The 144179-nt window shown below is 46.1% G+C and overlaps 2 protein-coding genes and 1 long non-coding RNA gene across 4 annotated transcripts; 2 read left to right on the forward strand and 1 right to left on the reverse strand.

The window, feature by feature from the left end:
- Positions 1–16437: 16437 nt before the first annotated feature.
- Positions 16438–63288, forward strand: ERN2 (endoplasmic reticulum to nucleus signaling 2). 2 transcript variants are annotated; one of them, XM_056533760.1, is made up of 22 exons: positions 16438–16632; positions 25920–26037; positions 29128–29161; positions 30455–30527; positions 31083–31155; positions 31274–31396; positions 32888–32989; positions 33076–33337; positions 34252–34330; positions 35783–35930; positions 36154–36272; positions 40520–40705; positions 41735–41969; positions 45424–45514; positions 46994–47183; positions 49198–49297; positions 52104–52303; positions 52387–52534; positions 52777–52904; positions 53000–53123; positions 60955–61022; positions 62773–63287. In XM_056533760.1, exons 1-22 carry the CDS (start codon positions 16588–16590, stop codon positions 62953–62955), a joined length of 2829 nt encoding a protein of 942 aa, XP_056389735.1. In that variant the 5' UTR covers positions 16438–16587; the 3' UTR covers positions 62956–63287. The 2 variants fall into 2 exon arrangements, with proteins under 2 accessions (XP_056389735.1, XP_056389736.1); XM_056533761.1 differs by lacking the exon at positions 16438–16632 and adding an exon at positions 23119–23188 and having other exon boundaries at positions 62773–63288.
- A 7708-nt stretch (positions 63289–70996) lies between these two features.
- PLK1 (polo like kinase 1) lies at positions 70997–89291 on the reverse strand. The gene is made up of 9 exons (XM_056534157.1): positions 88669–89291; positions 81392–81560; positions 80166–80310; positions 78850–78943; positions 76234–76612; positions 75094–75171; positions 74856–75010; positions 72802–72984; positions 70997–71576 (listed from the first exon to the last, which is right to left on the reverse strand). Exons 1-9 carry the CDS (start codon positions 89026–89028, stop codon positions 71367–71369), a joined length of 1773 nt encoding a protein of 590 aa, XP_056390132.1. The 5' UTR covers positions 89029–89291; the 3' UTR covers positions 70997–71366.
- Positions 89292–93611: 4320 nt separating this feature from the next.
- LOC130284891 (uncharacterized) lies at positions 93612–118085 on the forward strand. The gene is made up of 3 exons (XR_008847181.1): positions 93612–93775; positions 112022–112155; positions 117902–118085. It is a non-coding gene; the product is annotated as an uncharacterized LOC130284891 (long non-coding RNA).
- Positions 118086–144179: the final 26094 nt, after the last annotated feature.

A 144179-nucleotide genomic window follows, 5' to 3' on the forward strand; every position in this document is an offset into this window, starting at 1 on the left:
ACAGCCACGCCCCCTCAATGCAAGTCTATGGGAAAGGGCGGGACCTCCCCCTCCCATAGACTTGCATTGAGGGGGCAAGGCCGCAACGCCAGTCATCCGGCAGGGAGCGAAGTTGGCCCCGTGCACCGAATGTCCGGGGTGCCGCAGACGATATCGCGGGGGTCCCTAGCGGCAGGACCCCCACGAACAGACATACCCTATTTGGATAAGATGTCCCTTTTAAAAAAAAAATTAAAAAAATGTAAAAAGAAAAAACATTGAGTAAACAATAGAACATGTTACACCTGTATTTAGGAGCAGCATACACATGTTCTGTACTCTGACTTGCACATGACCAAAATGCTGTGTGAATTTGGTCTTGAAGTGCCTGTGTCCTTTTTGAAGCTGTACTTACCTCCACCATCATCTAGAACAGTGTTTTCCAAACAGTGTGTCTCCAGCTGTTGCAAAACTACAACTCCCAGCATGCCCGGACAGCCAAAGGCTGTCCGGGCATGCTGGGAATTGTAGTTTTGCAACAGCCGGACGCACACTGTTTGGAAAACACTGATCTAGAACCTGAATGAAGCTTCAGCTCTTTCACACGAGCACAGCGGGAGCGTATAGCAGAGCTTATTCAGTAAGGACTAAAGCTCAGGAGCAGCAGAGCTGCTGACCGGGCAACTTTTACATAAAGGAAATCCACCTGTTTTATTGTAAAACATCAGCAGCGGACAGATGGTTAGCGATTTACTTGTGTTCCTCATGTTGTTCCCTGTTAAAAATAATAATAGAACCTGCAGCAAAGGCCACCAGCATAGGCTATTTTTAGAGAATGTGTATGCCTTTTTCTTACCTCTTTTTGCTGATGTGGCAGGCATGGGATAAGCTTCATCTAGGGAGTGCTCCTAATCTCCGCTTGTTACCTGTATAAAAGACACCTGTCCTCAGAATCAATCAGATTCCAAACTCTCCACTATGGCCAAGACCAAAGAGCCGTCTAAGGATATCGGTGACAAGATTGTAGACGGACACAAGGCTGGAATGGGCTACAAGACCATGGCCAAGCAGCGCGGTGAGAAGTTTACAACAGTTGGTGCCATCATTACCAAATGGAAGAAACCCCAAATAACTGTCAGTCTCTCTCGGTCGGGGCTCCATGTAAGATCTCATCTCGTGGAGTTTGTCATCGTGAGAACGGTGCGGAATCGGCCCAGAACTACACAGGAGGATCTTGTCAATTATCTCTAAGCAGCTGGGACCATAATCACCCAAGATAACAACTGGTAACAAACAACGCCATGAAGGACTGAAATCCTGCCGCGCCCGCAAGGACCCCCTGCTCAAGAAAGCCCATGTAAAGGCCGGTCTGAAGTTTACCATTGAACATCTAAATCATTCTTGAGCAGGGGGACCTTTTCGGATATTTTAGCAGCCTCAGTTGGGAGTGACTTTATAAGCCCAAGTGTGATAAGTAAGCACATTCTTAAAGGGGTACTCCGCCCCTGGCATCTTTGGATAGGGGATAAGATGTTAGATCGCCGCTGTCCCGCTGCTGGGGACCCCTGGGATCGCTGCTGCGGCACCCCGCCATCATTACTGCACAGAGCGAGTTCGCTCTGTGCGTAATGACGGGCGATACAGGGGCCAGAGCAGCGTGACGTCATGGCTCCGCCCCTCATGACATCACGTCCCGTCCCCTTAATGCAAGTCTATGGCAGGGGGCGTGACGACCGCCACGCCCCCTCCCATAGACTTGTATTGACGGGGGCGGGCCATGACTTCACGAGGGGCGGAGCCATGACGTAACGATGCTCCGGCCCCTGTGTTGCCCGTTATTACGTGCAGAGCGATCTCGCTCTGCGCAGTAATGATAGCGCGGTGCTGCAGCAGCGATCCCCGGGGTCCCCAGCAGCGGGACCGCGGCGATCTGACATCTTATCCCCTATCCTTTGGATAGGGGATAAGATGTCTAGGGGCAGAGTACCCCTTTAAAGGGGTACTCCGGGGGAAAACCATTTTTTTTTATATCAACTGGCTCCAGAAAGTTAAACAGATTTGTAAATCAATCTTTATACAAGACAACTCGGCACTGCTGGGCTAAAGCACCTTGTGCGGGGCAAACAAGGATCTTAAAGGGACAAAGGATGAAGCGGCACTCCAGAGGATTACAATCCAAAAAAAGTGAATTTATTCACCCATCAGTACAGATGCAACGTTTCGTTCCACAGTCAGGAGCTTTCTCAAGCATTGAGAAAGTTCCTGACTATAGAACGAAACGTTGCATCTGTACTGATGGGTGAATAAATTCACTTTTTTTGGATTGTAAACCTCTGGAGTGCTGCTTCATCCTTTGTCTCTATTGTACGCCTGGGATTGTGAGTCGGATCCCTGGAGCTGTGCACCCACCTAGGACTTTAAGCCCTTCACTGTGCCTTACCTCACCTCTTTTGAAGGATCTTAAAGAGGTACTCCGGTGGGAAAAAAAAATGTTTTAATCAACTGGTGCCAGAAAGTTAAACAGATTTGTAAATTACTTCTATTAAAAAAAATCTTAATCCTTCCAGTACTTATTAGCTGGTGAATACTACAGAGGAAATTATTTTCTTTTTGGAACACAGAGCTCTCTGCTGACATCACGAGCACAGTGCTCTCTGCTGACATCTCTGTCCATTTTAAGAACTGTCCAGAGTAGGAGAAAATCTCCATAGAAAACATATGCTGCTCCGAACAGTTCCTAAAATGGACAGAGGTGTCAGCAGAGAGCACTGTGCTCGTGATGTCAGCAGAGAGCTCTGTGTTCCAAAAAGAAAAGAATTTACTTTCTGGCACCAGTTGATTGTACAAAGATTTGTTTTCCACCGAAGTACCCCTTTCAAGGGAATGTACCACATAGATACTAAAACATGCTCTATTTTTTTAGTCTTTTTTTTTTTATGATTTTTTTTGTTATTTTTAGTTCATTTGTTATAGGGGCAGTGATCTTGCCCAAGTAGTTTTTATCATTTAGTGATATGGTTTATGACAAGCCCCATGGACATAGACATCATGAACATCTCCAGACCCTATTCTTTGTATAGGGCATGTTTGTAAGCATGCTCTGTGACCTGTGCAGAGGTCAATCTATAGGGAAAGGAGGCTGGGCTGCTATTGTCTCATCTATCTACTGGTGCCACCTTTCATTGTAATGCTTTACAGTTCACTTTCCAGCAGCCTCCTCATTATCACAGACAGAATAGGAAGTCCCTGCTTAGTTTTAAAGCGTATCTGTCACATCACAGAAAAAATAATATTTCAGAATAATAATAAGTAGGATGTCCTGATACTGGTATTGGGACCGATACTGGCCATGTCCCCGATACCTAATCCAATACTCTGTATCATGTAAGGGGTCGAACTAGGCAGCGCGCCCAGAAGCTGAGCATGCGTTATAGCTGGGACCTGTGGCTAATGCCGAACATCACAGTGATGTCAAGCATTAAAGGGGTACTCCGGCGCTTAGACATCTTAAGATGCCTGATCGCAGGGGTCCCGCCTCTGGGGACCCCCGTGATCTTGCACGCCGCACCCCGTTTAAAATCAGTCCCCAGAGCGTGTTTGCTTCGGGTCTGATTACCGTCGATCACGGGGTCGGAGCATTGTGACGTCAAGGCTCTGCCCCGTGTGACATCACACTCTGCCCCCCTCAATGCAAGCCTATGGGAGGGGGCGTGACAGCTGTCACGCCCCCTCCCATAGACTTGCATTGAGGGGGCGGAGTGATGTCACGGGGCGGAGCCTTGACGTCACAATGCTCCGACCCCGTGATCGACAGTAATCAGACCCGAAGCAAACACGCTCTGGGGACTGATTTTAAATGGGGTGCAGCATGCAAGATCACGGCGGTCCCCAGCGGCAGGACCCCTGTGATCAGGCATCTTATCCCCTATCCTTTGGATAGGGGATAAGATGTGTAAGCGCCGGAGTACCCCTTTAACTCTATAGACGCCGCGATCAAAGTTGATCGTCGCGTCTAAAAGGCCGATTAGCTCAGGGATGCTGATCGGGATCAGCGCAGTGAAATTACGGTGTCCCGATCAGCTGTGAGGACAGCCAGAGGTCCCATACCGTGCGCCATGCTGTCCAATCGTTGCTCCTTTACTGCAGCCATCCATGGCAGGCGGTAGTAAAGGAGCACCGATAACACTGATCTATGCTATGGCATATCATTGATCAGTGTATGCAATCTACAGACTGCATGTAATAGTGCCCTATTGGGACTAAAAAAAAGTGGAAATAAATTATAAATGTGAATTAACCCCTTCCCTCATAAAAGTTTGAATCCCCCCCCCCTTTTAAATAAAATAAAATCTTTTTTAAAAATATGAAAAAGCCCTTACATCCTTAATAATAAAGCTTCTATATGTTCCTCACTAGGTCATGCAGATGCTTTACATGTCTTTTTTTTTATGTCTAGCTTCTGTATTTGGCTCACAAATCTGTTTCTTCTGCTGCTCACTCATTATGACATCCCCTGCTGAGGAAGGGATGTGCCTGAGGCAAGCACTGAGCCCGCCCTTAATCACCATGCATTCACTTCCTCCCTGGATCTGCTGTGCTGTTCAATGAAGGCTACCCTGTAACCCCCTCCTCTCTGTTTTCATGCTGCAGTCAGATAGGACAGAAATGAGCTAGTCCCGCCCTCACTCACCATGCATTCACTTCCTCCCTGAGTCTTATGTACTGGGTCTCTTTATCCAATCACTGCAGGCTGCTCTGTAACCCCCTCCTCTCTGTTTTCATGCTGCAGTCTGATAGGACAGTAGTGAGCACAGAGGAGTGCTAGTCCCCCCCCCCCCCCCCCCCCCCGCCCTTACTTCCTGGACTTTGTCCTAGCCTGTGCTTCAGCTGAGACAGAGATAATGCTGCAGCTGGACAGGATTATATTCTGGACTGTATGGGGACCCCTAGTGGTCTTTTTTATTTTTTTAAGCGCCATGATTTCTATAAAAAGCAGATCAAATTTTTTCATGATCTATATAAGAAAGGTTAATATTTTGCCAAGATGTACAACATCTAAAAAGTTTTTGATTCTCACAGTGGCCAGACTAAGAGATACAAGATTTTAGAAATATTTTAGAAAGTAAATAATATACAGTGATCCCTCAACTTACAATGGCCTCAACATACAATAGTTTCAACATACAATGGTCTTTTCTGGACCATTGTAACTTGAAACCAGACTCAACATACAATATACAGACAGTCCAGATCTGTGATACCTGTCACAACTGGAGGAACTGACCAATCAGAATTGGCATTTTACTGGTAAATCACCTCTATTACTGAAGTGCATGCACTGACCTGCTGTCTGATAGCGCCCCCTACAGTACAGGGAGGAACTACAAGTTCTGTACTACTCCTTACCTGTGCCAGGTTTAGCTGCTCTTTTGGACACCAAGTAAGGGCGGCTCCATTTAGGACACTGTGTGTACTGTATAGGACCCTGAAGAAGCTCCTGTCCCCTACATAAACCATTGTTCCCCAACCAGGGTGCCTCCAGCTGTTGCAAAACTACAACTCCCAGCATGCCCGGACAGCCTTTGGCTGTCCGGGCATGCTGGGAGTTGTAGTTTTGCAACAGCTGGAGGCACCCTGGGTGGGAAACACTGACATAGACAGTGATTTACAGCTCCCAGCAGATCTTTCTTACTTTTATATGTAAGGATTTGCTTTATCTATATTAGTTATCTACTTATTTTTCTTTAATCCTGACTTTTTCCTATTTTTGGATGACATTTTGGTGGCTTCAGAACCAATTACCAGGTTTCCATAGAGTTCTGGTCTCAACATACAATGGTTTCAACATACAATGGTCGTCCCGGAACCGATTAATATTGTAAGGCTGGGTCCACACTACGTTTTGTCCCATACGGGAGCGCATACGGCAGGGGGGAGCTAAAACCTCGCGCTCCCGTATGTGACCGTATGCGCTCCCGTATGCCATTCACTTCAATGAGCCGACCGGAGTGAAACGTTCGGTCCGGTCGGCTCATTTTTGCGCCGTATGCGCTTTTACAACCGGACCTAAAACTGTGCGTAATGACGGGCGATACAGGGGCCAAAGCAGCGTGACGTCATGGCTCCGCCCCTCATGACATCACGTCCCGTCCCCTTAATGCAAGTCTATGGCAGGGGGCGTGACGACCGCCACGCCCCCTCCCATAGACTTGTATTGACGGGGGCGGGCCATGACGTCACGAGGGGTGGAGCCATGACGTAACGATGCTCCGGCCCCTGTGTTGCCCGTTATTACGTGCAGAGCGATCTCGCTCTGCGCAGTAATGATAGCGCGGTGCTGCAGCAGCGATCCCCGGGGTCCCCAGCAGCGGGACCGCGGCGATCTGACATCTTATCCCCTATCCTTTGGATAGGGGATAAGATGTCTAGGGGCAGAGTACCCCTTTAAAGGGGTACTCCGGGGGAAAACCATTTTTTTTTATATCAACTGGCTCCAGAAAGTTAAACAGATTTGTAAATCAATCTTTATACAAGACAACTCGGCACTGCTGGGCTAAAGCACCTTGTGCGGGGCAAACAAGGATCTTAAAGGGACAAAGGATGAAGCGGCACTCCAGAGGATTACAATCCAAAAAAAGTGAATTTATTCACCCATCAGTACAGATGCAACGTTTCGTTCCACAGTCAGGAGCTTTCTCAAGCATTGAGAAAGTTCCTGACTGTGGAACGAAACATTGCATCTGTACTGATGGGTGAATAAATTCACTTTTTTGGGATTGTAATCCTCTGGAGTGCTGCTTCATCCTTTGTCTCTATTGTACGCCTGGGATTGTGAGTCGGATCCCTGAAGCTGTGCAACCACCTAGGACTTAAAGCCCTTCACTGTGCCTTACCTCGCCTCTTTTGAAGGATCTTAAAGGGGTACTCCGGTGGGAAAAAAAAATGTTTTAATCAACTGGTGCCAGAAAGTTAAACAGATTTGTAAATTACTTCTATTAAAAAAAATCTTAATCCTTCCAGTACTTATTAGCTGGTGAATACTACAGAGGAAATTATTTTCTTTTTGGAACACAGAGCTCTCTGCTGACATCACGAGCACAGTGCTCTCTGCTGACATCTCTGTCCATTTTAAGAACTGTCCAGAGTAGGAGAAAATCTCCATAGAAAACATATGCTGCTCCGAACAGTTCCTAAAATGGACAGAGGTGTCAGCAGAGAGCACTGTGCTCGTGATGTCAGCAGAGAGCTCTGTGTTCCAAAAAGAAAAGAATTTACTTTCTGGCACCAGTTGATTGTACAAAGATTTGTTTTCCACCGAAGTACCCCTTTCAAGGGAATGTACCACATAGATACTAAAACATGCTCTATTTTTTTAGTCTTTTTTTTTTTATGATTTTTTTTGTTATTTTTAGTTCATTTGTTATAGGGGCAGTGATCTTGCCCAAGTAGTTTTTATCATTTAGTGATATGGTTTATGACAAGCCCCATGGACATAGACATCATGAACATCTCCAGACCCTATTCTTTGTATAGGGCATGTTTGTAAGCATGCTCTGTGACCTGTGCAGAGGTCAATCTATAGGGAAAGGAGGCTGGGCTGCTATTGTCTCATCTATCTACTGGTGCCACCTTTCATTGTAATGCTTTACAGTTCACTTTCCAGCAGCCTCCTCATTATCACAGACAGAATAGGAAGTCCCTGCTTAGTTTTAAAGCGTATCTGTCACATCACAGAAAAAATAATATTTCAGAATAATAATAAGTAGGATGTCCTGATACTGGTATTGGGACCGATACTGGCCATGTCCCCGATACCTAATCCAATACTCTGTATCATGTAAGGGGTCGAACTAGGCAGCGCGCCCAGAAGCTGAGCATGCGTTATAGCTGGGACCTGTGGCTAATGCCGAACATCACAGTGATGTCAAGCATTAAAGGGGTACTCCGGCGCTTAGACATCTTAAGATGCCTGATCGCAGGGGTCCCGCCTCTGGGGACCCCCGTGATCTTGCACGCCGCACCCCGTTTAAAATCAGTCCCCAGAGCGTGTTTGCTTCGGGTCTGATTACCGTCGATCACGGGGTCGGAGCATTGTGACGTCAAGGCTCTGCCCCGTGTGACATCACACTCTGCCCCCCTCAATGCAAGCCTATGGGAGGGGGCGTGACAGCTGTCACGCCCCCTCCCATAGACTTGCATTGAGGGGGCGGAGTGATGTCACGGGGCGGAGCCTTGACGTCACAATGCTCCGACCCCGTGATCGACAGTAATCAGACCCGAAGCAAACACGCTCTGGGGACTGATTTTAAATGGGGTGCAGCGTGCAAGATCACGGCGGTCCCCAGCGGCAGGACCCCTGTGATCATGCATCTTATCCCCTATCCTTTGGATAGGGGATAAGATGTCTAAGCGCCGGAGTACCCCTTTAACTCTATAGACGCCGCGATCAAAGTTGATCGTCGCGTCTAAAAGGCCGATTAGCTCAAGGATGCTGATCGGGATCAGCGCAGTGAAATTGCGGTGTCCCGATCAGCTGTGAGGACAGCCAGAGGTCCCATACCGTGCGCCATGCCGTCCAATCGTTGCTCCTTTACTGCAGCCATCCATGGCAGGCGGTAGTAAAGGAGCACCGATAACACTGATCTATGCTATGGCATATCATTGATCAGTGTATGCAATCTACAGACTGCATGTAATAGTGCCCTATTGGGACTAAAAAAAAAGTGTATAAATAATAAATGTGAATTAACCCCTTCCCTCATAAAAGTTTGAATCCCCCCCCCCTTTTAAATAAAATAAAATCTTTTTTAAAAATATGAAAAAGCCCTTACATCCTTAATAATAATGCTTCTGTATGTTCCTCACTAGGTCATGCAGATGCTTTACATGTCTTTTTTTTTATGTCTAGCTTCTGTATTTGGCTCACAAATCTGTTTCTTCTGCTGCTCACTCATTATGACATCCCCTGCTGAGGAAGGGATGTGCCTGAGGCAAGCACTGAGCCCGCCCTTAATCACCATGCATTCACTTCCTCCCTGGATCTGCTGTGCTGTTCAATGAAGGCTACCCTGTAACCCCCTCCTCTCTGTTTTCATGCTGCAGTCAGATAGGACAGAAATGAGCTAGTCCCGCCCTCACTCACCATGCATTCACTTCCTCCCTGAGTCTTATGTACTGGGTCTCTTTATCCAATCACTGCAGGCTGCTCTGTAACCCCCTCCTCTCTGTTTTCATGCTGCAGTCTGATAGGACAGGAGTGAGCACAGAGGAGTGCTAGTCCCCCCGCCCCTCACTTCCTGGACTTTGTCCCTGCCTGTGCTTCAGCTGAGACAGAGATAATGCTGCAGCTGGACAGAATTATATTCTGGACTGTATGGGGACCCCTAGTGGTCTTTTTTATTTTTATTTTTTTAAGCGCCATGATTTCTATAAAAAGCAGATCAAATTTTTTCATGATCTATATAAGAAAGGTTAATACTTTGCCAAGATGTATAACATATAAAAAGTTTTTGATTCTCACAGTGGCCAGACTAAGAGATACAAGATTTTAGAAATATTTTAGAAAGTAAATAATATACAGTGATCCCTCAACTTACAATGGCCTCAACATACAATAGTTTCAACATTACAACGGTCTTTTCTGGACCATTGTAACTTGAAACCAGACTCAACATACAATGCTATGGAAAGTCCAGATCTGTGATACCTGTCACAACTGGAGGAACTGACCAATCAGAATTGGCATTTTACTGGTAAATCACCTCTATTACTGAAGTGCATGCACTGACTGGCTGTCAGGTAGCGCCCCCTACAGTACAGGGAGGAACTACAAGTTCTGTACTATTCCTTACCTGTGCCAGGTTTAGCTGCTCTTTTGGACACCAAGTAAGGGCGGCTCCATTTAGGACACTGTGTGTACTGTATAGGACCCTGAAGAAGCTCCTGTCCCCTACATAAACCATTGTTCCCCTACCAGGGTGCCTCCAGCTGTTGCAAAACTACAACTCCCAGCATGCCCGGACAGCCTTTGGCTGTCCGGGCATGCTGGGAGTTGTAGTTTTGCAACAGCTGGAGGCACCCTGGGTGGGAAACACTGACATAGACAGTGATTTACAGCTCCCAGCAGATCTTTCTTACTTTTATATGTAAGGATTTGCTTTATCTATATTAGTTATCTACTTATTTTTCTTTAATCCTGACTTTTTCCTATTTTTGGATGACATTTTGGTGGCTTCAGAACCAATTACCAGGTTTCCATAGAGTTCTGGTCTCAACATACAATGGTTTCAACATACAATGGTCGTCCCGGAACCGATTAATATTGTAAGGCTGGGTCCACACTACGTTTTGTCCCATACGGGAGCGCATACGGCAGGGGGGAGCTAAAACCTCGCGCTCCCGTATGTGACCGTATGCGCTCCCGTATGCCATTCACTTCAATGAGCCGACCGGAGTGAAACGTTCGGTCCGGTCGGCTCATTTTTGCGCCGTATGCGCTTTTACAACCGGACCTAAAACTGTGGTCAACCACGGTTTTAGGTCCGGTTGTAAAAGCGCATACGGCGCAAAAATGAGCCGACCGGACCGAACGTTTCACTCCGGTCGGCTCATTGAAGTGAATGGCATACGGGAGCGCATACGGTCACATACGGGAGCGCGAGGTTTTAGCTCCCCCCTGCCGTATGCGCTCCCGTATGGGACAAAACGTAGTGTGAACCCAGCCTAACTTGAGGGACCACTGTATTATAAAATAGAAAATTAGAAAAAAAATAAATCTAAAAACAATTATTTTAAAAAATATTTTAACTTAAAAACTTTATAGAAACAATAGGTCTTGATGACATGTTCTCTTTACCTACTGCAAACCTCAGGCCATTCATTGCAGAATAGCAATACATTAGAGAACAATAGGATTAGTGAAGCCAGCCGCACCAACCAGGATGTCGCGCACTTGACCGTTACTACAGGGAGTGTCCCGTGCCGAATCGGGTTACATTCACTTACAATAGATCCCAGCAGTAACCTGAGAGCCGTGCAAATAAGGGAATTACTGCATTATAGGCCGGGCCCTACTGCCCCAGAAAAAGCTGGAAATCCCTTAGACCAGTGGTTCACAACCCTTTTTTTGCAACTGTACCCCCAAAGGGTGAAAATATGTCCGCGGGTACCCCTAGTGTGGAACTTATGCCCGAGGGGTACCCGCGGACAAAATAAGTCATAAAAGTACTTAATTTCATAATTGCGTGTGCTTTCCTTTCTAATGCGATACTTAATCCCCTTTTGCCATTATCTCCCCCCATCTTAATCCCCTTGTGTCATTATCGCCCCTCTGATCCCCCTGGGCCAATATATGAGATACATACAATAATACCCTCCCATACTGCGGTGTTACTTAGTTGAACCCTTTAACGACCACGGACGTAAATGTACGTCCTGGTTTGGCGGGACTTCCCGCACCAGGACGTACGTTTACGTCCTGTGTATGACCGCGAGCATCGGAAGTGGTGCTTGCGTCATACATGGCGTATGTCGGCCATTACGGGTGGGTCCCCGGCTGCTGCTAGCCATTACCCGCCCGTAATGGCCGACATACGCGATCGCGCGGATGTCCGCCATTAACCCCTTAGATGCCGTGATCGGTCTGTAGATGGAAAAATAAAAGAGTTATGGATTTTAGAAGGCGAGGAGGAAAAAAACGAAAACGCAAAAATAAAATTGGCCTGGTCCTTAAGGTGAAAATGGGCTTGGTCATTAAGGGGTTAAAGGGGTTCTCCGGTGCTTAGACATCTTATAAGATGCCTGATCGTGGGAGTCCCGCCGCTGGGGACCCTCCAGTAATCTTGCACGCGGCACCCCGTTTGTAATCAGTCCCCGGAGTGTGTTCCGGGACTGATTACCGGCGACCACAGGGCGGGCGGCTTGTGACGTCACGCCCCCGCCCCCGTGTGATGTCAGCTATCACTCCCCCTCCCGTAGGCTTGCATTGAGGGGCGGAGCGTGACGCGACATGGGGCCGGAGGCATGACGTCACACGCCGTCGGCTCTGTGGTCGCCGGTAATCAGACCCGGAGCGAACACGCTCTGGAGACTGATTACAAACAGGGGGGCCGCGTGCAAGATCACGGGGGTCCCCAGCGGCGGGACTCCCGCGATCAGGCATCTTATCCCCTATCCTTTGGATAGGGGATAAGATGTCTAAGCACCGGAGTACCCCTTTAACATGCTTCCCATGTGTCTATCCCGTTCGGCAGGAGTCGGAGGGCCGCACTGACAGGTGACGTCCTTCTGCTCTGTGCGGGCACCTCCGCGCAACCTCAGGGACATCACATGTCAGGTCCGGCAGCCACTGCAGCTCACGTAAAGTGGCCGCAGCTCCAGCTGCGTTACAATATAGTGAGCTGCCACGGCGACTGTGGCGTCCAATCCCCGCTCTGTGCTGCCAAATACTGGCCAATGCATGGTAGGTATTTGTCAGCGAATTGCTGTACCCCCGCATAACCCTTTGGCGTACCCCTGGTTGAGAACCCCTGCCTTAGACCAGCTGTTGCAAAACGACAATTCCCAGCTTTCCCTGACAGTCTCTTGTCTGATAGATCAGTGGTTCCTATAGCCATGGCTCTCCAGCTGTACAAGAACTACAACTCCCAGCATGCCCGACAAGTTCTAGTCTCCTCTGTCCTGATTGACCAGTGTTTTCCCAAACCTGTGGCTATTTCACAACTACAACTCCTAGCATGCCATCTCATCTCCTTTATACTGACAGATTGGTGGTTCCCCACCCTGCGGCTCTCTAGCTGTTGCTGAACTACAACTCCCAGCACCAGATGTACTGGTGCATATGTCTTTGTGCTTTTCAACAAGTGCGCCTCCAGTTGTTGCAAAACTACAACACCTAAGATATATACACCAGAGTTGTAGTTTTGCAACAGCTGGAGGCACCCTGTTGGGAAACACTAACCTAAACGAATGATCCCCAACTAGCTTCCTTCCAGCTGTTGCAAAACTACAACTCCCAGCATGCCCGGACAGGCTCTAGTCCACTCTGTCCTGTTTGTCCAGTGTTTTCTCAAACCTGTGGCTGTCCCAGAACTGCAAATCCCAGCATGCCATGACAGTATCTAATCTCCTTTACATTGATAGATTGGTGGTTCCCCACCCTGCGGCTCTCTAGCTGTTGCTGAACTACAACTCCCAGCACTTTACTGGTGTATATATCTGTGTTTTCTAATAGGGATCGACCGATATCGATTTTTTTTAGGGCCGATACCGATAATCTGTGACCTTTCAGGCCGATAACTTACACCGTTATCGGCTATTTCCCCCCACCCGGCCCCGCAGAAGCCGCTGCAGATCAATGATTTAAAGCGGGCGCTTTAAATCAATGAACTGCAGCGGCTTTTGCGGGGCCAGAGACAGTCGCCGCCGCCCGCTTCTCTCCCCCTGCCTGTCCGGGGGTACTCCCTAGTCCAACCACCACCGCCCCATTGCCTCCCCCATCCCTGGTTTTATAATTAACTGTTCCCGGGGTCCGCGCTACTTCTGGCTCCGGCGGCGTCCTGAGCTGTCACTGTGCGCACTGACGGTGACGTCGCATTGAGGACGTCAATCATCATTGCGCTGCGCAGCGCGCAGGACGTTGCAGTAGCCAGAAGTAGCGCAAACCCCGGGAACAGGTAATTATAAAACCAGGGATGGGGGAGCGGCGGTGACGGCCTCTGGCGGGGAGGCGGGGTGGGGGCGTGGCATTATCAGCAAGGTAATTGCCAATACCGATAATGTCCAAAATCGTGAATATCGGCCGATAATATCGGCGAAACCGATAATCGATCGATCCCTATTTTCTAACCAAAGCGCCACAAGTTGTTGCAAATCTACAACTCCCAGCAGGCCCGGACAGCCTTTGGCTGTCCGGGCATGCTGGGAGTTGTAGATTTGCAACAGCTGGAGGCACCCTGGTTGGGAATCATTAACCTAAACAAATGATCCCCATCTAGCTTCTTTCCAGCTCTTGCAAAACCCCAACTTCCAGAATACCCGGACAGCCAGAGGCTGTATAACCAGAGCACATGGAAAGTGGCAACGTCCAAGCCTATCAACAGCAACTACTTGAGATTCGGATTTGGCGATTCGTACCGTTTCGCCAAATACCAAATTGGACACATTGGTCTGTGCTGTGAACTCAATTAAGAATTTGTGGGGCTGAAAACAGTGAAGAATTAGCTCAGATCCACATACAGTATACATTTCTATATACAGTGAAACCTCCACAGAAGACCACCCCCATGTCAGATCCAATTTTTTATTTGGCGTCCACCATTAATTAAATTGTTACACTTTAACGACATGCGACATGTGTATGTCGCATGTCCACAAAGGGACTTTGAAGCAAACTTAGTTTAAAAGCCGGTGAGTAACAGCTGCTATCAGCAGCCAGGACTCACCGCCAGACAACAGCGATCGCACTGATGTCCCCCATTAACCCTTTAGATCCTGCAATCTAAGTCGCTTGTGGGATCTAAAATGGCTAAAACGCAGCAGTCGGCTGTCTACTGATCACGTCCACTGTGGTGAAATCGTGCGGTCCCGATTAGTTAGGAAGATGGCTGGAGTGCCCCTACCTGCCTAAGCAGCCTGTATAAGCAGAACGCCGATAACACTGATCAATGCAATGCCTATGGCACAACATTGATCAGTGTTTGCAATTCAAAGATTGCCTATGGGGACTAAATATATATATATATATATATATATATATATATATATATATATATGTTAATAAATGTGAATTTACTTCTTCCTTACTAAAGTTTTGAATCAACCACCTTTTGCTATTTTTCCAAAAAAAAAAAAAAAAAAAATTATGTAAACAAATATAAACCGTAAACATATGTGGTATTGCCGCGTGCGTAAATTAAAATATAACAATAATTAAACTGCGTGATCAATGGCCTAAACATAAAATAAAAAAATTACCAAAGTCCAGAATTGCGCATTTTTGGTCACATCATACGCCAGAAATTTATTTTTTATAAAAAGTGATCAAAAAGTCCCTTCAAAACAAAAATGGAAGCGATAAAAATTACAGATCACGGCATAAAAAATAAGCCCTCACACATCCCCGTATACGGAAAAATAAGAGTTATAGGGGTCAGAAGAGGACAATTTTAAAGGAAAAGTATCATGAATAAAACCTTATCCCCTATCTGAAGGATAGGGGATAAGTTTTAGGGCATGTTCCCACTTAGCGTATACGCAGCGTATTTCACGCTGCGCAAAATCTGCAGAAGCAGCGGGAAAAACGCTGCGTATCCCTCGCTCACCATTCACACAGGGCTGCCCGGCGGCAGTGAGTTTTGGAGTCGGGGCCGTGTATCAGCGTGACTGTGACGTGCGGCTCCGCCTCCAAAACTCACTACACACAGGGGGCTGCCGCCGGAAAAGCCTTGTGTGAATGGTGAGTGAGGGATAGGCAGCGTATTTCCCGCTGCTTCTGCAGATTTTGCGCAGCGTGAAATACGCTGCGTATACGCCAAGTGGGGGCCCCCCCTCGGTCTCCTGTTTGGAGCCCCGGGTCCAGGAGTGCGTCACGACCCCCACCCGAAGCGGGAGCCGCCACCCCCTCCAAACAGATCTATGGGAGAGCCGTTCGGCAATCTTCGGCTCTCCCATAGAGCTTTATGGAGGGGGTGCTTCTGGCGGGGGTCTTGATGCGCTCCTGTGCTGGAGACCTGGAGCTCCAAACAGGAGATCAAGGGGGGGCCCCAGTGCTCGGACCCTCCACGATCTAAAACGTATGTCCTTTAAGCATACTAATTTTCGTACGAAAAGATAGAGGGGGAGATTTATCAAAACCTGTGCAGAGGGAAAACTTGCCCAGTTGCCCATAGCAACCAATCAGATTGCTTTGTTCATTTTACAGAGGCCTTGTTAAAAATGAAAGAAGCGATCTGATTGGTTACTATGGGCAACTTTTCCTCTGGACAGATTTTGATAAATCTCCCCCAGAATTTTTTTTAAAAATAGTAAAATAAAACCTATATAAATTGAGTATTGTCGTAATCATATGGTCCTACAGAATAAAGATAAGGGTCATTTTTACTATAAAGTGCACTGCGCAGAAACAGAAGCCCCCAAAATTAGCAAAATTGCCTTTTTTTTACTTTGCACCACAAATAACAAAACACAAAGCGCTGACTCATCGCGGATCCCTAAGCAGCTCCAGTGGATTCCATTGATCTAATACAGGGGGAGCAGTTGGGATCAGCGCTGTTGAGAGTAACCGATCCGATCCTGATCGCGTCCCCTTATCATCACCTCCACGTGTCCACCGACAACACACTACTAGCTTCCGGGTATGGCTGACCACGCCCCCTTTGCCTCGTCATTGGCTGAGTGGGATGTGTGGTCTTCAGTGATTGGTCAGAGCGCGCAATGACGTAGCTGGGGAATCCTCTGGACTCAGACAGGTGGAGAAGTGTTATTGTCTCGCAGATCCGCCTGACACCCGGAAACTGACACCCGGCTCACCCTGTATTGTGTCTCCTCACCCGGATTATGGAGGAGGGGCACTGACGAGGATGAGAAGACCCCCAGAGACCCCCCGGCAGTATGCACCCTGCTCTATGGCTGACACTGGGGCTGTGCCTCACACAGGTGAGTTTCTGCTCCTGAACTACAACTCCCAGCATACCCTGTCACCATGGGACTGGTAGTTTGACAACATCTGAAGACTTTTCTCTGATCTGATGCACAGGGCTTGCTGGGATTTGTAGTTTCACAACTTGTTTATTTGCTTTTATAGAAGATATAGAGGGGGGAGCTGTCCAAATGATCCCTATGATCAGTGTTTCCCAAGCAGGGTGCCTCCAGCTGTTGCAAAACTACAACTCCCAGCATGGGAGTTGTAGTCTTGCAACAGCTGGAGGAACCCTGCTTGGGAAACAATGCCTATGATAAACATGACAACCTTACATGAGATGTAAGAGTTGTCATAGTCCGTTGGGGTATATACATGAGCTCAAGCAGTGGTCTTCAAACTGTGGACCTCCAGCTGTTGCAAAACTACAACTCCCAGCATGCCTGGACAGCCAACAGCCACTGAGACTGCTGATAAGGGATTCACAGAATTTGTTACAATTGAAAAATCAATTAACATAGATGCATAACATACCTTCTCCACCCTATTCCCGTATCGTCCCCCTTAAAGGGGTACTCTGGTGGAAAACTTTTTTTTTTATATATTTTTATTTTTTTTATCAACTGGTGCCAGAAAGTTAAACAGATTTGTAAATTACTTCTATTAAAAAAAATCTTAATCCTTCCAGTACTTATCAGCTGCTGAATACTACAGAGGAAATGGTTTTCTTTTTGGAACACAGAGCTCTCTGCTGACATCACGACCACAGTGCTCTCTGCTGACATCTCTGTCCATTTTAGGAACTGTCCAGAGCAGCATATGTTTTCTATGGGGATTTTCTCCTACTCTGGACAGTTCTTAAAATGGACAGAGATGTCAGTAGATAGCACTGTGCTCGTGATGTCAGCAGAGAGCTCTGTGTTCCAAAAAAAATAAAAATAAACAGAATAAGTACTGGAAGGATTAAGATTTTTTTAAAGGAAATAAATTACAAATCTGTTTAACTTTCTGGCACCAGTTGATTAAAAAAAAAGTTTTCCACCGGAGTACCCCTTTATGTCCCGTATATCTATTTTATTTTCTTATCGCCTCCCTATTCCCATATCGCTATTTTATTCCTGTATTGCCCCATTCTCCTATTGTCACCCTATTCTCATATCACCCCGTCCTATTCCTGTATCGCCCCCTATTCTCATATCACCCCGTCCTATTCCTGTATCACCCCCTATTCTCATATCACCCCGTCCTATTCCTGTATCGTCACCCTATTCTCATATCACCCCGTCCTATTCCTGTATGGTCACCCTATTCTCATATCACCCCGTCCTATTCCTGTATGGTCACCCTATTCTCATATCACCTCGTCCTATTCCTGTATCGTCACCCTATTCTCATATCACCCCGTCCTATTCCTGTATCACCCCCTATTCTCATATCACCCTGTCCTATTCCTGTATGGTCACCCTATTCTCATATCACCCCGTCCTATTCCTGTATGGTCACCCTATTCTCATATCGCCCCGTCCTATTCCTGTATCACCCCCTATTCTCATATCACCTCGTCCTATTCCTGTATCGTCACCCTATTCTCATATCACCCCGTCCTATTCCTGTATCACCCCCTATTCTCATATCACCCTGTCCTATTCCTGTATGTTCACCCTATTCTCATATCACCCCGTCCTATTCCTGTATGGTCACCCTATTCTCATATCACCCCGTCCTATTCCTGTATGGTCACCCTATTCTCATATCACCCTGTCCTATTCCTGTATCACCCCCTATTCTCATATCACCCCGTCCTATTCTCATATCACCCCGTCCTATTCCTGTATCACCCCCTATTCTCATATCACCCCGTCCTATCCCTGTATCACCCCCTATTCTCATATCACCCCGTCCTATTCCTGTATCACCCCCTATTCTCATATCACCCCGTCCTATTCCTGTATCACCCCCTATTCTCATATCACCCCGTCCTATTCCTGTATCACCCCCTATTCTCATATCGCCCCGTCCTATTCTTGTATCATCACCCTATTCTCAAAATCACCCCGTCCTATTCCTGTATGGTCACCCTATTCTCATATCACCCCGTCCTATTCCTGTATTGTCACCCTATTCTCATATCACCCCATCCTATTCCTGTATTGTCACCCTATTCTCATATCACCCCATCCTATTCCTGTATTGTCACCCTATTCTCATATCACCCCATCCTATTCCTGTATTGTCACCCTATTCTCATATCACCCCATCCTATTCCTGTATCACCCCCTATTCTCATATCACCCCGTCCTATTCCTGTATCACCCCCTATTCTCATATCACCCCGTTCTATTCCTGTATCACCCCCTATTCTCATATCACCCCGTTCTATTCCTGTATCGCCCCCTATTCTCATATCACCCGTTCTATTCCTGTATCGCCCCCTATTCTCATATCACCCCGTTCTATTCCTGTATCGCCCCCTATTCTCATATCACCCCGTCCTATTCCTGTATCGCCCCCTATTCTCATATCACCCCGTCCTATTCCTGTATCACCCCCTATTCTCATATCACCCCGTCCTATTCTCATATCACCCCGTCCTATTCTTGTATCATCATTCTATTCTCATATTTCCACCTTATTTTCATATCACCCCCCCCATTCCCGCATCGCCCCCCCCCATTCCCGCATCGCCCCCTATCCCTGTATTGCCTCCTTTTTTTTTCCGTATCACTATCGTACCTATTCCCTTATCACTACCCAGTTTGTTACTCGCCTGATTCATGTATAGGCGCAGGATTGACCTATAGCCACGCAGTACATGTTCCGCCACCTGATAACACAAATCACCGCCCCATTCATGTATCCTCTTAAAACATGATCCGGCGTTTAAAAACATCACAAAAAAGTTTTTTTTTAACCTAACACACACATGTACCCGAGCCCACCTAATCGCACTGGCAGGGAAGGAGTTATTTTTTCTGGCGGCGGCGCAGAGATGGCTATCAGACAGGGCTTGGTTTAACCCTTTCCACTCCACAGGCACACTCCAATCACACGGGCACAAAAGGTGCTATTCTGGACACAGAAAACGCAACATTTTCCGCATCCGAAGCAGGGCTGGGTCACTGTGTGTTTTTATATTGGGGTTTTTTTTCACAGCATTTTTTTCATTTTTTTACATTGTTTTATAGAGTGTTTATTAGACCAGTTTTAATTCATTAATTAATTTATTTTAGCAATTTTCCAACCTTTTTTTTTTAAGTGTCAGTGTGCAAAAATGTGTTAGCAAACTCTCGCAAATGAAACCTGTAGTAGTAGTAGAATAGGTAGGTAGCATACACTTATGTCTATGGCTGGTATAATGACGGCTGTAAAATTTAAACTACATGGAAACCATCGATGCAGTTTAGTGGCGGGAAAAATGAACTTAAAATGTATGTTGTTCAAGGGAGATAGACATTTAAAGGGGTACTCCGGTGAAAACCTTTTTTCTTTTAAATCAACTGGTGACAGAAAGTTAAACATATTTGTAAATTACTTCTATTAAAAAATCTTCATCCTTCCTGTATTTATTAGCTGCTGAATACTACAGAGGAAATTCTTTTCTTTTTGGAATGCTCTATGATGACATCACAAACACAGTTCTCTCTGCTGACGTTATTATAATAATAATAACGCTTTATTTATTGTTGTCCTTAGTGGAATTTGAACCCAAGCTATGCATGGTTGCTAAAATGGACAGAGATGTCAGCAGAGAGCGTGTGTTCCAGTGTTCAGTGTTCCAAAAAGAAAGAAATTTCCTCTGTAGCATTCAGCAGCTAATAAGTACTGGAAAGATTAAGATTTTTTAATAGAAGTAATTTACAAGTAATTTACAAATATGTTTAACTTTCTGCCACCAGTTGATTTAAAAGAAAAAAGGATTTCACCGGAGTACCCCTTTAATGCTACTTTATGCATTATGTGTGAACGTGGCCTTACTGTGTTTTGCTCTGTACAAAGGAGTCTTTAAAGTATACTTCTGTATACTTCTGATAGATGCCATTATATGGGCTAGTGTTTTCCAATTAGGGTGCCTCTAGCTGCTGCAAAACTACTACTCCCAGCATGCCCGGACAGCCGAAGGCTGTCCGGGCATGCTGGGAGTTGTAGTTTTGCAACAGCTGGAGGCACCCTGATTGAGAAACACTGGGCTGGATATTGAGCCCTAGGTAAGAGCCAATTCCAGGTGAGCATGGATGAGAAACACAATCCTGCTGCCCGGGATGTCCTACCTTGATTAAGAAGTAGAGAGTTGTAGTTTTGCCGTAGCTGGAGGCAGCCTGGTTGGGAAACACTGGGCTGGATACTGAGCCCTAGGGTAAAAACCAGTTCCAGGTGAGCATGGATGAGAAATACAATCCTGCTGCCTGGTATGTCCTACCTTGATTAAGAAGTAGAGAGTTGTAGTTTTGCAACAGCTGGAGGCACCCTGGTTTGGAAACTCTGGGCTGGATACGGAGCCCTAGGTAAGAACCAATTCCAGGTGAGCATGGATGAGAAACACAATCCTGCTGCCCGGGATGTCCTACCTTGATTAAGAAGTATGGAGTTGTAGTTATGCAGTAGCTGGAAGCACCCTGTTTGGGAAACACTGGGCTGGATACTGAGCCCTAGGGTAAAAAACAGTTCCAGGTGAGCATGGATGAGAAACACAATCCTGCTGCCCAGGATGTCCTACCTTGATTAAGAAGTAGAGAATTGTAGTTTTGCAGTAGCTGGAGGCACCCTGGTTGGGAAACACTGGGCTGGATACTGAGCCCTAGGTAAGAACCAATTCCAGTTGAGCATGGATTAGAAACACAATCCTGCTGCCTGGTATGTCCTACCGTGATTAAGAAGTAGGGAGTTGTAGTTTTGCAACAGCTGGAGGCGCTTTGGTCGGGAAACACTGTTGTAGGTTATAGTGTTGTATCGTCAAATAGCAGCCATTGTATGGCGCTACTGTGTGACTTAACAATACACCACTATGGGCACAACCTTCTAGTAATTCTACTGAAACAATAGACGTCAGCGGTGACGGACAGGAGCATTTATATAGGAAATGGATGACAAAGTTTAACTTTTTTGAAACGCCTTTCACCCACAAACATCTTAAAGGATGTTTTCCTAAGTTTTTATTATAACTAAAACTGGAAAATAAACCAAATTTTAAAAATTCTGAGCCGTCCCCCTTCCTCCCAATTACAGTATTGGTATCTACCTCTTTCGCCATAGCCCAGTTACCCTTGTAGCATGCCGTCTAATGCAAACAGGATCCGGTTTTCTCATGGAAACGTTCCAGCCTGAGTCAATATTTGCTCCCGTCAGCGACCCACAACCTCACAGAATTCACGCCTGCAGGCTTTATATCAGGAATATAACCTTGCTTAAAGGGGTACAATTTTTTTTTTAAATCAACTGGTGCCAGAAAGTTATACAGATTTGTAAATGACTTCTATTTAAAAAATCTTAATCCTTCCAGTTCTTATCAGCTGCTGTATGCTCCAGATGAAGTTGTGTAGTTCTTTCCAGTCTGACCACAGTGCTCTCTGCTGACACCTCTGTCCATGTCAGGAACTGTCCAGAGCAGGAGAGGTTTGCTATGCGAATTTGCTTCTAATCTGGACAGTTCCCGATATGGACAGAGGTGTCAGCAGAGAGCACTGTGGTCAGACTGAAAAGAACTACACAATTTCCTGTGGAGCATACAGCAGCTGATACGTACTGGAAGGATTAAGATTTTTAAATAGAAGTTATTTACAAATCTGTTCAACTTTTTGGCACCAGTTGATTAGAATTTTTTTTTTCCACCTAACTACCCGTTTATAGAAGTCTTCCACCTGTACAGGGGGATTGTATAAGATTAAAAAAAAGCAAAGCAAGGCTGCTTCCTCCCATAAACAGCGCCACTTTTGTTCTTAGGGTGAATGTGGTATTGCCGTTCAGCCTTATTCAAGTAAATGCCACAGCCTTGGTATGTCCCCCAGCGGCGGGACCCTTGCGATCATACATCTTATTCCCTATCCTTTGGATAGGGGAAACGATGTATAAACCCGAAATACCGCTTTGATATCATGGTTTGTACCACATTTAAACAGCACAGTGACAAATTTTCACCCAAACTGGCTGACTACAAGGGTATGTTCACACTATTGAATTTTCGGAATTCCCATCGGTTTTCGCCACCTGACCAATGCAGTTCTCGCATAATTCCGCCGAACGAATGAACATGTTCATCCTTCTAGCGGTCAATTTCTGCAGTGTTAATATATCAGCTGAGGGCCCATTCACCCCAATATTATAGGGGGAGATTTATCAAAACCTATCCAGAGGAACAGTTGCCCAGTTGCCCATAGCAACCAATCAGATCGCTTCTTTCATTTTGAAAAGGCCTCTACAAAATGAAAGAAGCCATCTGATTGGTTGCTATGGGCAACTCAGCAACTCTTCCTCTGGACGGGTTTTGATAAATCTTCCCTCATAGTTCATACGGCAGAATGCGGAATTCACGAGCGCAATTCCTTGTGCGGAAATTTCGTAGTGTGAACGTACCCTTAGGTTAACATGTCCCTTTTGTCAAATTACTTCCTATCTTTTCCAGGGGTACCATCATTTTTGTCCAGGCCAAATTCATATAATGATCTGAAAGCAATGTCTTCAGCCAAAATTAACTTATCCCTTATCCCAGTGTTTCCCAACCAGGGTGCCTCCAGCTGTTGCAAAACTACAACTCCCAGCATGCCCAGACAGCCTTCGGCTGTCTGGGCATGCAGGGAGTTATAGTTTTGCAACAGCTGGAGGCACCCTGGTTGGGAAACACTGCCTTATCCACAGGATAGGGCATAAGTAGTTGATGGCGGGGGGGTCTGACCACTAGGACCCTCCATGATCTCTGGAATGGGACCCGGCTCTCAGCATGCGCTTCATTTCTTTCTATGGGAGCACTGAAGAGACCCAAGTACAGCACACGGGCATCATCGGCGTTCCCATAGAAATGAATTGGGCGCGCGCCATCTACCGATAGAGGACACGCGCTCCTCACTGAGAGAGTCAGGGTCCCATCCCAGAGATCGCGGATGTCCCAGCGGTTGGACCCCCCCCCCCACAATCAGACCTGTGGATAGGGAATAAGTTAATTTTGGCTAAAGTACTCATTTTAAAGGGGTACTCCGTTTGAAACATCTTGTCCCCTATCCTTTGGATAGGGGATAAGATGTTAGATCGCGGGGAACACACCGCTGGGGACCCCCCGCGATCTCCAGGCAGCGTCGGCGTCCGGAACACGTAAACTTGCAGCTTCCGTGTTCGTGATGTCACGCCACGCCCCCTCCATTCATGTCTATGGGAGGGGGCGTCACGGCTAGTACATAACCATCACGCCTCCTCCCATAGATGTGAATGGAGGGGGGGGGGGGGTATGGCGGCTTGCATCGCCAGTTATCGGTCACGGAGCGTAGTTCGCTCTGTGCACCAAATGACAGGGGTGCAGCACCAGAGATTGCGGGAGTGGGGGTCCGCGATCTATCATCATATCCCCTATCCTTTGGATAGGGGATAAGATGTTTCCAGTAGAGTACCCCTTTAAATTCCTTAATTTTTTTTTTTTTTCCCATAATATTTTTTTTTTTTTTATTCATTATTACTTTTGTCAGTTTTAAGTTATTTCAGGCATTGTTGGTTTTTCTACCTGTATCGGAAGGGGACCAAAAATTTTGTCCATGTCTGTATCATCTCATCAGATGTTTTGTTGAAGGATTGCTGGAATATGTAGTCTCCAAAGCCCCTTTGGAACTATAAGTTCCAGCATGCCCTAACAATCGTGTAAGGTTTTTATGGTCTTGTGAACACCGCTCATCCTCCTCTTTCTGGAATGTGTCGTTCCTCAGGCTTCAGACAGGGGTCTGTATCATGGAGGCCGGGGGCTTCTGGGGACAAGGCTTGCACATGTCACCCTATGTCATGTGTGTTGCACCAGTCCGGTTTCACGTGTGTCACTTACGTCATGTGACTCCTGTTCTTTACTATTGTCTGAGGCGTCTGGATTAGTCCACCCATTGTGTAAACAGTGCGGTGGGCAGGTGCGTGATCCGGGGCCCTGTGTGAGAGCGAAGTTCACTCCTCTGGGTCTATAGTTGCACCCACTATACAGCCCAGCTGTCTCCTCCGGCTGTATACAGGGCGCCCATGTCTGAGCCGATCGGCTGATAATACGGGATGTGAGATGTAGCTCCCTGTATTCTGCTAATACTCTGTGTAATCCCAACCTGAGGCACTGATAAAGAAGGAGATGTGAGAGGAGTCGTAGCTCCATGTTCTGCTATGACGTGTAATCCCACCCTAAACATCAAGTGTGTCCGCAGACAGGTGGGGAGGGCGGGGAGAGCAAATTTAGATAATGCTCTTTCAAAATGGATAAGCTTATGGGAAGGGCTATACTGAAGAATGTGCGGGAGAAGGGAATACAAATATACAGAGCTTTCAGTTGTGTGTATAAATAGCCTCCAATACTCCAGAGCTGTACTCACTATTCTGCTGGTGAGGTCACTGTGTACATACATTACATTACTTATCCTGTACTGATCCTGAGTTATATCCTGTATTATACTCCAGAGCTGTACTCACTATTCTGCTGGTGAGGTCACTGTGTACATACATTACATTACTTATCCTGTACTGATCCTGAGTTATATCCTGTATTATACTCCAGAGCTGTACTCACTATTCTGCTGGTGGGGTCACTGTGTACATACATTACATTACTTATCCTGTACTGATCCAGAGTTATATCCTGTATTATACTCCAGAGCTGTACTCACTATTCTGCTGGTGGGGTCACTGTGTACATACATTACATTACTTATCCTGTACTGATCCAGAGTTCTATCCTGTATTATACTCCAGAGCTGTACTCACTATTCTGCTGGTGAGGTCACTGTGCACATACATTACATTACTTATCCTGTACTGATCCTGAGTTATATCCTGTATTATACTCCAGAGCTGTACTCACTATTCTGCTGGTGAGGTCACTGTGTACATACATTACATTACTTATCCTGTATTGGTCCTGAGTTATATCCTGTATTATACTCCAGAGCTGTACTCACTATTCTGCTGGTGAGGTCACTGTGTACATACATTACATTACTTATCCTGTACTGATCCTGAGTTATATCCTGTATTATACTCCAGAGCTGTACTCACTATTCTGCTGCTTGGCAAACATCACATACAAATAGTTAAAAAAAAACATAATAACTTCTAATAGAAGCGATGTCTTGTATTGCAGTGTCATGGCGGACCATCGGTCTCTCTGCCAGAGTCTATGCTCTTTGTATCTACACTGGATGGGAAATTTCACGCTGTTAGTAAGAAAACCGGGGATGTACTGTGGACCTTAACAGACGGTAAGTCTCCCAGTTAGGTGTTCAGCAGAAATATATGCATCGATACCTTAAATTGTAGTTGCAAAACTATAACTCCCAGCATAGTTTTGCATAGACCTTATGATAACTGTATAGTGGGACATCAACTGATCAACAGGATCAGCACCATAAAGCTGAGGGTGGTGGTGCCCGGTACTGCAGCCCAGTCACCTTCACTCGAAAAACTTCAGTTCAGAACCTGTTTACATTTTATTTTTGGGAGATTTTAAATAGGCGCTGCCATTTCAAACAACTTTCCTCCATTTCATAGACAATGTGGTACCTAACATTTTTGTGATTTACTCCATTGTCCAAAAAAGTACTCCCTACCCCCAGAAAAAACAACAACTCTAAAGTCTTGGCCACTAGGTGTCTCCCTTTCCTACATTCTGCTTTCTACTGCCTTTTACAGGAAGTGGGGGCGGGGCTTATTAAGTGTTTTGTGCCTGAGAAAGTCTGGGCTGTGTACCTGCAAGTGTTGACTGTCTGCCTACTTAAAATGATGCACACTGTTCCTCTAAGGGAAATCAAGGCTTCTGTCTCATCTCTCACCACCTAAAACAGCTGTCCCTTGTGTAAATTGCAGTGTATCTACTGCTGTTTGTCCACAGTGCTGCTGATCTAAATCTCCCTTTAGCTTTTTAGCAACAGTAGCAGCTTTGTCCTCAGTGTAACCCCTTCCTTGCTTTGCTGTTCCTTTTGTCTCACTGAGCACCCAGTGCATCAGTATCCCAATCTCTCTCCAAATCCCCTCTATAGTACTTTACTGTGTCATTCCCCAAGTACAGTATAGCCTGTTCAATTCAGTGTTCTAAAGTTTTCTTTAATACATGGAAGTTTGCCAGTAGTACAGATACATGGACTTCCTTTCCCTTATGCCTCTGGCCAATTAAAGCAAATACCACTCTCTGCTATGCCATGACATAGCCTTGGTGTTCTAACATTTTCTTTAACACATGGGAAAATATTACGGAAATGTTAACCACGTGATCTCCGTCACTTCCCCTCTTTGCCTGCAATGGGCGGATTCGTTGCTTCGTCGGTGTACCTCCATCCTGTCTCTGTCTTAGATCGGAGAAGTAATGCAGGGGGTGCACCTTGGATCTAAGGATTTTTGACACTAACGGCTACCTCCCTTAGGTGAGAGATGAGAAGGAATTCTTGATTTACCTTTGAGGAACTGTGTGGATCATCTTAGGCAGACAGACAGTCAAAACTTGCGGGTGCACAGTCTATACTTTCTCAGGCACAAAACACATTGTAAGCCACCCCTCCTTCTTGTAATTCTGCCCTCCCCCCTATCCCCCCTACACAATGGTGTATATTAGTATCAGAAATCTGAGTCTGAGGCCCCACCCCATGCATCGCTTCTCCACTGAAAGAGGGTGTCAGGGTGAAGCTGTGTTGATGGAGCAGGGAATCATCACATGGCAGGCAAAGAGGGGTACCTATTGACATCACACGGTTAATGTTTCCGTTAAGGTTTCTAATGAGTTAAAGAAAAGTTTAGAACACCAGCACTATGTCATGGCAGCAGAGAGGAGTATGCTTTCATTGGCCAGAGGCATAAGGGAAAGGAAGTCCTTGTATGTGTACTCCTGGCAAACAACTCATCTTTGGTCCCTTCCTGTGAAATGGAAAGAATAAGAAATAGCTAAGCACCATGGAAGGGGCTTTCAGGGACTCAATAACAGCAGGGAGAACCCAAAAAGTGACATTGTCACCACTTTGAAGGGTTATTCTAACAAATCTATGCAAGATTTAAAAGTATTTTAAACCTGAGAGGTACGATCTGATGTCTATCTGAGATACATAGCCTCCTGGAAAGTGTAGGTCCATCCTCTGGTACCCCAGCTATCGAGAAAAATGGAGTCCTTTGAGAAACAGCACTATTTCCGGCCATTATATAACTTGTATATGGTATTTTTCAGTACATTTCTGCTCTGCAGGCTTCATCTATAATTTGCAGTTCTCCCAGAGCTGGTGGGCGGAGCTCCCTCCTCAATAGGATCACAAAGCCGAGCTTATTTTCAGAGAATATATGAGTAGCATGTGGGGGAGGGGAAAAGTTTGATAACAGGAGAAAGTAGCATTTTGTCCAATAAAATGACAAAGTTTCTTATATTTGCTTGCAGTATTGATCTATGCAAAGTTTTTTGTTCAAATGATGACAGTACCTATTTAAAGGGTTACTCCACTGCCCTAGCGTGTAAAACATTTTGTTCCGAATGCTGGGTGTTGGTTGCAGGGGTCGTAGCATCACGGGCACGCCCCTCGTGACATCACACCGCGTCCCCTCAATGCAAGTCTATGGGAGGGGGCGTGGCAGCTGCCACGCCCCCTCCCATAGACTTGCATTGAGGGGGCATGGCCATGAAATCACGACGCCCGCACCCAGCGTTCGGAACAAAATGTTTTTAATGCTGGGGCAGTGGAGTACCCCTTTAACTTATCAGTTTGGTAATGCAGTCACTGGGAGCTGTATAGATCCATATGCAGTGAGCGCCCCCTAGTGCTTTATTGATGAAAAAGAAAATATTTTTTTCTGTTGTGCACTATTTACACAGCTGTGTAAGGATATGTTCACACTGATGATGAGGAGAATTTTCTTGCTATAATTTTGTAGTAGAAATCCTCTGGCTGGATTTAGATCCGCAAAGTAAAAATTGCGCACAGATATTACACTGCGGGAACGTGTGCTGAAATCCTATTAAAGGAGTACTCTGGCTCGCCTCCTTAATGGGGTGTGTTGACCCCCACACAAAGCGATGGCTGACACTCTCTATGGGAAAGTTGAGGGGCTGCACTTGGGAATATCCAGCTCTCCCATAGAGCTGCATGGTGGGGGCGTGTCGGGGGTCAGATGCCCCGCAATCTGAACGTTATCCCCTATCCTTGGGAGTACTCCTTTTAAAATCAATGGGAGTCTGCTTTAAGGTGAAATTAACAGGGAATGTAATGCTGCCAGATTCAGCGTGGATTCTGCCTCAGATTAATGTGAACATAGCCTTATAGTTTACATTGCATGTTTTCCAGTGAAATGCTGATCTCTACTTCTATCTTCTCTTACAGACCCTGTGATTCAAGTCCCGCTCTATGTGTCTGAGTAAGTCCACTATTCACAGTTTGTGCGATAAGCTGTTTTTCATCTTAGAAAACAAATCAGTTCCTTCCTTCACAGTAATAGCACTGGAGCGGGCGGTCTCATCCCCCCAGTTATCACCCCAGATCTCATCCCCTATAGGAGATCTCCCTCCAGGTCTCATCCCCTATAGGAGATCTCCCTCCAGGTCTCATCCCCTATAGGAGGTCACCCCAGGTCTCATCCCCTATAGGAGATCACCCCCAGGTCTCATCCCCTATAGGAGGTCACCCCCCAGGTCTCATCCCCCTATAGGAGGTCACCCCCACGTCTCATCCCCCTATAGGAGGTCACCCCCAGGTCTCATCCCCTATAGGAGGTCACCCCCCAGGTCTCATCCCCTATAGGAGATCACCCCCAGGTCTCATCCCCTATAGGAGGTCACCCCCAGGTCTCATCCCCTATAGGAGGTCACCCCCAGGTCTCATCCCCCCAGTTATCACCCCCAGGTCTCATCCCCCCAGTTATCACCCCAGATATCATCCCCCTATAGGAGATCTCCCTCCAGGTCTCATCCCCCTATAGGAGGTCTCCCCCAGGTCTCATCGCCTATAGGAGGTCTTCCCCAGGTCTCATCGCCCATAGGAGGTCACCCTCAGGTCTCATTGCCCATAGGAGGTCACCCCCAGGTCTCATCCCTTATAGGAGGTCACCCCCGAGGTCTCATCCCCTATAGGAGGTCACCCCCCAGGTCTCATCCCCTATAGGAGGTCACCCCCAGGTCTCATCCCCTATGGGACGTCTCATCCCCTATGGGAGGTGTGTCCCCCAGTTATCACCCCCAGGTCTCATTCCCTATGGGAGGTCTCCCCCAGGTCTCATCCCCTATAGGAGGCCCCCCCCCCCGTTATCACCCCCAGGTCTCATCCCCTTTGGGACGTCTCTTCCTAGTTATCACCCCCAGGTCCCATCCCCTATGGGAGGTCCCCCCCTAGTTATAACCCCCAGGTCTCATCCCCTATAGGAGGTCACTCCCAGGTCTCATCCCCTATAGGAGGTCACTCCCAGGTCTCATCCCCTTTAGGAGGTCACTCCCAGGTCTCATCCCCTATAGGAGGTCTCCCCCCAGGTCTCATCCCCTATTGGAGGTCTCCCCCCAGGTCTCATCCCCTATGGCTTTCATTAATTTTTTCTGAGATTTAACCCATAGTAACTTTTTGCTGTTGAATTGCATTTCATAGCCTATGCTGATACTTGTAGTTCTCCAATAGCCAAAGAGCTGCCTGATGACTAAACCAGATATGTTCTGTCTCATAGACCAGCTTTCCTGCCTGACCCCAGCGATGGTAGCTTGTATGTCTTAGGGGGGAGGAATAAGGAGGGGCTTATGGTAAGTGCATGTTTTTATTGTGGAATTATAGATCTGCGGGCAACCTTATTTTATTATGTTGTGTGTCTATATATGAGTTGGGGAAATACCGCTATGGGTACCAGCCCCAGTCCAGAAATTCCCATTTCCAAATTTATATGCATGAAAATGACTGACCTGTAGATTGGCCACTGTGGTCATGTGGAGCTAGTCTTGTTTACAAGTAAAAGTATGGGGTGGTATATATGGACTGTAGTCGGTGCCCATGGCCGGACCCCCACTGCAGGAGCATCTGAATCTCAAAAAAAAGTGCTTTGAATCACAAGATGAATATACTACGATGCTAAATAAGTTATGTATTGCTAGAAGAATTTACATTCAGCTATAGGTAAAACCTACTATGAAGGCAGATCCGGAGGGTGTCCTATTACATTGAGTATCCGACTATTTGATACACCTCTGGATGATGATTTTATGGACTATTTACCCAGAAATAAGTGGATTAGTGGGAAAAGTAAAAAGAGTGGATATGGGCAGAATAGGGCAGAGCTGTAACGTTTGTGGTTTATTCTCTAGAAATTACCATTCACCATCCAGGAACTGGTCCAGTCCTCCCCTTGCCGCAGCTCTGATGGAATCCTTTATACAGGTAATAATAGCCTTATGTGTATATACCAGCGATATCCAGATATTTCATGGGAGGGGGGCCACATGTGTGGTTTCAAATGGTCTTCAGTAATGGCTTGTCTGGGATTATATCTGGACAGGAAAGAAACAGGACTCCTGGTTTGTTGTGGATCCAAAGTCAGGAGAAAAGCAGACCACGTTGTCTACGGAATCATCTGATGGCTTGTGTCCCTCCACTCCGCTCCTGTACATAGGACGGACACGTGAGTTGTGCCATGTATATTAAGACATGTAGATAGAGCATACTATACACTTAAAGGGGTACTCCCCGCCCCCCTAGACATTTTATCCCCTATCCAAAGCATCTCGGCTGCGGCACCTCAGACATCCAGTGCACTGAGCGAACTTCTCTCCATGCCGGATGACTGGCGATGCGGAGACTCGTGACGTCACGGCCACGCCCCCTCCCATAGACTTGCATTGAGGGGGCGTGGCTGAGACATAACGTGCGGGCGTGGCCGTGACGTCACAAACCTGCGGCACTGCACCCAATCCTCTAAACTAACGCAGGGTGCAGCAGGGAGATCGCGGGGGTCCCCAGCGGCAAGACCCCCCCAAACAGACATCTTATCCCCTATCCCCAGCGGCAGGACCCCTGCGATCACACATCTTATGGGATAAAATGTCTAGGGGCGGCGTACCCCTTTAAAGGGGGTTGACTGCTTCTCAATGTAATGTAACATAGGGGGCATTCAAAAGACAACATGACCAAGTAAGGCTGCATTCACACCTCGTTTTCACTGTACGGGTGCCGGATCCGGATGGGGGAGGGGAAAACTGGATACGGGTCAAAAAATGAGCCGACCGGAGTCACCAATTGACTCCGGCCGGCTCATTAAAGTAAATGGATTTCAGCGCTGGGGTACGGGAGTGCCCGGTTTTCCGCTCCCCCACCCATACAAGGAAAAGGAGGTGTGAATGCAGCCTAAGACATGGATGGTCCAGGTCCATCAGTTCTGGCATATAAGGTGCATCCTAAGCAAGGGATCCTTCTATTGTAGATTTGTTTACTCTTTTATATTATATTTTTATTTTATTAAAAGCTACTCTGTGTATAATAATTAATTCTGCAACTGTCATATGCATCTATAATTGCTGTCAGTGAATGAAAACATTCTTGTTTACATTCAGAGGTTGAAAGGCCACCTTGATCATATGCCTACAATGCATTGAAAAAGTGTCTCCCGATATGTCATACTTCTTTGAGTATCAAAGGGGTACTCCACTGGAAATTTTTTTTTTTTTTTTTTTTTTTAATCAACTGATGCCAGAAAGTTTAAACAGATTTGTAAATGACTTCTATTTAAAAATTGTAATCCTTCCAGTACTTATCAGCTGCTGTATGCTCCACAGGAAGTTCTTTTCTTTTGGTCCGACCACAGTGCTCTCTGCTGACACCTCTGTCCATGTCAGGAACTGTCCAGAGTAGGAACAAATCCCCATAGAAAACCTATTCCTGACATGGACAGAGGTGTCAGCAGAGAGCCGTGTGTTTGGACAGAAAGTAAGTTCAAAAAGAAAAGAACTTCCTCTGTAGCATACAGCAGCTGATAAGTACTGGAAGGATTAATATTTTTAAATAGAAGTAATTTACAAATCTGTTTAACTTTCTGGCATCATTTGATTTAAAAAATCTAAAATGTTTTCCAGTGGAGTACCCCTTTAAAGGATATCTATCCATTCTTACCGTGCAGAATACATGATCACAATGTATGATACAAAAGCCCGGGAACTGCGCTGGAATGCCACCTTCCATGACTATTCTGCTCCTTTATGTGATGAGAACTATGAATACAGTGAGTATAGTGGGGCATACAGACCGTGTTCCTTTTTGTATATTCCTGTTATATGGGCACATCTCAGCTCTTCTTGTTCACCCTAGAGATGGCACACTTTGCCTCCACTGGAGATGGGATGCTGGTGACTGCCGACCAGGGGAGCGGAGAAGTGTTATGGATGCAGAATTACGGTTCCCCAGTAGTTGGACTTTTTATGTGGCACCAAGACAGCTTAAGACGAATCCCCCATCTGAATGTCGCACTGGAAACCCTTCGCTACTTGACGTTCAATTCCCAGGACATCCGTCTCCTCAAATGGAACTACCAGGCCGTGCAAGAGCTGAGCAGCACCAAGACTCACCTGCTGTGAGTACACTCACCTGCTAGATCTTCTCAAACACATGCATCCTGTACAATGAAATCCATTAGATTCTGTATTTCTTTATTGCCAAAAACTTCATAGTACAGATCAAGATGTCTGACGGGTTTCGGCTTTACTCAGCCTTAGTCATGGCATCTTCCTGCTAGATCTAACTTGGGTGTTCTGCAGCTGGACACTGTCTTGAAAGCTTTGGTGAAGTTGACCTGTTGTTTGATTCACCTGTATTCATTAGGGAATCATTCTGACCATATTGTCCATTATAATTGTCCATTTTAAAGGGGCACTTTGCCCCTAGACATCTTATGCCCTATCCAAAGGATAAGATGTCTGATCGCGGGGGACTTCCGCAGACTTCCGGTGCACAGAGCGAACTTCGTTCCGTGCCGGATAACTGGCAAAGCAGGACGGAGACTTGTGACGTCACTGCCAGGCCCCCTCAATGCAAATCTATGGGAGGGGGCGTGACGGCCATCATGCCCCTCTCATAGACTTGCATTGAGGGGGCCTGGACGTGACGTCACGAGCCTCTGGCGCTGTAGCAGGGAGATTGTGGGGATCCCCAGCAGCGGGACCCCCGCGATCAGACATCTTATCCCCTATCCTTTGGATAGGGGATAAGATGTCTAGGGATGGAGTGCCCCTTTGAGCTAAGTATTAATACTAACAACACCACTTGCCAAGGAGGGAAGGGGGTCCTTCATTTTGGATGCTATCAATAGTAGCTACAGAAATCATCCTGTGTAGTACCTGATTTGTCCTGTAGTGGTGCTGCAGGGAAATTGATCACTTTCTGCAGAGTTTCCCCACAGTTCATAACTGATCAGTGGGGATCCTCTTATTTAATTTTTTTGACAACATTGCGTAAGTTTGAATAACATGGGCGCTTGTCTTTTTACAGGCCTTCTCTGTATGTGGGGAAGCACACCAGTGGGTTTTATGCTTCCACATCGCTGATCCATGAAGGAGTCTCTATAGTGGTAAAAATATTTTCTATATTTATTCTTTATGATAATTGTGATGTTCATCAAGTTATATCTTATTACCCTAATGGCTCATGGGTGGAAAGTTTATGGATAACAGTCTGTTTTGCCATGTTGACATGTTGCTGCGAAAAAAAAAAAATCTCTATTTCCCCATGGTACCTGTCATATGTAGCTACTGTATTTCAGAAATGTTTCATCCAGGGAAAGCTGGATGAGGTATGGAAAATCAAGGATAGTGTGAAATCCCTAGCACTCCATATCTGTTAAAGGGGTACTCCGCTGCTCAGCGTTTGGAACAAATTGTTCTGAATTCTGGAGCCGTCACCGAGAGCTCACGATGTCATAGCCCCGCCTCCTCATGACGTCACACCCCGCCCCCTCAATGCAAGTCTATGGAAGGGGGCGTGGCAGCCGTCACGCCCCCTCCCATAGACTTGCATTGAGGGGGTGGGGCGTGACGACATGAGGGGGTGGGGCTATTACATCACGAGCTCCCGGTGACTGCTCCAGCATTCCGAACAGTTTCTTTCAAACGCTGAGTAGCAGAGTACCCCTTTAAGGAAGTTTTGGTAAAGTCAGTTTTGTAATGGCATGAATGTCAAGTTGGTAGTGGGGTCTTTCATTCCCTTTCTGGCCAGTCCTTGTTTTCAGTGTGGCCACATGTGCTGAACTGGTTACAGGGTTTTAAAACAAGGTGTAACTTAGTTTGCAGGCCTGCAACTCTGGTGGGAGTTGCAGTCTTGAGGTCTGCAGTCTCAAAAGGGGTCATTTTTGACTTGTGTAAGTAACATATTTTGATGAATATTTTGCTGGGTGGCTGGTAGTAAGCCACCTGTATAGATAGGAAAGATTTAAAGGGTGTAAAACTTTTTTTTTTTTTATTAACTGGTGCCAGAAAGTTAAACAGATTTGTAAATTAAATTACTTCTATTAAAAAATCTTTATCCTTCCAGTACTTATCAGCTGCTGTATACTACAGAGGAAGTTGTATTTCTTTCTGGAGTTCTTTTCTGTCTGACCACAGTGCTCTCTGCTGACACCTCTGTCCCTGTATGGAACTGTCCAGAGCAGCGTAGGTTTGCTATGGGGATTTTCTCCTGCTCTGGACAGTTCATGATACAGGTGTTAGCAGAGAGCAGTGGACAAGACAAAAAAGAAATTCAAATCTAATTTACAAATCTGTTTAACTTTTTGGCACCAGTTGATTTAAAGAAAAATGTTTTCCACCGGAGTACCCCTTTAAGTGAGTTAGTCCTTCTTCAAGCAGGATTTACTTTTGTATATTTTTATATTATGACAAAAAAAGCCTTTTTATTTTTTAATGCCGAAAAATAAAAAATAAATAAGTAAAAGTTTAAACTTTCATGTGACTATCTGTAACTGCGGTTATTTGCCTGGCTCTACAGAGCTAATCCTTCACATGTCATGTTTTGTTATCACTTCCAGCCCCGGGGAATCACACTGGTCCAGATAGAGGGGCCCACCACTAAGGATGTCACACTGAAGGAGTCCACGGAGTTTGACGTAACACCGACTACAGAGGTCAAGTACCCACTTGGGAGCATTGTGTCTGCCAATCATTGGCTGCTTATAGGTAATGGAGGGGAGCATATGGTGTGAGCATTATTACTAGAGCACTGCTTAGCGGTACTATTATGGGATGTGCTCGCTGTATGGCAGTAGTATGTGTGCATGCTGGGGCAGTAGTACATAGGTACTATATTGTGGTATTATTTAGGTACTGTTGATCCAGCATTACTCCCCATTTATGTTTTTCTAATAAAAATCTGATTGAATAACATTTTTTTTTTATCCAGGACACCATGAAGTTCCTCACGTTGTTCACACCACCATGCTCCGAGCGTTTCCAGAGACCCTGCGGAGGGATACAGAGACCATCATTCGCGGACCGGCACCAAAGACCCTATTTGATGATGTAAGAATAATTCAGGATATTGATCTGGTGCCTGTTATAAGTAAATGTACACCCTAGCTGTCCAGCACTTAACGCAAAAGGGCGTACCTTTACGCCCTGGAGCGTTTACAATCCATGAAACAAGCGCAGGAGCTGCACTCGCTTTATAGAAGGTGGGTACCGTCTGCTATCAGCAGCCGGGAGCTCAACCGGTAATGGCAGACATCGGCATTCACGCTGATGCCTGCCATTAACCCTTTTGATGCCATGATTAGTGCAGTTCACGACATCTGAAACAGTTGTGGGGCTTTGGGGGCAATCATCAGACCACCAGGGACAAAATTGTGGGGGTCTGATGATTGAAGATGGCGGCCAGAGGTATTTTAATCTCCTCCTAGCCGCTCTAAGGCTATCCAGTACTGTATAGTCTGTCGTCAGGCAAGCTGTACAAGTAAATCGCCATTATTACTGATCAGTGCTATGCTATGGCATAACACTGAACAGTGATAGCAGTTAAAGGGGTGCTCCGTTGGAAAAAAAAAATTTTCAAATCAATTGGTGCCAGAAAGTTATACAGATTTGTTAATGACTTCTACTTAAAAATCTTAACCCTTCCAGGACTTATCAGCTGCTGTATGCTGCACAGGAAGTTATTTTTGAATTTCTATTGTCAGACCACAGTGCTCTATGCTGACACCTCTGTCCATGTCAGGAACTGTCCAGAGCGGGATAGGTTTGCTATGGGGGATTTGCTTCTGCTCTTGACAGTTCCTGCCATGGACAGAGGTGTCAGCAGAGAGCACTGTGGTCAGACAGAAAAGAAATTCAAAAAGAAAAGAAGTATACAGTATACTCTGTAGTATACAGCAGCTGATAAGTACTGGAAGGATTAAGATTTTTATATAGAAGTAATTTACAAATCTGTTTTAACTTTCTGGCACAATTTGATTTTGAAAGTGTTCCAGCGGAGTACCCCTTTAACACACCCATCTTGATAAATTCTGCCCATTGGCATGTACTGTTGTGGTAATGCTGAACTATTTTCACCCTGTAAGACCACACAAAGATATCTGTAGTATACAGCAGCTAAGTACTGGAAGGATTAACATTTTTTTTTTTTTCATATTCAAACCATATCTTTATTTATGGAAAGTCAGACAATCTTGATCTTATACAATCAATCAAACAGTAGCAGAATGAGTCCATGTCAGGTGAAGTCATTAGCTATTCTACATAACAATATACTGGTCAGCGTCCATAACCTTTCTTATAGACTTCTTAACTGATTAAAGAAGTTGAAGTAGTGTAGTTGCCTAGATATAGTCCAAGATAACTACTAAGATCAACTAACCAAAACATAGCGGAAGGGGGGGGGGGGGGGGAGGTAAGGATAGGGGATGAGTGGGCAGGGAGAAGAGAAGGGATGTGGACAGGTGTGGGTAAGGTTGTTGGGGTTCTTGGAGGGGGGGAGGGGTTAGAGACTTGGATTAATAGGAAAAATAAGTGGGTCGGGTCACAAGTTAACAGGAAGAAAAAATAGTGACCACCAACCTGGAGTTCTCTGGTTGTTGCTCCCACCGGGTCCACCGCCTCTCGTCACCACAGGAAACGCAAGGAAACTTATGGCATAACTCAATTCTAACATGTGGCAGGGGCTATTGAGAATAGGAAAGCGCCTGGTGAGAAAGATGTGGCGTGGAAACTGGTGTCAACCCTCCCTGTACAGTGGTGTGTCCAGAAATGCTGACCAAGGTCCCCAGATGACCCCGAACCTGTCAGTGCTTCCCTTGGAATCGGCCATCAATTCCTCCATTCTACAGAGAAAAAGAATCTCCGTATACCAGTCTGTCACAGTCGGGAGTTGTGAGTCTTTCCATCTCCTAGGGAAGGATTAAAATTTTTATATAGAAGTAATTTACAAATCTGTTAAAATTTCTGGCACCGGTTTATTTGAAAAAAAAAAATAAAATCATTGTTTTCCATCGGAGTACCCCTGTAAAAGATTGAAAGATCCCTGCTAGGGACTTAAAAAATGTGAAATAAATTAGTAAAAAAAAAACTAATCCCTGGTTCAGTCCTACAAGGTGCCCATTACAACGCTGTACCCAGGGCCGGCCTTAGGTGTTCAGGTGCCCTGTGCGAGCTAACCTTGTGCCCCCCCCCCATAAACGTACACAAAATATTTGTGACAAATAATTTTATATCTAATAAGTCCCCTGCCCCCTTAATCAGTCCCATGTACCCCTTCACCAGTCCCCTGCTCCCCTTAATCAGATGCAGTATAGTTCCCCCACATTAGGTGCAGTATAGTTCCCCCACATTAGGTGCAGTATAGTTCCCCCACATTAGGTGCAGTATAGTTCCCCCACATTAGGTGCAGTATAGTTCCCCCACATTAGGTGCAGTATAGTTCCCCCACATTAGGTGCAGTATAGTTCCCCCACATTAGGTGCAGTATAGTTCCCCCACATTAGGTGCAGTATAGTTCCCCCACATTAGGTGCAGTACAGTTCCCCCACATTAGGTGCAGTATAGTTCCCCCACATTAGGTGCAGTATAGTTCCCCCACATTAGGTGCAGTATAGTTCCCCCACATTAGGTGCAGTATAGTTCCCCCACATTAGGTGCAGTATAGTTCCCCCACATTAGGTGCAGTATAGTTCCCCTACATTAGGTGCAGTATAGTTCCCCCACATTAGGTGCAGTATAGTTCCCCCACATTAGGTGCAGTATAGTTCCCCCACATTAGGTGCAGTATAGTTCCCCCACATTAGGTGCAGTATAGTTCCCCCACATTAGGTGCAGTATAGTTCCCCCACATTAGGTGCAGTATAGTTCCCCCACATTAGGTGCAGTATAGTTCCCCCACATTAGGTGCAGTATAGTTCCCCCACATTAGGTGCAGTATAGTTCCCCCACATTAGGTGCAGTACAGTTCCCCCACATTAGGTGCAGTACAGTTCCCCCACATTAGGTGCAGTACAGTTCCCCCACATTAGGTGCAGTACAGTTCCCCCACATTAGGTGCAGTATAGTTCCCCCACATTAGGTGCAGTATAGTTCCCCCACATTAGGTGCAGTATAGTTCCCCCACATTAGGTGCAGTATAGTTCCCCCACATTAGGTGCAGTATAGTTCCCCCACATTAGGTGCAGTATAGTTCCCCCACATTAGGTGCAGTATAGTTCCCCCACATTAGGTGCAGTATAGTTCCCCCACATTAGGTGCAGTATAGTTCCCCCACATTAGGTGCAGTATAGTTCCCCCACATTAGGTGCAGTATAGTTCCCCCACATTAGGTGCAGTATAGTTCCCCCACATTAGGTGCAGTACAGTTCCCCCACATTAGGTGCCAAATATTTCCCCCTCATTAGGTGTGCAGTATAGTTCCCCCACATTAGGTGCAGTATAGTTCCCCCACATTAGGTGCAGTACAGTTCCCCCACATTAGGTGCCAAATATTTCCCCCTCATTAGGTGTGCAGTATAGTTCCCCACATTAGGTTGTAGCATGTTCCCCACATTAGGTAGAAACAGGTCCCCCCCCCCCCCCCCCCCACGGCCTCACACACACACAGACAGACACCCAAACGTGCACACACACATAGACACACTTACCTGTCCTGCGCTGTGCTTCTCTCCGGCGTCGGCCTGACGAATGACGTCACAGTGTGCGGGTCTGCAGAGGTACGTCACATGCGCGATGTCCCTCTTCAGACTCGGGCCAGCCAGCCAGAGATGCAGAGGAGGGCGGAGTAAAGTGTAATGAAGAAAACTGTGCCCTGAAGCGGAATGTCAACCATCCGCATAGGGACACAGTTGAGGGAGGGTAGTGCGAATGGAATGAGAGGGAGCTGCCTGCAAAGCAGAAAACTGTGTCCCTGTGTGGAGGGTCACATTCCACTACAGGGCACAGTTTTCTTCATTACACCGGCATTTAGTGCTGCACCCGGACTGCACGTCGGGCAATACAAACTACATATGCCTTGTGCGAGCTGTCTCGGCCGCCCGGCGCCCCTGTTGCTATGGCGCCCTGTGCGGCCGCACAGCTCGCACACCCCTAAGGCCGACCCTGGCTGTACCCGACTGGTATAAAAAGAGGCCTTGTTGACATCAGAATCTCTCAGTAGTGCAGCCTCAGGCTTTGGGCCTGTAACTTCAAGTCATATTTCAGTAATTGTACACTAAATATCCTTTACTAGGGTCTCTTTTAGGGTCTGAATTTAGTCAAGGACATCTCATGTAGCCCATTGTATTATCTCCCTACAGTTTCTGACCCCGCAGAATCAAGGAGGATTCCCACAGGGTGACACAGAACAGAGAGTAAAGATGGATGCTGCCACAGAAGAAGCGGGGATTATCCTCCCGGACTCTACGATAACCAACCTGCTCTTCACGGGTATTATCACTCTTCTCCTCGGAGGATGGGTGCTGTTCGGATTCACTTTTCCTAAGGTGAGAGTTTGGATGGAAGAAAGTGAACATTAAAGGGGTATTCCAGGCAAAAACTTTTTTTTTATATATATATATATATCAACTGGCTCCAGAAAGTTAAACAGATTTGTAAATTACTTCTATTAAAAAATCTTAATCCTTTCAGTACTTATGAGCTTCTGAAGTTAAAGGGGTATTCCAGGCAAAAACTTTTTTTTATATATCAACTGGCTCTGGAAAGTTAAACAGATTTGTAAATTACTTCTATTAAAAAAATCTTAATCCTTCCAATAGTTATTAGCTTCTGAAGTTTTCTGTCTAACTGCTCAATGATGATGTCATGTCCCGGGAGCTGTGCATGATGGGAGAATATCCCTTGCATGATGGGAAAATATCCCCATAGGAGCTGGACAGCTCCGGGACATGAGTCATCAGAAAGCAGTTAGACAGAAAACAGCAACTCAACTTCAGAAGCTAATAACTATTGGAAGGATTAAGATTTTTTAATAGAAGTAATTTACAAATCTGCTTAACTTTCCGGAGCCAGTTGATATATATATAAAAAAAGTTTTTGCCTGGAATACCCCTTTTAAAGTTGTTCTTTTCTGTCTAAGTGCTCTCTGATGACACCTGTCTCGGGAAACGCCCAGTTTAGAAGAGGTTTGCTATGGGGATTTGCTTCTAAACTGGGCGTTTCCCGAGACAGGTGTCATCAGAGAGGACTTAGACAGAAAAGAACAACCTTAACTTCAGAAGCTCATAAGTACTGAACGGATTAAGATTTTTTAATAGAAGTAATTTACAAATCTGTTTAACTTTCTGGAGCCAGTTGATATATATAAAAAAGTTTTTGCTTGGAATACCCCTTTTAATAAGTTCTACTTATAGGACAGTGATCTCTAAACTGTGGCTCTCCAGCTGTGGTGAAACTACAACTCCTAGCATGCCCTGACAGCCTGCGGCTGTCAGGGCATGCTGGGAGTTGTAGTTTCACCACAGGTTGGAGACCACTGTATTGAAGAAGTAATGATGGCGTTGTTTTTTTTGCAGATGTGGGAGCAGCAGCGCCGGCAGCAGCAAGAACTACAGCAGCAGCTCGAGGAGAAGCTTCTACAGCTCCAGCATCAGCAGCAGATGGCATCCGAGGCCTCGCAGCACCCGACTACTACCGACAGCTATGGGTCTACAGGGGAGCAAAGCTCAGGGAGCGGCAAGCGGAGGAGCGGAGAGCAGGAGTATGGTCAGGCCAACGGAATGAAGAGGTTAAGCAATGCTGAGCCAGATAGTGAGTGAAATAGCAGGATGGTTATGTTGGCAAATTATTAGCCCTGTTTCTCACCACTTTTAATAGGCCCTCCAGGGTTTTTTTTTTTAGATTTTTTTTTTTAGATTTTTTTTTTTTTTTGCACACATCATTCACAATCACTATTCCTACAGTGCCATCTATTTTATTTTAGCACAGCTGTATCCATGCTTTTCATTGCTGTAACTGGGTCATGTGATCACCCGTCTGACCCACAGAAAATCACAGTACTGAAAGGGGTACTCCGGTTGAAAACTTTTTTTTTTTTAAATCAACTGATGGCAGAAAGTTAAACAGATTTGTAAATTACTTCTATTAAAAAAAAATCTTAATCCTTCCTGTACTTATTAGCTGCTGAATACTACAGTGGAAATTATTTTCCCTTTGAAACACAGAGCTGTCTGCTGACATCACGAGCACAGTGCTCTCTGCTGACATCTCTGTCCATTTTTAGGAACTGTCCAGGGTAAAAGGAAATCCCCATAGCAAACATATGCTGTTCTGGACAGTTCATAAAATGGGCAGAGATGTCAGCAGAGAGCACTGTGCTCGTGATGTCAACAGAGAGCTCTGTGTTTCAAAGGGAAAATAATTTCCGCTGTAGTATTCAGCAGCTAATAAGTACAGGAAGGATTAAGATTTTTTTTTAATAGAAGTAATTTACAAATCTGTTTAACTTTCTGGCACCAGTTGATTTAATATGGAGTACCCCTTTAATATGCAAGAGCAAGTGGCTCAGCTGACTTCCTGTAAACTACAGGATGACATAATCAACCATTCAAACAATTCTGCTAGCTCTCAGACCCCTCCCTACCCTCCCAGATCTGCCTAGTGCTGCTGCTATTTCTATGGGATCTGGATATATAGTACAGTGGTCCCTCAACATATGATATTGGTTCCAGGAGAACCATCATATGTTGAAACCATCATATGTCGAGTACATATGTCTATGTAAAAATGGTAATTGGTTCTGGGGCCTCTGAACCATTGTATGTTGAATACATATCTCTATGGGAAACTGCTAATTGGTTCTGGGATGACCATTGTATGTGGAGTGTATGGGGAGTGTTTAACAAACCAGGGTGCCTCCAGCTGTTGCACAACTACAACTCCCAGCATGCATGTACAGCCATTGACTGTCTGGGCATGCTGGGAGTTATAGTTTTGCAACAGCTGGAGGCACACTGATAGGGAAACATTGATGTATGGGCTGTATAGTGTGTATATGTATTGTATGTGATGTGTGACATCGCATACAGTACTGTACAGTTCTTTAAATACCTTCAGGGGGGACAGAATGTCCTCCATTACCATCCTGCCGACTACAGCTCTATAGGAAAGGAAGGGGAGCAGCTCATTGGATGCCTGCAGCAAGATGCTGCAGGCTATTGGCTATGGCTGCACTGGGTGGGCGGGGCTTACACGGAGCTCACAGTGGAAGCCTGCGTGAGTTAGCAGGACAGCATGTGAGTAACTGGAGGCAGAACGGGGCACACGGGCACATTATACAATTATCTGTCAGATGCTGAAGTTGTCAGTGCTGTCACATAGCTGTTTGTACGCTGGCCCTGACACACAGCAGCATCATATGTCGATGCTGCCTTCAACATACGATTGGCTCTGAGAGGCCATCATATGTTGAAATGATCATATGTCGGGGCCATCATAAGTCAGGGGGTCACTGTAGTTTATACACTTCCTCTCCAGTTTATCTGTATACTGTTGCTGCTATGCCTATGGGATTGGCATATATAGTAGTTATACATTTCCCCTATCAGCTCTATCTGTATACTGCTGCTGCTATTTTTATGGAATCAGGATATGTAAGGGGTCTCAAACTGGTGACCCTCCAGATGTTGCAAAACTTCAACTCCCAGCATGCCTGGACATGCCCAGACAGCCATTTGCTGCAGATAAAGGCTGTTGGGAATGCTGGGAGTTGAAGTTTTGCAACATCAGGAGGGCCACAGTTTGAGACCCCTGGGATATATAATAGTTATAAAACTCCCCTCCCAGCTCTGTCTGTATACTGCTGCTATGTCTATGGGATCTGGGTATATTTTAGTTATACACCTCTCCTCCAGCTCTATCTGTATACTGCTGTTGCTATCTCTATGGGATAAGGATATATAGTAGTTATATACCTATCCTCCAGCTCTATCTGTATACTGCTGCTATCTCTATGTGATCAGGATATATATAGTAGTTATATACCTCCCCTCCAGCTCTATCTGTATACTGCTGCTGTTATCTCTATGGGATCAGGATATATAGTAGTTATACACCTCCCCTCCAGATCTATCTGTATACTGCTGCTATCTCTATGGGATCAGGATATATAGTAGTTATACACCTCCCCTGAGTGTGTGTTCACAAATATTATCAGTTTTTGCCATGATTTTCCCAAAATGGCTGCAAAGATGGTGATATTTTTATCAAAAATGTGTAAATCATGGTAAAATATGTCATTTTTACTTTGCTTTCTTTAAAATATGTGAAAAGTTCAATAAAAATTTTACAGTTGACCCTAGAATAAAAACTTCATTATGACCTCTGGTGACCTTTGGCTGTCCGGCCATGCTGAGACTTGTAGTTTTACAACAGCTGGATGCACCCTGGTGGGGAAACACTGCATTAACAGGTGCCGAGGGGCCTCATTATGGAAGGCTGACAGGAAAACTGGTGTTGTTGCCCATAGCAACCAATCACAGGGCAGCTTTCATATCTTAAAGGGGTACTCTTTTTAACATTTTTTTTTAAATCAACTGGTGCCAGAAAGATAAACAGATTTGTAATTTACTTCTGTTTAAAAATCTTAAAATCTTAATCCTTCCAGTACTTATCAGCTGCTATATGCTCCACAGGAAGTTATTTTCTTTTTAGAATTCCCTTTCTGTCTGACCACAGTGCTCTCTGCTGATGCCTCTGTCCATTTTAGGACCGAGGTGTCAGCCGAGAGCACTGTGGTCAGACAGAAAGGAAATTCTAAAAAGAAAATAACTTCCTGTGGAGCATATAGCAGCTGATAAGTACTGGAAGGATTAAGATTTGTAAACAGAAGTAAATTACAGTAGTAGGAGAGGTTTGCTATGAGAATTTGCTCCTACTCTGGACAGTTACTAAAATAGACAGAGGGGTCAGCAGAGAGCACTGTGGTCAGACAGAAAGGAAATTCAAAAAGAAAAGAACTTCCTCTGTAGTATACAGCAGCTAATAAGTACTGGAAGGGTTAATATTTTAGAATAGAATTCATTTACAAATCTGTTTAATTTTCTGGGACCAGTTGATTAAAAAAAAAAAAAAAAAAATTATGTTTTCCAGTGGAGTACCCCTTTAACAAACTCTAGTAAAATGAAAGCGGAGCTGTGATTGGTTGATAAATCTATGTTTCCGTAAGGTGCGCTCCGTCATTCATCTTCTCTCCCTCTATTTGCAGCTTCCAATGAGGAAGAGATAGAAGTGGGTAAAATTTCCTTTTCACCCAAAGAAGTCTTGGGCCGTGGAGCCGGAGGAACATTTGTATTTAGGTGAGAAGAAAACCTTCGGCGTCAATATAATAATGTTATCTAACCTATCAGACTACTGGACTCCTAAGCATGGAGAGATTTAAAGGGGTACTCCTAAAATCAGAGATTTCAATCAATAAATGACAATTTCTTAAATGATTTTCCCACCAAGATATATTTCGATCTGATCTTTTCCTCCTGCTCTATATCATGTTGGTAGATGAGAATACAAGTGCAATCTAACTGGTGCCAGAAAGTTAAACAGATTTGTAAATTACTTCTATTTAAAAAAAATCTTAATCCTTCCAGGAGTTATTAGCTGCTGAATACTACAGAAGAAATTATTTTCTTTTTGGAACACAGAGCTCTCTGCTGATATCACGAGCACAGTGCTCTCTGCTGACATCTCTGTCCATTTAAGGAACTGTCCAGAGCAGAATATGTTTGCTATGGGGATTTTCTTCTACTCTGGACAGTTCTTAAAATGGACAGATATTCAGCAGCTAATAAGTCCTGGAAGGATTAAGGTTTTTTTTAATAGAAGTAATTTGCAAATCTGTTTAACTTTCTGGCACCAGTTGATTTATAAAAAATAAATAAAAAAAATAAAAAAAAAAGGTTTTCCACCGGAGTACCCCTTTAAAGCTGAGTTCACACTTGCATTGTAAAATCCGCTTTTCTGTACCGTTTAAGACAGTGTTTCCCAACCAGGACGCCTCCAGCTGTTGCAAAACTACAACTCCCAGCATGCCCGGACAGCCTTTGTCTCTCCGGGCATGCTGGGAGTTGTAGTTTTGCAACAGCTGGAGGCACCCTGGTTGGGAAACTTTGGTTTAAGGAAGGAAGTATCCATTGCAGGATGGACACCAGTGGTGCCCTGCAGATCTGATTGACTTATAATGCGGTCAGTTGGGTTCCATCATGGTGTCTGACATCTTGACGGACAGAATTACTCTTCTTCTCATCACATATGATAGAAACCACAATCTTTCATTGTTTAAAAAAAAAAAAAAAAATGTTTTCTATGTTTTATTTGTGTTTTAAAAAAGCTGCCACTAGGTGTCTCCCTACTTGTCCAGAGCACATTCCCAAACCCCCCCCCCCCCCCCATCTCTTGTACAGACTTTGGACTCCTGCCAGCCTGGCAGAAGTCCAAAATCAGGAAATGCTGAGGGGGTGGTGTGTGCAGCCTTAGCCAATCACAGCTCATCTCACACTGAACTGCTCTGGGCTGTGTGTAGCAGAGTGAGGGAGGAAGTTCTCCCCTGTATGGCTTCAGATGATGTCACGCCTGCTGGGGAACGCCCCCTTCGCAGTCTGTGAATCTGACTGAGACTGAGCAGAAAACACAGAGCGATATCAAGGTAGAAAACTAAAAAATCATAAAAATAAAGGCAGGGGGTGGTTTATCATGATGGGGGCAGTGACCTGGGAGGATTATAACATTTAACAAGATCATGAGAGGTTCTCTTTAAGATCTATTTTATTATCATCATATAGGGGCAGGTTTGACGGGCGCTCGGTGGCTGTGAAGAGAATCCTGCCCGAGAGTTTCACGCTGGCCGATCGGGAGGTGCAGCTGCTGCGGGAGTCTGATGAGCATCCCAATGTGATCCGGTATTACTGCACGGAGAGCGACCGGCTGTTCTATTACATCGCCCTGGAGCTGTGTGCGGCCACCCTACAGGAGGTGAGGGCAAGACTGGAGGCTGGGGACATGATGGTCTGCAGCAAGCACTGGCACAGCAGGTTACAAAGTATTCATAGACTTCTATGCAGAAAAAGGAACCGATCCCCTGGCTGCCCGGGAAGCTGAGCACAATGCTGTCCGCTTCCTCAAAAGTTGTTTCTAATGACAGCTGGTTCACCCGCACTAAATCCAATACATGGGGTAATCGTGCACGTGAACCCGATTAAAATGACGTATTACTCGCCTAGATCCGTGGTCCATGCTAGATTAGCCCCCATAGGGATATGTTAATGAATTCCCTGCAATGGAGGCGGAAGCCGGTGTTCTGATCCTTAGCTCCAGCCTCTCTTCTCCTGTATGCCCGCCATCCTCGCGCTCACATGGGTAAAGACTCTTAAAGGGGTACTCCGGCCCCAAGACATCTTATCCACTATCCAAAGGATAGGGGATAAGATGTCTGATCGCTGGGGTCCCGCCATGGGGACCCCCGCAATCTAGCATGCAGCACCCACCTGTAAGCACTGAAGGAAGCGCTGGAGGCTCTCGGTGTTATGCCTCCTGACCACGGGGACGGAGTATTGTGATGTCACGACTCCGCCCCGTGTGATGTCACACCCCACCCCCTCAATGCAAGTCTATGGGAGGGGGCGTGACGGCCGTCACGCCCCCTCCCATAGACTTGCATTGAGGGGGTGGGGCGTGACGTCACGATACTCCATCCCCGTGGTCAGGAGGCATAACACTGAGAGCCTCCAGTGCTTCCTTCAGTGTGTACAGGTGGGTGCTGTATGCTAGATTGTGGGGGTCCCCATGGCGGGACCCCCGCAATCAGACATCTTATCCCCTATCCTTTGGATAGGGGATAAGATGTTTTGGGGCCGGAGTACCCCTTTAAGAATATTGAAGTGAAAGTTATGAATTCATAGATAGTTCTGCACTCTGTCTTATGGTAAATGATATAGGTACAGATTGTACTGCCTTCCTGCCTCTATTTCAAAATTGTGTAGTTTAAGATAGAACTGCCTTCTTGTCTCTCTTTAGAAATATTACTACCTCCCTGTCTTCTCCCTGTAAATGATGTTGGCACAGACAGTACTGCCTCCCTGTATTCTCTTGTAAATGATACAGGTACTGATAGTACTGTCTCGCTGTAAATATCTCAGGTACAGATAATACTTCCTCCCTGTATATTTCCATATATAATTTAGATGCAAATAGTACTGCACCAATGTTTTCCCTGTAAATGATAGAGGTACAGATAGTGCTGCCTCCTTGTCCCTTCCTGCAAATTATGTAAACAAAGGTAGTACTGCCTTCATGTCTATTTAAATAATATGTCGGTACTGATAGAACTGCCTCCCTCCCTGTAAATGATGTGGATACAGATAATACTGCCTCCCTGTAAATACTGTAGGGGCAAATAATTCTGCCTCCCTGCATATTTTCATGTATGATGTAGGCACAGATCGTACTGAACCGCTGTCTCTCCCTGTAAATGATGTAGGTACAGATAGTAATGCATCCATGTCTCATCCCGTAAATGATGTAGGTACATATAGCATTGCCTTGTTACCTCTCACTGTATATAGTAGAGACACAGATAGTACTGCTTCTTTGTCTTTCCCTATAAATGATGTAGGTAAACATAGTACTGCCTCCTTGGTGTACCCTGTAAATGATGTACACAAGATAATATTGCTTCCCTTTCTCTCAATGTAAATAATGCAGATAACACTACCTCATTGTCTCTTTCTATATATGGGAATAGGCACAGATAACACTACCTCATTGTCTCTTTCTATATATGGGAATAGGCACAGATAACACTACCTCATTGTCTCTTTCTATATATGGGAATAGGCACAGATATTATTGCCTCCCTGTCTCTCCTTGTAAATGATGTGTTTATCCACCTTCCTTCAAAATGGGACAGAGATCAGAATAAGATTGGTGGTTGGGTGGTGAAAGGCTTATCATATAATCTGTATGAACCACGTCTCCTATTTTTCTGCAGTATGTGGAGAATCCCGCATTTCCTCGTGCCAACCTGGACCATGTGACCCTTCTTCATCAAGCTATGTCTGGCCTTGCCCATCTGCACTCTCTCAATATAGGTGAGAAGCAATGATTCTTATTTAATGACTAACATTTATATATAACTTGCTAAAATGCATAGTTTGATGTCACACCTCTCGCCGTACTGCCAAGTGCACAAATCACATTGTGAGTCCTACGACGCACAACGTGTTACTGTCAAGGATGGCTTCTGGTTTGGCCTTATAGGGGTACTCCGGTGCTTAGACATCTTATCCCCTATCCAAAGGATAGGGGATAAGATGCCTGATCGTGGGGGTCCCGCCGCTGGGGACCCCCGTGATCTTGCACGCGGCACCCTAGTTAAAATCAGTCCCCGGAGCATGTTCTCTCCGGGTCTGATTACCGGCGACCACAGGGAAGGCGGCGTGTGACGTCACGACTCCGCTCCCGTGTGACATCACGCTCCGCCCCTCAATGCAAGCCTATGGGAGGGGGCGACCACAGGGAAGGCGGCGTGTGACGTCACGACTCCGCTTCCGTGTGACATCACGCTCCGACCCTCAATGCAAGCCTATGGGAGGGGGCGTGACGTCACACAAAGGATAGGGGATAAGATGTCTAAGCACCGGAGTACCCCTTTAAAATGTGAGTGACTGCTGCTGTATACTGCTGAGTGCCGGCACAAGGTATACACACCAGACAGAATGTTGGTATAATATCTCCTTCTCAGTATATTGGCTAAGGAGCTGCCCCAAGGAGTTCTGTTTACTACACGGAAGTGCATTGGTTTTTACATTTGACAAAGGGTCAAAATCATCATGTTATATTTTGATTGGTTATTTGCGTATTACGTCTGTGTGTGTATATATATATATATATATATATATATATATATATATATATATTAGCCTATTATCATTATTCATTTCTCTCTTGGCCATATTTTGTCTCTAAAATTTCAACTCCTCTTCTTATCTCACGTCTCTTGGCCTCATTCCAAGGTCTCCATCTTAGTCACGAGCAGATAACAAGCTGGATATATAGGTTAAGGGTAACAAATATCTTTTTGCTGCATTTGCAATGTTATATAAGTATCGATCGGCAGTCAGAATCCTTTTAATCAACTTGTCAATAATACCAGTATCAGCTATATATATATATATATATATATATATATATATATATATATATATCTGCTACCCTTCTGTGACATTTTGTCCCACCCTCTTCCTTCATCACACCCTGTGCCATTTCATTCCTCCTCTTTATCATCCCTGTGCCCCATCATTCACCCTTTCTTCACCCCCTGTACCATTTCTTCCCCTCTCTTGACCACCCCCTGTGCCACATCATTACCCCCTTTATCCCTCCTGTGCCACATCATTAACCCTTGATCCTCTGCTGTGTCATTGCATTCTCACCTGGCTTGTGTCCCCCGGTTGCGCTCCGGCAGGCTCAGGTGGAGTCTGGGCAGGTCTGACAAGTGACGTCCTCAGCGCAACATCAGGGGCATCACTCATCACCACAGCAGGGCAGTGCCACCTTAATAACAGTGACCAGCGGTGGCTGCTGCAGGACGGGATGGTCCCATGACACGCCTGGGGACTGCTGCCAACACACTGTGTTGTGGCACCCAATTTGGAAAGCTCTGGTCTAAATAATAATTCCATGTAGTGCTGTAATAAAACCACCATACACTACCGCTGTATAAAGCCCATAGAGTAGTGCTCAGGTCCTGGGGTTTCAAGCCAAGCATTAGAGACTGGTGTTGGTGACCTTTAGATCAGTGGTCCCCAACCCAGTCCTGGAGGTCCATCAACAGTCCGGAACTTTAAAGGGGAACTTCAGTACTGAAATTCTTATCCTCTATACACAGGATAGGGGATGAGTGTCTGTCTGATCGTGGGGTGTGACCGCTGGGGACCCCCACTATTTTCTGCAAGGCCCCCCAACTCTCCTTACGCTTTGTGCATGGAGAGGTGACAGAGCGATGGGTGAAACGCCCCCTCCATGCGGGTCTGATCACAGGGGGTCCGACCCCCTGTGATCACCTGAGCCCCCCCCCCAACAATTTGTGCATCTCCATGGAAGAGCTGGAGGTACACAAACTTACTATACATCGCTTGTGTGTGTGTGTGTGTGTGTGTGTGTGTGTGTGTGTATCTCCAGCTCTTCCATAGAGATGCATGAATTGTTGGGGAGGGAGGGGGGTCAGGTGATCGCAGGGTGTCGGACCCCTTGTGATCAGACACTTATCCCCTATCTTGCGGATAAGGGATAAAAAGTTCAGTACCCCTTTAATTTGTCCCTGTTCTGTTCCAATGGCGTGAATGTTGGTGGTCCTTGAGGACTGGATGGGGAACACAGGTCTAGATGACAAAGGGCCATTGCTTCTTTCAGCTGTTGAAAGGGGTACTCCTTTGGTGCCAGAAAGTTAAACAGATTTGTAAATTACTTCTATTAAAAAAATCTTAATCCTTCCAGTACTTATTAGCTGCTGAATACTACAGAGGAAATTCTTTTCTGTTAGGAACACAGAGCTCTCTGCTGACATCTCTGTCCATTTTAGGAACTGTCCAGAGCGGCATATGTTTGCTATGGGGATTTTCTCCTACTCTGGACAGTACTTAAAATGGACAGAGATTTCAGCAGAGAGCACTGTGGTCATGATGTCAGCAGAGAGCTCTGTGTTCCAAAAAGTAAATAATTTCCTCTGTAGTATTCAGCAGCTAATAAGTACTGGAAGGATTAAGATTTTTTTAATAGAAGTAACTTACAAATCTGTTTAACTTTCTGGCACCAGTTGATTTAAAAAAATAATAATAAAAAAAAAAAGTTTTCCACCGGAGTACCCCTTTAAGTATCTGGTTGCTTTCTTCACAGTGCACAGAGACCTCAAGCCATGTAACATCCTCATCTCCGTGCCCAATGCCCAGGGCAGACAGAGGGCTGTTATTTCAGACTTCGGCCTCTGTAAGAAGCTGGGGGTAGGGAGGAGCAGCTTCAGCCTACGCTCAGGAATCCCGGGCACCGAGGGCTGGATCGCACCGGAGGTCCTACGGGATGGGAGAACGCAAAATCCGGTAAGTCAGTACAGGGTTGTGTCCGACACAAAAAAAAACCCGCTGTGCGGTCTGACAATGGGTTTTACGCTCTGTGTTCTCAGACCGCGGCGGTGGACATTTTCTCGGCTGGGTGTGTATTTTACTATGTCCTGGCAAGTGGGCAGCACCCTTTTGGGGACAGCCTGAGGAGACAAGGGAATATCCTAAACGGCTCGTCCAATCTGCCGCAGCTCCAAGACGAGACACATGGTAAGACACTGGATATCGGGCATATAAAAAAAATTGTGTTTTCCAACCGGTGTGCCTCCAGCTGTTGCAAAACAACAACTCCCAGCATGGCCGGACAGCCTCCGGCTGTCCGGCCATGCTGGGAGTTGTAGTTTTGCAACAGCTGGAGGCACACTGGTTGGAAAACAATGATGTAGAACATTACATATTGTACCTGGACCTATAATTACTACTATGTAACCTGTCCTTAATGGTGTTTGCAGACAATGTGGTAGCACGGGACTTGGTTGAAGGCATGCTCAGCAGCGACCCAAAGCTTCGGCCTTCAGCGCCCCGCGTTCTGAGGCATCCGTTCTTCTGGGCGCGGGAAAAACAGCTGCAATTTTTCCAGGTCTGAAGTGGTGAAAAAAATGTGTCTATTGTATAATGTCCTATAGATGTCTAAGCTAAAAAACAGTGCCGTAATATTATGTTTCTCCCCTTCAGGATGTCAGTGACCGCATTGAGAAGGAGTCACAGGAGAGCCCCCTGATCGTCAGCCTCGAGGCCAATTCTCGCTCTGTAGTCCGGGTCAACTGGAGATTACACATATCTGTTCCCCTACAGACAGGTAAAAAGTAATGTAATGTATGTACACTGTGACCTCACCAGCAGAATAGTGAGTACAGCTCTGGCTCTGGAGTATAATACTGGATATAACTCAGGATCAGTACAGGATAAGTAATGTAATGTATGTACACAGTGACCTCACCAGCAGAATAGTGAGTACAGCTCTGGGGTATAATACAGGATATAACTCAGGATCAGTACAGGATAAGTAATGTAATGTATGTACACAGTGACCTCACCAGCAGAATAGTGAGTACAGCTCTGGAGTATAATACAGGATATAACTCAGGATCAGTACAGGATAAGTAATGTAATGTATGTACACAGTGACCTCACCAGCAGAATAGTGAGTACAGCTCTGGAGTATAAGACAGGATATAACTCAGGATCAGTACAGGAGAAGTAATGTAATGTATGTACACAGTGACCTCACCAGCAGAATAGTGAGTACAGCTCTGGGGTATAATACAGGATATAACTCAGGATCAGTACAGGAGAAGTAATGTAATGTATGTACACAGTGACCTCACCAGCAGAATAGTGAGTACAGCTCTGGGGTATAATACAGGATATAAATCGGGATTTTCCTAGCTACCGTGACGGAAAATCTAAGTTATATGAAGACAGGAGGCGAGTATCTTGCATTAAACCTTTCTTTTTAATGCCCATAGCAGAAAAATTACAGAGAATTTATTTCATTAACATTAGAAAAAATGTCATTAAAACTACAACTCCCAGCAGCCCTTGGAATCCCCTCCCCTGGGACGGAGACCCTATATAAGGGGCTGGCTGGACCTCCTCTTCCTCTTTCTTTCGTGCGAACTTCGGAACAGCGCACGGCATCTTGATACCCCGGATACACTCCGACGGCAAACGAATTCCACCTCCGGAACTAGACGTCAGGGCCAACTGGGCCCCCAGCAACTGTGTTTCAACTGGAACAAAACAGAACAGCTGTCACTCAGGGACTTCTCATACTTTGCTGCGTAGATGCAGGATCCGTTCTTCAATATCCTGAAACGAGAAAACACACCGTAACAGGGTGGGAAGGGAGGGAAGATACTCGCCTCCTGTCTTCATATAACTTAGATTTTCCGTCACGGTAGCTAGGAAAATCCCGATTTATATATCAGACAGGAGGCTCATATCTTGCAAGTTTAAAGCTAAACAAGTTTAATCAGGAAATATGTGAACATACACGTTCATAGGACAGACACAGAAACATGTTCCTGCGGCCGAAAATAGAACTGCCTAAAGGTCGACTCAGACAACCAATCAGCAGCTAATAAAAGGTCCGAGAGTGAACCCCCTGACGTGAACACCTTAGTGGCCATCGCCCCTCTAGAAGAGTGGGCACCAAAAAGAGAAACGTCAATACCAGCCAAATCCATGGCTGCCCTCACCCACCTGGCTAAGGTAGCCGAGGTTACCGGAAGATGAGGCTTGACATAGGAAACTAATAATTGACTATAAGCAACAGACCGCAATTGTGCAGTCCGCTTCTCATACCGTTGCAGACATCGTACCACACAAAGGCGCGGATGGTCAGGAAAAAAGGGATAGAAGACTGTTTAAAGTCTCGTCTTAGTTCTGCGAACCACAGAAAACCGTACCCCATCAGGCGAAAATTGTCGCCTGGTAACATCCAATGCTTTTACATCCGATACCCTTTTTATGGATACTAAGCATAAAAGGGTTGTAAGTTTAAAAGATAAGTGTTTCAAGGACAGGACATCATTGTCCTCCCAAGCGGAAAAAAGTTCTAGTACACGGGAGACATCCCAAGTCGACTGGTATCTAGGACGAGGGGGACGTTTAAATTTTACTCCCCTTAAAAGCCTACATACTAGAGGATGTTTACCTATAGGTAACGCATCTACTGGACAATGATATGCCGATATGGCAGAACGATAGACATTTAGCGAACTATAGGATTTGCCAGACTCAAAAGAGTCCGCTAAATAATTCACTACGACTGAAACAGGTGCTTGAACGGCATCAATTTGCCATTGATCACACCAACGAACCCACAGGGCCCAGGCAGATCGATATGCCGATCTAGTCCCTGGGGCCCAGGCCAAGGCGAGAAGGTCTCTAGCCGATTGTGAAAGGTCGCCACCGGCGTCAGGGATCCCGAAACCAACCACGCTAAGAGTGGAAGATTGCTGTCCAACATGAGAGGGTGACAACCCTTGATCGGGTTCGAGAGAAGTTGAGGTGAGTGGGGAATCAATCGCGGATAATCGATCGCCATCCCCAGCAGTAGGGGAAACCACGGTTGCGTTGGCCACCAAGGGGTGATCAGCACGACCGTTGCTCTCTGACTCGCTACTTGGAGAAGGGTTCTGGTAATCAAATTGAACGGAGGAAACGCATAATGCGTCCCCCGTGACCAAATCTGACTGAATGCGTCCACTGCTGACGCTTCCGGATCCGGCCTCCAGCTGTAAAAACGGGGTAATTGCCGGTTGAGACGAGAGGCAAAAAGGTCCGTATGTAATGGACCCCAAAGGTCTCGTAATGCCAGAAAAATCGGACGGTCCAGCGACCAGTCGCTGGAATCTGTCAGGTAGCGCGAATTCCAATCCGCCACAGTATTGGATATCCCGGGGAGATATTCCGCCACTGGAAAGATATTCCGGGACAGACAAAAGTGCCAAAATTCGGACGCGATGTCCGCCAGCACTTTGGACCTCGTGCCCCCAAGGCGGTTGGACATACTGAACTGCTGCCACGTTGTCCATACGCAAAAGCACACACTTGTTGGAAGTGTGAGAGAGAAAACTCCTGATAGCGAAGAATGCCGCCAGGAGTTCTAAAGCATTGATATGGAGGAGAGATTCCTCTACGGACCATCTCCCTCCGGTAGTGTCTAGCCCGCAACGAGCACCCCAACCTTGGCGACTCGCATCGGATTCTAGAATAACGTCCGGGCAGGAGTTGAAAATTGTTCTGCCGTTCCATTCGACGGCGTGGCGAAGCCACCACAACAGTTCCTTTACAGACTCCGGACAGAGGGGAACCTCGTCCGCATATTTGAGACCCTGGCGAAGATGGAGGGTCTTGAGTCTTTGTAGGGCTCGATAGTGGAGTGGAGCCGGAAAAATTGCTTGAATAGAGGCCGACAACAGGCCGACTATGCGAGCAATCATACGCAAGGATACCTGACCCTTGCGTAACGTTGCCCTGATTTCTTTGCGGATCAGGGCTAATTTCGATTTTGGTAACAGCAGGATGGCTCTCTTGGTATCCACTAGGAAACCCAGGAATTCCATCTCTTGCGAGGGTATCAGCACCGATTTTTTTGTGATTGATGAGGAAACCAAGTTCCTCTATCAACGAGATCGCCCACTGGCTGTGTAGCCAGGCCTGCGTTCTGGAACGTGCCATAATGAGTAGATCGTCCAGATAGATGATAAGGCGAACGCCTCTGCTCCGAAGAACAGCCATCACTGGTTTGAGCAGTTTGGTGAAACACCAAGGGGCAGAGGACAATCCGAACGGAAGGCAGGTGAACTGCCACATTCGGTCCCTCCACAGAAACCTTAGGAAAGGTTGGGAGGTATGGTGTATGGGAACGGTCAGATACGCGTCCTTCAGGTCGATTTTCACTAGCCAGTCCCCTGGCCAGAGAAGATCGCGTAATAGATGGATTCCCTCCATTTTGAAATGGCGGTAAACCACATGTTGGTTGAGGTCCCTCAGGTTGATCACTGGGCGATAGCCGCCATCTTTCTTCTTCACTAACAAGATGTTGCTGACAAATCCGGGTGATAAGGGGTCTACCTCCAGCACCGCTCCTTCGGACAAAAGCTCTTGGAGCTCGTTGTCTATGAGCTCCATGTTTTGAGTAGAGAACCGAATGGGTTGAGGTACAACGTTCAGATCGGGAAGAGATTGGAACTCTATCCGGTATCCGGTTACCGTATTGAGGATCCACACGTCTGCCGTAATCGTGGACCAGACGTGGGAAAAATACGTCAGTCTGCCCCCCACTAATGTGTGTGGAATTGAAAGTGGGAATGTACTCACCGGTCGGTGGCCGAGATCTAGGGAATCCGCGACCTCCGCGTCCCCTCCAGGGTCGTCCTCGAGGAGGGAAAAATGGCGCCGGTTGAGCCATGGGTAGGGCATATTGTTGTTGAGCAGGAGTGAACTGCTGGTTTGGTGGTCTTGTATAGGGCCTATATTGGTTAGTGCGGCCGGCAGATCGCCCTCTGCCTCTACCGGCCTTGCCAAAAACCTTGGTCGGTTGACCGGTCTTTTTTCAATGAGGTTTGCGCCTTATCCAGGCTGGAGAAAAGGCTCACAAATTTATTGATTTTTTTAATAAGGTCTTCCCCAAAAAGGAGACCTTCAGCGGAAGGGCCTGGTTCATTCTCCGCTAAATGGCTCAGCTGGGGTTCCAGCTTCATGAGGATTGAGCGACGGCGCTCCACTGAACAGGTCGTGTTCGCGTTGCCCAGCATACAAACAGCACGTTGGGCCCATCCCCTGAGTTGCGATAGGTCAACCGGTTGGGCCGATGAGGCCGCCTGCTCCGACAGATTTAAAATCTTTGTGAGCGGACCTAGGACATCTAAGATGCGGTCTTGGATCGCCTTAAACGACCGCTCAATTCCTTTCTTAGAATATTTACCAGACCGCGTTAAATATTTGAGAAGCACCGGGTCTATTTCTGGGGTGACCGCAACTTTCTTGGCTATATATGGCCTGGGACATTCAGCACGCAATTTATTGCGATTCACTCGGTCCAAAGACCGTCTAGTCCAATACTCAATGTATTGCACTACATGAGGTAGAGGCGCCCAATCACCTGAGCGTGGGTGCGTAATTTCATCAGGGTTGAACAATGGTTGGCCCTGAGAGTCTGATATGGCTTCATTTGGCACCTCAGTGCTGGCGACATGCTGGTCCGCCGTGAACCCCGCATCCTCATCATCATCAAAATCGGAGTCTGTGACCTCGGCATTGTCAGACTCGCCGGAAGACTCATCAGATGTCTCAAATGAGTCCGGCTTAGCCCGCCTGGCGGACTTCTGCCCTTTTTTGTTCTCCTTGGGGCCCAAGGGTCGAGAGAGGTCAGGGAGGTGCGGGGTCCGGCAGGCCGGGTCAGGTCCTGCCTGGGGCACATTATAAACTTCCACTGCCGGGGAGTCGGATTGCACATTCAAGTGCTTACGTTTGTGAGACACCTTACCCCTAGCGGGGGCGTCTGCAGAAGTGGATGGTAAGAGTATATCAGTGCGTGCATTAGCAGCTAAAGCCGCTTGTATGGACTTGTTAATCATGTCCTGGATCTGGACTGTGGACATGAGGTGGGAGACACCCAGTTCCACAGCCTCACTAGTCAGACCAGTGAGGCCAGACAATGGCATGGCGTTATTATCATTAGCCATAATAATCTGATAAGACAAGTAAGTTAGTTTATGGAAAATGTCCAGAAAAAGACCACTGTACTAAGGGGCTGAAAGCACAGGATTCACACCTATTAAGGACAAACAGAATACCGCTATGGAGACCACACTAGACCAAGCTGTTGCTCCTCTCACCGCTCGCTGCAACACTGGCGATGGTGAGAGGAGGAGGGAACAGCAAGCAGAGCCCTCAGCCGTAGTATCGCGAGACTACGGCCGAGAGCGCTGTGATAGGACGCGCTGGGTCTCGAAGGCGTGTCGCAGGGAGCGCGTCACTAGGCCGCGCCCCTCCGACGTCAGCAAGCCCGCGAAGCGCGGCGCGCGCGGGAAGAAGGTAGAAGAAGGCGCTTCTGTGGTAAACTAAAATGGCGCCTGCAAGAACTAAACAGTGAGTATAAATACAGCCCGAGATAGGGAAAAGGGAGGAAAAACCGAACCCGTTAGAAACGGATAACGGAGGATAGATGTAAGAGCAAGAAAATAATGAATAGTAAGAAATGGTAAGAAAAATAATAGAATAATAATAGAAATAAAATAGAAATAATAAGAAAAGATATGTGAAACAAGAAGTTCTCTCAAAGGGACGGGTGAACAGTTGTAAAAACTGCAACACCTAAGAATAAAATTCACACTATATGTAAAAAACATGAATAAGAAATATAGAAGACAATACTTATCTGCCATGAGCAGAAAGAAAGAGGAAGAGGAGGTCCAGCCAGCCCCTTATATAGGGTCTCCGTCCCAGGGGAGGGGATTCCAAGGGCTGCTGGGAGTTGTAGTTTTAATGAAATTTTTTCTAATGTTAATGAAATAAATTCTCTGTAATTTTTCTGCTATGGGCATTAAAAAGAAAGGTTTAATGCAAGATATGAGCCTCCTGTCTGATATATAACTCAGGATCAGTACAGGATAAGTAATGTAATGTATGTACACAGTGACCCCACCAGCAGAATAGTGAGTACAGCTCTGGAGTATAATACAGGATATAACTCAGGATCAGTACAGGATAAGTAATGTAATGTATGTACACAGTGACCTCACCAGCAGAATAGTGAGTACAGCTCTGGAGTATAATACAGGATATAACTCAGGATCAGTACAGGATAAGTAATGTAATGTGTGTACACAATGACCTCACCAGCAGAATAGTGAGTACAGCTCTGGAGTATAATACAGGATATAACTCAGGATCAGTACAGGATAAGTAATGTATGTACACAGTGACCTCACCAGCAGAATAGTGAGTACAGCTCTGGAGTATAATACAGGATATAACTCAGGATCAGTACAGGATAAGTAATGTAATGTATGTACACAGTGACCCCACCAGCAGAATAGTGAGTACAGCTCTGGAGTATAATACAGGATATAACTCAGGATCAGTACAGGATAAGTAATGTAATGTGTGTACACAATGACCTCACCAGCAGAATAGTGAGTACAGCTCTGGAGTATAATACAGGATATAACTCAGGATCAGTACAGGATAAGTAATGTATGTATACAGTGACCTCACCAGCAGAATAGTGAGTACAGCTCTGGAGTATAATACAGGATATAACTCAGGATCAGTACAGGATAAGTAATGTATGTATACAGTGACCTCACCAGCAGAATAGTGAGTGCAGCTCTGGAGTATAATACAGGATATAACTCAGGATCAGTAGTGTATAATGCAGGATGCATCTCAGTGCAAGATATGTAATGAGATGTATTCCGCCTTAGACATCTTATCCCCTATCCCAATGATAGGGGAGAAGATGTCTTATCATGGGGGTCCCCCTGATGGCGCCACCGCAATCTCTCCTGCAGCACCCCCTGTCATCTGGTGCACAGAGCGAGCTTCGCTCCGTGCCTGAAGACTCACGATGCAGGGGCCGGAGGATCGTGACGTCACAATGCAAGTGTGTTAGTGTGTGTGTGTGTGTTTATGTTAGTGTGTGTTGGTTAGTGTGTGTTTGTTAGTGTGTTTGTTAGTGTGTGTGTGTTTGTTAGTGTGTGTGTGTGTGTGTGTGTATGTGTGTGTGAGTTTGTGTGTGTGTGTGTGTGTTAGTGTGTGAGTTTGTTAGTGTGTGTGTGTGTGTGTGTGTTAGTGTGAGTTTGTTAGTGTGTGAGTTTGTTAGTGTGTGTGTTTGTTAGTGTGTGTGTATGTTAGTGTGTGAGTTTGTTAGTGTGTGAGTTTGTTAGTGTGTGTGTGTGTGTGTTAATGTAGAGTATGTCTATATATATGTAAAACTGGCGTTCAAAGATGTAGATCCGTTTGGGTGGCTTATGAGCAGTCACACATGTTAATGCATGTGAAGTAAAAGTGCACAAAAAGGGAATAACCTCTGCAGTGTAGAGGCACACCTTGCTTACATGGTTATTTAGGGTGAAATTTATTGCTTTATTCTGTCATTCTATTTTGTTTTCTAGACCTGCGAAAATTCCGTTCATATCGTGGAAATTCTGTACGAGATTTAGTCCGAGCCATGAGAAACAAGGTACATTACACTACAGCGAACTGTAAATTATAGGCAGACTCACTAGTCATTCTGTAAATCATACAAGAACACTTTTTAATAGAAAACTGGAGTTCTAGAAGGTAAGTCTTATTATGTCCCTTTGTCTCCCCTAAAACATTGTAACACTTTCAGATCTCTGCAGGAGTGTGGAAACATTATTACCAGCTATGTTAAAGGGGTACTCCGCTGCTCAGAGTTTGGAACAAAATGTTCCGAATTCTTAGAACCGGCGCCGGGAGCTCGTGATATCATAGCCCCATCTCATGACTTCATGCACCGCCCCCTCAATGCAAGTCTATGGTAGGGGGCGTGACAGCTGACATCATGAAGGGCGGGGCTATGATGTCACAAGCTCCCGACACCAGCTCTAAGGATTCGGAACATTTTGTTCCAAACTCTGAGCAGCGGAGTACCTCTTTGAAGAGGGATATTCCAGTTTCAGCACATAAAGCAAAAACACCAAAAAAAACTGACACATTCACCACAAAAATACAGCAGCCACATGCTACCTGGGTCAATAGGAAAATATGAAAACTTACACCCACCTGGCTTATATTTTTTTGTTTTTGTTTTCACATCACAAATGCCATGTCGGTTTAGCATTGGCATTTTTTTTTTTCCTTCAATATAAATCGTTCAGTCACATAATGAAAGAATCACATGATCACAAATGCTAAGGAAAAAAACACAAGAAAAAAACTGCAAGACTAAAAACCTACCACTTAAAAAAAAAAAAATACAAAAAATTGGAAACCTAGCCTAAGAATTTATTTCGGAATTTTGTAATTTCTTATTATAGAACAAGTAAGCTTGATTTGCTGAAACTGGAATAGCCTTTAAATGGGCACTCTCATTAAAACTAATTTTTGCTATTGCACTCCTTATGGTAAATAAAAAATATTTCTAATATACTTTGTTTAAAAAAAAATGAAGTTTTCTCTGTTTTATTTGTGCTTAAAAAAAGCTCAAGAGCACATTTCCCCCCATCTCATACACAGACTTAGGACCGAAGCCCGAACACAGGAAGTGCAGCCTGGAGTGCTGAGGGGGGTGTGTCCAGCCTTATCCAATCATAGCTCCTCTCACACTTAACTGCCATATGCTGTTGGTTGGACACACCCCCCCCTCAGCACTCCAGGCTGCATTTCCTGAGTTTGGGCTTCAGTCCAAAGTCTGTGTATGAGATGGGGGAAAATGTGCTCTTGAGCTTTTTTTTAAGCACAAATAAAACATAGAAAACTTCATTTTTTTAAACAAATTATATTAGAAATATTTTTTATTTACCATAAGGAGCAAAAATTTGTTTTAATGAGAGCTACCATTTAAGGGAAATCCGCTGTGAGTTTGAAAATAAATTTACCCATGTGAATGTACCCTAAGTGAGGGTAAAAAATAGTGGGGCTAATATATAACAAAGGGCTCCCAAAAATAATAACTATAGTTTTCATTCTCCCTTTTCCTAGTCCTCTCTGTATTAACTTCCTAAATATAAGTGAACAAGACGCAGGGACAGATAGAAGGCGCTGCCGTTGCATGATCAGACTGCACAGGGCTTGTTTGTAGTCTGTAACCATAGCGACACATAGCTGTGCATAGAAGCTGTATACACAAAATGGTAGAAGGTAATCTATGACTATGTAAAAAAGTGCTTAATTATTATTATTTTTTTATTCGAAATGAAATACAAAAATATAATGTTAGGTTCATTGTTATTGGGTTTACCCTCCAGAAACATCATTACCATGAGCTGCCGGCTGACGTCCAGGAGACACTCGGTTCCGTCCCCGACGACTTTGTGGCTTATTTTACCTCGCGGTTCCCACTTCTGCTCCTTCACACGCACCAGGCTTTGGAACAGTGTGCGCACGAGAGACCTTTCCACCCCTATTATCATTGGGAGCCAGGACGTTGATGCTGCCGCCTGTACAGCTAGAAGTAACCGCGGCCAGGCCGATCTTTGGAGGGGGGGGGGGGGGGGTCTACCCGGACAGCACTTGTTTTTTTATTTTACTAGACCCCCTCCCTGGTATTTTTATACAGTAACTTTGCACTGCCTTTTATATATTTGCACATTTTTTTTTTTTATCATGGTCTTTGCTTTTAGATAATGTGCAACAAGAAGGCTTTTACTGAGTTGGTGATAAGATGTCGCCAAGTCTGATGCAGCTACCGGTGCTCGTGTATCTATAAGAATACGTTCATATGAGCGGATTTACAGTGTTTTTTACGCTACGGATCCGCTGGTGAAGGCCCCCTCTATGCTGTCTTTACATGTGCCTGCTCGTAGCGGCAATACGCCGCGACGAGCAGACAAACTGCAGCGATGTGCGCGGCGTACTCGCACATCACGGCCACTCTCCCTGCTCTGAGCAGGCACATGTAAAGACAGCATAGAGCGGGACTTCACCAGCGGATCCGCAGCGAAAATCCACTCTCATGAACGTACCCTAAATTGGTACAGATCCCTATTATTAAAAGGTGTACTTCCGCCCTTAGACATATTCTCCCCTATCCAGCGGGACCCCCGCGATCTCAGCTGCGGCACCCCAGACATCCGATGCACGGAGCAAACCACGCCCCCCTCAATGCAAGTCTATGGGTCACACCCCTCCCCTAGACTTGCATTGAGAGGGTGTGGCCGTGACATCACGAGCCTCCAGCGCTGCACCCGAAGCTCTAAACAAAAGCAGGGGGCGGGACCCCCATGATCAGACATCTTATCCCCTATCCTTTGGATAGGGAATAAGATGTTTAGGGGGCAGAATACACCTTTTTTTAAAGGGGCATTTTACTTGTGGCACTGCAGCTGTTGTGAAACTACAAGTTTGTAGCATGCTGGGAGTTGTAGTTTCTTGGCAACTGCAGTGTCACACGCTTTAGTAGAAAAAGCTCCTTTTTTGGCGCCAAAGACACGGCCTTGTGAACGCGGCTCTACGGTATTTTATTGGAAGCAGAAGTTCCGTTTCACTTGATGTTACAATGTGTGGATAGAGCCTAACCGCGGTCTCCAAGCTGCGGACCTCCAGCTGTTGCAAAACTACAACTCCCAGCATGCCCGGACAGCCAACGGCTGTCCGGGCATGCTGGGAGGTGTAGTTTTGCAACAGCTGGAGGTTTGCATCCCTAGGCTTACATTCCATCTGACACGTTTTTATTCTTAATATTTGAGAGGAATCACATTTTTGTTGCCATAGATTTCTATTTTTATTTTTTTTTTCACCTAAATATATTAAGTAGGTACGGTATTTTAAAGACATTTTTTTAAAGAAAGTAATTTATTTTGTATTTGCTGGGATATGTGTCTGTACATATTGGGGGAGATTTATCAAAACCTGTGCAGAGGAAAAGTTGTCCAGTTGCCCATAGCAACCAATCAGATCACTTCTTTCATTTTTAACAAGGCCTCTACAAAATGAAAGAAGCGATCTGATTGGTTGCTATGGGCAACTGGGCAACTTTTCCTCTGCACAGGTTTTGATAAATCTCCCCCATTGGGTTTAAGGATGAACAATGAAATGTGCCAATGACGACTGATTTGGTGTCTTAAGTGTTTTTGTTCGGTAGCCTTCTCCCTCGCGTAGATGTTCACTTACCAATACCCTGGTCTTGTGGTGGTTCTCCGCTGTTTGCAATACAGTTCCCCTATATATTTTCAATTTGAAAACCGAATGGAACCGTATGCATTGACTCTCCATTGAAAACTGTATGCCAAAGTTTTTTCCCCCCCTGTACCCAAAACCATAGCCAACCACCATTTTTGGTCAAGGTTAAAAACCATATTGCAATTTTATTTTTCTTTATTTTTAACATGGGAATCAGTGGGAACCGTACAGAACTGTATGGAGGGAGATTTACCAAAACCTGCCCAGAGGAAAAGTTGCTGAGTTGCCCATAGCAACCAATCAGATCGCTGCTTTCATTTTATAGAGGCCTTTTCATAAATGAAAGAAGTGATCTGATTGGTTGCTATGCTGTCCAGAGGAAAAGTTGCTGAGTTGGCCATAGCAAACAGATTGCTTCTTTCATTTTTCACAGGCCTCTTTAACCCCTTAAGGACCCAGCCCGTTTTCACTGTAGGACCCGGCCATTTTTTTGCACATCTGACTACTGTCACTTTAACCCCTTAAGGACACATGACGTACCGGTACGTCATGTGTCCGCTCCCGATCTATCCCGATCTATAACGCGGGGCCACGGCCTCTAACAACGCCCGGCATTGATCGCGGTGCCGCGCGCTAATAACCCTTTAGACGAGGCATTCAAAGTTGAACGCCGCATCTAAAGTGAAAGTGAAACCATGCCGGTTAGCTCAGGGAGCTGTTCGGGATAGCCGCGGCAAAATCGCGGCATCCCGGACAGCTTACAGGACAGCTGGAGGATCCCTACCTGCCTCCTCGCTGTCCGATCGCCGAATGACTGCTCAGTGTCTGAGATCCAGGCATGAGCAGTCAAGCAGCAGAATCATCGATCACTGGTTTCCTATGAGAAACCATTGAACGATGTAAACGATCAGTGTGTGCAGTGTTAAAGGTCCCTATGGGATAACGATGATCAGTATAAGAGATCAGTGTGTGCAGTGTTATAGGCCCCTATGGGACCTCTAACACTGCAAAAAAAAAAGTGAACAAAGATCATTTAACCCCTACCCTATTAAAAGTTTGAATCACCCCCCTTTTCCCATAAAAAAAAAAAGTGTAAATAAAAATAAACATATGGTATTGCCGCGTGCGGAAATGTCTGAATTATAAAAATATATTGTTAAACCGCAAGGTCAATGGCGTACGCGCAAAAAAAAATTCCAAAATCGTGCATTTTTGGTAAAAAAATTTTCATGAAAAAAATGAATAAAAAGCGATCAATAAGTCCTATCAATGCAAAAATGGTACCACTAAAAACTTCAGATCACGGCGCAAAAAATGAGCCCTCATACTGCCCCATATGCGGAAAAATTAAAAAGTTATAGGGGTCAGAAGGACAATTTTTAACGTATTAATTTTCCTGCATGTAGTTATGATTTTTTCCAGAAGTACCACAAAATCAAACCTATATAAGTAGGGGATCATTTTAATCGTATGGACTTACAGAATAAAGATAAGGTGCCTTTTTTACCGAAAAATTTACTACGTAGAAACGGAAGCCCCCAAAATTTACAAAACAGCGGGTTTTTTTTCAATTTGGTCTCACATTGATTTTTTTTCCCGTTTCGCTGTGGATTTTTGGGCAAAATGACTGATGTCATTACAACGTAGAATTGATGGCGCAAAAAATAAGCCATCTTATGGATTTTTAGGTGTAACATTGAAAGAGTTATGATTTTTTTTAAAGGCAAGGAGGAAAAAACGAAAATGCAAAAACGGAAAAACCCTCGGTCCTTAAGGGGTTAAACATTAATAACTCTGGGATGCTTTTATCTTTCTGATTCAGAGATTGTTTTTTTTTTCGTGACATATTCTACTTTGTTAGTGGTAAAATTTTGTCGATACTTGCATCATTTCTTGGTGAAAAATTCCAAAATTTGATGAAAAAATTGAAAATTTTACATTTTTTTTACTTTGAAGCTCTCTGCTTGTAAGGAAAATGAATATTCCAAATAAATTATATTGATTCACATACAATATGTCTACTTTGATTGCATCATAAAGTTGACATGGTTTTACTTTTGGAAGACATCAGAGGGCTTCAAAGTTCAGCAGCAATTTTCCACAAAATTTTCAGAATCAGAATTTTTCAGGGACCAGTTCAGTTTAAGTAGATTTGAAGGGTCTTCATATTAGAAATACCCAATAAATGACCCCATTATAAAAACTGAACCCCTCAAAATATTCAAAAGGTTTGTTAACCCTTTTGTATCACAGGAATAGCAGCAAAGTGAAGGAGAAAATTCAAAATCTTTTTTTTACACTCGCATGTTCTTGTAGACCCAGTTTTAGAATTTTTACAAGGGGTAAAAGGAGAGAAATCTTCCTAAAATTTGTAACCCAATTTCACTTGAGTAAGAAAATACCTCATATGTCTATGTAAAGTGTTCGGCGGGCACAGTAGAGGGCTCAAAGGAAGGAGCGACACTGGGATTTTGGAGAGTGAGTTTTTCTGAAGTGGTTTTTGGGGGGCATGTTGCATTTAGGAAGCCCCTGTGGTGCCAAGAAGGCAGAAAAAAAAAAACAACACATGGCATACTATTTTGGAAACTACACCCCTCAAGGAACATAAGTAGTACAGTGAGCCTTAATACCCCACAGGTGTTTGACGACTTTGTTAAAGCTAAATGTGTAAATGAATTTTTTTTCACTAAAATGCTGGTTTTCCCCCAAATTTTACAAGGGGTAATAGAAGAAATGGGGTTACACATTTTGGGGGTCATTTCCTGAGTATGGAAATACCCCATTGGTGGACATCAAGTGCTCTGCTGGCGCACTACAATGCTCAGAAGAGAAGGAGCGCCATTGAGCTTTTGGAGAGGTAGCACTTGTGCGGGGTGCTTGCTGATCGATAGCAGTCACCCCTGTCCAGTCCCCGCCCAGCAGAGACCAAAATTCCCCATGACGTACGTCCTTGGTCCTTATGTGGTTAATAGACATGAGTGAACTTACGGTAAATTCGATTAGTCCCAAACTTCTCGGCTCGGCAGTTGATGACTTATCCTGGGTAAATTAGTTCAGCCTTCAGGTGCTCCCGTTGGCTGGAAAAGGTGGATACAGTCCTAGGAGACTCTTTCCTAGAACTGTATCCACCTTTTCCAGCCCACCGGAGCACCTGAAAGCTGAACTAATTTATGCAGGAAAAGTAATCAACTGCCGAGCCGAGAAGTTCGTGACGAATCGAATTGACTGTAAATTCGCTCATCTCTAGTGGTTAACATGGGAGTCAGTGGGAACCGTACAGAGCTGTATGTGCGTACGGTTCCATCTGGTTTTCACCATACAATTTGACTGCAGTTTTTCTTGGAATTTCAAACGAATAAGTGAAACTTTATTCAAAATGGAGTGAAAAGTTAAAATGTATGTTTTTTCTTAACGGATGCAGCTGGACGTCATTTTTCAAATTGTATATGGGTTAAAATTTGTACACATGTTTTGATACTGACTCCTCCAAAATCGGACTAAACTATCAAAAACCTGTATTGCAAAAATGTGGTGTGAATGCAGCTCTAAACTAGCTGGGTGCAGCTTTAGATTGCATTGCTGGTTCTCCCATTTGGATCCTACAATGTTACACTGATATCAGTGACATTGTAGGATCCAAAATGGGAGAACCAGCAATGCAATCTACATGGGTGCCTCATGTCATGATCAATCTCTTCATATCCCCATCCCCCTCCTCCACACTATTCTCTCCCCACCCATTGAAGCATGTACAGGCTCCCTTTGAACACCTGGCTACTGATTTAATGTCTTGAGCCACGCTGCAACCTGGGAACAACCCTATACCCCCAGGGGCTCCACACCAATGCCAAACTTTCTGGCACCAATTTATTTTAAACAGGAGCACCCCTTATAAGTGCTAAACAGGTTTTTAAATTACTTTTATTTAAAAATCTTACAGGACATCTGCATCAAAAGACTGTACACCCCTCCCCACATAGTTCTATGGGAGAGGCAGGGTGGCATGAACGCTGCTTCCCCATAGGAATAAATGCTGCAGCTGGCACACCTCCTGCATGAGAGAGCCGTGGCCCCATGCAGGAGATTGTGGGAGTCCCAGCAGTCAGACCCTGCACCAGACACTTAGCTTCTATCCACAGGAAGTTATGTAGTTCTTTCCAGTCTGACCACAGTGCTCTCTGCTGACACCTCTGTCCATGTCAGGAACTGTCCAGAGCAGGAGAGGTTTACTGTGTGGATTTGTTCCTGCTCTGGACAGTTCCTCAAATGTTGAGAAAAAGGAGAGGTCAATGCCTCACGTAATTCCATGGGTAAAATTCCCAAACAGGGACCCCAGTTATAAGTTGTACTCACCTGGGGTATGTCTCCTCTGTGGGGTCAGATGATGGATCTTTGGCTGCAGGATCTGGCTGGATCCTTAGTCTGAGCTCGGCAAGGATAGGAGTGAAGAATGCAAAGAAAAAAAATGGTGATCTGCAGTGACTGTCTATTAGGGGTAAATGATTTTTATTGAGATTTAAGAAATTACAAAAATTCAGGCCATTATAATTTCATGGCCCTACAAGAAAGACTGAGATAAAATTTATTCCAGTCAAATATAAATTCACATTTTATTGGTTAAAGGGGTACTCATCCCCTTTCCTTTGTATAGGGTATAAGATGTCTAGGGGCAAAGATGTCAGATCGCTGGGGTTACGCTGCTGGGGACCCCCGGGATCTACCATGCAGCACCCACCTTTAGCGGCTTCCAGAACCGCTGGAGGTCCTAAGGCTGAGTCCATCTCAACCACGAAAACTGAGCAGTGATGTCACGGCTCCGCCCCCGTGCGAAGTCATGCTCTGCCCCCTCAATGCAAGTCTATTGGAGGAACATTACAGCTTTCACGCCCCCTCCCATAGACTTTCATTGAGGGGGTGGAGCGTGACATCACACGGGGCGGAGCTGTGATGTCACTATGCTCAGTCCGTGATCGCCAGTAGTCAGACCCGGAGAGAAAACGCTCCAGGGACTGATTCTAACGGGGTGTGGCGTGGAAGATCATGGGGGTCCCCAACGGCAGGACCCCCGCGATCAGGCATCTTATCCCCTATCCTTTGGATAAGATGTCTTAGCACCGGAGTACCCCTTTAATGAATGAGATGCAGACATGCAAGACGCATTTCAGGGGAGAGTTCCCCTTTCTCAAGGGGGAACTTTCATGTCTGCATCTTATTTAACCAATAAATGAACGAACTTCTATTGGACTGAAATCAATTTGAGCTGTAAAAGGCAGTGCCACTGCAGATCAAAATTCTTCACTCTGGACAGTTCCTGACATGGACAGTGGTGTCAGCAGAGAGCACTATGGTCAGACAAAAGAAACTCAAGAATATAAGAACTTCCTCGAGCGTACAGCTGCTGATAAGTACTGGAAGGGGCTTAATATTTTTCTATATATAGAAGTAATTTACAAATCTGGTTAACTTTCTGGCACCGGTTGATTTAAAAAAAATAAAAATAAATAAATTTGTAATTCTCTGAATACCCCTTTTAGATGCAGCTGTCGGTGGCATCTAAATTCTTTATATCTAGCAGCTATTGAATTCAGATGGGGGAAGCCACCAAGTATGGTGTCAGCTTTAGTCAGACGCCCACGCCGTACATACTTAACGGCTCTGTGACTTGTATCCATGTCATGTGTTGCTAAGGGGGTTAAAGATTCCCACCACCACGTTTGGAACTAAAGATGAGCGAATTTACAGTAAATTCGATTCGTCACGAACTTCTCGGCTCGGCAGTTGATTTATCCTCCGTAAATTAGTTCAGCTTTCAGGTGCTCCGGTGGGCTGGAAAAGGTGGATACAGTCCTAGAAAAGAGTCTCCTAGGACTGTAGCCACCTTTTCCAGCCCACGGGAGCACCTTAATGCTGAACTCATTTATGCAGGAAAAGCCATCAACTGCCGAGCCGAGAAGTTCGTGACGAATCGAATTTACTGTAAGTTCGCTCAGCTCTATTCGGAACACTGGAGCTGGCGTCGGGAGCTTGTGACATCAGCTCCGCCGCCTCATGGCATCATGCCCCCTCAATGCAAGTCTATGGGAGGGGGCGTGACATTCGTCACGCCCCCTCCCATACACTTGCATTGAGGGGGCGTGGCTATGACATCACGAGCTCCAGTGTCCGTAACAGTTTGTTCCAAATGCTGAGCATCGGAGTACTCCTTTAAAGATTCTTACATATCCAAATTGCATTATAAAGTTAGTTGGGTATACCAGAAGCCAGTGTGTGCGCCCCCCCCCCCCGGCATACTTGGCTTTGATTTCTTGAAGCCGCCAAACCTTCACGCACAAGATGAGACAAGGATGTGCATCCATATACAAAGAACTTTAATCTGATATTAATATACAAAAGTTAGAAATTTGGTATTTTACATTAAAACCTGACAACATTGAGAAGTGACAGACAGGACAGGGTCTCTCCGTGAGAAAGATTTGGGGTATCACCCGCTTACATACAAGTTGCCCCCCTGCCCCAGCAGTAAGTGCACTTTGCAGGTGTGGCGACGACGGGACAGTCTGGTAAAGTTAGACATCTAGTTTAATACATTGACTTGGCACTTCTCGGCTCTGGAATTAAAAAGAAAAAATGTCCGCTGCCGCCAAGGTCTTTGTTAACCTCCTACTATGATACATGAGACTGGTGCAGCAGAGGAGACGGCGTCCATGTTTCTGTAGTCCGGTTACGCTGAGGCCTTAACGTGTACGGCCGCTCCAGACCTAGTGTTCTGCAGTTTCTCCACCATTGTGCGGGCATAACGCAGCCGGCTTGCCAGTTCTTTGGTGCAGCCGAATTCCTCGATGAGGCTCAGCTTGTATGTGCGGAACTCCCGTTTCTCGTCGATGTAGGAGACGGCACCCATGAGAGGACAGAGGATGATCTTTGTGTGGTCCTACAGGGGGGTGGAGATAGTTCAGCATTATCACAAACTTACATCCAAATGGGAAGAGTTTATCAAGATGGATGCAGTGTTAAAGGGGTACTCCAGTGGGAAAAAAATTTTTTTTTAAATCAACTGGTGCCAGAAAGTTACAGACTTGAAAATTACTTAAATCTTTACCCTTCCAGTACTTTTTTGCAGCTGTATGCTACAGAGGAAGTTCTTCTCTTTTTGAATTTCTTGTCTTGTCCACAGTGCTCTCTGCTGACACCTCTGTCCATGTCAGGAACTGTCCAGAGGAGGAGCAAATCCCCCTAGCAAATCTCTCCTGCTCTGGACAGTTCCTGACACGGACAGAGGTGTCAGCAGAGAGCACTGTGGACAAGACAAAAAAAAAATTAAAAATGAATTTCCTCTTTAGCATAAACTGCTAAAAAGTACTGGAAGGGTAAAGGTTTTTTAAATAGAAGTCATTTACAATTCTGTTTACCTTTCTGGCACCAGTTTATTTTTAAGTTTTCCACCGGAGTACCCCTTTAAAATCAACTGGTGCCAGAAAGTTCAGATTTGTAAATTATCTCTTTTTAAAAAATCTTAATCTTTCCAGTACTTAGCTGCTGTATGCTCCACAGGAAGTTCTTTTCTTTTTGAATTTCCTTTTTGTCTGACTACCAATGTGCTCTCTGCTGACACCTCTGTCCATGTCAGGAACTGTCCAGAGGAGGAGCAAATCCCCATAGCAAATCTATCCTGCTCCGGACAGTTCCTAAAATGGACAGAGGTGTCAGCAGAGAGCGCTGTGGTCAGACAAAGGAAATTCAAAAAGAAAACTTCTTGTGGAGCATAGAGCAGCTGATAAGTACTGGAAGGGTTAAAATTTTTAATTAGAAGTAATTTACAAATCTGTTTAACTTTCTGGCACCACAATATGTCTGGGGCACGCTAGAAAGGGTTCCAGCACCACAATTAGATGTGGCCATGGAGGTCATACCCTACCACATTACCCAATGCAACACAACCAGGTGCCTCCAGCTGTTGCAAAGCTACAACTCCCAGCAAGCCCGGACAGCCGTTGGCTGTCTGGGCATGCTGGGAGTTGTAGTTTTGCAACAGCTGGTGTCATCTCAGTTAGGAACCACCATCATACCCTATAGATATATATTCTAGGGCTATTCCCCATTACAAAAGGGGGGGGGGGGGGCGCAACACCAATTTTTTAGGATCAATTTCTACATACCTGGAAGAAGTTTATCTGCACAGTCCCGTTACTGAGGTGAAGGATAATGGCGCTCCTTGTCCGGAACCAGGTTCTCAGGTAGGGAAGGCGAGCCAGCTCATCTCCCTCCCGGGGGGTGATGTTGGCGCCCGCTTTCAGCAGGTGCTCGCTCATGTAGTTTCGGAAGTATTTCAGTAGTGTGATCTGCAAAAAACAGCAAGACCGTAAGATCAGGGTTCTTATATACAGGAACAAATATGGAAGCCACTTCTATCGTCATAGAAACCATATGGCCTTCCACACTGCATCAAGTAGGCCTAGGTTAACTGTTCCCAAGGTGCTTCCAGCTGTAGAAAAAAAAACTACAACTCCCAGCATGCTTCAGCTAGAGAGATCCACCACACTTGGCCCAGGGAACAACATGCTGTGTGTTATAGGCCAGGACTTTGTATTTTGTATGGAAGTTGTATTTTTTTTTTTTTTTTAAACAGCTGGAGGCCCAGTTAAGGGACCATGGTGATCATCATAATAGGCCCCCTTAAAGGGGTACTCTACCACAAGACATCCTATAGGGGATAAGATGTCTGATCGCAGGGGTCCTGCCGCTGGGACCACCACGATCAGACCTCATCCCCTAAAATAAGATGTCTAGGGGCGGAGTACCCCTTTAAGCTGGGGGTGGATAGCTACACATCTAATTTCTCTGGATTATACATTTTCTGTATATTTTATAGGTTTTATTTCCAATATTTCTATATTCTATATTTTATATGCTATTAATGTATGGATTAGTAACAGGAGTAGTTTTACTTCTAGAGGAAAAAAAATGCTGCTTTTAGGTGATATGAGCGATACAAGAGGTTCAACACGTCTTCGGCTGCATTCACACCACTTTTTTGCAATACAGTTCCCGTATCAGGTTTTTGATGAACGGATTCCTCAAAACCGGACTAAGCGATTAAAACGTGTGAACAAATTTTAACCCAGTGGTCCCCAAACTGTGGCCCTCCAGATGTTGCAAAACTACAACTCCCAGCATGCCTGGACAGCCAACGGCTGTCCAGGCATGCTGGGAATTGTAGTTTTGCAACATCTGGAGGGCCACAGTTTGGGGACCACTGTTTTAACCCGTATACGGTTTGAAAAATTATGTCCGGTTGCATCTTTTTAAGAAAAAAAATGATGTTTTTAACTTTTTCACTCCATTATGAATAAAGTTTCATTCGTTTGATTGAAATTCCAAGAAAAAAAAAAAACAAAAAACCTGCAGTCAAAAACCGTATGTATAAACCGTATGTAACTATTAGAGATGAGCGAACTTACAGTAAATTCGATTCGTCACGAACTTCTCGGCTCGGCAGTTGATAACTTACCCTGCATAAATTAGTTCAGCTTTCTGGTGGGCTGGAAAAGGTGGATACAGTCCTAGGAAAGAGTCTCCTAGGACTGTATCCACCTTTTCCAGCCCACGGGAGCACCTGAAGGCTGAACTAATTTATGCAGGAAAAGTCATCAACTGTTGAGCCGAGAAGTTTGTGACGAATCGAATTTACTGTAAGTTCGCTCATCTCTAGTAACTATGTACGTACGGTTCCTGTTAACTTCCATGTTTATAAAAAAAAAAAAAAATGTATACGTTTAATACAGTTTTTCACTCGGACCAAAAACAGTGGTAGGCTACGGTTTTGGGTACGGGGGGGGGTTGAAATGGATGCATCGTTTGGCATACGGTTTTCAATGGAGAGTCAATGCATATGGTTTTGTACGGTTTTCACATTGAAAACGTATACGGGAACTGTATTGCAAAATGCAGCCTTAGGCGACATTACGTACCATGGGGGAGATTTATCAAAACCTGTCCAGAGGAAAAGTTGCTGAGTTGCCCATAGCAACCAATCAGATTGCTGCTTTCATTTTTGAAAAGGCCTCTGCAAAATGAAAGTAGTGATCTGATTGGTTGCTATGGGCAACTCCATAACGTTTCCTCTGGACGGGTTTTGATAAAATCTCCCTCCATATTCTTTACGGACCGCCATAAATACGGCAGGTATATAGGGGTGAGCGCCACGACTTACCTTCTTGGTCAGAGCAGACGGGTAAGAGCGCACATTCAGGTAAGACTCCGTATTATTCCTTTCTATATACTGTAAACTGTCGCCATCGTTGTACATGATCAGCCGGGTAGAGTCGTTGAACAGCACGCCGACACTGTTGTCACAGAGCTGGTAACCTGGAAGGAACAGTGGGGCCCATTACATGATGCCACGGGAGACCACGGCGGCACGGGAGAGATCGCTGCAGAGCATTACTTACCTAAACCGTACTTGTCAGAGTAGTCCACCCATTTACTGACCCAGAAGATCGGATTGCAGGCTGGATCCTCGGCTTCCTCTGCAATGAGTGGACAGCAAGAAAGAGTGAGCGGGGTCTTCTATTATGCCAGTGTGCCTCCAGCTGTTGCAAAACTACAACTTCCAGCATGCCCGGACAGCCGAAGGCTGTCCGGGCATGCTGGGAGTTGTAGTTTTGCAACAGCTGGAGGCACCATGGTTGGGAAACAGTGGAAGAAATTAGGGATCGACCGATTATCAGTTTGGCCCATGTTATCGACAGATATTCACGATTTTGGATGTTCTCGGCATCGGCAATTAACTTGCCGATAATGCCCCCCCCACGCCAGCCAGAGACCACCGCCGCATTGCCTCCCCCATCCCGGGTTTTATAATTACCTGTTCCCGGGGTCTGCACGATTTCTGGCTCCTGCGGCATCCTGTGTTACACTGTGCGTTGCGCAGCGCAATGAAGAGTGACATCCTCAATGTGACGTCACCGTCAGTGCGCAGTGTGACAGCTCAGGAGGACAGCGCCGGAGCCAAAGTAGAGCGGACCCGGACCCCGGGAACAGGTAATTATAAAACCGGGAACGGGGGAGGCAATGGGATGGAGGTGGTGGTCTCTGGCTGGGGCGGTGTGGTGGGGGGGGGGGGGTGTTTGTGGTGATAGGACAGGCAGGGGAAGAGAAGCGTGCGGCAGTCTCTGGCACCACAAAAGCTACTGCAGTTCATTGATTTAAAGTGCCCACAAACTTACAGTAAATTCGATTCATCACGAACTTCTCGGCTCAGCAGTTGATGACTTTTCCTGCATAAATTAGTTCAGCTTTCAGGTGCTCCAGTGGGCTGGAAAGGGTGGATACATTCCTAGGAAAGAGTCTCCTAGGACTGTATCCACCTTTTCCAGCCCACCGGAGCACCTGTAAGCTGAACTAATTTATGCAGGATAAGTAATCAACTGCCGAGCCGAGAAGTTAGTGACGAATTGAATTTACTGTAAGTTCGCTCATCTTTACCGATAACTTATACCAGAATATCGGTATAAATTATCGGCCATCTGCCCAAAAAAAATAAATAAATAAACACATCCGTCTCCAACAGTCCCCAGTTGCGGTCTTACCTTGCCTAATGAGAGGCTTGTCTGAGGGTTTAGCAGCATTGACGCTAGTGAGCTGCACCATCATGTCAGACAGGTAGCAGTCCGCAGGCTCCGCAAATTCTGATGGTACCATCTCTTCGTCCTTGGCCGGTGCAGGTTTCTCTACCATGGGAGAGTCACCTTTGTTTATAGCAGTAAGTGGTTTCCTGAAGCTCGGATCAATAGTACTAGGGGCTATGGAGAACCGTGGGGGTACAGTCAGGCAGGTGGTGGGCAGGCGGTTGGGAATGTGACCGCTGGTGAAGAATTCATCCGTAAGAAGCTCGTCTATGGTGGGCCTGGTGGTCGGGTCTGAGCGGAGCATTTTCTGGATGAGGGCTGCGGCAACCGGGTTAATGTGCTGGAAGGAGGAACGACAAGATGTCAGCTGTTGAGAACCGCACCACCATCAGCCATGCAGGATTTAGAATTATAAAAAGTTGACATGGCCTGAATTTTTCCAAAATGGAGGACATTTACATTTGTTAGACCTCATCATTTAAAGGGTACCAAAGTTAATTGTCTGTAATTTAAAGTGTTACCATGGTGGCAGTATTGTTAGTACTTTGCCAGCTGTCCCTTAATTCAGAGACACACACACTTCACTGTTCCTTGTTTTTAGTTTGCTTTACCCAGTTTGAGAAGCCACCAGCACTGCTCTTTCCTGTACTTCCCTGCCCTTACATCAGGGGTGTGGAAATTAAAAAAAAAAAAATAAATAAAAAATAACTATTTGTCCAAGGGACTAAAGCGGAACACAATCTACTTGTCCCTCAAGAAAATCCACTTGTCCTGGTAGATGAAATAATTTCAACCAAAATAGTCTGATCCCCCCCACTAGACCACCAGGGATGGATAGAAGATCCCTTTAGACACTGCTGGGGGGAAGAATAGACTGCACTAAAGAAAAATAAGGGAGAACTGTCCCTGCTAGCCCGATACAGGGCTAAATCTGAACAATTCACCTGCCCGGCGCCCAAAACTACTTGTCCCGGGCGAAAGGATTTCCACATCCCTGTGTGGCCTAGAGCTCGTCTCATGAACCATATACCAGATTGAATGGATAGCCCAAATGGTGTTAATCTTGCTAAAATATATATATATATAAAAAATTTAAAAAAGTTGGAGCACAATACTGAAGTTTAGTCACAGGAAGACTTTCTCTAAAAGCTAGTAAAAATAAAAGAACTCCAGCCACAATTAACTTCTAGCTTATCCACAGGATAGGGGATAAGTTCTCTGGAATGAGACCCTGGTTCTCTTAGGCCCTGTTCACACTACATATGTCGCTGAATCTCCGCTCGCAGAATTGAGCGAGCGGAAATTCAGCCTGGCAGCGGCGATAGGACCGCACCGTCACCATTGATGGCTATGCAGTACTCGGGGACTTCCATGCAAAGAATGAACATGTTCTTTCTTTGCGTTGAACAATTTCAGCGGTGGAATTGTCTGCCGCTGAAATTCCGCAGTGTGAACGGGTCTCGCGGAAACCCATTCACACTGATGCTAATGTTCCCTGTGGACAATTATACTAATTGTATTATGCTCACGGAATTACGCAGGAATTCCACAGTGTGAACATACCTTTAGTGAGGAGCGTGTTTACCAGTAGAGGCACATGCTCCATTCATTTCTATGAGCGCTGTTCATGCCCGGTCGGGTCTTTAACGCTCCCATAGTAGTTAATGCTGCAGACAGCACAAGCTCCATACCGGGAGCCAGATCCCGTTTGAGATCACCTGCGGTCGGACACCCCCTGGCGATCAGTTACTTATCCCCTTATCCTGTGGATAGGGGATAAGTTAATTGTGGCTGGAGTTCTCCTTTAGCAGCTTTAGATTACAACCTGTGCTTGAAATCCCAACCTCTCACCATCTTATGGTTTGGAGGGGGAGGATGCTTCTGCACAATGTATTGCCACCACGACAACCTCGGCTATAATGAAAGTGTCTTAGTGCTGGGCGGTATGGCCTAAAATTAATATCACAGTATTTTTATTATTATCACGGTATTAACGCCTGTGTCAGTACTACGCAAATAGCATAGGGCTAACGCTAAGCTCCTAGCACTGCCTAAGTTAGCCCTACACTATTTGCATAGTGCTGCGCCTGCGCAGTACTACGTTAGCCGCGCGCAAGGCTTTTAAATCTGTTCCTGTACCCCGAGAGCTGACAGGGACGGGGAACAGAGCCGCACTCGGCATTCTTGTGACACCGCTAGTGGGCACAGGGACCCCGCTAGCAGTGGGGATTGATAGTGCTCGCGGGGACACAGTAAATGGATTAGCTTCTGTGGCCCAACTCTCAGAATCGGGCCACAGAAGCACACCGGGACAAGTGAGGACGCCGTGCTGGGCTCTACAATTCATCCAGAGGGTGGGGAAGGGGCCCGACTGGTATAGCGGTATGGGCAAAAATCCATACCGTGGGAGGAAAAAAATAAAAAATAAGTAAAATAAAAATCCATATACTGGTATACCGCCCAGCACTAAGTCTTGGTAAGAAGATAAACCTGCGATCCCAACTGCAAAGATTTCAGACCCCACAATGCAATACGAGACCATTAATACTGTTCTATACAGAACACCCATTCTCTCACCTTAGGAATTGAGTATTCATTCTTTTTAATCCTTAGATAGGTTTCCTTTAGGCATGAAGTTTCAAAAGGAGGTTTACCGACCAGCAGCGTGTACCTGGAAAGGTATAGCGATAATGACCGTCATACAGAATGCAGTTTCTACAATTAGCCACTAGGTGGTGACAACATGGTCTCTTTAGATTCCTAACTACATCAGGCAATTTGGTGCTATGCTGCCCCCTGCAGGAGAGGGAATTGGCTACGCTTACTGTGCAGACCAGCATTTCCCAATCAGGGTGTCTCCAGCTGTTGCAGACTCCCAGCATGCCCGGACAACTGAAGGCACCCTGGTTGCAGAAACCCTGTTCTGGACACTTGATCAGTGTTGACAGCTGGGACACCAAACATACATAAGGCCGTGCCCATGGCCCTGACTTATTGTTTTCAACACAGGGTGCCTCCAGCTGTTTCACTACTACAACTCCCAGCATGCCCTGACAGCCAATAGATGTCAGGGCAAGCTGGGAGTTGTAGTGGTGAAACAGCTGGAGGCACCCTGTGTAGATGAAGGGCGGAAGTCATCCCCCCCCCAGCAGGCATCAGTGACGTTGTGCCGGCTGGGGAAGTCTGCCTGGTAGTGAGCACGCTACCAGGCAGACAAAAGCATTTTTAATATAGAAAAAAAATAAATAAAATTAAAAGCAGGGAGGGGGTTAGGGATAGATGGGCAATAGGCAAGGACAGAAAAAAAAAAGGATGATGGGAGCTTCTCTAAGAATGGCGCTCATGCATATACTCCTACAGCTGGATCAGACTCACGTGCTGGACAAGGTCTCAAGAGTTTAGGGGTTAAGTTTTGGAGTACATTCACACTACAGAATTTCTGCCTGGAGATAGACGGAGATTCCATTTGCAACGGGTGCTGCCGAAATCTATTGGCATTAATACCTGACCGCCGCACTATTCAAATAACGGAGCAAGGACGATGGGTCCCAGTGGTCAGATTACCCCCAACCAGATACATGGATAGGTGGTAAGGGTTTGTGGGAAATGCCTTTCAGTGACCCGTCATGCCAGTATGGATGCCCACCCCATGGCTTGGTGCCACATTTTAATGTCAAATTACTCACTGTTCACGGCTGACAACTAACTACATGATATCAAGTCAGCGTTTCCCAACCAGGGTGCCTCCAGCTCTTGCAAAATTACAACTTCAGCTGTCTGGGCATGTTGGGAGTTGTAGTTTTGTAACAGCTGGAGGCACCCTGGTTGGGAGATATAGCTCTGCGTAGTACAATGATCCAATGACCATGAGGACCCCTGTGTGTAAAACTTACATTATGCATCCTAGGGACCAGATGTCCACCTCAAAGCTGTGCCCTTTCTTGCCCAAAACCTCCGGTGCAATATAATTCGGGGTCCCACAAAGGGTTTTCTTTCGCTCTCCATCGAATTCCACTTTGGTCGCCAATCCAAAGTCACCTGAAAAGATAGATCGTATGTTAGATGGAGCGTTCAGTATCCCAACAATGCTGCCCCCCGACTACATCCAGTGCTGGAATCCAGCTGGGAAGACTGGTCAGGAGGCACTCTGGCTCTGCAGTACTACTGACGCAATGCATTATGGTATACATCAAGGGTTTAGCAACACCGGATGGGGAAGACACCCCTTGTCAGACCACTGATCAGAATGGTTCCAGAACTTTCCCCACCTCCTACCCCTCAGGGCTTGCTGGGAGTTGTAGCTCTGCTAGAGTTTCCCAGCCAGTGTGTCTCCAGCTGTTGCAAAGCTACAACTCCCAGCATGCCCGGAAAGCCAAAGGCATGCTGGGAGTAGTAGCTTTGCAACAGCTAAAGGTAGGTCCACAGCTTAGAGATCTGTGGACCTTTAGCTGTTGCAAAACAAACTCCTAGCATGCCCGGACAGCCTTTGGCTGGGAGTTGTAGTTTTGCAACAGCTAAAAGGTTGGTCCAGCTAAACGATCTGTATCTCTCCAGGTGTAAAAAAAAAAAAAAAAAAACTACAATAGATGTACACGATGGGAGTTGCTGTATTTTATCACTTGGAGAGCCGCAGGTTGGGGGATGCCCAAATAGATTGAAAACTACAACTCCCATCATGTTTTATTTACAGGGTCTTTAACCGTTCGTGGATTCTTTACATGTAGAGCAGTTTTTCAAAAACTACAACTCCCATTATGCCTTGACAGCCATTGGCGCATGTTTAGGACCACTGTAATAGGTGAGGAAAGGGTCGTGCTCTGTTGCAAAACTACAACTCCCATCATGTTCAGTTTCCACCATTTCCAGGAATGGATTGCTGTCAGTGAATGGAAACATTGCAGACCATCCTGTGACAGAACAACAACTCCCATCAGCTCCTGTTTAGCTGTCAAAGCATAAAAGGAGCTGTAGTTTTGCAATAGCTGGCGGTTGGGGGGGGGGGGTTGTTGTACTAGTGTTTTGTGCCTCCAGCTGTTGCAAGACTACAACTCCCAGCAAGGCATGCTGGGAGTTGTAGTTTCACAGTTGCTGGAGGTGCACTGGGTTAAAGGCTCCTTACCTATTTTGACCTCCATGTCATCATTGAGAAACAGGTTCCCGAGCTTGAGATCCCTATGGATGACTTTGTTGCTGTGGAGATACTGACAGGCCAGGATTGTCTGCCGCAGGTAGTAGCGCGCCTCCGGCTCCGTCACCGCCTTTCTCCTCTTGTGCAATTCCAACAAGGACTGAAAAGAGTAAAAAAACAATAAGGTGAATGAATAAAAAGGAAAAGCCTCCAAGAAAGTTTTTGCTGCAAGGGAACTACAAGTCTAAGCATCTCTTAATAGCCTGCAGATCTAATTTATGGCTTAAGTGACCGAATAGTAACCTGCCGCCAGAAATACTGAAAAGGAGTTTTTTGTACTCTCCGTAACATCTCTTGTAGCCTTCATTGGGGGGGGGGGGGAGATACTGATGGGTATTCTGCTCATGCCATAGGGGAAGAACAAAATAAAATAAAAATAGTAGGCTCCTCCCTGGCAGGATAGACCCGCCCACTGGAAGTGAGGTAATCAGTTTGGTCACAAAGCAGTAGGAAAAGCCCACAAAGAACAAGTCCGAGGGACCATAGAAAAGAATCCTGGATTTAAAAAAATTAAATTAAAGATCTGGACAAAAACTTCTCGGTCGCTCTTCATTGGGGACACCTATACTGATGGGACGTACCAAAGCAGTCCCTTAGGGAGGGGAAAACCACCAGAGAAAGGGAATCAGTCCAGAGACCGAACTCACATGTCTGCAAGGCCTGCAGAGGAGATCCCAGGCAGAGACAACTAGGGGTGTGAATTGCCAAGAATTTGGCGATACAATTCGAATTGTGATACCAGTGTGGCGATTATATATATATCCCGATACCGTCTAGGTGACGATACATTGCGATATCCTGATTCTGTCTCAAAAACAATTTCTTTTACACTTTTATACACTTTATTCATCTGTCTGAGGAATCTAATGATTCCTCCTAAAAGTCTAATAGAGTTCTATTGAACTCCATTGATCTGTGATCCATTGATAGATCCTAGTCAAGCCAGGATCTATCAATGACAGAGCGGGACAGCAGGGAACAGAGGTAAGCCCTCCGGCTACCTCCACTATGGATCCCCCGGCCATGATCGTGCTTTGGGGGGGGGGGGGGAGGGTGCAATCCACCCCACTAGCCCACCATGGAGCATTCACACATATTTTAGACGCCACTGTCAGCTTTGACAGCGGCGATCTAAAGGGTTAATAGCCAGCCGCAGCGATCACCGCATGCTGGCTATTAGCGGCGGCCCCTGGCTACTGAAAACAGCCAGGGGCTGCAGAGTATGGAGTGGGCAGGAGTCCAGAGCCCGCTCCATACTCCCCTCTGAGCGCCACATGCTGGATATTAGTGGCGGTGATGCATCAGCGGCCCCCGGTGTTTGAAATCAGCGGGGGGCTGCAGAGTACAGAGCGGGCACAAGTAAGAGCCCGCTCCATACACCCAGAGCGACGCCGCGTCAGATCCGGCCTGCCCTGGTCCACAAATGTGGAAATTGTATGTCCCGACGCCCGGGACATGCTGTTCCGGCCGTCAGGAGACAAATTCCACATGCCTAAAAGGATAGATTCAAAAATATTTTGAATCTATTCAGTATCGCCAAATGAAAAATCACGCGAATAGATTTTTTTCTTACATCCCTAGAGACAACTGAGGCTAAAGGAACGGAGCTCCTGGAAGATCCCCTGTCCAAGGAGATGGACTAGGACACCAAGGGAAGGGACCATCCTCTAGAGCAGTGGTCTTCAACGTGCGGACCTCCCAGATGTTGCAAAACTACAACTCCCAGCGTGCCCGGAAAACCAACGGCTGTCCGGGCACCCTGGGAGTTGTAGTTTTGCAACATCTGGGAGGTCAGCACGTTGAAGACCACTGCTCTAGAGACTCAAGACACCCAGGTCAGAGAGAGACTATAAAAAGTCTACTAGGAAGCCAGATGGGCCGGAACCATTCTGGGAGGAGGTTGGACTCAACTCCAAAGAACCAGACAGAGGGCCAGACCAGCTGGGAAACAAGAATGGAAGAGGGCACAAGAGAGCCCCATCCAGAGGCAAAGCGATCCAAGAGGACATGGCGGAAACAGCAGGGAGAGCAGCGTACGCCTGAGCAGAAGGAGAGTACAGGAGGTGGAGACCAGAAAAACACTGGAAAAAGAAAACAGAAACCGGCTCGAGAGGTCTGGTGTATGAGAAAGACCCGAACAGCTGCAGACCCAAAACCACTGTCCCAGGGGCCTGCTGTGAGCACCTGGAAGGAGACAGTACCTCAACTAGTGGAATCCGGATGACGGGAAAGTTGCAGAATGTCCTTAAAAGGAGCATCCTGGAACACCGCAACAATGGGGGAGGTGACCTGGTGGAGAAGAAAACCATGCAGACAGTGTCTGGCTATCTGGCATAGGGACATGGCCACGCTGGGTCCCACATATGGAACCACACCCTGAAAGTGGGTTACGAGCCTTCAGTCAGAGCGGCAGGCATGTAGTGAGGGACCTGGTAAAGTAGGGAACCCTGCAGACCAGTATGTGGTGCATTGTATAGGGCCCACGGAGCAACACTGGGAGACTCACGAGGAAGCACACCTTGGCAGTAGGCTACGTGAAGGAGAAAGAAAATGTCCAGCACTGAGCACAATGCAAGATCATTTATTGTGGAACAGCAACAGGGATCAAGGAGTGACGCGTTTCAGCGACCTTGGTCACCTTAATCGATTAAGGCGACCAAGGTTGCTGAAACGCATCACTCCTTGATCCCTGTTCCTGTTTTATTCCACAATAAATCACCGTGCTCAGTGCTGGACATTTTCTTTCTACTATTGGCTGTATTCATTGCGCCCGCACGAGTCCGCGCACGGAGGCGGCAGTGGTGAGCTGAACTACTACTACCTGTTGCACTAGGTTACCTGAACTACCGTCCACGGTGTGAAGTGTATGGAGGTTGGCCCACGTAGTAGTAAGCCGTGCGGACAACCGTCTGGCCGACCTGGTATAGAATTCCTGTATGCACAGGGTCACTCCTTCGAAAGCTCCCACAGAAGTGGGGTAATGGAGTGCAGCCTATCCATTGGGCAACCTGGCAGTGTAGGAGATCCGGCCAACAGACTGGCAGCAGTCCTGGGTACCTGCAGGGACCCTCATCCAGATCCCTCACCCCAGCAGTGAGGTACAGGAAACCTGGCCATGCCCATGGCAGCCCAGAGATCAGAGACAGATGGCGGTGGAAACCATGCAGACAGTGGCTTACTGGTATGGGTCCGTGGTAGACAATGGGTCACTCCTGGGGTACCGGAGTGCCAGCAGCGGACACAGCAGCTGTGAGACGACAGGCGAGACTACTGTCCGGCATGTTGATATCAGGTCCAGTCCATGCAGGGACACTTCCACGGAGGCCCTACGCTAGATGTGGGGATGCGGAGCACTAGCCGCGGATGCAGTAGCCTGTGAAGAGCATCATAATATGACAAGCCAAGAACACCCCCAGGATGGGTGGCCAGCAGACCTGACAGGACGAAACGCAAGGGACCTTAGCGTCTGCCAGGAACGCAAAAGCCATTGTACATGGTATGGCACTTAGTAGTAGGGGAGAACAGGCATTGAAAATTACCCTGGTAGTTTCTAGGGGGATCGTGAAATCCCTGGCAACAACCCACCTCGGCGGTTCGCGTAGGCTCCCTGACAGTGAGAGAACGCAGAAATTAAGGACGCCAAAGACATACACAAATTACATTGAGCCGATTGAAGTAGAGCAGGTCACCTTACAGGGTGACAAGCAAATAAAGCAGCCCCCCAATACAGACCCTAGGAAAGGGACCCTGCAGATATGAAACTGGTGGCCGACCAAGGCTGTAATAGCGACTGGTTGCAGCAATAAAAATCAGAGTGCAATACAATTATTGGCCACAAGAGGGCACCAACGCCCTATTTTGTTAACATGCAGGAAAGTAGCATGGGGAGGAGCAAGGCACCTGGTGCTGAATCTGCCCGCGAGGTCCCCAAAGAGATGGGCAGGATGTCCACACCATGGGGACCACTGAAGAAGAACACATGGGCAGCCCAGGAGCAGAGACTGAGCGGCACGCTCAGAAGTGCCTGCTAAGCTGTGGCACAGTTCAAAGGCCCAGGGGGACAAGAACAGCTCCCGTGGGGCCGCAGCTCAGGGAGGTCGATTGTGCCGCTCTGACTACGGAGCGCCGCTGACCCCCGCAATGATGGAGGGGCGGAGCTAAACTCCACTGGAGGAGCACAATGCCAAGGGTAAGCACCAGTGGGTCGTAAGAGGAAGCAGCGGAGCGTGTGAACCTGGAGGGGCGGTGCTGTCTCCTGATTTGCGTGCTGGCTCAGGGGTACAAGAAAGGCAGAGCCACGTGCTGCCATAACCCCCGATCTTAAAGAGGAGGCGCGGCCTCTCCTCCCGGATCACGCGCTGGCTCGGGGGGGTACAAGAAAGGCGGAGCCATGTGCCGCCATAACCCCCTCACCCAGTGTGGTGCCAACCCCCACAGTAGGGGTAAGGAAAACCATTATAGCTGGCAAAATGCAGTTCAGAGGTGAACAGGGAAGAACACCTGCGGAGGAAGTGGCTGCAAAGGGCCGATGCAGTCCACCAGGGGACCCGAGTGAGCCCTAAACATAACGCTCCCAATACAGGACAGAGTCCCATTTTAAAGAGGAAGGGGGGAGGGGTTAATATACTCACCTGTCGATACCATCTTCTTATACTCACCCTGAAGTCTTCAACCAGCTTATGGCCGCGGTGCATCATACCAGGCTAAGATAGCGAGGGCGAGCCGGGGCAGTAAGAGGACTGGACCCAGGGTACAACCGCCAGGCGTTGGCCATAAGGGGTTGACGGCCCACACTTACATTACGTGCCCCTTTGTCGCATATGGGGGAAAGGTAGCGCCATGCTCTTGAACCCCCACCTGAAAAAGGGAGGAAAAAACCTAAACAGCCCTTACTAGAAAATAATAAAATAGACCAGGTTCAGGGAGATCCCAGACATGTGCCTTGTCTCCTGACACTAGATAAAACCCATTACCTTACTTCCAGTGGGCGGGATTATCCTGTCAGGGAGGAGCCAACTAATACCCATCAGTATAGGTGCCCCCCAATCAAGAGCAACTGATAAATAATTTTTGAATAGTCCGAGTCTTAAAGGGGTACTCCGGTGGAAAATGTATTTTTAATCAATTGATGCCAGAAAGTTAAACAGATTTGTAAATAACTTCTATTTAAAAATCTTAATCCTTCCAGTACTTAGCTGCTGTATACTAGAGGAAGTTGTGTAGTTCTTTCCAGTCTGACCACAGTGCTCTGTCGACACCTCTGTCCATGTCAGGAACTGTCCAGAGCAGTTGAAAATCCCCATAGAAAACCTCTCCTACTCTGGACAGTTCCTGACATGGACAGAGGTGTCATCAGAGAGCACTGTGCTCAGACAGAAAGGAAATTCAAAAAGAAAAGAACTTCCTCTGTAGTATACAGCAGCTGATAAGTACTGGAAGGATGAAGATTTTTATATAGAAGTCATTTATAAATCTGTTTAACTTTCGGGCACAAGCTGATTTAACAAAAAAATTATAATAAAAATGTTTAATATAAATATAACACACACACACACTTTTCCACCGGAGTACCCCTTTAAAGATTCTGCAGATAGAAGAGGAGTATGTCGAGGAGGAAATACTCCCTGCCATAGAGACAAACGGCCAGGGCTGCAGTACAGGAGAGCGGCCACTGGAGGGCAGCAGAGAGCAGGCACAGCTCTAGTAGTCGGTTGGTATGCAGACAGTTATAGAGCCTGGGGGGGGTTAGTTCTAGAATTAAATATATAAATCTATTACACACTTAAATTACATACTAAATAGCAGCTGCTGCAGCACCTCTTTATGGCCTTAGTCACCACAGTATACAATAAGCAATAATCAGGAAGCTAATGGAACATAGGCCAAGAGGGGGTGTATGGCTGGGATTGGTAGTAAATCTGGTGTCTTACTCAGCCGTTATCTGGAAGACATTCTGGGACTTCTGGTCCTCCAGGATTAATATGGCTATCTATATCTATATATGGTGCACACTGAGGAAGCTGCCTTGGCATTTCCAGTAAGCATGCTGGGTCCTGTAGTCCCCATCATACAAAGGCTAGCTAGGAGAAAGTTTTTTTTCAAAGTGGGCATGCTGGGATCTGTGGTTCCCCAAAACTAGGGGGGGGGGGGGGGGAAGCACAAGCAGCCGTTAGCTTCTTCCTAGACAACTGGAAAGGCATTCTGGGACTTGTGGTCCTTAACAGTTTGTATAGGATGAAAGATCCAGTTGACAGTGGAATAGGCCTTGGCATTTCTAGTGAGCATGCTGGGACCTGTAGTTCCCACACTAAGCAACATTTTACAAGCCCAATGTAGTGTGCAATGGGAGATCAGTGGTTAACCAGCGCAAGTGTGCCACCAGCTGTTGCAAAACTACAACTCCCAGCATGCCCGGACAGCCTTCGGCTGTCTGGGCATGCTGGGAGTTGTAGTATTGCAACAGCTGGAGGCACACCTTTCAGAACACTGGGATTAACCCTATACTGGACTGAAAACTTAGAAGGCATGCTGGGACTTCTAGGCCTATGCAGTCAGTTACGCTTGACATATAGCTAGATGGGCATGCTGGTATCTGTAGTGCAGGAAAGGATGCATAAAGAGAAGACAGCCATTAACCTCTTCCTAGAAAGGCATGCTGGGACTTCTAGTCCTATAGAATAAGCAAAGCATAATATACAGTGGCAAAAGCTTTGGCCTGGCCAGATGCACTGCTGGTACTTTTAGTCCCCCCACCAAATAGCCACCTGTAACCCGGGCATGCTGGGATGTATAGTCCCCCCCCACCGTAGCCTCCTGTATCCTTGGCATGCAGGGATTTGTAGTCACCCCCCCCACCCACCAGAGAGCCACCTGTAACCCAGGCATGCTGGGATGTACAGTCCCCCCCCCCCCCCCCACCAGAGCCTCCTGTATCCCGGGCATGCTGGGATGTGTAGTCCCCCCCCCAGATCCTCCAGTATCACGGGCATGCTGGGATTTGTAGTCCCCCCCAGAGCCTCCTGTATCCCGGGCATGCTGGGATGTGTAGTCCCCCCCCAGATCCTCCTGTATCCCGGGCATGCTGGGATTTGTAGTCCCCCCCAGAGCCTCCTGTATCCCGGGCATGCTGGGATGTGTAGTCCCCCCAGAACCTCCTGTATCCCGGGCATGCTGGGATTTGTAGTCCCACTATGGAGCACACAGCCTACCCTCCTCCGGCACAGCTCCAGCACCACGAAGACGAAGTCGTTGTCCTCGAAGAAGCCGTGGAAGCCGACGACATGCTTGTGGTTGAGGCTGCGCTGGATGGCGATCTCCATGGTCATCTTGTCCTTCTGGTGCGGCTTCAGCAGCATGGTCTTGGGGACGATCTTCCCGGCGTACACCTCCCGGTTGGCCAGATCCGTGATCTCATAGCACTTGGCGAATCCGCCTTTACCGAGGAACCGTCCGCGGAGATAGCGGCGCCGGGTGCGGGGATCCACCAGGATCTCGGGGATCTCCTTCACCGCGGGCACCCCGGGGGGCTTAGCTGTCTGTGCAGCCGTCCTGCCGTCCACCTGAGCCATGACTAACGCGAATACTGAACGGAAACACCGGCGATGATGTGCGGGGACCGGCTGTACGTGCTGCTCCGCCCGGCCCTTTAATCCCTCTGCTCCCGGCCCTGTAGCCGCCGTTGATTTTGAAGCACAATGCGCTCTCCTGATTGGCTGATAGGATTTAAATTCCAAAGCCGCCTGCCGCGGAGCAGCATGGGAGGCCGGCGATTTAAAAGGAAGGGGGAGGGTCACTTAGCTTTATTGACAACGGTTGTGAGGACAAACGGACAGAATCGCGCTGCGGGCGAGAGAAGAAGAGACAGGGAGGAGGGTCACACAGGGCGGTTTGGTCTCTGCGGCAACGTGTAATGTGATGGGCGGCGCCATATATAAGGATCATTTTATATATATATATATATATATATATATATATATATATATATATATACACACACACAGTATATAGGATTATCATCACCTGGGAACGATGAGTCCAATACAGAGGTGATGGTATATGTGATGTACATAGACAATGCTGCCAAACAGTGCACAGAAGACATGGTGATACTGTCTGCACAGTGCCCCCATACACACTAATACCAACAGAGCCCCTAATACACAGCAGTACCAACTGAGTGTCCTTACACATAGCAGCAGAGTGCCCCTATACACAGTACTGTCAGCAGAGTGCCCCTATACCCAGTACTGTCAGCAGAGTGCCCCCTATACACAGTACCGTCAGCAGAGTGCCCCTATACACAGTACTGTCAGCAGAGTGCCCCTATACCCAGTACTGTCAGCAGAGTGCCCCCTATATATAGTACTGTCAGCAGAGTGCCCCCTATACACAGTACCGTCAGCAGAGTGCCCCCTATACACAGTACTGTCAGCAGAGTGCCCCTATACCCAGTACCGTCAGCAGAGTGCCCCCTATACACAGTACCGTCAGCAGAGTGCCCCCTATACCCAGTACCGTCAGCAGAGTGCCCCCTATACACAGTACTGTCAGCAGAGTGCCCCTATACCCAGTACTGTCAGCAGAGTGCCCCTATACCCAGTACTGTCAGCAGAGTGCCCCTATACCCAGTACTGTCAGCAGAGTGCCCCCTATACCCAGTACCATCAGCAGAGTGCCCCTATACACAGTACTGTCAGCAGAGTGCCCCTATACCCAGTACCGTCAGCAGAGTGCCCCCTATACACAGTACCGTCAGCAGAGTGCCCCCTATACCCAGTACCGTCAGCAGAGTGCCCCCTATACACAGTACTGTCAGCAGAGTGCCCCTATACCCAGTACTGTCAGCAGAGTGCCCCTATACCCAGTACTGTCAGCAGAGTGCCCCTATACCCAGTACTGTCAGCAGAGTGCCCCCTATACCCAGTACCATCAGCAGAGTGCCCCTATACACAGTACTGTCAGCAGAGTGCCCCCTATATATAGTACTGTCAGCAGAGTGCCCCTATACCCAGTACTGTCAGCAGAGTGCCCCTATACCCAGTACTGTCAGCAGAGTGCCCCTATACCCAGTACTGTCAGCAGAGTGCCCCTATACCCAGTACTGTCAGCAGAGTGCCCCTATACCCAGTACCATCAGGATGCTATAGGGTTGTATAGGTGTGACTGATGGGATCTCTTCTGCTCATCCTGTACATCCTGATGACCAACTGAAAAGCTCAGAACCTCCTCAGGGGTCATTTACATTAATCCTTTAGGGTCCATTCACACGTACAGGATCCTGCGCAGATCTGATGCTCAGGATTGGTAGCTGCAGATTAGAAGCTGTGCTCAGTCACAGTGGCGTAGCGTGGGTTGTCAGCACCCGGGGCAAGGCAGGTAATTTGCGCCCCCTAACCCGTGGATTTTAGCCCTCGAGTCTCTTCCACTAGATTAGTTAACCCCTTACCCCCTAAGCACATGTATTGTTTGTTAGGAAAATACTGATGTGATTAAAGTCAAATGCATCTAAATACAAGTTTATTGTCAAACACTTTATTGAGTGCGAACATTACACATTCTCCACATTTCAGCAGGTCTATGAATACAAATCTACAAATGTAGTAACCGAGCACGGGCCGCGCTATTATATGTCGTCTCACAACCATCGGAAACGACAAAAAATATCAAGAACAAAAACTAAACATCAAAATGGAACCGAACCCTGGAGATGATCCAAGGCACATGACAGGGGGGTATTATAAGTAAGCGGAAAATGTCAGGGGGGCATTATATGTGCATTATATGGGCACATGACAGGGGGCCCCTGTCATGTCCCCCCACATATATTGCCCCCTGACATGTGCCCCTCACATATAATGCCCCCCTGTCATGTGCCCTCACATATAATGACCCCCTGACATGTGACCCTGACTTATAATGTCCCCTGTCCTGTGCCCCTCACATATAATGCCCCCTGAGGGGCACAGGACATGGGGTATTATATATGAGGGGCACATGACAGGGGGGGGGGTCCTGTCATGTGCCCCCACATATAATGCCCCCCTGACATGTGCCCCTTACTCATCATTTGCCCCTCTCACTTATAACTTGCTCCCCCCTCCCCTTTCTCACGCCGTCACCTTTCTCCCACGCTGCGGCTGCTCCATTCCTGCAGTCAGTGAGAGCCGTGGGGACGTGATCTCTGGGCGCCGGCGCGATTATGTGATGTCATCGTGCCAGCCTGACGTGATTGGCTCTCACTGACTGCAGGAAAGGAGCAGCCGCGGCGTGTGATAGCAAGGTGACGGGCGTGAGAAAGGGGTGGTGGAGCAGGTCAGCCGACAGCCTCCGCTCCACCATGCGATAGTTCAGGAAGAGGGGCAACAATCTCGGGGGGGGGGGGGGGGGGGCAATTGCCTCCACAGTGGGCGGCGACCCGGTGGCTCGGATCGGATTCGCACAGCCAGCACTGCAGAGAGAGCGAGTGAGCCAGGCAGGGGCAGAGAGCTGCGAGTGCGAGCGCGCCCCCCCAGATGTTGCGCCCGGTGCGGCCGCCCCCCCCCCTGCACCCCCCACGCTACACCTCTGCTCAGTCATTTAGTTTACATTGAAATCTGCAGCATCAAATCTGCAGACTAATGTATTGATGTAGTTGTATGCGAACTATGGGGGAGATTTATGAAAACCCGTGCAAAGGAAAAGTTGTCCTGTTGCCCATAGCAACCAATCAGATCGCTTCTTTCATTTTGAACAAGTCCTCTGCAAAATGAAAGAAGCGATCTGATTGGTTGCTATGGGCAACTGGGCAACTTTTCCTTTGCACAGGTTTTGATAAATCTCCTCCTATGTTTCTGTTTTTGAGTTTTTTTTTAATAAAAATTAATTTGTAAATTAAATTTAAAAAAATAAATAAATAAAAAATCTGCATGCTTGTGACTATACCCTTAATGTGTGTATTTGTGTGTATTTGTGTGTATCCCAGCTCTTGTGTATTCGCACAGTAACACTTTCTATTTGCAGAGGTTGTGTTTACTTATGTAAAAGCCCCAGTAGTCCCAGTGATAGGGACCTGTAGTGTCCATTGTGTACGGACAATATACATGTAATTGGTCATTAGCACCTTGTAGGGCAATGGCATCTGTATGGATCACCTGTGTCTTTGATGTATCTAGAGCAGTGCTTCCTAACCAGGGTGCCTCCAGCTGCTGCAAAACTACAACTCCCAGCATGCCCGGACAGCCAACGGCTGTCCGGGCATGCTGGGAGTTGTAGTTTTGCAGCAGCTGGAGGCACCCTGCTTAGGAAACACTGGTCTAGAGCCAACACCCATGTGTACACCCCGGGGGAGATTTATCAAAACCTGTGCAGAGGAAAAGTTGCCCAGTTGCCCATGGCAACCAATCAGCTCGCTTCTTTCATTTTCATGAAGGCCTGTGAAAAATGAAAGAAGCGATCTGATTGGTTGCTATGGGCAACTGGACAACTTTTCCTCTGGACAGGTTTTGATAGATCTCCCCACCCCACCCCTACAAATGGACTAGGATTAGTGGTAAAGATGAGCGAACTTACAGTAAATTCGATTCGTCACGAACTTCTCGGCTCGGCAGTTGATGACTTTTCCTGCATAAATTAGTTCAGCTTTCCGGTGCTCCGGTGGGCTGGAAAAGGTGGATACAGTCCTAGGAGACTCTTTCCTAGGACTGTATCCACCTTTTCCAGCCCACCGGAGCACCTGAAGGCTGAACTAATTTATGCAGGAAAAGTCATCAACCGCCGAGCCGAGAAGTTCGTGACGAATAGAATTTACTGTAAGTTCGCTCATCTCTAATTAGTGGCTATTAGTATGTGTGCACAGGAAAGTAGCCAACCACTTATTCCTCACTTACCCCCCATGTGTATTGTATCCTGCTTTATTAGATCCACCTTGGAACTACATTTTATTATAATAGTATTCCTATAACTCCATGCCATGTACCGGGTACCCTATATACAATGGGATTGAGAAGCTGGTGAGTGGACGCAGCTTGTGTCACATTCATACAATGTATTCGGAAAGTTTTCAGACTCTTTTCCTTTTTTTTTTTTTTCCACCTTTATGTTGCAGTCAAGCCATGAGACGGAAAGAACTGCCTGTATGGCTCAGAGACAGGACCACGTGAAGGCACAGATCTTTTTTGCTGCTCTAAAAGTTCCCAAGAGCACAGTGACCTCCATAATTCTTACACGGAAGATGTTTGGAACAACCAGGATTCTTCCTAGAGCTGCCGGCGATCCACCAAAATAAGTAATCGGGGAAGAAGAGGCGACAAAGAACCAATTGGTTGGCCAAACTTCCAGGTCAGCCTTCCCACTTTGTTGATTTTATTATAAGGCATCAATAAGAAAATGTGGAAAAAAAAGTTAAAGAGTACCTCTCATGATCTTGTTAAGTTTTATAATCCTCCCAGGTCACTGCCGCCATCATGATAAACCACCTCCTGCCTTTATTTTTATTATTTTTTAGTTTTCTACCTTGATATTGCTCTGTATTTTCTGCTCAGTCAGGTTCACCGACTGGGAAGGGGCGTTCCCCAGCAGGCGTGACATCATCTGAAGCCATACAGGGGAGAACTTCCTCCCTCACTCTGCTACATACAGCTCAGAGCAGTTCAGTGTGAGATGAGCTATGATTGGATAAAGCTGCACACACCCTCCCCTCAGCACTCCAGACTGCATTTCCTGATTTTGGACTTCTGCCAGGCCAGCAGGTGTCCAAAGTCTGTGCAAGAGATGGGGGGGGGGAGGTGGGGATGTGCAGTGGACAAGTAGGGAGACACCTAGTGGCAGCTTTTTTAAACACAAATAAAACATAGAAAACTTATTTTTGTTTATTTTAAGCAAAGTATATTAGAAAGATTTTTTATTTACCATAAGGAGTGCAATAGCAAATGTTATTTTATTTATATATATATATATATATATTTTTTTTTTTTTCTTCCAAAGACATATTACAAGATAAAGTCCAAAATCATACATTGTGAAAATAAGTTTAAAAAAAAATAAATAAAAATCCCATAGATCCCACCCCGACCCTGGAGAGAGGGAGAAAAAAAAACCACAAACACACTTTTGCTTAGATATATAATGGTTCGATCTTATTTCCAATCTTTCCAAATCTCAGTATGTTTATTTATTTCCTTATCTCTATTAATTGCTCTCTTAGCTCTAATTAGCTCATAGCTTTTTACCATATTATGTAGATTGGGGGTTTTATCGGACATCCATATTCTTAGAATAACAAGTTTTGCGGACATGAACATTTTTAATAGACCCACCTCATTACTAGAGTCGATCTTACTCCCCAAGATAACCCGCTGAAAAGATAGCTCTAATTCTCCTGGGAGAAGACCAATATTTTGTAAATGAATAAAAATTTCACTCCAAAATTCTCTCATTACCTGACAATCCCAAATTATGTGTTTTAGATCTGCAACCTCACGGACACTTGGCATGATCTCTATATCCCATTTTTTTTAATTGTCTGGGGGAATAAAAAAGTTTATGTATGAGGTTAAAGGGGTATTCCAGGAAAAAAACTTTTTTATATATATATATATATATATATATATATATATATATATATCAACTGGCTCCAGAAAATTAAACAGATTTGTAAATTAAGAATAGAAAAAATTGGGGTATGTGCAGCTCACAAAATAAATTAGTTGAGGCTGTATGGAAAGTATTTACACCAAAAAATACAGATATAAAGTAATTTATAAAGAAAAAAAAAAAAAAGAAAAAAAAAAGGGGGTACCAAAAGTCTCTAGACTAAATACCATAAACGGTACACGATGATAAAATTACGAAGTAATAAAGTCGGACTGTGCTTCACTTTAAATGATGAACAATACCGTATTTAATATAAAATAATTACAAATAAGACATTAGTGTAAAAATAATATAAATAATATAAATCAAATACATACATTAATACCTCCTTCCACAGGGCACTTGTGGGGAGGTGATAGTATATAGTAATAAAATAATTTAATAATGTAAAATCCGCTTATATGGTATATTCTTCCGTTAATCCAATATTGTGTAAACCAGCATAATTCACTTTTTATAAAGTGCATTCCGTGATCGTAGAATTTGAAACAGCTCATATGGTAATATAGTTACCAACTCCCATGGATGATGTAATTGTATGGCTGGATGTCTGAGAGGCAGATGGCAAGTGCTGTGGAAGCTATGTGCAGCGCTGGCATGCGCTTGCGCGACGGGCCCGGTTGCCACAGGCCTAAGAGAAGTCGCTCCGGAGATGGAAACACACTCAGATTTGTAAATTACGTCTATTAAAAAATCTTAATCCTTCCAATAATTATCAGCTGCTGAAGTTGAGTTTTTCTTTTCTGTCTGGCAACAGTGCTCTCTGCTGACATCTCTGCTTGTCTTGGGAACTGCACAGAGTAGAAGAGGTTTGCTATGGTAATTTGCTTCTAAACTGGGCGGTTCCCGAGACAGGTGTCATCAGAGAGCACTTAGACAGAAAAGAACAACTCAACTTCAGCAGCTCATAAGTACTGAAAGGATTAAGATTTTTTTTAATAGAAGTAATTTACAAATCTGTTTAACTTTCTGGAGCCAGTTGATATAGAATTTTTTTTTTTCCTGTATAACCCCTTTAAATTGGGTCCTCCTCATATTTTAATTTACCGATACCCACTTAATATTCTTTGTCCTCTACGGTTATCTGTCCCAAGTCTCTCTTCCATTTCTTTCTACTAATATTCTTTTTTTTTTTTTTTCTTGCCAATTGGCTACTTTCACACTATAAAAATAAAAATCGGCCGTTAAATGGCAGTTAGAAAATCCCATTATAGTCTATGAGATTTTTGTAATAGCCGTTTTAACCCGTTATCGCCCGTTATTAATAACGGCCCTTATTTTGTGACGGGCGAATGAACGGAAGAAATAGTGCATGCACTATTTCTCCTGTTACTATCGCCCGTCACAAAATAAGGGCCGATTTTCGGACGTTCATTATGGATGAATTTTTATAGTGTGAAAGGGGCCTAAGAGTCCTACATACAAAAAAACGCTGGTCTTTTCCCTACTGGCCTATTTATAATTTGATCTATAGCTCCATTCTGAACCACCTCTAGCAATGAACGATCAGAAATGCGCGACTCAGCCCATTTTAATTAAATAAACCAAAACATGTGGTGATTCAATAATCCGTAATTCCTCTGAAGACCGTTAAATGGGTACTCCCGTGGAAACATTTTTTTTGTTTTAAATCAACTGGTGCCAGAAAGTTAAACAGATTTGTAAATCCCTTCTATTAAAAAATCTTAATCCTTCCAGTACTTTTTAGGGGCTGTATACTAAAGAGAAATCCCAAAAAGAAATGCATTTCCTCTGATGTCATGACCACAGTGTTCTCTGCTGACCTCTGTTGTCCATTTTAGGAACTGCCCAGAGTAGGAGAAAATCCCCATAGCAAACCTATGCTGCTCTGTACAGTTCCTAAAATGGACAGCAGAGGTCAGTAGAGAGCAGTGTGGTCATAACATCAGAGGAAATGCATTTCTTTTTTGGATTTCTCTTTAGTATACAGCCCCTAAAAAGTACTGGAAGGATTAAGATTTTTTAATTGAAGGGATTTACAAATCTGTTTAACTTTCTGGCACAAGTTGTTTTAAAACAAAAAAAAAGTTTTCCACGGTAGTACCCCTTTAAAATCCTAAATTTTCCCATTATAATAGAGATGTGAAACACTGTCAGCATTTCATGCTAACCAAAATCCCTCTTGATCAACAAAGAATTCTTCTAACTTCATATTATACCATATAGGTGTAAAAACAAGACGATTTTTTACCCCACAGAGTGATTTTACATTGGGCCGTGCATTATTTATCAATTCACCATAAGTGAGTGAATAAAACCTAGTTTATATATATATTTGAAAATCTTCCAACTGTGTTATTCATACAATGTGTAATATGTGATTTATTTCCCTGTTTAAAGGGGTACTCCTATACTCAACGTTTGGAACAAACTGTTCCGAACGCTGAAGCCGGTGTCAGGAGCTTGTGACATCATAGCCCCGCCCCCTCATGATGTCACGCCCCACCCCCTCAATGCAAGTCTATGCGAGGGGGCGTAACGGCTGTCACGCCCCCTCCCATAGACTTGCATAGTGGGGGAACTATACTGCACCTAATCTGGGGGAACTGTACTGCACCTAATCTGGCGGAACTGTACTGCACCTAATGTGGGGGAACTATAATGCACCTAATGTGGGGGAACTATACTGCACCTAATGTGGGGAACTATACTGCCAACCCTAATGTGGGGGAGCTATACTGCACCTAATGTGGGGGAACTATACTGCACCTAATGTGGGGGAACTATACTGCACCTAATGTGGGGGAACTATACTGCACCTAATGTGGGGGAACTATACTGCACCTAATGTGGGGGAACTATACTGCACCTAATGTGGGGGAACTATACTGCACCTAATGTGGGGGAACTATACTGCACCTAATGTGGGGGAACTATACTGCAACTAATGTGGGGGAACTATACTGCACCTAATGTGGGGGAACTAACTGCACCTAATGTGGGGGAACTGTACTGCACCTAATGTGGTGGGAACTATACTGCACCTAATGTGGGGGAACTATACTGCACCTAATGTGGGGAACTATACTGCACCTAATGTGGGGGAGCTATACTGCACCTAATGTGGGGGAACTATACTGCACCTAATGTGGGGGAACTATACTGTACCTAATGTGGGGGAACTGTTCTGCACCTAATGTGGGGAAACTATACTGCACCTAATGTGAGGGAACTATACTGCACCTAATGTGGGGGAACTATACTGCACCTAATGTGGGGGAACTGTACAGCACCTCATGTGGGGGAACTATACTGCACCTAATGTGGGGGAACTATACTGCACCTAATGTGGGGAACTATACTGCACTTAATGTGGGGGAGCTATACTGCCAACCTAATGTGGGGGAACTATACTGCGCCTAATGTGGGGAACTATACTGCACCTAATGTGGGGGAACTATACTGTACCTAATGTGGGGGAACTGTACTGCACCTAATGTGGGGAACTATACTGCACCTAATGTGGGGGAACTATACTGCACCTAATGTGGGGGAACTATACTGCACCTAATGTGAGGGAACTTTACTGCACCTAATGTGAGGGAACTATACTGCACCTAATGTGGGGGAACTATACTGCACCTAATGTGGGGAACTATACTGCACTTAATGTGGGGGAGCTATACTGCCAACCTAATGTGGGGGAACTATACTGCGCCTAATGTGGGGAACTATACTGCACCTAATGTGGGAGAACTATACTGTACCTAATGTGGGGGAACTGTACTGCACCTAATGTGGGGAACTATACTGCACCTAATGTGGGGGAACTATACTGCACCTAATGTGGGGGAACTATACTGCACCTAATGTGGGGGAACTATACTGCACCTAATGTGGGGGAACTATACTGCACCTAATGTGGGGGAACTGTACTGCACCTAATGTGGGGAAACTATACTGCACCTAATGTGGGGAAACTGTACTGCACCTAATGTGGGGGAACAGGTAAGGGGCCATTCATTCGGCTCTGCTTATCCTACTTTTCCACTGGGTAATCTGCACAAGGTGCGCACCATTTTGCTCTTTGTTTTACTCAGACTCAGCTGGGGATATATACCTGCGCCAATGATTGGTTTGTTGGAAGGTTTCGCTGCTGCAGTGGTGTATTGTGTGACCCCTTATATTCTGCACAAAAAAGTCAATAGTATATGAATAATAATAAATATACCCAATTGTGCTTGTTATATTTACTTTTGATGCAGTAAGAATACAAGTGGACAATATTTTGGAATAAATGCAGATCTAAGAATACAGTACTTGAGGTACACTCAGTAGTTCCAGAAGTAACTGGTAAGCTGACACAGTCCAGGAGTAATTGGTACATCTGAGATTTGGTTATTATGGGATTTGTAGTCCTCCTACACTTTAGACTGTTTCTCTCTTTTGAGGTATGTGTAAGACTTGTGATGAGACTTGTGACAGAGGAATTGTGCTTTAGGATCCTCCCTTTATCCCTGGGGATTGGAGTGGAGCTGGACAAAGGGGTGAACATGTGACACATTTACAGTACAGATAAGGCTTTTAAGTAGAGAATGTTAAATGGGCACTGCCATTAAAACTAATTTTTGCTATTGCAAAATCTTTCTAATGTACTTTGTTTAAAAAGAATGAAGTTTCTATTTTTTATTTGTGTTAAAAAAAAGCTGCCACTAGGTGTCTCCCTACTTGTCCAGAGCACATTTCCCCCCATCTTTTGCACAGACTTTGGACTCCTGCTGGCATGGCAGAAGTCCAAAATCAGGAAATGCTGAGGGGAGGTGGGAAGGGGGGGTGCAGCCTTAGCCAATCATAGCTCATCTCCCACACTGAACTGCTCTGGGCTGTGTGTAGCAGATTGAGGGAGGAAGTTCTCCCCTGTATGGCTTCAGATGATGTCACGTCTGCTGGGGAACGCCCCTTCCCAGTCTGTGAATCTGACTGAGCAGAAAATGCAGAGCAATATCAAGGCAGTAACAACACAAATAATAAAAATAAAAGCAGGGGGTGGATTATCATGATGGGGGCAGTGACTGGGAGGATTATAAAATTTACCAAGATCATGACAGGTATTCTTTTATCCCTCATGGAAATGTCAGATTCAATACATACAGACAATATATATATAAGACACAGAAAAATATATTTGCATTGTAATACTGTACACTTTAGACTTAGAACAGAGCAAGAACCTTTAAAGTTACAGTTACCCGAACAGTGTTCAGAGTAGCAAAAGGTGACTCCGCTCCGGGACACCACACTATCATTTTGTCTCGTCAGCCCAAGGTTCCCCATGAGACAATGTGCAAAATGGTCGTAAAACATTGGTAAATCCCAAGATTTGCTGGGCAGCGCATATATTAAGTCAGGGTGGAAGTCCAGCAAGAGGGTGGCAGCCAAATCCTGCTGGTGTTCTCAGACAGTACAGGGGTGATGTAATGGTGGAGGGGGCCCGAATTACACAAAATAAGATGGCTGTCTTGACATAGAGCCATCAGTTTTGTAAGAGGTTAAAGGGGCTACTCCGGCGCAAAACATCTTATTCCCTATCAATAGGGGAGCAGAGTAAGGGAGGAAGGTTGTAAAAGGTTAAAGGGGGTACTCCGGCGCAAAACATATTATCCCCTATCAAAAGGAAGCAGAGTAAGGGAGGAAGGTTGTAAAAGGTTAAAGGGGGTACTCCGGCGCACAACATATTATCCCCTATCAAAAGGAAGCAGAGTAAGGGAGGAAGGTTGTAAAAGGTTAAAGGGGGTACTCCGGCGCACAACATATTATCCCCTATCAAAAGGGGAGCAGAGTAAGGGAGGAAGGTTGTAAAAGGTTAAAAGGGGTACTCCGGCGCAAAACATCTTATCCCCTATCATAAGGATAGGGGATAAGATGTTAGATCGCGGGGGGTCCCCCCACTGGGGACCCACGCAATATCCGGGCCTGCAGCAGCGGCATCCGGAACACTGAAGCGTGGAGCTCCCGTGTTCGTGACGCCATGCCAGGCCCCCTCCATTAATGTCTATGGGAGGGAACATGACGGCTAGTACAGAGCCATCACGCCTACTCCCATAGACCTGAATGGAGGGGGCGCGTAGTCCCCAGTAATCCGTGCACGGGTGACCTGGGTGCCGCACTGGCGATCGTGGGGGTCCCCAGCGGCGGGATCCCCGCGATCTAAAATCTTATCCCCTATCCTTTTGATAGGAGATAAGATATTTTGCGCCGTAGTATCCCTTTAAACCCTATGCTCTCCCCTACAGTACAGGGCCTAAGGATTTGTCTTTTGAAGAGGTTTGTACGTTTGCCATGAATGTAATAGATCAATGATTTATTTGGCCCTGCTTGTGCGTTGCTCGTGTCACACGGTGTATATACCGCCCTAGGTATAAGGTCTGTCCCGACAGCAGGTCATAGTGTTCAGATGTCGCAATAGCTGGGTGCTGAAATGTCATTCTTATTGGCTGTCAGCTACAGATAAAGGGGTGGTGGCATTGGCATGGAGCCTTGAAGAGTCTGATGTTGGCAGGGAGATGTGCACGGTGGCGCTGGAGTGCTGCCCTACTATGCTGTTGGAAAAGGCGTTACGAACAAATAATGGGTTCCAATAGGGAGAGAACTATCATCTGCACGTGGTTTGTAGTGGAACTGTGGTTTGGCCTGTCCACCTAAGGAGTTGGGGTTAGCTGGATGCCAGTGGACGCTTGGGCATCAGGGAAAGTGGTGGTGGACTGGAGGCTGGAGCGGCTTGCCCATTGTAAAGTTGGTGGTGGGTGTGATAGAGGACCTGAGGAAAAGCTGTGTGGCATGGGGCTAGGGAAGTCTGGCTATGCTCAGGCTGTGGCTGAAGTCTGCTGAAGCTACTCAATCAGCCTAGAGCAGTGGTCTCCAAACTGTGGCCCTCCAGATGTTGCAAAACTACAACTCCCAGCATGCCCGGACAGCCTTTGGCTGTCTGGGCATGCTGGGAGTTGTAGTTTTGCAACATCTGGAGGGCCACAGTTTGGAGACCCCTGGCCTTTATGGATGGATGAGCAGTGCTGAGTAGGGGAGTCTGCTGCTGGGCCCAGTTGGTGACTGTAATAGAAACCAGCTTAGTGGGGACAAGTAGGGTGCTTCACTGGAGCCCTGGATATAGGAGGCCTGGGGTGCAGTGGATTAAAAAGGATCATAAACATAAGTGTAACCGCCGGCCATGTGTGGAGAGTCAGGGAAGACACTTGCAGGATGGCCTTGGAGTGAGCTACAGCCTTTTCACAGTATTCTGTAGAAATAAAAAAGAAAGGACCGACGGACCGCGCCTCGTGTATTACCCTAAGGCAATGAGTGGTGAGTGGGGGGGGCAGCAGTGGGGGGTGCTTATAGATGGCCGCTCACCTTAGAATGATTGTAAATGTGCATATAACCCACAATGAAAATCGGGGTACCAATAGTGCGAGACGCTGCTGAGCCAAAGGGTTGAAGAAGAAGACAAAAGTCGTCCTGGAGACGAGAAATGGCAGGAAATAAAAACCTTGAAGTCAGCGCTGCTGACTCTTGTGGGAAGGCTGAGGCAATTGCCAGAGATAATGAGAGAGCCCTCAGCAGGACTTTTTATTAGAAAAAATTATAAAATGGACAGGATTACGCATTTCGGGAGCATCCCTCCCTTCCTCAGATCAGGACCCTGTTCAGAGGAAGGGAGGGATCCTCCCGAAACGCGTAATCCTGTGCATTTTTCACAGTATTGTCATGGGCTATTGAGGCTTTACAAACCCCCCCTGCACTCTCTAAGCCAGTGCCAGTAATGAGGGGGCTGTAGGGATGTGGTGGTAAAGAATTTCCCCCGGGCACACCCTGATACTGTTCCTAGCTGATGGAGTTTGGGTACCCTTAAAGTGTACCTGTCATATTACAGAAAAAAATAATGCTTCTACATGTCACTCTAGGTCATGCAGATGCTTTACATGTCTTTTTTATGTGTCTAGCTTCTGTATTTGGCTCACAAATCCCTCCAATCTGCTGCTCACTCATTCTGACAGCCACTGCTAAGGAAGGGGCATGTCCGAGGCACTGAACCGGCCCTCACTCACCATGCATTCACTTCCTCCCTGAGTCTGCTTTGCTGTGCTGGGTCTCTTCATCCAATCATTACATGCTGACTCTGTAACCCCCTCCTCTCTGTTTTCATGCTGCAGTCTGATAGGACAGGGGCGAGCACAGAGGAGTGCTAGTCCCGCCCTTACTTCCTGGACTTTGTCCCTGCCTGTGCTTAAGCTGGGACAAAAATAATGCTGCAGCCGGACAGGATTATATTTTGGATGGTATGGGGACCCCTAGTGGTCTTTTTTTTATTTTTATTTTTTTTAAAAGCCATGATTTCTATAAAAAGGAAATAACCTTTTTTATTAAGTGTATTAGAAATGTTTTGCCAAGATGTACAACATATAAAAAGTTTTTGAATCTGACAGTGCCCATTTAATGGCATAGGTGCAGATTAACCAGACCGAGGGAGACAAGGAGGAGGAACAAGTCTTTATTTGGACACTTGAGAGAACTTCCGATAAAATGATCAAACTCCCACTTCTGGTGGTAAGAGGTGGTGATGTAGAGAGGTATATACTGCTGAGAGTTCCACTAGTCCCTGAAAGTTACTGCACTGAGGTGGCTCGTGATTTCCTAGTTGTCTTGCAGAGTATCGACCTTTAAGAAAACATCAAATGAAAAGGGGTACATACTGTTCCGAACGCTGGAGCCGACGTCGGGAGTTCGTGACATCATAGCCCTGCCCCCTCAATGCAAGTCTATAGGAGGGGGCGTGACAACGTCACGCCCCCTCCTATAGACTTGCATTGAGGGGGCGAGGCATGCCATCATGAGGGGGCGGGGCTATGACGTGACAAGCTCCCGGCGTCGGCTCCAGCGTTCGGAACAGTTTGTTCCAAACGCTGAGCAGCGGAGTACCCCTTTAACATGGTCCCACGTTGAAAATTACGAGGAACATCCGGGCAGCTAGAAGTCCCTAGGCCCGGCCGGAAGCCTCTATATGGGTCATAGGATAAGGATACGGAGCACTTGGTGCTTTTTTCTCTCTGCAGACTAGTTGAGAAACCCGGTTAACACACCTTTTGCAGGTTCTGGACTAGGGATTGGGCTTCAGGACATTCTCCAGTTGCTGCTGCCAGGAGGGGACTAGCCGTCATCATACGGCCACCCAGGGCATTCATCCCTTTACAAGGACCGTACTTGAGGGTCTGAGTGAGTGGTCCCTATTGGACCTTACATCCCATATTCCACACTAACTGGGGTTTTTTTTGTATCACAGCTGCATATCATATCTTTGTTAACTTTCTTTCCTACATATCTATCCCCTGATGAACCCTGCATTACTCCACACTATCTATTTTGGAGGGGAGGAAACGCGTCGGGATTAATTACATTGTATTTTTTTGTGTATATTTACATAGTTTACTCTTTGTAGGAGTTTGTGTTCTAATAGGTGAAGTTTTGAGCCATATTCCATTTATCTGAGCTTATCTTCACCTATACTTATTTACAATTATTTTTTATTTTGAGGACTATTTATCTTATTACTAAATACTATTAAAAGTTACGTTTTAAGCGAGCTAACTATTCACCTTCTGTGAAAACATTCTCCAGTGCTATGTAGAAGCCAGGGGCCTCAAGCGGTACAATGGGTATAACTAGGCCGGATTCCCAAAGGGGAAGCAGTTAATGTGACGTCCTCTCTGTGACATCCTCGCCGTGCGGGGTATAAATAGGGGGGTTCATTTTTATATCTTCTCCCTATGCTAGAAGTTCCCATTATGTTGTGTATAATACTAACAATGCCAAAAAGCATCAATAGATGGCAGTGTTGCCTAATCTGTGAAGACTGATGGAGAGATTTATCAAAACCCGTCCAGAGGAAAAGTTGCTGAGTTGCCCATAGCAACCAATCAGATCACTTCTTTCACTTTTGAAAAGGCCTCTGAATAATGAAAGAAGCGATCTGATTGGTTGCTATGGGCAACTCAGCAACTTTTCCTCTGCACAGGTTTTGATAAATCTCCCCCTATGAGAACAGGGCTTCAGTTGGTGCAGACCATTCACCTGTTACACCTGTCTGGAGACCTGTGTGAAGTAACACAGTCCCGGAGGAGGGGCTCCTGCAGCATTATCAGGGACAGGGTATAGAGAGTGAGGCGTCTATTAAATGAGCACTGTCAGAATAAAAACCTTTTTAAACGTTGTACATTTTGGCAAAACATTAAAGGGGTCCTCCGGTGGAAAACTTTTTTTTTTTTTTGTGCCAGAAAGTTAAACAGATTTGTAAATTGCTTCTATTAAAAAATCTTAATCCTTCCAGTACTTATTAGCTGCTGAATACTACAGAGGAAATTCTTTTCTTTTTAGAACACAGAGCTCTCTGCTGACATCACGAGCACAGTGCTCTCTACTGACATATCTGTCCATTTTAGGAACTGTCCAGAGCAGCATATGTTTGCTATGGGGATTTTCTCCTACTCTGGACAATTCTTAAAATGGACAGAGATGTCAGCAGAGAGCACTGTGCTTGTGATGTCAGCAGAGAGCACTGTGCTTGTGATGTCAGCAGAGAGCTCTGAGTTTCAAAAGGAAAATAATTTCTTCTGTAGTATTAACTTTCTGGCACCAGTTGATTTAAAGAAAAAAGTTTTCCACCGGAGTACCGCTTTAACCTTTATAATTTACTTCATAAAATATTTTTAATCTCCTTAGATCGATTTTTTTTTCTTATCGTGGCTTTTAAAAAAGACCACTAGGGGTCCCCATACCTCCAGAACATTATCCTGTCCAGCTGCAGCATTATCTCTATCCCAGCTGAAGCACAGGCTAGGACAAAGTCCAGGAAGTGAGGTTGGGACTAGCACTCCTCTGTGCTCACTCCTGTCCTATCAAACTGCAGCATGAAAACAGAAAGGAGGGGGTTACAGAGCAACCTGCAGTGATTGGATGTAGAGACACAGCACAGCAGACTCACGGAGGAAGTAAATGCATGGTGAGTGAGAGCGGGCTCGGTGCTTGCCTCAGACGCGCCCTTTCCTGAGCAGTGGATGTCAGAATGAGTGAGCAGCCAAATGGAGGGATTTGTGAGCCAAATACAGAAGCTAAACACATAAAAAAGACATGTAAAGAATCTGCACGACCTAGTGAGTAACATAGAGAAGCATTACTTTTTTCCTATAATATGACAGGTGCACTTTAAAGGAGTTATCCAGGAAAAAACTTTTTTTTATACAACAACTGGCTCCAGAAAGTTAAACAGATTTGTAAATTACTTTTATTAAAAAATCTTAATCCTTTCAGTATGTATGAGCTGCTGAAGTTGAGCTGTTCTTTTCTGTCTAAGTGCTCTCTGATGACACCTGTCTCGGGAACTGTCCAGAGAAGAAGCAAATCCCCATAGCAAACCTTTTCTACTCTGTGCAGTTCCCGAGACAAGCAGAGATGTCAGCAGAGAGCACTATTGCCAGACAGAAAAGAACAACTCGACTTCAGTAGCTGATAATTATTGGAAGGATTAAGATTTTTTAATAGAAGTAATTTACGAATCTTTTTAACTTTCTGGAGCCAGTTGATATATAAGTTTTTTCCTGGAATACCCCTTTAAGTGTTCGATTCTGTACAATTTGTATAATGAAAAGTAAGTAACTGTGCCCCAGCAAATTTGTATTGTAACCACTTAGATGTAATGCCTCATCCGAATAGTGTAACCACCAAGCTTGTTGTGCTACTGTATATAAAGAAAAGAAAGTTAAGCCATGTGCACTGAACTTGGTTATTGATAGACTTTTTTTTCCTTTTTTGGGGGGAACCACTTGAGAGCTCATTACAATTAGGGGCAATGGCAGGAGAGAGACGGCTGATTAAATATATATTTTGTTTTACGTATTCCCTTATTTTGCAATGCAGCCACTAGGTGGCACTAGATGACATTATAACATGCTACCGCACCATCGCTATCTGGCTGTAAACATGGATATTTTTCTGTGTTTCCCAACCAGTGTGCCTCCAGCTGTTGCAAAACTACCACTCCCAGCATGCCCGGACAGCCGATGGCTGTCCGGGCATGCTGGGAGTGGTAGTTTTGCAACAGCTGGAGGCACACTGGTTGGAAAACCCTTATCTACTATGCTTGTCTCTTCTTCGCTGCAGTTTCCCTTTCCAGGCATTCAGGTTGTTTGAGGATAGAAAGAAGCAAATAGACATTTTTGCCCTGAAGGGAGGGAGAAGCCTCGATAACTTTTTCGAAAAGAAAAGTCATATAAGGTCCTACGACAGCCATGGATAATATCATACTGAAACTGAATAAAAACCACTGTACACAGGCCAATATCCCCCCATTTAGTGGTGACCCCCAGCTCTACACAGATGCTGCAGACCGTATAAGTGATTACAGTGCAGTTACATCCAATGACTCACAAGTGTCGTCTTCTTAGAGTCGTTCTCTTTTCTTCTCTATCTGGCTCGGACCGCCATGAAGATATCTAAGTGCCGAATCTGCCAAGCAGACATCATCTGCACTTTACCAGCACATTCCCTACCTATAGGGCACCAAATAATGCCTTGCATAGTATGAGTGGGTAGGTGTGTTGGGAAGGGGGGAAGAGTAGGGGTATGAGGTGGTGGTGGGTAGGTAATTCCCCCCATTTAGTAGATGCCCCTAGTAAATAAGTAATCCCCCCTATTAGGCAGATGCCACCAGGGGTAGGTAATTCCCCCTACTAGATAGAAGCCCACGGTAGGCAGGGACCCCCCCCCCCCCTTACTAGGTAGAAGCCCCCGGTAGGCAGGGAACCCCCCCTTACTAGGTAGAAGCCCCCGGTAGGCAGGGAACCCCCCCTTACTAGGTAGAAGCCCCCGGTAGGCAGGGAACCCCCCCTTACTAGGTAGAAGCCCCGGGTAGGCAGGGAACCCCCCCCCCTTACTAGGTAGAAGCCCCTGGTAGGCAGGGAACCCCCCTTACTGGGTAGAAGCCCCCAGTAGGCAGAGAACCCCCCCTTACTAGGTAGAAGCCCCCGGTAGGCAGGGAACCCCCCTTTACTAGGTAGAAGCCCCCGGTAGGTAGAGAACTAGGTAGGAGCCCCAGTAGGCAGGGAACCCCCCCCCCCCCCTTACTAGGTAGAAGCCCCCGGTAGGCAGGGAACCCCCCCCCCCTTACTAGGTAGAAGCCCCCGGTAGGCAGGGAACCCCCCCTTTTAGGTAGCCCCAAGGAGGTATGTAGGAACCCTCCACCGTCCCGCCTATTAGGTAGAAGGCCCCAGGTACCATTATTCCCTGACCCAACACCCCCCCCACCCCCACCAAACACACACACACACACACACACTTGGTAATAATGCCGCTCACTTTATAGTGTATGTGTTGTAGCAAAACTAAAAAGCAAAACCTAATACTTCCCTAGCCCGTTGGCCCAACTGTTGCCGCTCAGTGCTTCTTTGGGCTTGCCGTCTATGAGATTCTCTGGCGGGTCATCCTGGGAAGGCTTCATGACGTCATACGTCAACACGTTGGCCAGAGCAGCTTAGACTGTCAGACCGGCTTAGACTGAAGCGCCTGCATTGGAGACTGGAGGCTATGGAGGCCAACTCCAGTAGCCCACCCCTAGCAAGGGCACTGCCGAGTTGAGATGAATACATTGTATGAACCACCACTTACTTTAGATTCTTAGGGGGTGAGTTAGGCGGTTGTGAGGCCGCGATTGTGAGGCCCCTTTGAATGCAAGGCCCTAGGCGGCTGCCTAACTTGCCTAATGGTAGAGCCGTTTCTGCCTTGAGGACTAGGTTGGGTACCTTTACTGTAAATTAGGAATTTGTAGAAATTGCATCAATCTGGGCCTTTATGGAGATCGATAGGGCTAAAGCCAGGATCATCGCAACGGGACGGGCTAAGGATCCACATATTTACTCCGTACTTACTCGTAAATATGACCTATTAGTTGCCTCGCTCCCAACATAAGACATAGTTGTCAACCATACAGAAGAAAACCCAGTCAATTTACAGCTGTCTGGTTGGATACCGGATTTTTATAGAGCTCTGCGCCCATAGACACCAGGTTCTACATTGTGGGAAATGGAATCCTCCAGTAAATCCTTCGACTTCTTGATATGAAATGAAAAAGTCACAATGGAAGGACTGGAATCACAGAGACCTGATCCTGTCTGATCTTTATCAATACCCTGAATATTATGGCTGCCAATGTTAGTTACTACGTATGCCAGCTTCAATGTCCAACTCCTCAGATGATGAATGATATATTTTGTTCATAACCAATAAAATCCTTTTCTGAAATTGGAGTAGAATCAAATATCGAGAATTTGACTAATCCTAAAACATGGAATGCTGGAGAGGCTCTTGTTAGACTAGTGACCTAAAGACACAAGCTACCCAAATCGTGCCTATACCCACGGTGTCGAAAATTTAGGTAGTGAACAAAAGAAATTGGGGCTCAGGGTCATGAATATTGAACCAATTTGAGTTTATTAGTATATAAAATTAACAACGTTATGTGCTGTGACTCAAAGGGAGTCAACAGGGACACAAGATAGCGAAAATGAATAATATACAATGTGGCGGCAAAAAAAGGCTATACCTTAATAAAACATATAATAAAAGTTGCATATAGTAGATGATAAATATGTGGCCACATACTAAATATGAATAAAATAAGAATAGAATAAAATATAATAAAATAACCTGGATCAAAAAACTGCAAATTATAAAGTATTTTGTACTCTGTCAGAGCTTATCAGATAAAGTTCTTGGTGTTGTGGATATCCAGGTAAGGTAACGAGTCTATGACTCCCTGTTTGGGAGTATGGAATAATGCAAAGTCTCTATGCAATGTTGGTAGCTGTATTAGTAGAGCGTGTCAATAGCAGTCCATGTTCCGGTGTCTCCTGGCATGGAGCGCGCTGCTAGAGACTCGGCCGTCTCATTAATTCGCAGCGCAAGCGGTAGTGGGCTCCGTTTGTGGGGACTCTTGATGCGGTGATAGCGGATCCCGGCGGCGTCCTCGTGCTAGAGGCAGCGCACGCTGTCACGGGTTGACTGGCAGGTGTGAGGATGCCTCTCAGGTAGGCAAATAGAGACTTGTGCTATCTCAATATTGTCTCACAATATCTAGCTGCTGAAGAAAGGGCCTAAGGGGTCCTGAAATGCGTCCAGCCTTGCACTATTCTAGTGACCACCACTACCTACCATATTGAGATAGCACAAGTCTCTATTTGCCTACCTGAGAGACATCCTCACACCTGCCAGTCAACATCACACCTGCCACGCCACCCCCTACCATAGAATTGCATTGAGGGGGCGTGGCGTGACATCACGACCCCCGCAGACTGCATCCAACGTTCGGAACACAATGTTCCAAACACTGGGACAGTGGAGTACCCCTTTAAAGCTTGAATGAACGTCCAAAGCAGACGTATACAATTATTCCATCACGTTAATGAGTGTGTTAACTATTGTGATCAGTTATATAGGGCCCAGGATAAAGGACTCCTATATTATCCTACAAATAGATATCCCAGCTGCTAAAAAGGAGACCTTTCATGTCTTCGGTAGATTCCTGCACATTTACGTGACCCAAATAACCACATTGCTGATGGTGGGTTGCTCCTCAGTTGGGTAGTTTGGACATGAGGCATAAGATAAATTTGTAGTCAAAGGAGAGACCATGACACCAGGGTGTGGTTGGAGTAATAAGATTCAACAATGGCGCCAAAAAGGATTTCACCCCCCTGGTTTTTCAAAGTTAGATATGTAGTGTCAGCTGTGGTCCGTCTACCAGGACAGCCACCAATCAGGAGAAATGGCAGCCCAAATTCCCCTGTGTGAATGGAGTGACGTTCCCTGATAGTACATTCGCTCAATATGGGACTGATGGAGATGGACAGGTACAACAGATGACTACTCTTTCAGTTCCATAGAGAGTGGAGCAACAGCACGCATGCTTAAAGGGGTATCCGGTGGAAAACTATTATTATTTTTTTTTTCAGATCAACTGGAGTTACAAAGTTGATTTGGAAAAAAAATAAAATAGTTTTCCACTGAAGTACCCCTTTAAATACTGATCCCTTTTAAGGGGGGTGGACCCCCATTCTCAGGATCAGAGGGGGGGGGGAGTGGACCCCCATTCTCAGGATCAGAGGGGGGAGTGGGCCCCCATTCTCAGGATCAGAGGGGGGGGAGTGGACCCTTATTCTCAGGATCAGAGGGGGGGGGGAGTGGACCCCTATTCTCAGGATCAGAGGGGGGGGGGAGTGGACCCCTATTCTCAGGATCAGGGGGGGGAGTGGACCCCTATTCCCAGGATCAGAGGGGGGGAGTGTACCCCTATTCTCAGGATCAGAGGGGGGGGGAGTGGACCCCTATTCTCAGGATCAGGGGGGGGGGAGTGGATCCCTATTCCCAGGATCAGAGGGGGGAGTGTACCCCCATTCTAAGGATCAGGCGGGGGGGAGTGTACCCCTATTCTCAGGATCAGTGGGAGGGGGGTGGACCCCTATTCTCAGGATCAGAGGGGGGGGGAAGTGGACCCCCATTCTAAGGATCAGGGGGGTGGGAGTGGACCCCTATTCTCAGGATCAGTGGGAGGGGGGTGGACCCCTATTCTCAGGATCAGTGATGTACCACTGTTTTATGTTGTTCCGATTGTGCAGCTGCGGGATGCACGTGAATAATCCTTTATAATGTCACAGCTTTGTCGCCCCATTAGAGGGCAGTAAAGAGCCTTGAGTATAACATGGTGTTTTGACAATTTTTTGCAAAAAACTTTAAACGGTTCTACCTGCAATCCCAGCTGATACTGACAAATCCACATACTGGTGTATGACCAGCCATTTAATATAACTTCCGAAATCCGCTTTTACAGGAGCAAAATTGGCCTTGTTTTATACGTCCTTATTATCTCCGCAGGTCGCGGCCCAACCACATTTCTGATGACCTGTAATCATTGAATGTTTCCTATGGAATATACAGTATCAGGCCCATTTGGACGCCCAGAAACATTCTCCCGGTAACACTCCAGGAAGAAGACGGACGGCCATAAAGTAAATATATTTATGTTTCTGCCTTCTAGGCTACTAATATAACTTTTAAGGAAATGACCTACTTCTATTTCTAGATCAGAAGGAGGAGAATAAATGAGAACTAATGTGGTAACTCACGGGGGATATGCTTGGCGCTAAGGTTGTAGTACAGGACTGGGGTGCAGTAGATGTCAAGTTCATTACACAGAAATAGTGGGGTGTATAGTTGCAGGGCTGACCCAAGGTATCGTGCTGCCTGCGTCCCAGAATTATATGCTGCCCCAATCTTGAAGGCTCCTCCTGGCCTACACCGATGCAGAGCTAGGTCAGGGATAGCAGCAGGCAGGGGTCATCTGCGCGCACAGTGGGGGCCCCTGGTGTCAAGAACGGCAGCAAAGAAGCCACTTCTCTCCAAGACAAACATTAAAGGATAAGTATCATGGAGAAAAACGTATCCCCTATCCGAAGGAGAGAGACGAAGATTGCCGCTTCGGAAATCTTCAGAGAGCTGGGGGAGGAGCGGACGCAAGGATTCACGGGGCGCAAAAATCCATCTCACACCAACTCTCCCATAGAGCTTTATGAAGGGGGCGGAGTGGCCTCCACTTCAGGCGGGGGTCATGACACGCTCCTGTGCTGGAGAACCGGGGCTCCAAACAGAACATCGCTAGGTCAGCGCTTGGGCCCCCCACGATCTAAAACTTATCTCCTATCCTTCGGATTGGGGATAAGTTTTTCTTCATGATGTTTATCCTTTAAAGGGGTACTCCGGTGGAAATTATTATTATTTTTTTTTTAAATCAACTGGTGCCAGAAAGTTAAACAGATTTGTAAATGACTTCTATTAACAAATCTTAATCCTTCCAGTACTTATTAGCTGCAGAATACTACATAGGAAATTATTTTCTTTTTGGAACACAGTGCTCTCTGCTGACATCATGACCACAGTGCTCTCTGCTGACATCTCTGTCCATTTTAGGAACTGTCCAGAGCAGCATCTGTTTGGTATGGGGATTTTCTCCTACTTTGGACAGTTCTTAAAATGGACAGAGATGTCAGTAGAGAGCACTGTGGTCATGATGTCAGCAGAGAGCTCTGTGTTCCAAAAAGAAAATAATTTCCTCCATAGTATTCAGCAGCTAATAAGTACTGGAAGGATTAAATATTTTTTAATAGAAGTAATTTACAAAATCTGTTTAACTTTCTGGCACCAGTTGATTAAAAGAAAAAAGTTTTCCACCGGAGTATCCCTTTAAAGTGGTACTCCACTGGAAAACATTTTTCTTAAAATCGACTGGTGCCAGAAAGTTAAACAGATTTGTAAATTACTTCTATATAAAAATCTTAATCCTTCCAGTACTTATCAGCTGCTGTATGCTACAAAGGAAGTTCTTTTCTTTTTGAATTTCCTTTCTGTCTGACCACAGTGCTCTCTGCTGACACCTCTGTCCATTTTAGGACCTGTACAGATTAGGAGCAAATTCCCATAGCAAACCTATCCTACTCCACAAAGTTCTTGACATGGACAGAGGTGGCAGCAGAGAGCACTATGGTCAGACAGAAAATAACCACTCAACTCCCTCTGGAGCATACAGGAGCTGATAAGTACTGGAAAGATTAAGATATTAAAATAGAAGTCATTTACAAATCTGTTTAGCTTTCTGGCACCAGTTGATTTAAAGAGTACCCCTTTAAGAACAGAGGAGTACCCCTTAAAGGACAGACGGACATTATACAAAAAAGTGCAGGGACTGAACTCCAGAGGACTGGGGTGAAATTATTTATCTGATGAAACCCTTTAGACTTTTTAGAACATCTAGAAGAATGATTGTCTGGAGAAGAAAAGGTGACGCTACCTTGAGTCCTGTGTCATAGCAACAGTAAAGCCTCCTGAGACCATTTAGGGGCGACTTTTCGCCTACGGGAGCAGGGCCGGATTAAGGTAGGGGCTGATGTAGCTGCAGGTCCAGGCCCCTACAGTAAAAGAGGCACAGCCGGCCGCCAAAACGGCCACCAAGGAGCGGAGCCAGCCGCACTGCAAGACCGCCCCTGTCACATTCTGGACATCCTTGTGTCCCGAAAGATCTTTTCGGGACACAAGGATGTCCCGGTGGTTACCTCTCTGCGGCGGCCCCCGTGTTAACTTTAAAAACGCAGGAGCCGCTGGGAGGTAGCGCACACAGGGACGTCATTGACTACACTGCACCTATTGTGGGGGAACTAGACTGCACCTAATGTGAGGAAACTATACTGCACCTAATGTGGGGAACTATACTGCACCTAATGTGGGGAACTATACTGCACCTAATGTGGGGGAACTATACTGCACCTAATGTGGGGGAACTATACTGCACCTAATGTGGGGGAACTAAACTGCACCTAATGTGGGGAGCTATACTGCACCTATTGTGGGGGAACTATACTGCACCTAATGTGGGGAACTATACTGCACCTAATGTGGGGGAACTATACTGCACCTAATGTGGGGAACTATTCTACACCTAATGGAGGGGGGAACTATATTGCACCTAATGTGGGGGGAACTATACTGCACCTAATGTGGGGGAATACACTGCACCTAATGTGGGGTACTATACTGCACCTAATGTGGGGGACTATACTGCACCTAATGTGGGGAACTATACTGCACCTAATGTGGGGGAACTATACTGCACCTAATGTGGGGAAACTATACTGCACCTAATGTGGGGGAACTATACTGCACCTAATGTGGGGGAACTATACTGCACCTAATGTGGGGGAACTATACTGCACCTAATGTGGGGGAAACTATACTGCACCTAATGGGGAGAACTATACTGCACCTAATGTGGGGGAACTATATTGCACCTAATGTGGGGAACTATACTGCACCTAATGTGGGGGAACTATACTCACCTAATGTGGAGAGCTATACTGCACCTAATGTGGGGGCAACTATACTGCACCTAATGTGGGGGACTATACTGCACCTAATGTGGGGGACTATACTGCACCTAATGTGGGGGAACTATACTGCACCTAATGTGGGGGAACTATACTGCACCTAATGTGGGGGAACTATACTGCACCTAATGTGGGGGAACTATACTGCACCTAATGTGGGGGAACTATACTGCACCTAATGTGGGGGGAACTATACTGCACCTAATGTGGGGGGAACTATACTGCACCTAATGTGGGGGGAACTTACTGCACCTAATGTGGGTGGAACTATACTGCACCTAATGTGGGGGGAACTATACTGCACCTAATGTGGAGAACTATACTGCACCTAATGTGGGGGGACTATACTGCACCTAATGTGGGGAGCTATACTGCACCTAATGTGGGGGAACTATATTGCACCTAATGTGGGGGGAATACACTGCTCCTAATGTGAGGGACTATACTGCACCTAATGTGGGGGACTATACTGCACCTAATGTGGGGGACTATACTGCACCTAATGTGGGGGAACTATACTGCACCTAATGTGGGGGAACTATGCTGCACCTAATGTGGGGGAACTATACTGCACCTAATGTGGGGGAACTATACTGCACCTAATGTGGGGGAACTATACTGCACCTAATGTGGGGGAAACTATACTGCACCTAATGTGGGGGACTATACTGCACCTAATGTGGGGGAAACTATACTGCACCTAATGTTGGGGAACTATGCTGCACCTAATGTGGGGGAACTATACTGCACCTAATGTGGGGGAGCTATACTGCACCTAATGTGGGGGAACTATACTGCACCTAATGTGGGGGAAACTATACTGCACCTAATGTGGGGGACTATACTGCACCTAATGTGGGGGACTATACTGTACCTAATGTGGGGGAAACTATACTGCACCTAATGTGGGGGAACTATACTGCACCTATTGTGGGGGAAAATATACTGCACCTAATGTGGGGGAAACTATACTGCACCTAATGTGGGGGACTATACTGTACCTAATGTGGGGGAACTATACTGCACCTAATGTGGGGGAACTATACTGCACCTAATGTGGGGGAACTATACTGCACCTAATGTGGGGGAACTATACTGCACCTAATGTGGGGGAAACTATACTGTACCTAATGTGGGGGACTATACTGCACCTAATGTGGGGGAAACTATACTGCACCTAATGTTGGGGAACTATGCTGCACCTAATGTGGGGGAACTATACTGCACCTAATGTGGGGGAGCTATACTGCACCTAATGTGGGGGAACTATACTGCACCTAATGTGGGGGAAACTATACTGCACCTAATGTGGGGGACTATACTGCACCTAATGTGGGGGACTATACTGTACCTAATGTGGGGGAAACTATACTGCACCTAATGTGGGGGAACTATACTGCACCTATTGTGGGGGAAACTATACTGCACCTAATGTGGGGGAAACTATACTGCACCTAATGTGGGGGACTATACTGTACCTAATGTGGGGGAAACTATACTGCACCTAATGTGGTGGAACTATACTGCACCTAATGTGGGGGACTATACTGCACCTAATGTGGGGGAAACTATACTGCACCTAATGTGGGGGAACTATACTGCACCTAATGTGGGGAGCTATACTGCACCTAATGTGGGGGAACTATATTGCACCTAATGTGGGGGAGAATACACTGCACCTAATGTGGGGGACTATACTGCACGTAATGTGGGGGAACTATACTGCACCTAATGTGGAGAACTATACTGCACTTAATGTGGGGGAACTATACTCACCTAATGTGGAGAGCTATACTGCACCTAATGTGGGGGAACTACAACCTAATGTGGGGGAACTACAACCTAATGTGGGGGAACTATACTGCACCTAATGTGGGGGAACTATACTGCACCTAATGTGGGGAGCTATACTGCACCTAATGTGGGGGAACTACAACCTAATGTGGGGGAACTACAACCTAATGTGGGGGAACTATACGGCACCTAATGTGGGGGAACTATACTGCACCTAATGTGGGGAGCTATACTGCACCTAATGTGGGGGAACTATACTCACCTAATGTGGAGAACTATACTGCACCTAATGTGGTGGAACTACAACCTAATGTGGGGGAACTACAACCTAATGTGGGGGAACTATACTGCACCTAATGTGGGGGAACTATACTCACCTAATGTGGGGAGCTATACTGCACCTAATGTGGGGGAACTACAACCTAATGTGGGGGAACTACAACCTAATGTGGGGGAACTATACTGCACCTAATGTGGGGGAACTATACTCACCTAATGTGGGGAGCTATACTGCACCTAATGTGGGGGAACTACAACCTAATGTGGGGGAACTACAACCTAATGTGGGGGAACTATACTCACCTAATGTGGGGAGCTATACTGCACCTAATGTGGGGGAACTACAACCTAATGTGGGGGAACTACAACCTAATGTGGGGGAACTATACTGCACCTAATGTGGGGGAACTATACTGCACCTAATGTGGGGAGCTATACTGCACCTAATGTGGGGGAACTATACTCACCTAATGTGGAGAGCTATACTGCACCTAATGTGGGGGAACTACAACCTAATGTGGGGGAATTATACTGCACCTAATATGGGGAACTATACTGCACCTAATGTGGGGAGCTACTATATAAGGATAGGAGTTATACCGTACCACCATCAGTGTCTGGATCACTATATAAGGATAGGAGTGATACATTTAATAAAAAGGCCTAGAAAAATTCTCAGCACCAGGCCCATGATGCTCTTAATCCGGCCCTGTACGGGACTGGACTCACTCTCACAATGTTTCCTTAGAACATGGCCATCAATAAAGAATCGAGACTTCAGAAGAGCTCAGGAATGAACTGGTGCTGACCAGGATGAGAACAATGGGAGCACAGGATCGTCGGGATGAATGCTTTATTGACCAAGATGCATCCACACTTGTCCGCTTTTGCTCCTATATGTCTAAATAAAGCCAAGAAATTTTTCACGTTACCTACTGGTGAGTGCCTCCTTTATCTCTGCACATTTATTCTCTGTATGGATATTCTAAATAGACATTTTAGCTTATCCATTACACCAGCATTGGTAAGAATGGGTTGGGATCAGTCAGGAGGAGGCTCAGAAGATGATATCCAGCATGACGGGGGAACTGCAGAAGTCATGAAAAAGAAGAAGGGTCAGCACAAAGCTTTTTGCCACAACTGTCAAGTTCAATAACCTTTTCCATGATTCTCACACTGTCGGAAAGCTTTATGTTAGGCTGCGTTCACACCACGGTTTTTACACACGGGTGCCGGAAGCGGCGGGGGGAGGGGCAAACTGGGCGCTCCCGTACCCCAGCCGGATCAGCCCATGACTCCATTTACTTTAATGAGCCGACCGGAGTTAAACGGTGACTCCGGTCGGCTCAGTTTTGACCTGTATCCGGTTTTGGACCAGACCTAAAACCGTAATATACTACGGGTCAAAACTGAGCCGACCGGAGTCACCGTTTAACTCCGGTCGGTTCATTAAAGTAAATGGAGTCATGGGCTGATCCGGCTGGGGTACGGATCCGGCACTCGTATGTAAAAAACGTGGTGTGAATGCAGCCTTACCCCAGTGCTTCTAACCTATCATATCATGTGGTAAGTCTATGAGCCCGAAGACCCCACATATCTAAACAAAGGGGTCACAAGTGCCAATCGGGGCCCTGGACCTCTAAGTTAATCATTCTGCTCCTACCAGTCAACCACTAAGTTTCCCAAAAACAAAGACTAAGTAGAGGGTAGGATGACTTGTGTGTCTTGTTCCAATAATAGTAAACTGTCAGAAGACAACATTGGATTGCTATACGGTGCCAGCCTGAATCTAGGTCAATAGGAAAGAAATGTGAGGGGGTGAGTGCATGCCTAGGTAGACTGCCTGAGGCGTGCCAGCTGATGTTCTGCTCGCTTCTCTGTTCCGGTGTAATGGTAGATGTAAACTATAGTTTATTTACGTAGATATTACAGTGCACCTCCTGCCTAAAATATCAATTTACATTTTAAAGCAGTGGACTCCAAACTGCAGACCTCCAGCTCTTGCTAAACTAGGAATAAAAATACATTAGAAAACTACCCTACTGCACCATTTCTACTCAAGGGTACGTTCACATGTACGCCAGGGGTCCGATTGCTGGGAACCCCCGTGATCTCCTGTACGATTCCGACTCTGCTGCGGCGTAATGCACCTGCATGGGGAGAGCCACGGCAGAGTCGGGCCCAGCAGTCGGACCCCTGGCGTACATGTGAACGTACCCTTGAGTAGAAATGATGCAGTAGGGTAGTTTTCTAATGTATTTTTTTTCCCTAGTTTGGCAACAGCTGGCAACACCCCCTCCATGTATCTCTATGGGAGAGGCGGAGATGCAGCGTTCGTGCATCCCCACCTCTCCCATAGAGCTGGAGGGTATGATACCTACGGGAGGCACTACCTACTAAGGGCATTTTACCTGCCTACTGGAGACATTACCTACATCCTACCTAAGGGCATTACCTACGACCTACCTACTGGGGATATTACCTACCTACCTACTGGATACATTACCGCTCTACTAAGGGCTCTACCTTATAGGAGGATATCCTACCTACCTACTGGAGGCATAACCTAATAGGGGAGGGTAAATTACCTACCCACCATTACCTAATCCCCCTACCCTTTCCCCCCAACACACTTACCTACTCAATCGTACTTTGCAGGAAACCAAGAGGGTCATTATTTGGGGGCACTGAGGGTAGGGAACAGGTGGAGAATGTGCTGAAGTGTGGAGCCTTATATACACTGCTCAAAAAAATAAAGGGAACACTTAAACAACACAATGTAACTCCAAGTCACTGACACTTCTGTGAAATCCCACTGTCCACTCAGGAAGAACACTGATTGACAATCAATTTCACATGCTGTTGTGCAAATGAAACAGACAACAGGTGGAAATGATAGGCAATTAGCAAGATACCCCAAATAAAGGAGTGGTTCTGCAGTTGGTGACCAGAGACCACTTCTCAGTTCCTATGCTTCCTGGCTGATGTTTTGGTCACTTTTGAATGCTGGCGGTGCTTTCACTCTAGTGGTAGTATGAGACGGAGTCTACAACCCACACAAGTGGCTCAGGTAGTGCAGCTCATCCAGGATGGCACATCAATGCGAGCTGTGGCAAGAAGGTTTGCTGTGTCTATCAGCGTAGTGTCCAGAGCATGGAGGCGCTACCGAGAGACAGGCCAGTACATCAGGAGACGTGGAGGAGGCCGTAGGACGAAAACAACCCAGCAGCAGGACCGATAGCTCCACCTTTGTGCAAGGAGGAGCACTGCCAGAGCCCTGCAAAATAACCTCCAGCAGGCCACGTGTGCATATGTCCACTCAAATGGTCAGAAACAGACTACATGAGGGTGGTATGAGGGCCCGACATCCACAGGTGGGGGTTGTGCTTACAGCCAAACACCGTGCAGAACGTTTGGCATTTTTCAGAGAACACCAAGATTGGCAAATTCGCCACTGGCACCCTGTGCTCTTCACAGATGGAAGCAGGTTCACACTGAGCACATGTGACAGACGTGACAGAGTCTGGAGACTCCGTGGACAACATTCTGCTGCCTGCAACATCCTCCAGCATGACCGGTTTGGCGGTGGGTCAGTAATGGTGTGGGGTGGCATTTCTTTGGGGGGGCTGCACAGTCCTCCATGTGCTTGCCAGAGGTAGCCTGACTGCCATTAGGTACCGAGATGAGATCCTCAGACCCCTTGTGAGACCATATGCTGGTGCGGTTGGCCCTGGGTTCCTCCTAATACAAGACAATGCTAGACCTCATGTGGCTGGAGTGTGTCAGCAATTCCTGCAAGAGGAAGGCATTGATGCTATGGACTGGCCGCCCGTTCCCCAGACCTGAATCCGATTGAGCACATCTGGGACATCATGTCTCGCTCCATCCACCACAGACTGTCCAGGAGTTGGCGGATGCTTTAGTCCAGGTCTGGAAGGACATCCCTCAGGAGACCATCCTCCACCTCATCAGGATCATGCCCAGGCCTTGTAGGGAGGTCATACGGGCCCCTGTGGGACAGTTGGTGTAACTGCACTTTAATCACTTATACGGTCTGTAGCACCTGTGTAGAGCTGGGGTCACAATAATGTGACAGTATTATTCTCCCTTGTGTACTGGTATTGGTAATATTGGTCTCAGTATACAGGATTTGGTCAGTAACAGTATGATGGTAATATGTATGGTGATAATATTTCTCCTTGTATACTGGTATTATTAGTAATATTGGTCTCAGTATACAGGATTTGGTCAGTAACAGTATGATAGTAATATGTATGATGATTATATTCCTCCTGGTATACTGGTATTATTGGTAACATTGGTCTCAGTTTACAGGATTTGGTCAGTAACAGAATGATGGTGATAAGTATGTTAATAATATTTCCTTCTTCCTTCCTCATTGAACTAAAGGGCTCATGTTTTTCTTGTCCTGTGTTGATAGAAATATTTATAAACTCTGCGCAGTGAATAGTTAAGGCTAGGTTCAGACTACGGAATCTCCGGGCAGAAAATTTCCGGCCGGAGATTCCGAGTGCGGCCAGCGCTGACTGAATCTCTGAATTTCCAAGCGGATTTTCCGTTCACAAATTTCGTTTCACAAATTCCGAAGTGTGAATTTATGAACGAAACCCATTCACTATACAGTACATTTTAGCAAGCGGAATTTCCTCTTTGAAATTGCAGGCGGAAATTCCATAGTCTGAACCTAGCCTAACAGTACAAATGGGTTGTGATCAGTCAGGATTGGGCCCAGAAGCTGATATCCAGCACGACAGGGCAAAGTGCAGAAGTCTTGTAAAAGAAGAAGGGTCAACACAAATTAATCCTTCTCTTCTATGCCAGAGAAGAAGAGGTTTGCTATGGGGATTTGCTTCTAAACTGGGCGGTTCCCGAGACAGGTGTCATCAGACAGGACTTAGACAGAAAAGAACAACTCAACTTCAGCAGCTCATAAGTACTGAAAGGATAAAGATTTTTAATAGAAGTAATTTACAAATCTGTTTAAATTTCTTGAGCCAATTGATATAGAAAAACATTTTTTTTTTCCTGGATAACCCCTTTAAGATGTTATAATAAAAGTCATTTACAAATCTTTATAACTTTCTGGCACCAGTCGATTTAAAAATGTATTTTTTTTTCCAGTGGAGTACCCTTTTAAAACACTGAAAAAGCAAACATTATGAAAACCAAAATTGAAGTTTATGGCCACAACTGTGATATAATCTGAGGAGAAGATACTGAAATAAATCCTCTGGCGCTAATGTGGCGCTTGGTCGTCTTTCCAGCAGGTCAGCTCTGTGGATACACCTATTTTTGGCCGCGATCCCTGCCTTGCTGTATGTATTTTGCATTTAGCAGAGGATTACATTTTTCTTAGGAAGTCTTCTAAGTAACTATATCATCAGCCTTATTTATTTGTTATGGTTTTCATTGTTTGTCTTAATAGGTTTCTTACGTTTTTTTTCTTATCTTTGGCCTCGTAATGGATTTCACGTGTTTCTATGGGATCTCCATTCACACACCAGCATTCATGAACACATAGACGACTGTCGGCAGAAAAAGACCACCTGCTCCATCTAGTCTGTCCTTTTACATTATTTCCGTTTTCATTTTTATTTTATGTTAAAGGGGTACTTCGCCCCTAGACATCTTATCCCCTATGCAAAAGATAGGGGATAAAATGTCTGATAATGGGATCCCGTCACTGTGGACCCCCGAAGTATCCCTGCTGCACCCGGCATTCGTTTAGAGCGTTGGATGCAGCGCCGGACGCTTGTGATGTCACGGCCACGCCACGCTCGTGATGTCACGGCCACGCCCCCTCAATGCAAGTCTATGGGAGGGGGCGTGACATCCGTCACGCCCCCTCCCATAGACTTGCATTGAAGGGGCGTGGCCGTGACAACACCAGCGGGGCATGGCCCTGATGTCACGAGCCTCCTCCTTGCATCGTCAGTCATCCGGCACGGAGCGAAGTTCACTCCGTGCACCGGATGTCTGGGGTGCCGCAGCTGAGATCGCGGGGTCCCCGGCAGCGGGACGCCCGCGATCAGACATCTTATCCCCTATCCTTTGGATACGGGATGAGATGTCTAGGGGCGGAGTACCCCTTTAAGATAGATATATGTTTATCCCAGGCAGGCATACATTCACTTACTGTGGATTTACCAGAACTCACCGTCAAGTTTACATAATGTTGCAGGCCAGTCTAGTATGTGTAGCTATTACGGATGACGGTCTTTTGGGTTATGTCTCTACCAGTTTTGCACACCTAGAGACGGAAATGATCGTCCATTCTTCTTGGCTATAAAGCTAAAGCTCGGTCAGATTGGATGGAGACGTCTGTGAACAGGAATTTTCAAGTCTTACCATAGATTCTGAATTGGATTTAGGTCCGGGCGGTAAGTGGGCCATGTTAGGAGACAACATGCTTTGATGTAAACCATTCCATTGTAGCTCTGGCCGTACTTTTAGGGTCATTCAATGGGGGAGATTTGTCAAGACCTGTCCAGAGGAAAAGTTGCCCAGTTACCCAGTTACCCATAGCAACCAACCATATCGCTTCTTTCATTTTGCAGAGGCCTTGTTACAAATGAAAGAAGCGAGCTGATTGGTTGCTCTGGGCAACTGGACAACTTTTGCTCTGGGCAGGTTTTGATAAATCTCCCCTGTTGTCCTGATGAAAGATGAACCTCCGGCCCAGTCTAAGGCTGGGTTCACACCACGTTTTGTACTTACGGTTCCCCTATACGGCTGGGAGGAGGGGGCGGGGCTTAATTGCAGCGCCCACAATCGGCCGTATAGGGGAACCGTATTTAATGCATGTCTATGAGCCGACCGGAGTGAGCCCCAGCCTCAAGTCAGCTGCGTTTTTGTCCGTATGCGGTTTCCCGACCGTAGGCAAAAACGCGGTCCACCACGTTTTTGCCTGCGGTGGGGAAACCACATACGTCCGAAAACGCATCCGACCGGAGGCTGCGGTTCACTCCGGTCGGCTCATAGACATGCATTAAATACGGTTCCCGAATACGGCTGAGTGCGGGCGCCCCCCCTGCTCCCAGCCGTATACGGGAACCGTAAATACAAAACGTGGTGTGAACCCACAAAAAAACCTATAAATACGCCACTAGAGCGTATAGGGTAAACCCACCAAGAATAAAAATATATATAATAAAATAAATAAAAAATATATTAATCTGATAAATCAATAACCATCAAGTTTAATAAATATAGTTTTATTTTACAAAAAATACATACCGTATATCATACACAAGCAAAAAAGATTGATAATAATATATAGCTACATAACATACATAAAAATAGTAATCATTAGCGCAATTTGATAATGTGTATAATTATTAAAAAAATTATTTTATATATACCGTATTTATCGGCGTATAACACGCACTTTTTAGGCTAAAATTTTTAGCCTAAAGTCTGTGTGCGTGTTATACGCCGATACACCCCCAGGAAAGGCAGGGGGAGAGAGGCCGTCGCTGCCCGCTTCTCTCCCCCTGCCTTTCCCGGGGTCTAGAGCCCTGCTGTCAGCCCTTTTCACCCCCTGGTTATCGGCGCCGCTGCCCGTTCTGTCCCCCTAACTATCGGTGCCGGCGCCGATAGCCAGGGAGAGAGAAGCGGCGCCGACAGCCAGGGGGAGAGAAGGGGCAGCGGCACCCATTGCCGGCGCCGCTGCCCCGTTGCCTCCCCCCATCCCCGGTGGCATAATTACCTGAGTCGGGTCCGCGCTGCTCCAGGCCTCCGTCGTGCGTCCCCAGCGTCGTTGCTATGCACGGCGCAGCGCTCTGACATCATGCGCCGCGCCGTTCAGCGCATAGCAATGACGCCGGGGACGGGGGGAGGCAACGGGGCAGCGGCGCCGGCAATGGGTGCCGCTGCCCCTTCTCTCCCCCTGGCTGTCGGCGCCGCTTCTCTCCCCCTGGCTATCGGCGCCGGCACCGATAGTTAGGGGGACAGAACGGGCAGCGGCGCCGATAACCAGGGGGTGAAAAGGGCCGACAGCAGCGCTCTAGACCCCAGGAAAGGCAGGGGGAGAGAAGCGGGCAGCGACGGCCTCTCTCCCCCTGCATTTCCTGGGGGTATATCGGGGTATACACGCGCACACACGCACCCTCATTTTATCATGGATATTTGGGTAAAAAACTTTTTTTACCCAAATATCCTTGGTAAAATGAGGGTGCGTGTTATAGGCCGGTGCGTGGTATACCCCGATAAATACGGTATATATGTAAATAAATGAACTTAAAAAATGCAAAAGATGACAGGGACGGGAAAAGGATGTAAAAAAGAGAGGCGTAAATGTGGGGGTCAACTGATCACCAATGGATCATAAGAACACCTGTTGCTATAAAATACGTGCAATGTGACACTCTGTTTAAAGCATAAAAAGTGTGTTTAACCTTAGAAATATAAGTATGCATAAAGTGCAATGTGCAACACAGAAATATAAGTGTATACAATAAAAAACAAAAAATAAGGTGCTAAAAGTGAAGGTGTCAGAATGTAAATACTTGACCCCACATGTAAAAAGAAGGTAGGTTCCACGTCCCTGCAATCACCTCCAACGCGTTTCACCGTGACCGGCTTTATCAAGGAGCATGCATATACTAAATAGGAGCAAGGATATATAGGGTATTCAATAAAGAAACTATTAACACACCTGTGGTATCAGGAGGCGCCTCAGCTAACTACCGGAAATGACCTACAACGCCAAGGATCTCTAGTGTCTAATGTAAAAGAACGCACGGCTACACCAAAATGGCACCCGACACCGTTCCTGCACATGTGCGTCTACATAAAAAATATATATATATAGTAGGGGGAACAGAGGCTCTGAAAAAATGGCGTCCATGGTCTATACTGCGCACCATGAGCAACGGCTACACCAAAATGGCGCCCGACACCGTTCCTGCGCATGTGCGTCTACATAAAAAAAATATATATATAGTAGGGGGAACAGAGGCTCTGAAAAAATGGCGTCCATGGTCTATACTGCGCACCATGAGCAACGGCTACACCAAAATGGCGCCCGACACCGTTCCTGTGGATGCACATCTACATAAGGAGTAATAGGGGGAAAAGATGGCGTCCGTAATCTACACTGCGCACCAGGAGCAGCGGGACTAGATGGTTAATTTAATATATACTTATAAACAAAATAAATAATAAATTGCAAGCTGAAACCGGACCATAATTCATAAAATAGATATATAATTAAAAATTAAAAACTGGCCAAGGAAAAGGGAAAAAGAGACAAGGGGAAGACAGACCATAATGAATGTAGTAGTGACATGATGCAAGTAATAAGTGAATTAGTGAAAAAAATCATGATTATAATAAAACATGATAGGGAAAAATATATAATGATAATCATAATATGTGAAAAAGTGAATAAAATCAATATATATATGTGTATATATATATATACATATATATACATACATGTGTTTATATATATATATATGTATATATATGTATATATATGTATATATATACACATATATATATATATTGATTTTATTAACTTTTTCACATATTATGATTATCATTATATATTTTTCCCTATCATGTTTTATCATAATCATGATTTTTTTCACTAATTCACTTATTACTTGCATCATGTCACTACTACATTCATTATGGTCTGTCTTCCCCTTGTCTCTTTTTCCCTTTTCCTTGGCCAGTTTTTAATTTTTAATTATATATCTATTTTATGAATTATGGTCCGGTTTCAGCTTGCAATTTATTATTTATTTTGTTAATAAGTATATATTAAATTAACCATCTAGTCCCGCTGCTCCTGGTGCGCAGTGTAGATTACGGACGCCATCTTTTCAGAGCCTCTGTTCCCCCTATTATTCCTTATGTAGATGTGCATCCACAGGAACGGTGTCGGGCACCATTTTGGTGTAGCCGTTGCTCATGGTGCGCAGTATAGACCATGGACGCCATTTTTTCAGAGCCTCTGTTCCCCCTACTATATATATATATTTTTTATGTAGATGCGCATGCGCAGGAATGGTGTCGGGTGCCATTTTGGTGTAGCCCGTGCGTTCTTTTACATTAGACACTAGAGATCCTTGGCGTTGTAGGTCATTTCCGGTAGTTAGCTGAGGCGCCCCCTGATACCACAGGTGTGTTAATAGTTTCTTTATTGAATACCCTATATATCCTTGCTCCTATTTAGTATATGCATGCTCCTTGATAAAGCCGGTCACGGTGAAACGCGTTGGAGGTGATTGCAGGGACGTGGAACCTACCTTCTTTTTACATGTGGGGTCAAGTATTTACATTCTGACACCTTCACTTTTAGCACCTTATTTTTTGTTTTTTATTGTATACACTTATATTTCTGTGTTGCACATTGCACTTTATGCATACTTATATTTCTAAGGTTAAACACACTTTTTATGCTTTAAACAGAGTGTCACATTGCACGTATTTTATAGCAACAGGTGTTCTTATGATCCATTGGTGATCAGTTGACCCCCACATTTACGCCTCTCTTTTTTACATCCTTTTCCCGTCCCTGCCATCTTTTGCATTTTTTAAGTTCATTTATTTACATATATATATATAAAATAAATTTTTAAATAATTATACACATTATCAAATTGCGCTAATGATTACTATTTTTATGTATGTTATATAGCTATATATTATTATCAATCTTTTTAGCTTGTGTATGATATATGTATTTTTTGTAAAATAAAACTATATTTATTAAACTTGATGGTTATTGATTTATCAGATTAATATATTTTTTATTTATTTTATTATATACATTTTTATTCTTAGTGGGTTTACCCTATATGCTGTAGTGGCGTATTTATAGGTTTTTTAGTGGTTGTTTTGGGTTTTCCCCAATTTTATTTAGACCACAGTATATAGGACTTCTTTTTAGGTTGGTGGTGTGAACCCAGCCTAAGGCTAAGTTTCCACTTGTTTTTTTTCTGGCAGTTTTTGGAGCACGGCCACTGCAGTTTTTGAGCCAAAGCCAGTAGTGTATTCAAAAGGATCCACTTCTGAATTTGGCTCAAAAATTGCAGTGACAGTTTTCGAAAAACTGCCAGAAAAAAAAACCAAGTGGAAGCTTAGCCTAAGTCTTTTGCCGACTGCATCAGATTTTCTTCAAAGATGGTCCTGTATTTGCTCCATCCATCTTTCCATCAGTTCTGACCAGTCTCCCTGTACCTGCTGAAGAGAAGCGACGTACCCCTAGCAAGATGCCCCCTCCATCACATGTCACTGTGGAAGGGTCAGGGTGATGGGCAGTATTGGGTTTCCTCCACACATGGCATTTTGGTCTCATCTGACCCGATCCCCTTCTTCCACACATTTGCTGTATCTCCCACGTGGCTTGTGGAAAACTTCAAATGGGATTTCTCCCTTTCATCAATGACTATGTTCTTGTCACTCTTCCATACAGATTTGTGGAGGACACATCTAATAGTCGTCCTGTGGACAGATTCTCCCACCTCAGCTGTTGATCTTCGCAACTCCTCCACAGTTACCATGGAGCTCTTCTCTGATTCATTATCTCCTTGCCCGGCTTGTCCCTTCTGGTGGACGGCTTTGTGTTGGTAGGTTTGCGGTTGTGCCGTATTCTTTCCATTTTCTGATGATGGATTCTATGGTGCTCCTGAGATGTTCACAGCTTGGGATACATTTTATTACACTAACCCTGCTTTGTACTTCTCCACAACTTTATACCTGACCTGTTTGGTGAGCTCCTTGGGCTTCATGCTGCTGTTTGTGCAGTAATGCTCTCTAACAAACTCTGAGGCCTTCACAGAACAGGTGTATTTGTACTGTGAATAAATTGCAGAAAGGTGGAGTCTATTTATAGATAAATTGCAGACAGGTGGAGTCTATTCTATATATACACCGTATTTTTCGCCCTATAGGACGCACCGGCATATAAGACGCACACAATTTTAAAGGTGCAAAATCTAGAAAAAAAAGATTCTGAACCCAACAGTGATCTTCAACCTGCAGACCTCCAGATGTTGCAAAACTACAACTCCCAGCATGCCCGGACAGCCATTGGCTGTCCGGGCATGCTGGGAGTTGTAATTTTGCAACATCTGGAGGTCCGCAGGTTGAAGACCACTGTATAGGAGGTAATACTCACGTGTCCCCGTCGCTCCGGACCCGTCACCGCTGCCCTGGATGTCGCTCCATTGCTGTCGCGGTGTCCCCGTGGTGTCCCCGACGCATCAGACATCTTCTTCCCCGGGATCCACACTCTCCATCGCCGTCATCACGTCGCTACGCACGCTGCTCCTATTGGATGACGGGACGGCGTGCGCCACGACGTGATGACGTCAAAGGAGAGCGCCGGCCATGCAGGGGATCCCGGCACGGAGCAGACACCGAGGAGGCAGGTAAGGTCCCTCCTGGTGTCCTGTAAGCTGTTCGGGACGCCGCGATTTCTCCGTGGCGGTCCCGAACAGCCCGACTGAGCAGCCGGGTTAGTGTCACTTTCGCTTCAGATGCGGCGGTCAGCTTTGATCGCCGCGTCTGAAGGGTTAATACAGGGCATCACCGTGATCGGTGATGTCCTGTGGTAGCCGCAGGTCCCGGCCGTTGATGGCTGCAGGGACCGCCGTGATAGGTGTGTGTATTCCCGTATAAGACGCACCGACTTTTCCCCCCCAGTTTTGCGGTATATATATATATATATATATATAGCCTAGTAGCGTGCACCTGTAGGCCAGGTCCATATAATAGTTTGGTATCAACTAAAGTGCTGGCTGACTTATTCTTTGTCTGTATTGCACATACGGGGGAGTGGCTACCTCCATGTTGGCCTTGCACCCCACCCACCTCTATCAGGTGTGTATATAAGGTGTCTTGGATGTTCCAGATCCTGCCATGCTTACTGAACTGTTCACACAGAGGCATATTCACAGTGTAGGGTCCGTCCCAATGAGGCCACCTTATCGCGGTGGGACGGTCCAAGCTATTTGACCGCCGGCGGAGACAAATTTGCGAGCTAAGTGCCTCACTATCTCATAGTTTCACATTTGCATCTATTACACCATAGCTGTATCGCTCTCCATGTTTTATCTGCATGTTCATGTTTCACCTATATCCTTGTGCTGGCAGAGTGCTGCTGCATTCTTCTGTTGCTATATATATATATATATATATATATTTATATATATATTATTTATAAATCTTTCTAAAGTTTGTCTCGGGCCAATCTTTTTTTTTCATTGGCCCAAAGAGGGCAGTATTATTGAGAGCGCCTAGCTACTGTGTTTGGAACACAAAGTGGGGCCTCAAGTGGGCACTAAGAGGAGCACTATTATTGTTTGGGGCACTACAAATGGGAGAAGTGGGAAAGGGTGCTGAAAAAGCAAAAAATGTTTGAATAGACAAGTCATGGCTGGAGAGCCTGTGAAGAGCTGGTATCTATCCCCACATGGTGGTAAGGTTAATATTTGTATTTATCCATAGTATGGTGGTAGGCTAATGTTTGTATTTATCCATAGTATGGTGGTAATGTTGATGTTTGTATTTATCCATAGTATGGTGGTAATGTTGATGTTTGTATAGCAGTTTGTATTTAGCAATAGCATTGAGGTATTTTTTTTTGTCTACACTTGGTAGTAATATGCGGTCATGGAGTGTGGTAATGCGATTTGTCCCTTATATATTACATTTCTTGGTAATATTGCTTTTGGTATACAGGGTCTAGTTTAGTAACAATATGGTGATGGTATTTATTTCTTGTATTATTTGGTAACTGTACATTACAGAGAATATAGTTTATAGCTATTTTGATGCATCTCAATATTTTTTTTATATATCTATTTTGTGTGTGTGTGTGGGGGGGGGGGGGCATAAAATATATCTTTATACACAGTGCTCGGGGTTTTGGTAGGGGGCCTAGGTCCAAAATTTGCTCTGGGTCTTATAGGACAATAGTAGTGTAGTGGTGCAAATAATGGCAGGTGGACTCAAGATTAAAGGGGTACTCCGGTGAAAACCTTTTTTCTTTTAAATCAACTGGTGGCAGAAAGTTAAACATATTAGTAAATTACTTCTATTAAAAAATCTTAATCCTTCCAGTACTTATTGGCTGCTGAATGCTACAAAGGAAATTCCTTTCTTTTTGGAACACTGATGACATCACGAACACAGTGCTCTCTGCTGACATCTCTGTCCATTTTAGCAACCGTACATAGCAGATGTATGATAAGGGCAGCATGGTGGCTCAGTGGTTAGCACTGCTGCCTTACAGTGGCGGGGACTTGGGTTCAAATCCCACTAAGGACAACAATAAATAAAGCGTTATTATTATTATAATAACGTCAGCAGAGAGAACTGTGGTCGTGATGTCATCAGAGAGCATTCCAAAAAGAAAATAATTTCCTCTGTAGTATTCAGCAGCTAATAAGTACAGGAAGGATTAAGATTTTTTAATAGAAGTAATTTACAAATATGTTTAACTTTCTGCCACCAGTTGATTTAAAAGAAAAAAGGTTTTCACCGGAGTACCCCTTTAAAACTTTCCTGTATAACAATATACACTTGCAAAGTCTCTCCACAAGAGGGCACTAATGGTTAAGTATTTCCAGGTTATTTACAGTCCATTGTCTTAAAGGAAATCTGTCATCCGTTCATCCACACTAAACCCGATACACCTGGTTATATGCGGGTGTACAAGAGATCAGTGCAGGGTTTCTGACCTATATACGTGTGGTAGCTTGGGGGTGTAGGGTGTAGGTGGTGCAGCTGTGCAGTGATGAAAGGGTGTTGGATTAACCCTTAACTGTCTTGACGCCAGGGTGCGGGTTCTTCCTCAGTATAAATATCCTACCGCCACCCGTCCCAGGAACGATAGGGAGGAATAAAGGATTGTCCACAACCGGAGGTTTAGTAAACTGTAGATAACTTTACTGCAACTTTTATGCAGGTAGATAATGGCAAACAGTCTATACAGAAGAGTAGTCTGTAAGTTCCTCACAGTTGGTTGGGACCTTGTAGTATATAAGCTCTGAGTCTGGAATTACGCTGTTCCGCTGGATTTAGGGGAATTGTTAAGGTCCAGCAGTCACGCAGGATTAACGGGATTTAGATTTGGTAAACTCACGGTTAGTAAGTTGCAGCAGTGATAGGCTTCAGGCCTAGTTCTGTCTTTAGATTTGTGCTGAGCTCCGCTCGCTGTCATATCCCGGGGGAAAGAGCGCGAGAGATTGGTTACAGCGCCCCTATATGGAGAGGGGCAGGCTTAGAGCTTATTGGTTCCCACCAGCTGTCAGTCCTTTCACAAAGCATTATGGTAAATCATGTGACCACATCACGTGCCCTGGAAGGTCCTTAAGCTTAACTTACCATTAGACTTATTAGTCATGTGACCTAAGGTCCTGGAAGTACTATACACATAATAAAATATATACAATTTATATACATCAAACACAATAAAATTAAAGAAGGAAGAGGTGACAAGGGGTTATCCCACCAGGAAGATCCTACCGGTACATAGGAACTCTGACTTTGGGGGCTTAGCACACAAGGTACGGTACAAGGTACGCTACCGGGACACCACATACGTATCTGAAGTCCGGCTTCTTCCAGCGCTAAATTGCACGCTGGAGGCAGGCCCGACGTCTGGATTTGAATATTCATTGGCGCTGGTCAGGTGAGCGCTCAGTAGGCACAAACGCTCACGTCACCAGCGCCGAGGAATATTTATATCCAGCTGTCGGGCCTGCCTCCAGCGTGCAATTCAGTGGCGCTGGACTTCATTTACGTACACAGGTCAGAAACCCTGCACCGGTCTCCTGTTCATCCACATATAACCAGGTGTATCGGGTTTAGTGTGGGTGACTGGGTGGGTGACAGTTTTCCTTTAAGGGGGAGGTCCCTGATATGTTGTCAATGTCTCTACAGGGCCTCAAATGTATTCAGCTTGGGGTCCCACTACTCACTGAGGCATCCGTCCTCTTATCCGTATGGTTCCCAGGGTCTGTGTGCCCTCCAAACCCTGCTCTTCTCTGGTGTCTCTTCTCTCTGCACATACCTGGCTTTCTCATCTAGCACATTCATCATTCACTGAATGGCTCCGGCCTGTCAGTTGCGTTGCCCTTGCTTAGCTTTCTGGTGCACATCCAGGGGTCAAGTCCTGAGGGAAAAAAAGTGTGGGAACTCACCCAAGATTTCCACTCAAGGGCTGGTCCTGCAGGAATCCTGCTAATGGGAACAGTGTTCCTGCTGTGGAAAAAGTGCAGGAACTCAGTTCCCACGCGTTCCTGCAGGACTTGAGCCCTGTGCACATTTCTTTGCCATTCTGTTGTAATTTTCATTACCCCAGTCCCTAGCTCTTCTGCAGAGACAGACGGACGTTTCCAAAGAACGTTTCAGCACCTGGTCAAACAGAAGTCCCCCCAGCAACTCCTCTGTGGCCTCTCTGGCAGGAGAAGAAGACTTCCACACTCACAGCCCCACCTCACTTATCCTGCTCAATAACAAGCCTGTGGGTAGGGTTGCCACCTTTCTTGCAAAAGAATACCAGCCATGCTAATTTGCATAATTAATTATATATGTGTGTGGTAGCCTGGGGTTGTAGGGTATATGGGGTGTAGCTGTGCGGTAACTATAAGGGTGCTTGCTTAACCCTTTCTATTCTTGACGCCAGGGTGGGGGCTCCTCTGTAAGGCTTGTCCTATCGCCACCCGTCCCAAGAGCGGTAGGGAGGTATAGAATAATTGAATGTCCACAACTGGAGAGTTTGCTGAAAACTGTTGAAACTTTTACTGAAGATTTTATGCAGGCTTTATAACAGGAACAGTCTCTTTACAAGCAAAGTCTCTTAGATATTGACAGTGGTTGGGACCTTGAGCGTGTTAAAGTCCGGAGACTAATATGCGCTGTTCCACTGGATTTAGGGGATTAAGTTTCGGTCCAGTAGTCACGCTAGCTTTAGCGGGGATTTAGTTTAGGACTCACGATTTAGTTCAAGCTGAGGCCGGCAGGCTTCTGGCCTAGCTTGTCTTTGTAAGTTGCGCAGATCCGTCCTGATAGTCCTGCATCCACGAGAGCAGCAACCCAAGAGAGCGATCGTTGGCTGCAGCTCCCTTATATGGGCAGGGGCTGGACTAAAGCTGGTCCAAAACTTCCAAAACTTCTGTCAATTATCTGTACAAAGGATCATAGTCTGACATGTGACCACACCATGTGACCTCTGAAAGGGCCTAAAGCATAACCCAAAGGAATTAACATAATCACATGACCGAAGGTCCTGCGATGCTATAAAGGTAATTATATTAATATACATTATTAAATATATAAACACTATAAAATTAGACAAGGAGGAGGCGACTAGGGGTTGTCCCACCTGGAGGACCCTACCTGAATGTAGTAACTCTGACATTGGGGGACCATCATACAAGATACGGTATGCAATACGGTACCGGGACACCATATGTGTGGCATCACAAGATACACATATGGGGGGGAAATGTTGTCCTATTTTGACCCTATAACTTTTTTTATTCCTCCTTATACAGGCCTGTATGAGGCCGCCATTTTTGTGCCCCGATGGAGGCAGCTGGAGGTGCTCTGGTTGGGAAACACTGGTATGGTATATAGTATAACATTCCGGGAGTTGGAGGATTGGAGCCATTGCATTGCTGGTATTTTTAATATAAAAATACCGCAGGGTGGCCAAAATATCGTCTGTGCCGGTAAAATACCAGCCAGGTGGAAACCCGTGCTCTCTCAACTGTAGGATGTTGACTGTAGCCATGGCTCTCTGCTGGGACACAGCAGAGAGCACTGTGGTCAGACAGAAAGGAAATTAAAAAAGAAAAGAACTTCCTGTAGAGCATACAGCAGCTGATAAGTACTGGAAAGATTAAGATTTTTAAATAGAAGTAATTTACAAATCTGTTTAACTTTTGGGCACCAGTTGATTTAAAAAAAATAAAATAAAAAAATAAAATGTTTTCCAGTGGAGTACCCCTTTAAACTTCTCCTTGCTGAATTGAAAACAAACTTTCTCTCGACCACTGGCAATCTTTATAGAGGATACTTCAGAATGTGTAAAACCTCCCTGGACTGGGCTGGTATCTTTGTGTCACTGGCAGTGTTCACTGGAATAAGGTCACATGTGGCCCAGGATCACTAGACTGACTCCCACTAAAACTCTCTATTCAACCACTACTGACTACAGTGATCCCTCAACTTACAATAGTTTCACCATACAATGGTCTTTTCTGGTCTTTTCTGAACCATTGTAACTTGAAACCAGACACAACATACAATTTTATAGACAGTCCAGATCTGTGATACCTGTCAATGGCTGGAAGAACTGACCAATCAGAATGGGCATTCACTGGTAAAACCCCTGTATTATTGAAGTGTATCCACTGACTGGTGCCTGGTAGCGCCCCCTACAGTACAGGGAGGTACTACATGTTCTGTACTCTTTACCTGTATTACTGAAGTACATGCACTGACTGGTGTCTGGTAGCGCCCCCTACAGTACAGGGAGGTATTACATGTTCTGTACTACTCTTTACCTGTATTACTGAAGTGTATGAACTGCCTGGTGCCTGGTAGCGCCCCCTACAGTACAGGGAGGTATTACATGTTCTGTATTCTTTACCTGTATTACTGAAGTGTATGCACTGACTGGTGTCTGGTAGCGCCTCCTACAGTACAGGGTGGTATTTCATGTTCTCTTCTACTCTTTACCTGTATTACTGAAGTGTATGAACTGACTGGTGCCTGGTAGCGCCCCCTACAGTACAGGGAGGTACTACATGTTCTGTACTCTTTACCTGTATTACTGAAGTACATGCACTGACTGGTGTCTGGTAGCGCCCCCTACAGTACAGGGAGGTATTACATGTTCTGTACTACTCTTTACCTGTATTACTGAAGTGTATGCACTGACTGGTGTCTGGTAGCGCCCCCTACAGTACAGTGAGGTTGTCACGATGCCGGCTGGCAGGTAGTGGATCCTCTGTGCCAGAGAGGGATTGGCGTGGACCGTGCTAGAGGATCGGTTCTAAGTCACTACTGGTATTCACCAGAGCCCGCCGCAAAGCGGGATGGTCTTGCTGCGGCGGTAGTGACCAGGTCGTATCCCCTAGCAACGGCTCAACCTCTCTGGCTGCTGAAGATAGGCGCGGTACAAGGGAGTAGACAGAAGCAAGGTCGGACGTAGCAGAAGGTCGGGGCAGGCAGCAAGGATCGTAGTCAGGGGCAACGGCAGAAGGTCTGGAATCACAGGCAAGGAACACACAAGGAACGCTTTCACTGGCACTAGGGCAACAAGATCCGGCGAGGGAGTGAAGGGGAAGTGAGGTGATATAGGGAAGTGCACAGGTGTAAACACTAATTGGAACCACTGCACCAATCAGCGGTGCAGTGGCCCTTTAAATCGCAAAGACCCGGCGCGCGCGCGCCCTAGGGAGCGGGGCCGCGCGCGCCGGGACAGAACTGACGGGGAGCGAGTAAGGTACGGGAGCCGGGGTGCGCATCGCGAGCGGGCGCTACCCGCATCGCGAATCGCATCCCGGCCGGAGGTGGTAACGCAGCGCCCCGGGTCCGTGGAACCGACCGGGGCGCTGCAGTGAGGGAAGTGTAGCGAGCGCTCCGGGGAGGAGCGGGGACCCGGAGCGCTCGGCGTAACAGTACCCCCCCCCTTGGGTCTCCCCCTCTTCTTGGGGCCTGAGAACCTGAGGATCAGACTTTTGTCCAGGATATTGTCCTCAGGTTCCCAGGACCTCTCTTCTGGACCACAACCCTCCCAATCCACTAAAAAAAAAGTTCTTCCCCTGACCTTTTTAGAGGCCAAAATCTCTTTGACAGAGAAGATGTCCGAGGAGCCGGAAACAGGAGTGGGAGGAACAGATTTAGGAGAAAAACGGTTGAGGATGAGAGGTTTAAGAAGAGAGACGTGAAAGGCATTAGGGATACGAAGAGAAGGAGGAAGAAGAAGTTTGTAAGAGACAGGATTAATTTGACACAAAACTTTAAAAGGACCAAGATAGCGTGGTCCCAACTTATAGCTCGGGACACGGAAACGGACATATTTAGCGGAGAGCCATACCTTGTCTCCAGGGGAAAAAATGGGAGGAGCTCTTCTTTTCTTATCTGCGAATCTCTTCATGCGAGAAGAAGCCTGTAAGAGAGAATTTTGGGTCTCTTTCCATATGGTGGAAAGATCACGAGAAATTTCATCCACAGCGGGCAGACCAGAGGGCAAGGGGGTAGGGAGGGGGGGAAGAGGGTGACGGCCGTACACCACGAAAAACGGAGATTTGGAGGAAGATTCAGAGATTCTGAAATTATACGAGAATTCGGCCCAAGGTAGAAGATCTGCCCAGTCATCCTGGCGGGAGGAAACAAAATGTCGTAAATAGTCACCCAAGATCTGGTTAATTCTCTCTACTTGTCCATTGGATTGAGGATGGTATGCAGAAGAAAAATTTAATTTAATCTTGAGTTGTTTACAGAGAGCTCTCCAGAATTTAGACACAAATTGGACGCCTCTATCCGAGACGATCTGTGTAGGCAACCCGTGAAGACGAAAAATGTGTACAAAAAATTGTTTAGCCAACTGAGGCGCTGAAGGAAGACCAGGAAGAGGGATGAAATGTGCCATTTTGGAGAATCGATCAACGACCACCCAAATAACAGTGTTGCCATGGGATGGGGGTAAGTCAGTAATAAAATCCATACCAATCAGAGACCAAGGTTGTTCGGGGACAGGTAGAGGATGAAGAAAACCAGCGGGCTTCTGGCGAGGAGTCTTATCCCGGGCACAGATAGTGCAGGCTCGCACAAAGTCCACCACATCAGTCTCTAGAGTCGGCCACCAATAGAAGCGAGAGATGAGTTGCACAGATTTCTTGATGCCCGCATGACCTGCGAGATGGGAGGAGTGACCCCATTTGAGGATCCCAAGGCGTTGGCGTGGAGAAACAAAGGTCTTTCCTGGAGGAGTTTGCCTGATGGAGGCTGGAGAAGTGGAAATCAGGCAGTCAGGAGGAATGATGTGTTGAGGAGAGAGTTCAATTTCAGAGGCATCTGAGGAACGAGAGAGAGCATCGGCCCTAATGTTTTTATCAGCAGGCCGAAAGTGAATTTCAAAATTAAATCGGGCAAAGAACAGAGACCACCTGGCCTGACGAGGATTCAGCCGTTGGGCAGACTGGAGGTAGGAGAGGTTCTTGTGATCGGTGTAAATAATAACTGGAAATCTTGATCCCTCCAGCAGATGCCTCCATTCCTCAAGTGCTAATTTAATGGCTAGAAGCTCTCGATCCCCGATGGAGTAGTTCCTCTCCGCCGGAGAGAAGGTCCTGGAAAAAAAACCACAAGTAACAGCATGCCCGGAAGAGTTTTTTTGTAGAAGGACAGCTCCAGCTCCCACTGAGGAGGCATCAACCTCCAATAGGAAGGGTTTAGATGGGTCAGGTCTGGAGAGCACGGGAGCCGAAGAAAAGGCAGACTTGAGTCGTTTAAAGGCGTCTTCCGCTTGAGGAGGCCAAGACTTGGGATCGGCATTTTTTTTTGTTAAAGCCACAATAGGAGCCACAATGGTAGAAAAATGTGGAATAAATTGCCTGTAATAATTGGCGAACCCCAAAAAACGTTGGATGGCACGGAGTCCGGAGGGGCGTGGCCAATCTAAGACGGCAGAGAGTTTATCTGGGTCCATTTGTAGTCCCTGGCCAGAGACCAAGTATCCTAGAAAAGGAAGAGATTGGCATTCAAACAGACATTTCTCTATTTTGGCATAGAGTTGATTATCACGAAGTCTCTGAAGAACCATACGGACATGCTGGCGGTGTTCTTCAAGATTGGCAGAAAAAATCAGGATATCGTCCAGATATACAACAACACAGGAGTATAGTAGATCACGAAAAATTTCATTAACAAAGTCTTGGAAGACGGCAGGGGCGTTGCATAGACCAAAGGGCATGACCAGATACTCAAAGTGTCCATCTCTGGTGTTAAATGCCGTTTTCCATTCATCCCCCTCTCTGATGCGGATGAGATTATAAGCACCTCTTAAGTCCAGTTTGGTAAAAATATGGGCACCTTGGAGACGATCAAAGAGTTCAGAGATGAGGGGTAGGGGGTAGCGGTTCTTAACCGTGATTTTATTAAGACCGCGGTAGTCAATGCAAGGACGTAGAGAGCCATCTTTTTTGGACACAAAGAAAAATCCGGCTCCGGCAGGAGAGGAGGATTTACGGATAAAGCCCTTTTTTAAATTTTCTTGGACGTATTCAGACATGGCAAGAGTCTCTGGGACGGACAGAGGATAGATTCTGCCCCGGGGTGGAGTAGTGCCCGGGAGGAGGTCAATGGGACAATCATAAGGCCTGTGAGGAGGTAGAGTCTCAGCTTGTTTTTTGCAAAAAACGTCCGCAAAGTCCATATAGGCCTTAGGGAGACCGGTTACATGAGGAAGCACAGGGACACGGCAAGGTTTACTGGGAACCGGTTTTAAGCAGTCCTTGGAACAAGAGGGCCCCCAACTCTTGATCTCCCCAGTGGACCAATCCAGGATTGGGGAATGGAGTTGAAGCCAGGGAAGTCCAAGAAGGATTTCAGAAGTGCAATTGGGGAGGACCAACAGTTCAATCCTCTCGTGATGAGATCCGATGCACATTAGAAGGGGCTCCGTGCGGAAACGTATAGTACAGTCCAATCTTTCATTGTTTACACAATTGATGTAGAGGGGTCTGGCGAGACTGGTCACCGGGATGTTGAACTTGTTGACGAGAGAGGCTAAGATGAAATTTCCTGCAGATCCAGAGTCCAAGAAGGCCACAGCAGAGAAGGAGAAGGCAGAGGCAGACATCCGCACAGGCACAGTAAGACGTGGAGAAGCAGAGTAGACATCAAGGACTGTCTCACCTTTGTGCGGAGTCAGCGGACGTCTTTCCAGGCGGGGAGGACGGATAGGACAATCCTTCAGGAAGTGTTCGGTACTAGCACAGTACAGGCAGAGATTCTCCATGCGGCGTCGTGTCCTCTCTTGGGGTGTCAGGCGAGACCGGTCGACCTGCATAGCCTCCACGGCGGGAGGCACAGGAACAGATTGCAGGGGACCAGAGGAGAGAGGAGCCGGGGAGAAGAAACGCCTCGTGCGAACAGAGTCCATATCCTGGCGGAGCTCCTGACGCCGTTCGGAAAAACGCATGTCAATGCGAGTGGCAAGATGGATGAGTTCATGTAGGTTAGCAGGGATTTCTCGTGCGGCCAGAACATCTTTAATGTTGCTGGATAGGCCTTTTTTAAAGGTCGCGCAGAGTGCCTCATTATTCCAGGATAATTCTGAAGCAAGGGTACGGAACTGTACGGCATACTCGCCAACGGAAGAATTACCCTGGACCAGGTTCAACAGGGCAGTCTCAGCAGAAGAGGCTCGGGCAGGTTCCCCAAAGACACTTCGAATTTCCGAGAAGAAGGAGTGTACAGAGGCAGTGACGGGGTCATTGCGGTCCCAGAGCGGTGTGGCCCAAGCCAGGGCTTTTCCAGACAGCAGGCTGACTACGAAAGCCACCTTAGACCTTTCAGTGGGGAACTGGTCCGACATCATCTCCAAGTGTAATGAACATTGGGAAAGAAAGCCACGGCAAAACTTAGAGTCCCCATCAAATTTATCCGGCAAGGATAGTCGTATTCCAGAAGCGGCCACTCGCTGCGGAGGAGGTACAGGAGCTGGCGGAGGAGATGATTGCTGGAGCTGTGGTAGTAACTGTTGTAGCATAACAGTCAGTTGAGACAGCTGTTGGCCTTGTTGCGCAATCTGTTGTGACTGCTGGGCGACCACCGTGGTGAGGTCAGCGACAACTGGCAGAGGAACTTCAGCGGGATCCATGGCCGGATCTACTGTCACGATGCCGGCTGGCAGGTAGTGGATCCTCTGTGCCAGAGAGGGATTGGCGTGGACCGTGCTAGAGGATCGGTTCTAAGTCACTACTGGTATTCACCAGAGCCCGCCGCAAAGCGGGATGGTCTTGCTGCGGCGGTAGTGACCAGGTCGTATCCCCTAGCAACGGCTCAACCTCTCTGGCTGCTGAAGATAGGCGCGGTACAAGGGAGTAGACAGAAGCAAGGTCGGACGTAGCAGAAGGTCGGGGCAGGCAGCAAGGATCGTAGTCAGGGGCAACGGCAGAAGGTCTGGAATCACAGGCAAGGAACACACAAGGAACGCTTTCACTGGCACTAGGGCAACAAGATCCGGCGAGGGAGTGAAGGGGAAGTGAGGTGATATAGGGAAGTGCACAGGTGTAAACACTAATTGGAACCACTGCACCAATCAGCGGTGCAGTGGCCCTTTAAATCGCAAAGACCCGGCGCGCGCGCGCCCTAGGGAGCGGGGCCGCGCGCGCCGGGACAGAACTGACGGGGAGCGAGTAAGGTACGGGAGCCGGGGTGCGCATCGCGAGCGGGCGCTACCCGCATCGCGAATCGCATCCCGGCCGGAGGTGGTAACGCAGCGCCCCGGGTCCGTGGAACCGACCGGGGCGCTGCAGTGAGGGAAGTGTAGCGAGCGCTCCGGGGAGGAGCGGGGACCCGGAGCGCTCGGCGTAACAGAGGTATTACATGTTCTGTACTACTCTTTACCTGTATTACTGAAGTGTATGCACTGACTGATGTCTGGTAGCGCCCCCTACAGTACAGGGAGGTATTACATGTTCTGTACTCTTTACCTGTATTACTGAAGTGCATGCACTGACTGGTGTCTGGTAGCGCCCCCTACAGTACAGGGAGGTATTACATGTTCTGTACTACTCTTTACCTGTATTACTGAAGTGTATGCACTGACTGGTGTCTGGTAGCGCCACCTACAGTACAGGGAGGTATTACATGTTCTGTACTACTCTTTACCTGTATTACTGAAGTGCATGCACTGACTGGTGTCTGGTAGCACCCACTACAGTACAGGGAGGTATTACATGTTCTGTACTATTCTTTGCCTGTATTACTGAAGTGTATGCACTGACTGGAGTCTGGTAGCGCCCCCTTCCGTACAGGGAAGTATAACATGTTCTCTACTACTCTTTACCTGTATTACTGAATTGTATGCACTGACTGGTGTCTGGTAGCGCCCCCTACAGTACAGGGTGGTATTACATGTTCTCTACTACTCTTTACCTGTATTACTGAATTGTATGCACTGACTGGTGTCTGGTAGCGCCCCCTACAGTACAGTGAGGTATTACATGTTCTATACTACTCTTTACCTGTATTACTGAAGTGCATGCACTGACTGGTGTCTGGTAGCACCCACTACAGTACAGGGCGGTATTACATATTCTGTACTACTCTTTACCTGTATTACTGAAGTGTATGCACTGACTGGTGTCTGGTAGCGCCTCCTACAGTACAGGGCGGTATTACATATTCTGTACTACTCTTTACCTGTATAACTGAAGTGTATGCACTGACTGGTGTCTGGTAGCACCCCCTACAGTACAGGGAGGTATTACATGTTCTGTACACTTTACCTGTATTACTGAAGCGTATGCACTGACTGGTGTCTGGTAGCGCCCCCTACAGTACAGGGAGGTATTACATGTTCTGTACTCTTTACCTGTGCCGGGGTTACCTGCTCCTTTGGACACCAGGTGAGGGCGGCTCCATGTTACTTTTTTAGGACATTGTGTGTACTGTACAGGACCCTGAAGAAGCTCCTGTCCTCTACATAGACAGTGATTTACAGCTCCAGCAGATCTTTATTACTTTTATATGTAAGGATTTGCTTTATCTATATTAGTTATCTACTTATTTTTCTTTAATCCTCACTTTTTCCTATTTTTGGATGACATTTTGGGGGCTTCAGAACCAATTACCAGGTTTCCATAGAGTTATGGTCTCAGGAAACAATGTTCATCCTGGAACTGATTAATATTGTAACTTGAGGGAGCACTGTACACTGAACTCCTCCTTAAAGGGGTATTCTGGCTTTATACATCTTATCCCCTATCCATAGGACAGGGGATAAGATGTATGATCGCATCCTTTGGATAGAGGATAATATGTTTAGAGCGGAGCACCCCTTTAATACAGACAGAATGTCCTCCTCAGCTGTCTGACAACCATGTAGTGCTAGGAATTCACGCAGTTGGACACTGTACCAAAATCTTGCAGTGACATAAGTATTCATACCCTTTACTCAGGACTTTGGCAGTGATTCCAGCCTCCAGACTTCTTTTGGATGAGGCCACAAGGTTTACACACTTGGATTTGGAGATTTTTGGCCATTGTTCTTTGTGTTAGAAAAAAAATGTAAAAAAGAAGTGAAAGGGTCTGAAGACTTTGTCAGTGCATTGTATATTGTGCTGGTCGCGCCTGCGGGCACTTTGATTTGGCCGGCGCTGTGGGGTATTACCCGTCATTAATGCTCAGTATTAAGAATACACATGAGCTCAGGGAATATTTCATGTTTTCTCGATCCAGCTTCCTTCTCATCTCTCCTCTTGAATTTCCCACTTTTGTTTGTTTAGATATTTTACATCTATTCTTTTAAGCCGTTGTTTGATTTAGGTGTCATCCTTCCAGTATGTGAAGCACGTGAGAGGCAGGATAATGGTTTACCAGATGCGTGCGGTAAATATTTTACTGAAATCTTATAATTGACCTATAAACTTTCCTGTTGGGTTGCCAGGGATTGCTTTCTCCCAACTCTAACATAACCGTGCATAACTGTCCCGTACCAGACATTTATTGGATCCATATGTGGTTCTCCATTTCTGTCCATTGTAGTGGCCTCTGGAGTGGAAATTTGCAGAGAGCCGCAGCTTCCCCCGTCCATCCTAACTGATTGCTGCTGGACCTATGGTGGATCAGCTGACCAGACCCTGATTTTACCTAAATTGAGGGATATCCCATTCTCATTGCCAGTTGGATTCCGGTGGTCTAGCCCCCCAATGATCAGTATTTTTTTTTCTTTTAACCCAACTATACTTCAGTACTAGACACAAGCTATGGGCAAGAGTGGTGAACGTGATGTATCTGCAAAA

The sequence above is a fragment of the Hyla sarda genome, chromosome 8 (genome assembly GCF_029499605.1).
Source record: "Hyla sarda isolate aHylSar1 chromosome 8, aHylSar1.hap1, whole genome shotgun sequence".
Lineage (NCBI taxonomy): Eukaryota > Metazoa > Chordata > Amphibia > Anura > Hylidae > Hyla > Hyla sarda.

Bases quoted from the DNA above. Each gene is read 5' to 3' on its own strand.
- ERN2 (XM_056533760.1), top strand. From the start codon at position 16,588: ATGCACCCTGCTCTATGGCTGACACTGGGGCTGTGCCTCACACAG. The intron at 47,184-49,197 runs GTGAGGGCAAGA...ATTTTTCTGCAG, and splicing joins GTGCGGCCACCCTACAGGAG to TATGTGGAGAATCCCGCATT. The intron at 52,535-52,776 runs GTAAGACACTGG...TGGTGTTTGCAG, and splicing joins GCTCCAAGACGAGACACATG to ACAATGTGGTAGCACGGGAC.
- PLK1 (XM_056534157.1), bottom strand. From the start codon at position 89,028: ATGGCTCAGGTGGACGGCAGGACGGCTGCACAGACAGCTAAGCCCCCC. The intron at 80,311-81,391 runs GTAAGGAGCCTT...CTATCTTTTCAG, and splicing joins TGACATGGAGGTCAAAATAG to GTGACTTTGGATTGGCGACC. The intron at 75,172-76,233 runs GTAAGACCGCAA...CACTCATTGCAG, and splicing joins CAAGCCTCTCATTAGGCAAG to AGGAAGCCGAGGATCCAGCC.